Raw genomic sequence first — 105,544 nt, forward strand, 5'->3', positions numbered from 1 at the left:
CAGACTGAATATGAGTCAACAGTGTGATGCAGCAGCAAAAAAGGCAAATGCAATTCTAGGATGTATTAACAGAAGCATACAGTCTAGATCATGTGAAGTCATTATTTCCCTCTACTCCTCTTTGGTCAGACCTCATCTGGAATATTGTGTCCAGTTTTGGGCACCACATTTTAAAAAAGACATCAACAAACTGGAGCAAGTTCAGAAAAGAGCGACCAGAATGGTGACCGGTCTGCAAACCCTGTCTTATGAGGAAAGGTTGCAGGATTTGGGAATGTTTAGTTTGCAAAAGAGAAGACTGAGAGGAGACTTAATAGCTGTCTACAAATATCTAAAGGGCTGTCACATTGTAGAAGGATCAACTTTATTCTCATTTGCACAAGGAAAGACTAGAAGCAATGGGATGAAACTGAATGGGAGGAGACACAGATTAGATATTAGAAAAAACTTTTTGACAGTTAGAGTGATCAATGAGTGGAACAGGCTGCCACGAGAAGTGGTGAGTTCTCCTTCAATGGAAGTCTTCAAACAGAGGCTGGACAGACATCTGACTGGGATGATTTAGCGAATCCTGCTTTGAGCAGGGGGTTGGACCAGATGGCCCAGGAGGTCCCTTCCAACTCTACCATTCTATGATTCTATGACAGGACACTATGTAATAAGGGACAGTGTTGTATATAGAAATACAGGACACTATGTAATAAGGGACAGTGCTGTATATAAAAAATACACGACACAATGTAATAAGGGACAGTGCCGTATATAGAAATACAGGACGCTATATAATAAGAGACAGTGCTGTATATAAAATACCGGACCCTATGTAATAAGGGACAGTGCTGTATATAGAAAATACACAACACAATGTAATAAGGGACAGTGCTGTATATAGAAATACAGGACACTATGTAATAAGGAACAGTGCTGTATATAAAAATACAGGACACTGTAATAAGGGACAGTGCTGTATATAGAAATACAGGACGCTATATAATAAGAGACAGTGCTGTATATAAAATACCGGACCCTATGTAATAAGGGACAGTGCTGTATATAAAAAATACACAACACAATGTAATAAGGGACAGTGCTGTATATAGAAATACAGGACGCTATATAATAAGGGACAGTGCTGTATATAAAAAATACACAACACAATGTAATAAGGGACAGTGCTGTATATAGAAATACAGGACACTATGTAATAAGGGACAGTGCTGTATATAGAAATACAGGACACTATGTAATAAGGGACAGTGCTGTATATAGAAATACAGGACACTATGTAATAAGGGACAGTGTTGTATATAGAAATACAGGACACTATGTAATAAGGGACAGTGCTGTATATAAAAAATACACGACACAATGTAATAAGGGACAGTGCTGTATATAGAAATACAGGACACTATGTAATAAGGGGCAGTGCTGTATATAGAAATACAGGACACTATGTAATAAGGGACAGTGCTTTATATAGAAATACAGGACACTATGTAATAAGGGACAGTGCTGTATATAGAAATACAGGACACTATGTAATAAGGGACAGTGTTGTATATAGAAATACAGGACACTATGTAATAAGGGACAGTGCTGTATATAGAAATACAGGACACTATGTAATAAGGGACAGTGCTTTATATAGAAATACAGGACACTATGTAATAAGGGACAGTGCTGTATATAGAAATACAGGACACTATGTAATAAGGGACAGTGTTGTATATAGAAATACAGGACACTATGTAATAAGGGACAGTGCTGTATATAAAAAATACACAACACAATGTAATAAGGGACAGTGCCGTATATAGAAATACAGGACGCTATATAATAAGAGACAGTGCTGTATATAAAAAATACACAACACAATGTAATAAGGGACAGTGCTGTATATAGAAATACAGGACACTATGTAATAAGGGACAGTGCTGTATATAGAAATACAGGACACTATGTAATAAGGGACAGTGCTGTATATAGAAATACAGGACACTATGTAATAAGGGACAGTGTTGTATATAAAAAATACACGACACAATGTAATAAGGGACAGTGCCGTATATAGAAATACAGGACGCTATATAATAAGAGACAATGCTGTATATAAAATACCGGACCCTATGTAATAAGGGACAGTGCTGTATATAAAAAATACACGACACAATGTAATAAGGGACAGCGCTCTATATAAAAGTACAGGACACTATGTAATAAGCGACAGTGCTGTATGTGATGTACAATGTCTGTGAGGTATGGGGTTTTGTCTACAAAATATGATGTTTTCTGTTGTAACTTTCCAGAAAAATCCAGCCCTCTATGCCAATGCAGGCTGTCAGCTCATGCAGCACCTTCCCCCCTCCTCTTTTCGCCCATGGCTCACTCACACACTGACCAGTGCCCCCCTGCCTGGGCTAGCTCTGAAACCTTAAACCAACTTCCTCTGGAAGAGCAGGAATGTTAATTAGCTAGACCATCTTCCTCACACCATTTGGCTTCTCTCAGCTGAAAGAGAAAAAAAAGTGCGGGAACTAAACTCTTTGTTTGAAACCAGGAGTTTGAATAAAACAATAAGGGATTGTCCCGCGAAAACCATACCCAGCAGAAATATAAAAATCATATTTCTGCGATCCGAGCAGACCCAGCTTCGCTGTGGTGCCTGTTGCAAAACTCTCGGATGCCCAGAACATGAGATATGATTTGCGCCCAAATGGACGGTCATATCGCATAGATGTTTGATGTTTTCTTGATGGGCTCATTACGCTGGGAAACATGATACCACTGATGAGTCCATACCAGCTTCTCCCATAAAGTTATAGCTAATCTAAGTTTTGTAGCCAAAACATAACTTGGATAAGAGAGGTGGGATCAACCCAGAATGCACCTCTCCGTGATGTCACATAGGAAAGTCTATAAGGCATTTCCTGGGCAAACCAGCTCAGAACAGCTGCAGAGTCGGTGCTGACAAGAACTCCAGATGAATGGAGACGTGTGGCTCCTCCCCCCTTAAAGCCGCATGGTCTGCCTAAGGAACAATATGGAACTGTGAGTGTAATCTCTTTGTTTTCTCCACTTTTATTTTATACCTGTACTGTACATATTTTATGTCTCAATTTTATAGCAACTTTTATCTGTAATCACTGTCCTCTTTCGGAAAATAAATGAAATTATTTAGATCTGTCTCCATGCTCTAAGAATCGAACTATACGCCTTTGATAGATAATCGCTACTAATTCAAGGGGTTTGCCACGGACCCTCTTAATTTAACACTGTGAATTAAGTAACCGTGACTGGTGGCAGCGCGTTGTGTACGGCTATTACGGCTTGCTGGCAGTACAGAAGGGTCTTATATTGCTGAATAAGGGTCTGCAGCCACAGCATTGATAATTCCCTTACTGCAGAAGCCTAATTGCCGGTTCACAACAGGCAGCCCGTCCGGCGACTAATTATCCTAGGTGCAGTTCCCTGACTGACCTGAGGGTAAGGGGGGCGCCGGAGAGCTGCGAGTTCCAAAGTGGAACTGAGAAAGTGGGATATACATAAATCCCCGCAGTACTTGGAAGATTGATAGCAGTGGTGGGGCATCCAAATTAAACTCCCCCTGCGGCAAATTGTAGAGCGAGATTAGCTTGCTGGATATTTTTGTCACATGGTGCCAGTGGTGGGATAACTAAGATAAGCCCCACTGCGCCTGTGATAGCCGTGTGCCGGCATTGTGTCACGTCCCTCCGTCCGCTGATACCCCGGTGTCAGTGGTGGGATCGTGACATAGTGGTGACACAGGGTCCGCTGTCCGTCGCGTTTTGGTGGCAGCGGGACCCCCGTTAGTCGTCGCCCGTAAGTGGACGAACGGCGGTGGGCTGTTCGTCACATATTGGTGGCAGAGCGGTGGGATAATCCTAGAGCATTAGTGATTTGGTTTGAGCAATCATTCCTCTCACTAAAGACCTGCACGGTTCCTGCGGGAATCCTGCATCATAGGTTTTGGAGAACAGACTCAGTGGTTACTAGTCCTGAGACATTAGTGTGTACTTGCAAGTATCCCCCTCCCGTTTCTTCGTTTTTCTTTTTCTATCTTTTATTTGGCAACCATGGCGGCGATGACAGTGGAGTGGTATCAGAAGCAGAAAAAGGACACCCTTGCTGGGTTATGCACGTACCGAGGCATAGACGCCGCAGGAGGAACCAAAGATCAAATGATCGCGGCTCTAGTGCAGCTGGACAACGGCCAGAATCCAGCGAGCGCAGAAGTTGGCCCAAGTTGCCATGGGGCTGCAGCAGAGGCTCCACTCCTGAGCGCTGGCCCCACATTCAACCAGAACGGGGTGGACCCCTATCTGCAAATGGCCTTGGACGAACTCCCCGCCGAAGACAGGGATGGGCGGGTGAGGCTGATCCAGCAATATCGGCAGGAGGCCCAAGCCGAACGTGAGCGCCAAGCTGAGGCTGAGAGGGTCGAGCGTCAAGCCCAGGCTGAGAGAGCTGAGCGCCATGCAGAAGCTCAGAGGGCCCATGAGCTGGAGATGCTCCAGCGGGGGTGGAATGCCCCCACAGCCCGAAGCCGTGAGCCCAGCAGCGTCCAGACTCCTAAACCCCGGCCAGAGCATTTTCCCGTGATGGAAAAGGATGGGGACTTGGACACGTTCCTGCGAGCCTTTGAGAAAGCCTGCAGACAGTACCAGCTGCCTAGAGACCAATGGGCAAGGTACTTGACCCCAGGGCTAAAAGGCAAAGCCCTGGAGGCATTTGCTTCTCTTCCGCCAGAAGCCGATGACGACTATGACGCCATAAAGCAGGCGCTGATCGCCAAATACCGGCTGACACCTGAGGTATACCGAAAGAAGTTCCGACACCTCCAACGTGGCCCACACGATAGCTACAGTGATGTGGTGCAAGGACTCAGGACCCACTTTGACCAGTGGATCCATGGACTGTCCGTTGAAACCTTTGAGCAGCTACGGGACCTGATGATCAAAGACCAGTTCCTGCATCTCTGCCCAGCTGAGGTCCGACAGTTCATCCTGGACCGCGAACCAACGAACGCGGACAAAGCGGCGCAGATCGCCGACAACCACGAGGCCAACCGGAAGCCCGAGACGCGGAGGCCAGTCGCCACCAGCTGGAAAGGGGGTAAGCCAGCAACCAACCCCAATGCCCCAGCTAGCCGTCCCTCCGGAGGCCCTGTCCCTGTTGCCAACAACAGGCCGGCTACTGACAGTCGCCTGTGTCACCACTGCAAGCGGCCTGGTCACTTCTCTTACACCTGTCCGGATAGGCCGAAGAACCCCCCAGCCAAGGCCCCCGGGCCCAACGCCTCTGTTCTTTTGGTGGGAGGTGTGGTTGGGAGGGCTGACGACAACGTTCAACCTGTTCAGGTGGGGGCCCGTCTTGCTACAGGCCTCAAGGACACCGGGGCTGAACGAACCCTCATCCGTCCTGGACTGGCGGCCCCTGAAGAGTTTGTTGAGGGGAAAACCCTGACTGTCACCGGGATTGGAGGCACCCGTTGTCCCTTGCCAGTGGCACGAGTTTTTCTTGATTGGGGTGCCGGGAGCGGGTTGAGGGAGGTGGGAGTGTCTGAAAATTTGCCCACTGATGTTTTATTGGGGACTGACTTGGGGAGGATGGTTGCATACTATGTCCCTGACACCCTTCCCCAAACTGATAATAAGGGTAACGTTAACCCTGATGATGTTGATGATGGGAAACTGAATGTGTTACCTGCTAATGCCTTGATGAGTAATGATGCAACTAACAACCATTCTTTCCCAAGGTATGATGCTGATGTGATTGTACCAAAGCAAACTGATAACCATTCTTTTCCTAGGAATGATGATGTTGATGTATCTGTGCCGACTGAACCCGTTAACCCTTTCTTTGAAACGGTAGATGTGTCCACAGGTACCGAGGTGCTCAGCCCCGTCACTCTGCGGAGTGAGACGGCTGAGGAACCCCTGGCAGGAGCAAGCAACGGTGCTCAAGAGGATGGGGAGGTGCATGGGGACCATGAGGAAGGTAATGCCATGCAGCTGACCAGTGCCACCGAGGAAGGTAACTGGCCCATAAGTAGCACTGCTCCTGAAGTGTTGGGGGTGGATGGGGAGGTAGAGCCCAGGGCAGCACCAGCTGGTGGGTCTGCAGAAATCCCCAGGGAGACAGCATACATAGCAGCTGTCACACGCAGTCAGAGTGCCCAGATCGCAGGTAACGCACTGTCTTCTGGACCCTCTGCTGCTACAGGAGAGACTGAACCAGAGGTGAACCCAGAGCCGGTTCCAGAGGGTCCCAGTAAAGAGGGGACCCTGACGTCACTTCTGGCAGCCTCCAGCATGGAGTTCCAGGCTGCTCTGCACTCAGATGCCAGCCTGGAGAAATTGAGAGGTCTCGCCGAGACGCCCACCTCCAAGTCTGATAAGGAGAGGGTGTTCTGGGAACGAGGAAGGTTGTACCGGGAGACAGTACCCGGAGATCCTAAAAAGGAGTGGTTGAGGGAAAGACAGCTGGTCGTCCCCTATCAGTTCAGAACTGAGTTGTTGCGGATTGCCCATGAGATTCCACTCGCTGGACACTTGGGGATCAGCAAAACAAAGGCACGGCTGTCTCAACACTTCTATTGGCCCAAGATGGGGACAGATGTAACACACTACTGCCGCTCCTGTGCCACCTGTCAAAAAGTGGGTAAGGCGGGGCCTGCTCTTAAGGCTCCCCTTATTCCTTTGCCGGTGATAGAGGAGCCTTTCCAGAGAATCGCGGTGGACATTGTAGGACCGCTGTCCGTCCCCAGCAGCTCCGGAAAGCGATACATTCTCACCGTGGTAGACTACGCTACCCGGTACCCAGAGGCAGTAGCTCTGTCTTCAACCAGGGCAGATAAGGTGGCTGACGCACTGGTGACCATCTTTTCGAGAGTAGGATTTCCCAGGGAGATGCTTACCGATCAAGGGCCCCAATTCATGTCTCGCCTAATGGAGGCTCTCTGTGAGAAAATGCAGGTGACGCAGCTGGTATCGAGTCCGTATCACCCACAGACTAATGGTTTGTGTGAACGTTTCAACGGTACCCTCAAACAGATGCTCCGCATACTGGTTGAGACCCAAGGGCGCGACTGGGAGCGGTACCTCCCACACCTGCTGTTCGCTTACAGAGAAGTTCCGCAGGCCTCGACCGGGTTCTCCCCCTTCGAGCTCCTGTATGGCAGGCGAGTCCGGGGACCCCTTGGGTTGATAAGAGAATCCTGGGAAGATGAGCCAAACCCCACAGAAGTGTCCATCGTGGATTATGTCATGCGCTTCCGTGACAAGATGCAGACCTTGACGCAGTTGGTGCATGACAACATGACGCAGGCTCAGGCTGACCAGAAGCGCTGGTACGACCAGAACGCCCGGGAGCGGACCTACCAGGTGGGTCAAAAGGTGTGGGCGCTGGTCCCTGTACCAACGGATAAGCTTCAGGCAGCCTGGGAAGGCCCGTACGTCGTCCACCAACAGCTCAACCCGGTCACCTACGTGGTCACGCTTGACCATGCTCGGGGTAGGCGCAAGGCCTTTCACGTCAACATGCTGAAGGCGCACTACGAACGTGAAGCTTGCGTCCTACCGGTCTGCAATCTGCCAGAGGATGGGGAGGAAGATTCCCTCCTGGACATGCTGGCCCAGGCCAAGGCCAATGGGTCCATTGAGGACATGGAGATAAGTGGTTCGCTCACCGTGTCCCAGCGGTTGCAGTTGATGGCCACCCTGGAACTCTTCCGGCCCGTGTTCACCAACCGTCCTGGGAGGACGGAGTTAGCGGTTCATGAGGTGGACACCGGGAATCATGCCCCATTACGGCGAACACCTTATCGGATCTCTGAAACGGTGCAACAAGTCATGCGCCAAGAGGTCGATGAGATGTTAAGGCTGGGAGTGATTCGACGGTCAAAAGGTGCGTGGGCTTCACCTGTAGTCCTCGTGCCTAAAAAGGATCGAACCACCCGGTTCTGCGTGGACTACAGGGGGCTCAACGCCATCACAACCTCTGATGCCCACCCGATGCCGCGCATCGAGGATCTGCTCGAGCGGTTGACAAACGCCAACTACATATCCATCATGGATTTGAGTCGGGGATACTGGCAGATTCCCCTGAGCCCTGAGGCGCAGGAGAAATCCGCCTTTATCACCCCCTTTGGACTGTACGAGTCCACGGTCATGCCCTTCGGCATGAAGAATGCCCCTGCCACTTTCCAGCGGATGGTCAACCACCTGCTTCGGGGACTGGAGGAGTACGCCGTGGCGTACTTAGACGATATTGCCGTCTTCAGTTCCACCTGGGAGGAACACCTTCAGCACCTCCAGGAGGTGCTCAAGCGTCTTCACCAGGCAGGCCTGACCATCAAGCCGGGGAAGTGCCAGATAGGCATGCGCGAGGTCCACTACCTGGGGCACCGGGTAGGCGGGGGTTCCATGAGTCCGGAGCCAGAAAAAGTGGACGCAATCGTGTCCTGGCCCACCCCCAGGACCAAGAAACAGGTGAAGTCCTTCTTGGGCACTGCAGGGTACTATAGGCGGTTCGTACAGGACTATAGCGCCCTTGCCAAACCCTTGACTGACCTCACCAAGCAGAGGCTACCCCAAACAGTCAACTGGACAGATGACTGTGAGGCGGCTTTCCAAGCTTTGAAAGCAGCCCTGTGCAACTCTCCAGTGTTGAGAGCAGTCGACAGCAGTCGCCCGTTTCTGGTACAGACCGACGCCAGCGAGTTTGGCCTCGGTGCTGTGCTTAGCCAGGTCGACTCGGGGAACCAAGAGCACCCCGTGTTGTACCTGAGCCGGAAACTTCTGCCGAGGGAAGTGGCATACTCGACCATCGAGAAGGAGTGTCTGGCCATGGTGTGGGCACTGCAACGTTTGCAGCCCTACCTGTACGGGCGCGCCTTCACGGTGGTAACCGACCACAACCCTCTGAGCTGGTTGCACACAGTGTCCGGAACCAATGGAAGATTGCTCCGCTGGAGCCTTGCCCTTCAACAGTACGATTTTACTGTAAAACACAGGAAGGGCAGCGAAAACGGCAATGCCGATGGGTTGTCCCGCCGGGGCGAACCCGCTGAGGTGCGCATGGCCGATTACCGAGAGGTAATGCCTCCTTAGCGCCCTCTTAAGGGGGGAGGTGTGATGTACAATGTCTGTGAGGTATGGGGTTTTGTCTACAAAATATGATGTTTTCTGTTGTAACTTTCCAGAAAAATCCAGCCCTCTATGCCAATGCAGGCTGTCAGCTCATGCAGCACCTTCCCCCCTCCTCTTTTCGCCCATGGCTCACTCACACACTGACCAGTGCCCCCCTGCCTGGGCTAGCTCTGAAACCTTAAACCAACTTCCTCTGGAAGAGCAGGAATGTTAATTAGCTAGACCATCTTCCTCACACCATTTGGCTTCTCTCAGCTGAAAGAGAAAAAAAAGTGCGGGAACTAAACTCTTTGTTTGAAACCAGGAGTTTGAATAAAACAATAAGGGATTGTCCCGCGAAAACCATACCCAGCAGAAATATAAAAATCATATTTCTGCGATCCGAGCAGACCCAGCTTCGCTGTGGTGCCTGTTGCAAAACTCTCGGATGCCCAGAACATGAGATATGATTTGCGCCCAAATGGACGGTCATATCGCATAGATGTTTGATGTTTTCTTGATGGGCTCATTACGCTGGGAAACATGATACCACTGATGAGTCCATACCAGCTTCTCCCATAAAGTTATAGCTAATCTAAGTTTTGTAGCCAAAACATAACTTGGATAAGAGAGGTGGGATCAACCCAGAATGCACCTCTCCGTGATGTCACATAGGAAAGTCTATAAGGCATTTCCTGGGCAAACCAGCTCAGAACAGCTGCAGAGTCGGTGCTGACAAGAACTCCAGATGAATGGAGACGTGTGGCTCCTCCCCCCTTAAAGCCGCATGGTCTGCCTAAGGAACAATATGGAACTGTGAGTGTAATCTCTTTGTTTTCTCCACTTTTATTTTATACCTGTACTGTACATATTTTATGTCTCAATTTTATAGCAACTTTTATCTGTAATCACTGTCCTCTTTCGGAAAATAAATGAAATTATTTAGATCTGTCTCCATGCTCTAAGAATCGAACTATACGCCTTTGATAGATAATCGCTACTAATTCAAGGGGTTTGCCACGGACCCTCTTAATTTAACACTGTGAATTAAGTAACCGTGACTGGTGGCAGCGCGCTGTGTACGGCTATTACGGCTTGCTGGCAGTACAGAAGGGTCTTATATTGCTGAATAAGGGTCTGCAGCCACAGCATTGATAATTCCCTTACTGCAGAAGCCTAATTGCCGGTTCACAACAGGCAGCCCGTCCGGCGACTAATTATCCTAGGTGCAGTTCCCTGACTGACCTGAGGGTAAGGGGGGCGCCGGAGAGCTGCGAGTTCCAAAGTGGAACTGAGAAAGTGGGATATACATAAATCCCCGCAGTACTTGGAAGATTGATAGCAGTGGTGGGGCATCCAAATTAAACTCCCCCTGCGGCAAATTGTAGAGCGAGATTAGCTTGCTGGATATTTTTGTCACATGGTGCCAGTGGTGGGATAACTAAGATAAGCCCCACTGCGCCTGTGATAGCCGTGTGCCGGCATTGTGTCACGTCCCTCCGTCCGCTGATACCCCGGTGTCAGTGGTGGGATCGTGACATAGTGGTGACACAGGGTCCGCTGTCCGTCGCGTTTTGGTGGCAGCGGGACCCCCGTTAGTCGTCGCCCGTAAGTGGACGAACGGCGGTGGGCTGTTCGTCACACTGTACATAACAAGAGAGGACACTGTAATAAGGTACAGTATTATACGTTCTGAGAGGAGACATTGCACAGGGGCCCCAAGCTGTTGATGTCCGCCCCTGCATCAGCTACATCATCTGTACTCTGACTTATCTGTGGTGTTACGTAGGACTGCAGGTGACATTCCCTGTGTTATTTGGCTTGTTACATAGGACTGCTGTGACATCACTACTTTACAATCGGTTTATTGCTGTAGTTTTGTCTGCAGGGTTTTGGGGCCGTGGATGTAAAGGGCCGATCCCCGGGGGTCTCTTTCTCCTGTGGACCCCTGGCTCAGTCTCTAGTGTTTCGCTCCTGGGGTCTCCGGCCGTCAGTGTTTGCACAGGACTGTCGGTTTCTTGGTCGGTTTCGCCTCCGTCCGTTACAGGATGATGTCCAGTGCGCGGCCCCCTGTGTGACGGAAGAGACCACTCAATATTACAGAGCATCGCAGCGGACCTCCGACTACTGGCCTAGAGCATCATGGGAAGTCTGACCACAGCTCTGGAGGTGACTGGAGGATAAAACAATGTAACAGCAGAATAGTGAGTGCAGCTCTGGAAGTGACTGGAGGATAAGACAATGTAACAGCAGAATAGTGAGTGCAGCTCTGGAGGATAAGACAGAATGTAACAGGAGAATAGTCACTGCAGCTCTGGAGGTGACTGGAGGATAAGATGATGTAACAGCAGAATAGTGAGTGCAGCTGTGGCGGTGACGAGAATAAGACACAATGTAACAGCAGAATGGTGAGTGCAGGTCTAGAGGTGACTGGAGGATAAGACATAAGGTAACAGCAGAATAGTGACTGCAGCTCTGGAGGATAAGACAGAATGTAACAGGAGAATAGTCACAGCAGCTCGGGAGGTGATTGGAGGATAGAGCACGCCCAGGAAGAGGAGGAGCATCTGTGCTGAGCGTCTGCAGGCTAGGGCCTTGCTAAGCTCCTGGGAAGGGAGGTTTTTTCCTGCAAGGACTTTCCATCTGCCCCCTTCCCAGGAAAGAGGACTTTCCCTGGGACTGAGCGCCGGGGCTGTGCCCCTGGCTCCCACCCTCCGGCAAGCCAGCTGGGGGTGGGGGGCCTCAGCACCATCCAGAGGCCAGGGTGCAGCCAGCCAGTCCCAGGGAGATGGGGAAGAGACGGAGCCAGGAGAGAGGGGGTCGCAGGACCCAGGAGCCCCGGGACACCGGGCCCCCCGAAGCTGGTACCGTGGCGGCTCCTCCTCCCGGAGGAGTGGCGGCCCAGAGCAGAGGTGCAGTGGCAGAGCCCCCCAACATCTGGGGCTCCAGAGCTGAGGGAGAGCCATCCACCATCTACGCCTCCCGCATCCATGCGCACCTCTGCGAATATGAGGAGGCCGCCAAACAGCTGAGAAAACTCCGGGAGGAGTTAAGGGGAGCACGAGCGGTGGCTAAGAACCGGCTCCCCGCCTCGAGACGAGCTGAGGTCTCCGCCACGGTGGAGAGGCTGAAGGGGGCTATCAGGGCCTTGGAGGAGATACGGGCGGCTATCCTGAGTGGGAGCGGCCCCTTTGCAGAGAAACTGAAAAACGATGACCGGTTTAGAGCCATGACCGGAGGGTCTCCTGGGGGGTCGGGAGGCCCCTGCCAGGTGGAGGGCCAAGAGGAGGAGGATGGCGGAACATCTACGCCTGCCCCACCTGAAGGCCTGGTGAGCAACAACACCCAGGTAACATGCAGCGGGGTGGCCCCTGAGCAAGTGGCTCTCCCACCGGACTCCAGTTACTCGGAGGAAAGTGGGGGCGAGGGGGAGGCTGGTGGGAGTGGGGACAGTAGTAGTGAGGGGGGCTGCCTCGTCCTACAACAGGTGAGGCAGATCGAGTCCCCAGAGCGGTTTGGCACACTGCTCTTTGGGGATGAGGTCTGCCCTGAGGACGAGGCAACCGGAAAGAGGAAAAAGAAAAAAAACAAGCGCAAGCCAAAAAACACCGTGGCTGACAAACTAATGTTTGTCCCTCTTTCCGGGGTCCCTCTGTCCCGCTGTATGGAACCCGCTGCCCACCCCGGCTCGGGCCCTGTGGTGGGTCCGCAGCGGGGGCGCGGGCAGAGTGATGTGTGCCTGGACCTTACCGTCACATCTGGTGGTGGCGGTGAGGGTTCAGGCAGCGACATGGAGGTCGGTGCTGGTGCCAGTGGTGTAACAGCCGCTGGCGGTATTGGCAGTAGTGGTGTCCGGGCTCAGTCCCCGGTGGCAGGGGGGGCTGTCCTGGCGCTCAGCACGGGTACAGCCAGGACCGCACCTCCGGCGGTGAGTGCTGGGGTCTCTGGATCCCCCACGCACGGGTCCGTTAAGTCTGGTCCACTTATGGGGGTCCAGAGACCTAGAAAGGGCGTGGAGGCTGCTGTGAAGCAGCAGCTAAAAAAATGCAAGGGGCTGGTAGCTCCTCTGACGGCGCCCGTGGCAAGAGCGGGGTCCCCGGCGCGTAGACCCAAAAAGGGGTCCGTGCTGGGGGCACCGCCGCCGCTGGGCGATGAGGGGGAGTGGCCAGCCCTGCCAACATCAAGTGGTGGGTTCAGGGGCGCAGTGACAGTCCGTGAGGGGGGCGTGGCCTCCCCGAGTGTTGCCCAGCCTGCAAAGGCTGCGGCATGCGGGGGGGGCGTGTCCTCCTCGGCCGCTGTCCCGCCCGCTGTGCCCGCGTCACCTGGGGAGGGCGTGGCCTCGCAAGGGGTCACTGCTCTGCCCGGGGTGGCTGCGGCCGGCGGGGGGGGCGTGGCCTTGGCGGGCCCACTGCCTCCTGTCCCGCCTACCCCCTCAAGCAGCATAGTGCCCCCAAAAGTCGGTAGGGAGTTGTCGGGGTCCCCAGCCCACTTACCTCCATCTGGTGGTGCGGGGGCTCTGGCGCTCCTTGGGAAGCCGGCGGGGGCGAACAGCAGAGGGCAGGGTGCGGTGGCAGTGGCCGTCCCTGTCCTCAGTGCAAAGACACCGCAAAAAGGAAAAAAAGTGGAGCCAGAGAACCCAGGAGCTGCTGCTGCTCCCAGGCTCGGGCAGGGCGTACTGAGTGCGCTCTGCTCGGAGGTATTTAAAGGGGCAGCGGCACTCCTGGACAAGAGTTGGAGCAGTGCCAGCAGCTCCAAGGAGCAGAGCACTGGCCAGTCAGGGCCCCCAGCAGGCAGGCAGGGGTACTGCAACACCAAGTCTGCTAATGTAAATAGTGGTCTATCTGGAAGTGAGAGTGGGAGTGAGATAGGAGATATTTTTGAAGAGCTGTTTGAGGACATAAATGGTGATGTGAGCGATATGGATGAGGGAGTGAGTGCGAGTGTGAATGTGGCAGTAAATGCTGGAGTGAGTGCCGGAGCGAGTGGAAATAATAAAAGAGTGAACGGGAGAGTGAATGAGGGTGCTGGCACAAGTGGTGGTAGTGGTGGGAGGGCTGGCCCGTCTGCCCCCCCAGCCGCGAGGCCCCAACGTAATTATGCGGGGGTCGCGGCTGGGGGTCGGGGTGGTTCCGGGGGGGTCTCCTCGCCTCCGGGCTCCGGGGACGGCGGTTTGCACCGCCGTTTCCTGGAGGCCCTCCAAAGGGGAGAAAGATCGATCATGGTAGAGGGGAGGACAGTGGACCTGTCTTTCTGGATAGAGAGACATGGCCTAGCAGCCTTCCAAAATCAAAGGGAGGGAGGGACTGTTTGGTCTCTCCCCACAGCCGGGCAGGGGCCGCCAAGAAGGAATGTGGTCCGTCTTAGGTGGGGGGGCAGTGAAGCTTGTCCACCTAGGAGCAAGGTGGTGGAGCTCCTCCTTAAGATGGGCTTCGGGGCGAATGACATCTTTGCCCTGATACACCCTTCGGCGTCCCGCTTCTTCGACGTCAGCTTCGTGCGGCCAGAGGGGCTTGAGCTCTTCTGGTCAAACTACGAGCTGGTGCGAGAAGAGCCCGGATGGCGAGACTTCGTGGCTCAAGCGGTGTCTCGCCAAAATTCCGTCAAGCGAGTGACCGTGGTTACATGTAACGAGTCACTCGCAGGCGTGGACATCATGACGTGGCTTTCCCGTTACGGGGAGGTCACCGAGGTCCCAAAAAAGAACAGGGACGAGTTTGGCATCTGGTCGGGGGGCTGGACCTTCATGGTCAAATTGAAGGTTTCCGGCGGCACGGTCACCCACATCCCTTCCTCGGCGTTCCTGGGAAGGGACAGGATCCTGGTCTTCTACCAGGGGCAACCGAAGGTCTGCCACAAGTGCGGCGACCCCACTCACTTCAGCGCCAACTGCAAGGTGCAGAAGTGCGCGTTGTGTGGTGGGGTAGGTCACCTGGCTGCCTTGTGCAAAGACATTCGGTGCCACCTGTGTGGTGACCTGGGTCACCCTCTCAGCCGCTGCCCTCGCTCTTTCTCTAATGCCGCCACAGGCCCGGTGGGGGGAGACCGCGGGGGGGCAACCCCCGGTGGCGCTGCTTCTGCTGTGGCAGGTGGTGGCGAAGGGGGAAGGGCTGAGGGGCCAGTGAGGAAGGGCAATGCTGCAAGGGGCCCCGCGTACCAGCGGAGGCAGGAAAAACGCCAGGGAGGTAAGGGACAGGTGGAGCCTCGGGCAACCGGGGTGATGCCTGCTCCTCCCTCCAGGCCCGTGGCCAAAGCCTCTGAGGCCCTGGGGGAGAGTGCGGTGAGGAGATCAGGAGGATGGAGAGAGAGGAGAAAGCGGCTGACTCGGACAATTCCTCTCAGTATGAAAGTGTTGATGAGGATGTCCAAGAGCAGCCTACAGCACCAGGTGGCAAAACCAGGCGTGCCAAGCGCAAAGCGGTGGGGAGGAAGGCTGACAAGCCTTCAAAGTCCCCCCCACCCCCGACCACAAGGGTGCATACGGAAGGGCCCGCTGACCCCCCTCTGATCAGACTCTCCAACCGGTTCAGCGCCCTCGGGGGTTCAGATGATGAACCGCAAGACGAGGGTACTGGGCCGGGGGCAACACCGGAGGGTCCTTCAGGGGATGGCGGAGTCCGTCCCTCAGGGGGCATTGCTCCTCCTGAGGGGGGGACAGACCTGGAACCCAGGGGCGAGGACACCAGGGGGGGTGGGATGGACACGTCGGGAGCTTCCCTGAAAAGGAAGGTGTCTGACCCCTCCCCAGGAGGAGGTAATAGCGGGGTAGGGAAGAAATTGGCCATCCAACTCGATCACCCATGATGGCTGAACTCGCCCCGTTGACGCTGGCGTCTATTAATGTCGCCAGCATTAAGTCAGATGCGGCTCGCTTCACGGCCTTTGATTTTTTCTCCCGGATTGAGGCAGAAATTTTATTCTTGCAAGAGACCAGACTAACAGACATGGGGGCCATCTATAAAGCACAGAGGGAGTGGAGGTGCGGGCCCTCATACTGGTCTCTTGCGGCCGAGCCGTATAGCGGGGTGGCAGTCCTTTTTAAGACTGCAGCAGTTGAATGCCGACGGGTTACTGAGTTGGAAATGGGGAGGTGCCTGATCCTAGATGTCTTCATGAGGGGACAAGAGCTCCGGCTCATCAACATCTACGGCCCGCAGTCCAAGTGGGACCGCAAATGTCTCTTCCTGAGGATCAAGCCCTTTCTTTTTACGAGCCGACAGGTGGTCTTCGGTGGGGACTTCAACACCATTACGAGGTCCCGTGACCGGGGGGGTCCCGGAGATCGCCTGGCTTATGATAGCGTCGCGTTGAATAGCATAGCCAGTGAAGCTCGCCTGGTGGATGCCCACATCCGGCACACCCCAGGTCACGGAGGTTTCACCTACCATAGGGGTAGCTGTAGGTCTAGAATAGACAGGTTTTTTTTGAAGGAGGACGCCATCTTTTCTGCTGTGTCCGCCGTTGAGGTGGAGTTCTCCGATCACTGTCTAATTTTCTTTTCTCTGAATGTTGCAGAGACTCCTCGGATGGGAAGAGGGCTGTGGAAGCTCAATTCGTCCCTGCTGGAAGAAGCGGAGGTGAGACAATCCTTCGAGGATTTTCTTCAGAGCCAGGTACCGCTGTTGGATCTCTGTAGTAGTAAGTCAGAGTGGTGGGAGATCTTCAAAAAGCGGGTGGCGGGGTTCTTCCGTCAGCTCTCGAGCCTCAGGAGTCTGAACAGGCACCGCTTGTACCAGGCTCTGGGGAGGAAACTCGAGCAGCTTGTCTCGACTGGAGGTGACCGAGAGGAAATCTCCAGAGTGAAATCTTTGCTCAAGAGGTGTCAGTATGATAGGCACACATCCTTGGTTTTTGAGAGGGACTTCGGGAAGTACCGCTCGCCCGACCCTTACAGAAACTGTAAGATGTCAGTGAATTGTAAGATGGTGACAGGACTGATCGACAGTACGGGGTCCCTGAACAGATCCAAATCAGGGATCCTGGAGGTAGTCAGATCCTTCTACTCACACCTCTTGGAAAAGAAGGATCTGGATCGGGACAGGATGTCGGCTTTCCTGGCTGAAGCCATCCCTGAGCCAGGGGGTGACCCCTCTCTTGGTGTTTTGGCAGAAGAAATCAGGGAAGAGGAAGTGAGACTGGCCATTGATGGGCTTCGGCTCAAGAAATCGCCAGGTCCGGATGGCTTAACATCTGAGTTCTATAAGACTTTTAGGGACTCCTTGGTCCCCCTCTTGACAGGGGTCTTTAATGAGTGTCTCTCCTCGGGCACTCTTCCCGGCTCAATGAGGAAGTCAGCCCTCATTATTCTGTCAAAGGGTAAGGATCCGTCCCGAATCGAGAACTGGCGTCCCATAGCGCTTCTCGATACGGACCGGAAGGTTCTGGCCAAGGTGCTGTTTAATCGGCTGGTGAAGTTTGCACCCCGGCTCCTTTCAGGGGCCCAGCATTGCTCTGTTCCAGGCCGCAGTACTTTTAGTGCTGTGCTCGGTGTCCGAGAGGCAGTGGAGCAGGGTAGGGCAGGTCACTGGAAGGGGTACTTGCTGTCATTAGATCAAGCGAAAGCCTTTGACCGGGTCAACCACGAGTACCTCTGGTCCGTCCTTTTGAGGTATGGTCTGCCTGGGAGGTTTGTAAAATGGTTAGAGATCTTGTACCAAGGGGCTGAGACTTTTCCGCTGGTGAATGGTTGGTCAGGTCGTCCTTTTGAGGTGGGTTCTGGGGTCCGTCAGGGCTGTCCGCTGAGCCCGCTTTTATACGTGTTCGCGATCGATCCCTTCTTAAGGAGGGTAGATCGTGGACCGTTGGCGGGAGTCGGGATGGACCGGGTGGGCTCTGGCTCCTCTCTGAGGGTGGTGGCGTACGCCGATGATGTTTCCCTGTTCGTATCCTCGAGAGGGGAGGCGGACTGGGTCATGTCGGAGGTAGTGCGCTACTCGGAGGCATCCGGGTCCATGATCAACCGGGATAAGTGTGAAAGTCTCTGGCTGGGAGGGGGAGATCCTAGTTTTGATCTCCCGGACACCCTTCCAGGGCCCCAGGCCACCGCCAAAATTCTAGGCATCGAATTTGGCCCCGGGGACTACCCCCAGCAAAATTGGGAGGGCAGACTTAAGATCGCCGCCCAAAAGGTGGACCAATGGAAGGGTTGGTCTTTAACCCTGAGGGAAAGGGTTGCCCTGGCTAAAGGCTATCTGCTACCTTTATTGATATACCTGGGCAGTGTGTGCATCTTGCCGGAACCTCTCTGGACGCGGGTCTATAGCCTGTTCTTCCAATTGTTATGGGGGAATAGGCTTAACCTAATCAAGAGGGAGGTTACATACCGTACGAGGAGACTAGGCGGGTTGGGTATGGTCAACCCGGTGGTGTTTCTAGTAAACACCTTTCTTAAGACTAACATCTCCAACCTCTGGCTAGAGAGGGCTCCTCCGTGGGTAGTCTCCTGCAAGGGTTGGCTTTGGCCTTTCTTCCAGGAATGGGAGACAGGAGGGCGGGTGAAGGACCTACGCACACCTCATGGGCATCTTCCGGCTTACGCTACCCCGGTTCTGAAGGTGATCTGCCGGTGGGGTCTGGGAATGTGGGAAATCAGGACCATGTCGAGGCAGTGCCTTGACAGGAGGGTCCTGTTGACCCATTTCCAGAAGCCCCTGGCCCTTAAGGATTGCCCAGGCCGGGATCTGGAGGTCGGGCTGGGGCTTTTAAATTCTAAGCGGATCCCCATGAAGTTTTGGGACTTGACCTGGCGTTGCTTCCACGGGAGGCTGTATGTAAGGGACAACTTGAAGTGCAGGAACTCCGATGACCGGGGTTGCCCTCGTGAGGAGTGTGGCGACGTGCTGGAAAGCATGGAGCACTTCCTGCTTCATTGTCCCTTTAATGCAGAGGTTTACAACAGGGTGGGTGCCTCCATACGTTGGCCGCGGCTGGCGTCCCTCTCCTACACTGAATGGGCCTATGGAGCGTTCAGATCCCTGGGTGGCCGGGACCCGTGCACTTTATTACTAGTCAGTGCAGCGGTTAGGTTCCACACTTGGAATGCACGGTGCCTAGTTACGACGCGGAAAAAAACCCTCCCAAGGGATGAGGTGGTAGGAAACATCTTGGGTGACCTGGTGAAGGTCCGTTCTTTGGAGTTCGAAAGGTTGGGTGTGAGGAAGGCCTCTTGGCTTTGGAGAGGCCTCTCCTTTTAAAAACGCACTCAAGGGAGAGCTAGCTCCGTGTGAATGAGGGTAGGGATAGCATAAGTTTCACTGGGTGTGTTAGGGACAGAAGTAGGGGCAGATAGGGACAGGGAGGGACAGGCACTGAGGGACAGATAGAGAGTTAGTTATGATAAGTTAGGTAGAGTAGGGACAGGAAGGGACAGATAGGGACAGGTTTCTTTTTTTTAGGGACAGAAGTAGGGACAGTCTTAGTTCTTGAGGGATAGGATGAATGTGTTAGTGAGGGATGGAGCCTCTAGAACCCCGTTTTCCTGGTGGTGGGCTGGTGCATGCCACCTTAGCTTTTTGTTTTAAAAACAGGACATATAATGGATATTGGGCTTACAGGTGCCAAACTTGGGCCTTGGGTATGTAAATGCTGTGTTTAGTTTGTATATTAATGCGTAAGTAGATGGGATGGTATTGAGAGTTTTGGAAAATGTCTTTTGGTTGTGCTTTGGTAAAAGGAAAAACATATAACACACGTTTTTTTTGTTTTTTTTTAGTTAGAATGTGTGGATGGGGTGTAGTCAGGTTGGGAGGGGGGTGCATGGGGGGTGGTGGATGGATGTCCGGATGCCAAGAGCAACATGAAGGAGCAAAGGAGAAGTAGACTCTGCGGACCCTGGAAATAGTTTTCGTGTGGAATCAAAAGGCCATAAACTTTCGTGGACCAGATTTTGCAGTGACAAGGCTACAAACTTGTAGGACCTGCGGTGCAAGGTGGTGGGAGAAAAGGCTGCGAACTTGTTGCCATGTGTGGGAGAGGGAAAAAAAAAAAAAAAATCTTTGCTGTGTAATAGGAGGTAAGGTTTGTTGGCCAAAGTGGCAGAGTTCTTGTTTTTTTCAAGGCGGAGGGCCAGGAAAGGGTTATTTTCGTTTGGTTTTTGTAAATAGTAAAATTGTAAATAGTAAACTAGTAAACCAGTAAAATCGGTGAGGTGTGAATGGGGGTGAATGGGGGTGAATGGAGTGAGAGTGGGGAGAGGGGTTTATGTTTCTTTGTATTCTCTTTTAAGTGGATTCCTGCTGGGGGACCCTAAGCTGCCGAGCTCAGTGGAGGACAAGGAAAGGATTTGGACTTTCAGTTGTTTGCGCATGTTTTGCACATTTTATGTCTGTCTATGTTGGTTTTCTTTAGTTTATGTATTGTGGTTTGTTTCTGAGTGTAATTTTGATAATTTTGTAAAATAAAAGAGTTGGAGGATAAGATGATGTAACAGCAGAATAGTGAGTGCAGCTGTGGCGGTGACGAGAATAAGACACAATGTAACAGCAGAATGGTGAGTGCAGGTCTAGAGGTGACTGGAGGATAAGACATAAGGTAACAGCAGAATAGTGACTGCAGCTCTGGAGGATAAGACAGAATGTAACAGGAGAATAGTGACTGCAGCTCTAGAGGTGACTGGAGGATAGAGCACGCCCAGGAAGAGGAGGAGCATCTGTGCTGAGCGTCTGCAGGCTAGGGCCTTGCTAAGCTCCTGGGAAGGGAGGTTTTTTCCTGCAAGGACTTTCCATCTGCCCCCTTCCCAGGAAAGAGGACTTTCCCTGGGACTGAGCGCCGGGGCTGTGCCCCTGGCTCCCACCCTCCGGCAAGCCAGCTGGGGGTGGGGGGCCTCAGCACCATTCGGAGGCCAGGGTGCAGCCAGCCAGTCCCAGGGAGATGGGGAAGAGACGGAGCCAGGAGAGAGGGGGTCGCAGGGCCCAGGAGCCCCGGGACACCGGGCCCCCCGAAGCTGGTACCATGGCGGCTCCTCCTCCCGGAGGAGTGGCGGCCCAGAGCAGAGGTGCAGTGGCAGAGCTCCCCAACATCTGGGGCTCCAGAGCTGAGGGAGAGCCATCTACCATCTACGCCTCCCGCATCCATGCGCACCTCTGCGAATATGAGGAGGCCGCCAAACAGCTGAGAAAACTCCGGGAGGAGTTAAGGGGAGCACGAGCGGTGGCTAAGAACCGGCTCCCCGCCTCGAGACGAGCTGAGGTCTCCGCCACGGGGGAGAGGCTGAAGGGGGCTATCAGGGCCTTGGAGGAGATACGGGCGGCTATCCTGAGTGGGAGCGGCCCTTTTGCAGAGAGACTGAAAAACGATGACCGGTTTAGAGCCATGACTGGAGGGTCTCCTGGGGGGTCGGGAGGCCCCTGCCAGGTGGAGGGCCAAGAGGAGGAGGAGGATGGAGGAACATCTACGCCTGCCCCACCTGAAGGCCTGGTGAGCAGCAACACCCAGGTAACATGCAGCAGGGTTTCCCCTGAGCAAGTGGCTCTCCCACCGGACTCCAGTTACTCGGAGGAAAGTGGGGGCGAGGGGGAGGCTGGTGTGAGTGGGGACAGTAGTAGTGAGGGGGGCTGCCTCGTCCTACAACAGGTGAGGCAGATTGAGTCCCCAGAGCGGTTTGGCACACTGCTCTTTGGGGATGAGGTCTGCCCTGAGGACGAGGCAACCGGAAAGAGGAAAAAGAAAAAAAACAAGCGCAAGCCAAAACACACCGTGGCTGACAAACTTATGTTTGTCCCTCTTTCCGGGGCCCCTCTGTCCCGCTGTATGGAACCCGCTGCCCACCCCGGCTTGGGCCCTGTGGTGGGTCCGCAGCGGGGGCGCGGGCAGAGTGATGTGTGCCTGGACCTTACCGTCACATCTGGTGGTGGCGGGGAGGGTTCAGGCAGCGACATGGAGGTCGGTGCTGGTGCCAGTGGTGTAACAGCCGCTGGCGGTATTGGCAGTAGTGGTGTCCGGGCTCAGTCCCCGGTGGCAGGGGGGCTGGCCTGGCGCTCAGCACGGGTACAGCCAGGACCGCACCTCCGGCGGTGAGTGCTGGGGTCTCTGGATCCCCCACGCATGGGTCCGTTAAGTCTGGTCCACTTATGGGGGTCCAGAGACCTAGAAAGGGCGTGGAGGCTGCTGTGAAGCAGCAGCTAAAAAAATGCAAGGGGCTGGTAGCTCCTCTGACGGCGCCCGTGGCAAGAGCAGGGTCCCCGGCGCGTAGACCCAAAAAGGGGTCCGTGCTGGGGGCACCGCCGCTGCTGGGCGACGTGGGGGAGTGGCCAGCCCTGCCAACATCAAGTGGTGGGTTCAGGGGCGCAGTGACGGTCCGTGAGGGGGGAGTGGCCTCCCCGAGTGTTGCCCAGCCTGCAAAGGCTGCGGCATGCGGGGGGGCGTGTCCTCCTCGGCCGCTGTCCCGCCTGCTGTGCCCGCGTCACCTGGGGAGGGCGTGGCCTCGCAAGGGGTCACTGCTCTGCCCGGGGTGGCTGCAGCCGGCGGGGGGGCGTGGCCTTGGCGGGCCCACTGCCTCCTGTCCCGCCTACCCCCTCAAGCAGCATAGTGCCCCCAAAAGTCGGCATGGAGTTGTCGGGGTCCCCAGCCCGCTTACCTCCATCTGGTGGTGCGGGGGCTCTGGCGCTCCTTGGGAAGCCGGCGGGGGCGAACAGCAGAGGGCAGGGTGCGGTGGCAGTGGCCGTCCCTGCCCTCAGTGCAAAGACACCGCAAAAAGAAAAGAAAGTGGAGCCAGAGAACCCAGGAGCTGCTGCTGCTCCCAGGCTCGGGCAGGGCGTACTGAGTGCGCTCTGCTCGGAGGTATTTAAAGGGGCAGCGGCACTCCTGGACAAGAGTTGGAGCAGTGCCAGCAGCTCCAAGGAGCAGAGCACTGGCCAGTCAGGGCCCCCAGCAGGCAGGCAGGGGTACTGCAACACCAAGTCTGCTAATGTAAAAAGTGGTCTATCTGGAAGTGAGAGTGGGAGTGAGATAGGAGATATTTTTGAAGAGCTGTTTGAGGACATAAATGGTGATGTGAGCGATATGGATGAGGGAGTGAGTGCGAGTGTGAATGTGGCAGTAAATGCTGGAGTGAGTGCCAGAGCGAGTGGAAATAATAAAAGCGTGAACGGGAGAATGAATGAGGGTGCTGGCACAAGTGGTGGTAGTGGTGGGAGGGCTGGCCAGTCTGCCCCCCCAGCCGCGAGGCCCCAACGTAATTATGCGGGGGTCGCGGCTGGGGGTCGGGGTGGTTCCGGGGGGGTCTCCTCGCCTCCGGGCTCCGGGGACGGCGGTTTGCACCGCCGTTTCCTGGAGGCCCTCCAAAGGGGAGAAAGATCGATCATGGTAGAGGGGAGGACAGTGGACCTGTCTTTCTGGATAGAGAGACATGGCCTAGCAGCCTTCCAAAATCAAAGGGAGGGAGGGACTGTTTGGTCTCTCCCCACAGCCGGGCAGGGGCCGCCAAGAAGGAATGTGGTCCGTCTTAGGTGGGGGGGCAGTGAAGCTTGTCCACCTAGGAGCAAGGTGGTGGAGCTCCTCCTTAAGATGGGCTTCGGGGCGAATTACATCTTTGCCCTGATACATCCTTCGGCGTCCCGCTTCTTTGACGTCAGCTTCGTGCGGCCAGAGGGGCTTGAGCTCTTCTGGTCGAACTACGAGCTGGTGCGAGAAGAGCCCGGATGGCGAGACTTCGTGGCTCAAGCAGTGTCTCGCCAAAATTCCGTCAAGCGAGTAACTGTGGTTACATGTAACGAGTCACTCGCAGGCGTGGACATCATGACGTGGCTTTCCCGTTACGGGGAGGTCACCGAGGTCCCAAAAAAGAACAGGGACGAGTTTGGCATCTGGTCGGGGGGCTGGACCTTCATGGTCAAATTGAAGGTTTCCGGCGGCACGGTCACCCACATCCCTTCCTCGGCGTTCCTGGGAAGGGACAGGATCCTGGTCTTCTACCAGGGGCAACCGAAGGTCTGCCACAAGTGCGGCGACCCCACCCACTTCAGCGCCAACTGCAAGGTGCAGAAGTGCGCGTTGTGTGGTGGGGTAGGTCACCTGGCTGCCTTGTGCAAAGACATTCGGTGCCACCTGTGTGGTGACCTGGGTCACCCTCTCAGCCGCTGCCCTCGCTCTTTCTCTAATGCCGCCACAGGCCCGGTGGGGGGAGACCGCGGGGGGGCAACCCCCGGTGGCGCTGCTTCTGCTGTGGCAGGTGGTGGCGGAGGGGGAAGGGCTGAGGGGCCAGTGAGGAAGGGCAATGCTGCAAGGGGCCCCGCGTACCAGCGGAGGCAGGAAAAGCGCCAGGGAGGTAAGGGACAGGTGGAGCCTCGGGCAACCGGGGTGATGCCTGCTCCTCCCTCCAGGCCCGTGGCCAAAGCCTCTGAGGCCCTGGGGGTGAGTGCGGTGAGTGAGGAGATCAGGAGGATGGAGAGAGAGGAGAAAGCGGCTGACTCGGACAATTCCTCTCAGTATGAAAGTGTTGATGAGGATGTCCAAGAGCAGCCTACAGCACCAGGTGGCAAAACCAGGCGTGCCAAGCGCAAAGCGGTGGGAGGAAGGCTGACAAGCCTTCAAAGTCCCCCCCGCCCCCGACCACAAGGGTGCATACGGAAGGGCCCGCTGACCCCCCTCTGATCAGACTCTCCAACCGGTTCAGCGCCCTCGGAGGTTCAAATGATGAACCGCAAGACGAGGGTACCGGGCCGGGGGCAACACCGGAGGGTCCTTCAGGGGATGGCGGAGTCCGTCCCTCAGGGGGCATTGCTCCTCCTGAGGGGGGGACAGACCTGGAACCCGGGGGCGAGGACACCGGGGGGGTGGGATGGACACGTCGGGAGCTTCCCTGAAAAGGAAGGTGTCTGACCCCTCCTCAGGAGGAGGTAATAGCGGGGTAGGGAAGAAATTGGCCATCCAACTCGATCACCCATGATGGCTGAACTCGCCCCGTTGACGCTGGCGTCTATTAATGTCGCCAGCATTAAGTCAGATGCGGCTCGCTTCACGGCCTTTGATTTTTTCTCCCGGATTGAGGCAGAAATTTTATTCTTGCAAGAGACCAGACTAACAGACATGGGGGCCATCTATAAAGCACGGAGGGAGTGGAGGTGCGGGCCCTCATACTGGTCTCTTGCGGCCGAGCCGTATAGCGGGGTGGCAGTCCTTTTTAAGACTGCAGCAGTTGAATGCCGACGGGTTACTGAGTTGGAAATGGGGAGGTGCCTGATCCTAGATGTCTTCATGAGGGGACAAGAGCTCCGGCTCATCAACATCTACGGCCCGCAGTCCAAGTGGGACCGCAAATGTCTCTTCCTGAGGATCAAGCCCTTTCTTTTTACGAGCAGACAGGTGGTCTTCGGTGGGGACTTCAACACCATTACGAGGTCCCGTGACCGGGGGGGGTCCCGGAGATCGCCTGGCTTATGATAGCGTCGCGTTGAATAGCATAGCCAGTGAAGCTCGCCTGGTGGATGCCCACATCCGGCACACCCCAGGTCACGGGGGTTTCACCTACCATAGGGGTAGCAGTAGGTCTAGAATAGACAGGTTTTTTTTGAAGGAGGACGCCATCTTTTCTGCTGTGTCCGCCGTTGAGGTGGAGTTCTCTGATCACTGTCTATGTCATGTCGGACGCTGTTCACACCACAGCATCCGGCAGGCAGAGGTAGTTCCACCTCCAGCCACTATAGCCTCAGTGGCGCCGGTTTGATCTTCAGGCTCTCGGGGGTTAATCCTGCTGGAGACCAGGTTGGAAGGTTAGTCACGCCCACGGTCTTTAAATAGTCATACTGGCATATGGGCGTCGCCGATTATAGCTTGTGTTTCATACCAAGTGGTTCCGGTCTGGAGTGGAGGTGTTCAAGAGAGAGAGATTCATATCTGGTGTCGTATGATCCGTCGTTATCCTTTCTCCTTCCCATATTTGTGTTTAGTTGTGCCCTGTTCACATTACTGTTTATTCCTGTGTGTGTGCGGCGCAGTGCAGTTTCAGAGTCAGCTGGTAAGGAAAATGCCCATGCTTGGGGGTCACCACTCAGTAATGACAACACCAGCCCTACTCGCTGGGCCTCATTACCTGAGGATATTGGCCGCATGCGGAAGTATAATTTGCAGGCCTCCCGAAATACGACAAATTTGCTGCGATCGCCTGAAAATCGTTCAGGCAGCGGAAACTTCGGCTCTGCACCGATACCTGCAGATGCCGTTTGCACCTTTGCTACTACCAGGCCCTGCTGCTGAACTGCCCCTTTCAACTCGGAGACCTGTATGGACAGCGCCGCCAACTGGCGGGTTATGGAATCTAATGGATCCATGGACTCCTGAAAAAATGTGGGCCGATTATAATGTCACGGGGGCTTAGTTCAACTAAGGCTGAAATACCCGGGGCCCCTGTGGTGTCCCTTTTACTAGGGGAAACCCTGTCTGACCCTCAACCCAGGGTTTTTGCTGAAGGTGCAAATGCCTGAGCCTCCGACCTTTCCTTATCTCCTGCTCAGCCCTAAGCTGAACCCTCCACCCTCCACCCAGTGAGAAGTCACCACCAAAGCTCCCACACAAATAATGACAGACAGGGAGAACTTAAACTGCACTGCGCCGCACACACACAGGAATAAACAGTAATGTGAACAGGGCACAACTAAACACAAATATGGGAAGGAGAAAGGATAACGACGGATCATACGACACCAGATATGAATCTCTCTCTCTTGAACACCTCCACTCCAGACCGGAACCACTTGGTATGAAACACAAGCTATAATCGGCGACGCCCATATGCCAGTATGACTATTTAAAGACCGTGGGCGTGACTAACCTTCCAACCTGGTCTCCAGCAGGATTAACCCCCGAGAGCCTGAAGATCAAACCGGCGCCACTGAGGCTATAGTGGCTGGAGGTGGAACTACCTCTGCCTGCCGGATGCTGTGGTGTGAACAGCGTCCGACATGACAGTCTAATTTTCTTTTCTCTGAATGTTGCAGAGACTCCTCAGATGGGAAGAGGGCTGTGGAAGCTCAATTCGTCCCTGCTGGAAGAAGCGGAGGTGAGACAATCCTTCGAGGATTTTCTTCAGAGCCAGGTACCGCTGTTGGATCTCTGTAGTAGTAAGTCAGAGTGGTGGGAGATCTTCAAAAAGCGGGTGGCGGGGTTCTTCCGTCAGCTCTCGAGCCTCAGGAGTCTGAACAGGCACCGCTTGTACCAGGCCCTGGGGAGGAAACTCGAGCAGCTTGTCTCGACTGGAGGTGACCGAGAGGAAATCTCCAGAGTGAAATCTTTGCTCAAGAGGTGTCAGTATGATAGGCACACATCTTTGGTTTTTGAGAGGGACTTCGGGAAGTACCGCTCGCCCGACCCTTACAGAAACTGTAAGATGTCAGTGAATTGTAAGATGGTGACAGGACTGATCGACAGTACGGGGTCCCTGAACAGATCCAAATCAGGGATCCTGGAGGTAGTCAGATCCTTCTACTCACACCTCTTGGAAAAGAAGGATCTGGATCGGGACAGGATGTCGGCTTTCCTGGCTGAAGCCGTCCCTGAGCCAGGGGGTGACCCCTCTCTTGGTGTTTTGGCAGAAGAAATCAGGGAAGAGGAAGTGAGACTGGCCATTGATGGGCTTCGGCTCAAGAAATCGCCAGGTCCGGATGGCTTAACATCTGAGTTCTATAAGACTTTTAGGGACTCCTTGGTCCCCCTCTTGACAGGGGTCTTTAATGAGTGTCTCTCCCCGGGCACTCTTCCCGGCTCAATGAGGAAGTCAGCCCTCATTATTCTGTTAAAGGGTAAGGATCCGTCCCGTATCGAGAACTGGCGTCCCATAGCGCTTCTCGATACGGACCGGAAGGTTCTGGCCAAGGTGCTGTTTAATCGGCTGGTGAAGTTTGCACCCCGGCTCCTTTCAGGGGCCCAGCATTGCTCTGTTCCAGGCCGCAGTACTTTTAGTGCTGTGCTCGGTGTCCGAGAGGCAGTGGAGCAGGGTAGGGCAGGTCACTGGAAGGGGTACTTGCTGTCATTAGATCAAGCGAAAGCCTTTGACCGGGTCAACCACGAGTACCTCTGGTCCGTCCTTTTGAGGTATGGTCTGCCTGGGAGGTTTGTAAAATGGTTAGAGATCTTGTACCAAGGGGCTGAGACTTTTCCGCTGGTTAACGGTTGGTCAGGTCGTCCTTTTGAGGTGGGTTCTGGGGTCCGTCAGGGCTGTCCGCTGAGCCCGCTTTTATACGTGTTCGCGATCGATCCCTTCTTAAGGAGGGTAGATCGTGGACCGTTGGCGGGAGTCGGGATGGACCAGGCGGGCTCTGGCTCCTCTCTGAGGGTGGTGGCGTACGCCGATGATGTTTCCCTGTTCGTATCCTCGAGAGGGGAGGCGGACTGGGTCATGTCGGAGGTAGTGCGCTACTCGGAGGCATCCGGGTCCATGATCAACCGGGATAAGTGTGAAAGTCTCTGGCTGGGAGGGGGAGATCCTAGTTTTGATCTCCCGGACACCCTTCCAGGGCCCCAGGCCACCGCCAAAATTCTAGGCATCGAATTTGGCCCCGGGGACTACCCCCAGCAAAATTGGGAGGGCAGACTTAAGATCGCCGCCCAAAAGGTGGACCAATGGAAGGGTTGGTCTTTAACCCTGAGGGAAAGGGTTGCCCTGGCTAAAGGCTATCTGCTACCTTTATTGATATACCTGGGCAGTGTGTGCATCTTGCCGGAACCTCTCTGGACGCGGGTCTATAGCCTGTTCTTCCAATTGTTATGGGGGAATAGGCTTAACCTAATCAAGAGGGAGGTTACATACCGTACGAGGAGACTAGGCGGGTTGGGTATGGTCAACCCGGTGGTGTTTCTAGTAAACACCTTTCTTAAGACTAACATCTCCAACCTCTGGCTAGAGAGGGCTCCTCCGTGGGTAGTCTCCTGCAAGGGTTGGCTTTGGCCTTTCTTCCAGGAATGGGAGACAGGCGGGCGGGTGAAGGACCTACGCACACCTCATGGGCATCTCCCGGCTTATGCTACCCCGGTTCTGAAGGTGATCCGCCGGTGGGGTCTGGGAATGTGGGAAATCAGGACCATGTCGAGGCAGTGCCTTGACAGGAGGGTCCTGTTGACCCATTTCCAGAAGCCCCTGGCCCTTAAGGATTGCCCAGGCCGGGATCTGGAGGTCGGGCTGGGGCTTTTAAATTCTAAGCGGATCCCCATGAAGTTTTGGGACTTGACCTGGCGTTGCTTCCACGGGAGGCTGTATGTAAGGGACAACTTGAAGTGCAGGAACTCCGATGACCGGGGTTGCCCTCGTGAGGAGTGTGGCGACGTGCTGGAAAGCATGGAGCACTTCCTGCTTCATTGTCCCTTTAATGCAGAGGTTTACAACAGGGTGGGTGCTTCCATACGTTGGCCGCGGCTGGCGTACCTCTCCTACGCTGAATGGGCCTATGGAGCGTTCAGATCCCTGGGTGGCCGGGACCCGTGCACTTTATTCCTAGTCAGTGCAGCGGTTAGGTTCCACACTTGGAATGCACGGTGCCTAGTTTCGACGCGGAAAAAAACCCTCCCAAGGGATGAGGTGGTAGGAAACATCTTGGGTGACCTGGTGAAGGTCCGTTCTTTGGAGTTCGAAAGGTTGGGTGTGAGGAAGGCCTCTTGGCTTTGGAGAGTCCTCTCCTTTTAAAAACGCACTCAAGGGAGAGCTAGCTCCGTGTGAATGAGGGTAGGGATAGCATAAGTTTCACTGGGTGTGTTAGGGACAGAAGTAGGGGCAGATAGGGAGAGGGAGGGACAGGCACTGAGGGACAGATAGAGAGTTAGTTATGATAAGTTAGGTAGAGTAGGGGCAGGTAGGGACAGATAGGGACAGGTTTCTTTTTTTAGGGACAGAAGTAGGGACAGTCTTAGTTCTTGAGGGATAGGATGAATGTGTTAGTGAGGGATGGAGCCTCTAGAACCCCGTTTTCCTGGTGGTGGGCTGGTGCATGCCACCTTAGCTTTTTGTTTTAAAAACAGGAAATATAATGGATATTGGGCTTACAGGTGCCAAACTTGGGCCTTGGGTATGTAAATGCTGTGTTTAGTTTGTATATTAATGCGTAAGTAGATGGGATGGTATTGAGAGTTTTGGAAAATGTCTTTTGGTTGTGCTTTGGTAAAAGGAAAAACATATAACACACTTTTTTTTTGTTTTTTTTAGTTAGAATGTGTGGATGGGGTGTAGTCAGGTTGGGAGGGGGGTGCATGGGGGGTGGTGGATGGATGACCGGATGCCAAGAGGTAAGGTTTGTCGGCCAAAGTGGCAGAGTTCTTGTTTTTTTCAAGGCGGAGGGCCAGGAAAGGGTTATTTTCGTTTGGTTTTTGTAAATAGTAAAATTGTAAATAGTAAACAAGTAAACCAGTAAAATCGGTGAGGTGTGAATGGGGGTGAATGGAGTGAGAGTGGGGAGAGGGGTTTATGTTTCTTTGTATTCTCTTTTCAGTGGATTCCTGCTGGGGGACCCTAAGCTGCCGAGCTCAGTGGAGGACAAGGAAAGGATTTGGACTTTCAGTTGTTTGCTCATGTTTTGCACATTTTATGTCTGTCTATGTTGGCTTTCTTTAGTTTATGTATTGTGGTTTGTTTCTGAGTGTAATTTTGATAATTTTGTAAAATAAAAGAGTTGGAGGATAAGACACGATGTAACAGCAGAATAGTGAGCGCAGCTCTGGAGGTCAGGTCCCCGTCTTTCCTCATATGCTGATGATGTCACAGCTCGGTCTGGTGAGGTCACGCAGCGGTGGCCACTATACCTGTATCGTAGGCACTCATTGGTCGGGCGGTGATCGCCTGCAGCACCTGCAGCCAGTCCTTCTGCTCTCTGCTGCTCTCGCAGGTCAGGATGAATTCCCGCTGGGGCGTCTGGATTATGATTCCTGCCGCCCACTTGTTCCCTTTCATCCCTTTGGGTAAGCCTTCGGTCACATAGTAGCCCGCCTCGCAGCTCCCGATAAAGATGCCGCCCTGCTCATAGGGGTCCTGCAATCACACAGGGAACAGCTGGAGTCGGCTGGTTCTGGAGCAGCGGTGCCAGGTTCTAGGTTATTGTAGAGGTGAGGATGGGTGATATGTCAGACTGCTCTAGATCCTCTCCTTTTCTACAGTTTTTTGGGATGTGCGGTCTTCATGTTACTTGTTCTAGTGCAGTAAGTGTCCTTGTTCTAGATCAGTACAGGCATGCTATATTCTCAGTCCTTGTTATAGAGGAGTCCATGTGTTCTATATTCACAGTACCTGTTCTAGAGCAGTAAGGGTTTGTGGCATACATGTTACATGTTCAATAGCAGTAAGTGAGTCCTTGTTCTAGATCAGTCTGTGTGTGCAGTGTCCACATTACCTGTTCTAGAGCAGTCCAGGAGTGCAGTGTACATGTTACCTGTTCTAGAGCAGTCCGGTTGTGCAGTGTCCACGTTACCTGTTCTAGAGCAGTCCGGGTGTACGGTGTCCACATCCCCTGTTCGAGAGCAGTCCGGGTGTGCAGTGTCCACATTCCCTGTTCTAGAGCAGTCCAGGTGTGCAGTGTACACATTACCTGTTCTAGAGCAGTCCAGGAGTGCAGTGTACATGTTACCTGTTCTAGAGCAGTCCGGTTGTGCAGTGTCCACGTTACCTGTTCTAGAGCAGTCCGGGTGTACGGTGTCCACATTCCCTGTTCTAGAGCAGTCCAGGTGTGCAGTGTACACATTACCTGTTCTAGAGCAGTTTGGGCGTGCAGTGTACACATGACCTGTTCTAGAGCATTTTGGGTGTGCGGTTTCCACATTACTTGTCCTAGAGCAGTCCGGGTGTGCAGTGTACATGTTACCTGTTCTAGAGCAGTCCGGTTGTGCAGTGTCCACGTTACCTGTTCTAGAGCAGTCCGGGTGTACGGTGTCCACATTCCCTGTTCTAGAGCAGTCCAGGTGTGCAGTGTACACATTACCTGTTCTAGAGCAGTTTGGGCGTGCAGTGTACACATGACCTGTTCTAGAGCATTTTGGGTGTGCGGTTTCCACATTACTTGTCCTAGAGCAGTCCGGGTGTGCAGTGTACATGTTACCTGTTGTAGAGCAGTCCGGGTGTGCAGTGTCCACGTTACCTGTTCTAGAGCAGTCCGCGTGTGCAGTGTGTACACATTACCTGTTCTAGAGCAGTCCGGGTGTGCAGTGCGTACACATTACCTGTTCTAGAGCCGACCGGTTGTGCAGTGTGTACACATTACCTGTTCTAGAGCAGTCCGGGTGTGCAGTGGACACATTACCTGCTATAGAGCAGTTTGGTTGTTTGCTCTAGAACATGAGCGGTAGCTATCAGTCTGGATGTGTGATTCTTGGGTTCGGCAGCACTCACCAGCGGGTCCTTGTAGTACAGCAGCTTCCTCTCTTCGGAGTCCAGATTGAACCATCGTTTCTTGAAGCGTTCTCGGTGCTGCAGGGACGGATGACAGCAGATTAACCGGAGTGTAACAGTTCAGTTGTCCGCGGGAGGACAGCAGAGCCAAGAACAGACTCCGAAATCAGCGCAACAGAGCTCAGGCCAATGTAACAATGACAAATGTCAAACGGAATACAACATACACACACTGTCTGCCAAAGAAGGACACAAGGAGAACCGCTAGAATATAAACACACACTTCTTACAACTTATTTATCAGAAACAGGATTAACAAGAGAGGAGGAGGTGTTTCATTGTATGTTAGGAAAACATAGATCTCCACAGAGATCCAAGCTTCAGAGACTGGTAGCTCTGCGGAAACTGTTTGGGTAAGAATATAAGGGGAGAAGAACAGAAAGGACACTATTATACATGTTTACTACAAACCACCTGGACAGACTGAAGATGTGGATGAAGTCTTTCTACATCAGAAAAAGTATGACATAGTGATCATGGGAGATTTTAACTATCCAGATATTTGTTGGGAATCTCTTTCAGGCAAAACTAACAGGTCAAGGAAATTCTTATCTTCTCTCGCCGACAACTTTATATTTCCAAAGGTAGAAGAGAGAAGAGGATCTGCAATCTTGGACCTAATTTTTACCAAGTAAAGGTGGCTGGGAACTTAGGAGGCAGCGATCATGCTATCCTTGAATTTTGGATTACAAGAGGAGAAGACCAGCGAGGACTCAGACTTTAAGGTTGGACTTCAGAAAGGCAGGTTTTAATGGGCTCAGAAAGAGGGTAGGAAAGGTCCAATGGCCGGATTTTATAAAGGACAGAAATGTCCAAGAAGGATGGGAGACTTTACTAAATGAGATTCTCACCGCATAATCTGTAACCACCCTGAAAAGAAGGAAGAATTGGAAGCATTTAAAGGGACCAGGATGGAGGAACACAGAACTTATCACTTGTTAAAGAGGAAAAAAGAAATATATATCAATTCGAAAGAGGGAGGCATATCTAAAGAAGAATAAAATGCAGGGAATGCAGGGCAAGAGCTAGAAGAGCTAAAGCCAGTAATGAAGTGAGGCTTGTAAGGGAGACCAAAAGCAGTAAGAACGGATGTGGGGTATGTGAAAGCAAGAGAAACATCAGAGATGCTATAGGATTTTGAGGCTGTGTGCACACGCTGCGGATTTTGCTGCGGTTCCGCAGCGGTTTTAGCCGCTGTGGACCCGCAGCAGTTTCTGCTGCGGTGTACAGTACAATGATTCCCTATGGGAATCAAAAACCGCAATGCAGACGGTGCGGAATTTTCCGTGCAGATTATCTGCGGTTTTCAATCTGCAGAAAGAATTGACATGTCAATTCTTTCTGCGGATTCTCCTGCGGTTTGCCATCTCCTCCATTTGAGGAGATGAAAAACCGCAGGGCAAAACCGCAGGTCTTTTGACCTGCGGTTTCACCTGCGGATTTTACAAAATCCGCGCGGATGAATCCGCACATAATCCGCAGCGTGTGCACACAGCCTTACAGGATGAAAAGGGTGAAGTGGTCAAAACTGATGTCGAGAAGCCGAACTTTTACATTCCTATCTGTGTTCTGTAATAAAGCAAATGTAACATCACCTGATCTTCATGGGGCCATCGAAGGAATAAAAGAATCCACATTATCTATAAACAGAGATGGTGAGGGAACACTGAGCTAATTTACATCTCCTGGTCCAGATGAATTACATCCTAGGCTACTGAAAGAGTTAGAGCACATTGCAGAACCACTAGCCAGAATCTTTGAAAAATCCTGGAGAGCAGGAGAAGTCCCAGAAGATTGGAGAAGGGAAAATGTTATCCCCATCTTCAAAAAAGGAAAGAAGACAGAGCCGGGAAATGACAGGGCGTTGAGCCTTACTTCTATACCAGGAAATTACTGGCCAGTGAGCCTTACTTCTATACCAGGAAATTACAGGCCAGTGAGCCTTACTTCTATACCAGGAAATTACAGGCCAGTGAGCCTTCTATACCAGGAAATTACTGGCCAGTGAGCCTTACTTCTATACCAGGAAATTACAGGCCAGTGAGCCTTACTTCTATACCAGGAAATTACTGGCCAGTGAGCCTTACTTCTATACCAGGAAATTACAGGCCAGTGAGCCTTACTTCTATACCAGGAAATTACTGGCCAGTGAGCCTTACTTCTATACCAGGAAATTACAGGCCAGTGAGCCTTCTATACCAGGAAATTACTGGCCAGTGAGCCTTACTTCTATACCAGGAAATTACAGGCCAGTGAGCCTTCTATACCAGGAAATCTCAGGCCAGTGAGCCTTACTTCTATACCAGGAAATTACAGGCCAGTGAGCCTTACTTCTATACCAGGAAATTACAGGCCAGTGAGCCTTACTTCTCTACCAGGAAATTACTGGCCAGTGAGCCTTACTTCTATACCAGGAAATTACAGGCCAGTGAGCCTTACTTCTATACCAGGAAATTACTGGCCAGTGAGCCTTACTTCTATACCAGGAAATTACAGGCCAGTGAGCCTTCTATACCAGGAAATCACAGGCCAGTGAGCCTTACTTCTATACCAGGAAATTACAGGCCAGTGAGCCTTACTTCTATACCAGGAAATTACAGGCCAGTGAGCCTTACTTCTATACCATGAAATTACAGGCCAGTGAGCCTTACTTCTCTACCAGGAAATTACAGGCCAGTGAGCCTTACTTCTACACCAGGAAAGATCTGTGAACAAATTATTACACAGCATGTATGTGTGAAGGGTTAATACTAAAATCAGAGCTGAAGTTTCGTTTTATCCATTCTCTGAAGGTTTCGTTTCTTTATTTTTGTTGCTGTAAGATAAATTTTTATAATTAGCATGGGCTGTCATGAAACCAGACTGTACCCATCTGTACAAGATAAGGGAGGCGGGGGTGTAAAACTCTGAAGAATATGCCATTATACTTCTTTCTATTTGGATATGGACATATATGTAGTTTCTGGTTTTCTTGCAATATTATTGGCTTACAAAGTGAAATGCTATTGGTACTTGAGAACCTTGCATAATTAAGCAAAAGATTATAAAAGATGTGACTAAAATAAAGGGGCTTAGTGATCTGCCTCAATCCTCCCGTACAGAGACCCCGGTCTCCGTGTGGTCATTTGAGTTGCTAGCAACACTGGAATAATTTGGAAATCACTGGCTCAACCGTGAAGGGTTAATTTAGCCCTCCCTAAATAGCTACCTCGACATATGATGTAAGTACTTGGATAAGAATACAATAATTAACCAGAGCCATCATGGGTTTGTACCAAACAAGTCATGCCAGACTAATCTAATTTCCTTCTATGATGGAATCACTGACTGGGTGGATCAGAGATATGTTAGATACATGTATCCAAAAATCCCATATACATGTATATAGGACAACGAAGAGATCCCAAAAGTTCTAAAAACAATTTTTATTTCATAATCAAGTTAAAATACACACAATGATAAAAAGTGAAATGCCGTCCAGGGTACGCTAGAGCACACAATAATAACAAAAGGGGCGAAAACAAATATCAACAGTCCGAAATGTTATAAATATAACATAGTATAAAGCATAATTAATAATGCTACAAATGGCAATAATATACTGGTATGAGGGTATACTGACTAAAATATAGAAGATCAATTACCGTTGCGCTAATGAGCTATCATGTAATGGTATAAGGTGTACCAATAACACCTATATAATTATTATACCCGTGCCTAAATACCCTGTTATATATAAATATACGGTGTACAATAACAGACATTATATAATCAAACATATATAGCACAAAATTATAATGCCCCAAATGAAAAGGTAGCAAGACCAATGGGAAAATACAATGGTAACAAGAAGATCTAGGTGTATGGTAACACTGTAAGATCTTTAACAGGAAGGAAAATCCCAATTCCCATTATCAACGCCAAAGATCAATGCAACCAAAAAGGTAAGTAAGGTCATAATTACCAGTGAGTAATGGAGGTGCTCTGGGCGTCCCCTCACCCCGACGCGCGTTTGGTTGCATTGATCTTTGGCGTTGATAATTGATATGTATTTTAACTTGATTATGAAATAAAAATTGTTTTTATAACTTTTGGGATCTCTTCGTTGTCCTATATATATGTATATGGGATTTTTGGATACAATTATGTGAAGTGCCCTTTGCATTTGATTTGGACACTTGTTGATCATGTGTTAGATACAGTATATCTCGACTTCTGCAAAGCATTTGATGGTGTATCTCATACTATCCTTATGGAAGAAATGACCAAGTATGGGATTGATAAAGCTACGGAAAGGTGGATTCATAACTGGATCAGTGATCGTACTCAAAGAGTGGAAATAAATCTTTGCTGATACAATTGGAAAAGTGTTACAACTGGGGTACCACACGGCTCTTTCCTGGCCCCAGTATTACAAGTGGGGTACCACACGGCTCTGTCCTGGCCCCATTGTTACAAGTGGGGTACCACACGGCTCTGTCCTGGCCCCAGTGTTTCAAGTGGGGTACCACACGGCTCTTCCCTGGCCCCAGTGTTACAAGTGGGGTACCACACGGCTCTTTCCTGGCCCCAGTGTTACAAGTGGGGTACCACACGGCTCTTTCCTGGCCCCAGTGTTTCAAGTGGGGTACCACACGGCTCTTTCCTGGCCCCAGTGTTACAAGTGGGGTACCACACGGCTCTGTCCTGTCCCCATTGTTACAAGTGGGGTACCACACGGCTCTTCCCTGGCCCCAGTGTTACAAGTGGGGTACCACACGACTCTGTCCTGGCCCCAGTGTTACAAGTGGGGTACCACACGGCTCTTTCCTCGCCCCAGTGTTACAAGTGGGGTACCACACGGCTCTGTCCTGGCCCCATTGTTACAAGTGGGGTACCACACGGCTCTTTCCTGGCCCCAGTGTTACAAGTGGGGTACCACATGGCTCTTTCCTGGCCCCAGTGTTACAAGTGGGGAACCATAAGGCTCTTTCCTGGCCCCAGTATTACAAATGGGGTACCGCACGGCTCTTCCCTGGCCCCAGTGTTACAAGTGGGGTACCACACGACTCTGTCCTGGCCCCAGTCTTACAAGTGGGGTACCACACGGCTCTTTCCTGGCCCCAGTGTTACAAGTGGGGTACCACACGGCTCTGTCCTGGCCTCAGTGTTACAAGTGGGGAACCATAAGGCTCTTTCCTGGCCCCAGTATTACAAATGGGGTACCGCACGGCTCTGTCCTGGCCCCAGTGTTTCAAGTGGGGGTACCACACGGCTCTTCCCTGGCCCCAGTGTTACAAGTGGGGTACCACACGACTCTGTCCTGGCCCCAGTGTTACAAGTGGGGTACCACACGGCTCTGTCCTGGCCCCAGTGTTACAAGTGGGGAACCATAAGGCTGTTTCCTGGCCCCAGTGTTACAAGTGGGGTACCACACGGCTCTGTCCTGGCCCCAGTGTTACAAGTGGGGTACCACACGGCTCTGTCCTGGCCCCAGTGTTACAAGTGGGGAACCATAAGGCTGTTTCCTGGCCCCAGTGTTACAAGTGGGGTACCACACGGCTCTGTCCTGGCCTCAGTGTTACAAGTGGGGAACCATAAGGCTCTTTCCTGGCCCCAGTATTACAAATGGGGTACCGCACGGCTCTTTCCTGGCCCCAGTGTTACAAGTGGGGTATCACAAGGCTCTGTCCAGGCCGCAGTGTTGTTCAACATTTTTATAAATGATCTAGATAAGAGAACTGAAGGTAAACTAATGAAGTTTGTAGAAAATGCAAAGCTAGGAGGGATAGCTAACACTAGAGAAGACAGAATTCAGAAGGATCTAGATAAGCTTGAACAATGGGCAGTGACTAATAGAATGGTATTTAACAGGGAGAAATTAAAGATTCTACATCTGGGCAAGAAAAACGAAAGCTACATCTATAGAATAGGAGGAATGGAACTAAGCAACAGCACGTGTGAAAAAGACTTGTGTATACTAATACATCACAGACTGCACATGAGTCAACAGTGTGATGCAGCAGCAAAAAAGGCAAATACAGTTCTAGGATGTATTAAGAGAAGCATACAGTCTAGATCACGTGACATAATTATCCCACTCTACTCCTCCTTGGTCAGACCTCATCTGGAATACTGTGTCCAGGTGGTGAGTCCTCTACAGTGGACGTCTACAAGCAGAGGCTGGACAGACATCTGTCTGAGATGGTTTATGGTTTAGTGACTCCTGCATTGAGCAGGGGGATGGACACGATGACCCTGGAGGTCCCTTCCAACCCAACATTCTAGGATTCTATGATTTCCGCAACAAAGGAAGTGACACAGACGAGAGGTACAATATAGGCACACTGTCGACCCAAGAGGTAGACATAAGGAGGAGCGGTACAATATATACACACGCATGGCCCACTCTAGAGGAGAGGTACAATATACACACACTGCCCACCCCAGAGGAGGCCACACAGAGGAGAGGTCCAATATACACACACACTGCCCGGCTCAGAGGAGAGGCCACACGGAAGAGAGGTACAATATACAAACACTGCCCAGCCCAGAGGAGGACACACGGAGGAGAGGTACAATATACACACACTGCCCTGCTCAGAGGAGAGGACACACGGAGGAGAGGTACAATATACAAACACTGCCCACCCCAGAGGAGGCCACACGGAGGAGAGGTACAATATACACACACTGCCCACCCCAGAGGAGGCCACACGGAGGAGAGGTACAATATACACACACTGCCCACCCCAGAGGAGGCCACACGGAAGAGAGGTACAATATACACACACTGCCCACCCCAGAGGAGGCCACACGGAGGAGAGGTACAATATACACACACTGCCCACCCCAGAGGAGGCCACACAGAGGAGAGGTTCAATATACACACACTGCTCACCCCAGAGGAGGCCACACGGAGGAGAGGTACGATATACACAAACTGCTCACCCTAGAGGAGGCCACACAGAAGAGAGGTACAATATACACACACTGCCCACCCCAGAGGAGGACACACGGAGGAGAGGTACAATATACACACACTGCCCACCCCAGAGGTGGACACACGGAGGAGAGGTCGAATATACACACACTTCCCACCCCAGAGGAGGCCACACGGAGGAGAGGTCCAATATACACACACTGCCCACCCCAGAGGAGGACACAAGGAGGAGAGGTACAATATACACACACTGCCCACCCCAGAGGAGGACACACGGAGGAGAGGTACAATATACACACACTGCCCACCCCAGAGGAGGCCACACGGAGGAGAGGTACAATATACACACACTGCCCACCCCAGAGGAGGCCACACGGAGGAGAGGTACAATATACACACACTGCCCACCCCAGAGGAGGCCACACGGAGGAGAGGTACAATATACACACACTGCTCACCCCAGAGGAGGCCACACGGAGGAGAGGTACAATATACACACACTGCTCACCCTAGAGGAGGCCACACGGAGGAGAGGTACAATATACACACACTGCTCACCCCAGAGGAGGCCACACGGAGGAGAGGTACGATATACACAAACTGCTCACCCTAGAGGAGGCCACACAGAAGAGAGGTACAATATACACACACTGCCCACCCCAGAGGAGGACACACGGAGGAGAGGTACAATATACACACTGCCCACCCCAGAGGTGGACACACGGAGGAGAGGTACAATATACACACACTGCCCACCCGAGAGGAGGCCACACGGAGGAGAGGTACAATATACACACACTGCCCACCCCAGAGGAGGCCACACGGAGGAGAGGTACAATATACACACTGCCCACCCCAGAGGAGGCCACACGGAGGAGAGGTACAATATACACACACTGCCCACCCCAGAGGAGGCCACACGGAGGAGAGGTACAATATACACACACTGCCCACCCCAGAGGAGGCCACACGGAGAGGTACAATATACACACACTGCCCACCCCAGAGGAGGCCACACGGAGGAGAGGTACAATATACACACACTGCCCACCCCAGAGGAGGCCACATGGAGGAGAGGTACAATATACACACACTGCCCACCCCAGAGGAGGCCACACGGAGGAGAGGTAAAATATACAAACACTGCCCACCCCAGAGGAGGCCATACGGAGGAGAGGTACGATATACACACACTGCCCACCCGAGAGGAGGTCACACGGAGGAGAGGTCCAATATACACACACTGCCCACCCCAGAGGAGGCCACACGGAGGAGAGGTACAATATACACACACTGCCCACCCCAGAGGAGGCCACACGGAGAGGTACGATATACACACACTGCCCACCCCAGAGGAGGCCACACGGAGGAGAGGTACAATATACACACACTGCCCACCCCAGAGGAGGCCACATGGAGGAGAGGTACAATATACACACACTGCCCACCCCAGAGGAGGCCACACGGAGGAGAGGTAAAATATACAAACACTGCCCACCCCAGAGGAGGCCATACGGAGGAGAGGTACGATATACACACACTGCCCACCCCAGAGGAGGCCACACGGAGGAGAGGTACAATATACACACACTGCCCACCCCAGAGGAGGCCACACGGAGGAGAGGTACAATATACACACACTGCCCACCCCAGAGGAGGCCACACGGAGAGGTACAATATACACACACTGCCCACCCCAGAGGAGGGCACACGGAGGAGAGGTACAATATACACACACTGCCCACCCCAGAGGAGGCCACATGGAGGAGAGGTACAATATACACACACTGCCCACCCCAGAGGAGGCCACACGGAGGAGAGGTAAAATATACAAACACTGCCCACCCCAGAGGAGGCCATACGGAGGAGAGGTACGATATACACACACTGCCCACCCCAGAGGAGGTCACACGGAGGAGAGGTCCAATATACACACACAGCCCACCCCAGAGGAGGCCACACGGAGGAGAGGTCCAATATACACACACTGCCCACCCCAGAGGAGGCCACACGGAGGAGAGGTCCAATATACACACACTGCCCACCCCAGAGGAGGCCACACGGAGGAGAGGTACAATATACACACACTGCCCACCCCAGAGGAGGCCACACAGAGGAGAGGTTCAATATACTCACACTGCTCAACCCAGAGGAGGCCACATGGAGGAGAGGTACGATATACACAAACTGCTCACCCTAGAGGAGGCCACACAGAAGAGAGGTACAATATACACACACTGCCCACCCCAGAGGAGGACACACGGAGGAGAGGTAAAATATACACACACTGCCCACCCCAGAGGTGGACACACGGAGGAGAGGTACAATATACACACACTGCCCACCCCAGAGGAGGACACACGGAGGAGAGGTACAATATACACACACACTGCTCACCCCAGAGGAGGACACACGGAGGAGAGGTACAATATACACACACTGCCCACCCCAGAGGAGGCCACACGGAGGAGAGGTACAATATACACACACTGCCCACCCCAGAGGAGGCCACATGGAGGAGAGGTACGATATACACAAACTGCTCACCCTAGAGGAGGCCACACGGAGGAGAGGTACAATATACACACACTGCTCACCCCAGAGGAGGCCACACGGAGGAGAGGTACAATATACACACACTGCCCACCCCAGAGGAGGCCACACGGAGGAGAGGTACAATATACACACACTGCCCACCCCAGAGGAGGCCACATGGAGGAGAGGTACAATATACACACACACTGCCCACCCCAGAGGAGGACACACGGAGGAGAGGTAAAATATACACACACTGCCCACCCCAGAGGTGGACACACGGAGGAGAGGTACAATATACACACACTGCCCACCCCAGAGGAGGACACACGGAGGAGAGGTACAATATACACACACACTGCTCACCCCAGAGGAGGACACACGGAGGAGAGGTACAATATACACACACTGCCCACCCCAGAGGAGGACACACGGAGGAGAGGTATAATATACAAACACTGCCCACCCCAGAGGAGGTCACACGGAGGAGAGGTACAATATACACACACTGCCCACCCCAGAGGAGGCCACACGGAGGAGAGGTACAATATACACACACTGCCCACCCCAGAGGAGGACACACGGAGGAGAGGTACAATATACACACACACTGCTCACCCCAGAGGAGGACACACGGAGGAGAGGTACAATATACACACACTGCCCACCCCAGAGGAGGACACACGGAGGAGAGGTATAATATACAAACACTGCCCACCCCAGAGGAGGACACACGGAGGAGAGGTACAATATACACACACACTGCTCACCCCAGAGGAGGCCACACGGAGGAGAGGTACAATATACACACACTGCCCACCCCAGAGGAGGCCACACGGAGGAGAGGTACAATATACACACACTGCCCGGCTCAGAGGAGGCCACACGGAGGAGAGGTACAATATACACACACTACAGTGGTGACCCCATAGTGTATAGTCACATCTATAGTCGGTCCGCTAGGTGACATCATATTATACGGAATAAAGGGGGCACACAGAGGATAATTCGGGGGGGGCACTCACGGTGGGTCCCGTCTTTTCCATATATCCACTTTTGGTGTAATTGCGGGTAATCTTTGGTATCAACTGGAAGAAAGAACACAGGTCACATGACAGTAATAGCATTCCCGTCTGTCCTTCACGCGCCCCACACCAGGCCCTGTCTGTCCATCATGCGCCCCACAACAGGCCCCGTCTGTCCTTCACGCGCCCCACACCAGGCCCCATCTGTCCTTCACGCGCCCCACACCAGGCCCCATCTGTCCTTCACGCGCCCCACACCAGGCCCTGTCTGTCCATCACGCGCCCCACAACAGGCCCCGTCTGTCCTTCACGCGCCCCACACCAGGCCCCATCTGTCCTTCACGCGCCCCACACCAGGCCCTGTCTGGCCATCACGCACCCCACACCAGGCCCCGTCTGGCCATCACGCGCCCCACACCAGGCCCCATCTGTCCTTCACGCGCCCCACACCAGGCCCCGTCTGGCCATCATGCACCCCACACCAGGCCCCGTCTGGCCATCACGCGCCCCACACCAGGCCCCGTCTGTCCTTCACGCGCCCCACACCAGGCCCCGTCTGGCCATCACGCCGCACCCCACACCAGGCCCCGTCTGTCCTTCACGCGCCCCACACCAGGCCCCATCTGTCCTTCACGCGCCCCACACCAGGCCCCGTCTGGCCATCACGCACCCCACACCAGGCCCCGTCTGGCCATCACGCACCCCACACCAGGCCCCGTCTGTCCTTCACGCGCCTCACACCAAGCCCCATCTCGCCATCACGCACCCCACACCAGGCCCCGTCTGTCCTTCACGCGCCCCACACCAGGCCCTGTCCGTTCATCACGCGCCCCACACACCAGGCCCCGTCTGTCCTTCACGCGCCTCACACCAAGCCCCATCTCGCCATCACGCACCCCACACCAGGCCCCGTCTGTCCTTCACGCGCCCCACACCAGGCCCCGTCTGTCCATCACGCGCCCTACAGCAGGTCCCGTCTGTCCATCACGCGCCCTACAGCAGGTCCCGTCTGTCCATCACGCGCCCTACAGCAGGTCCCGTCTGTCCATCACTCGCCCCACGCGAGACCCCGTCTGTCCATCACGTGCCCCACACCAGGCGCCGTCTGGCCATCACGCGCCCCACACCAGGCCCTGTCCGTTCATCACGTGCCCCACGCGAGGCCCCGTCTGTCCATTGCGTCCAGGTAAAAGTCTCTTGTGAATAATTTCTGAAGGATGATAATCGTAAGCCTCGTCCTGCCGGGACACCAGGGATTTCCCCGGCTCATTCCCAGCAGCCTGTGCAGAGCAGGAATGTAGTCCAGCTGGTTCATCACATACCGACACCCATTATGTACTGGCCCTGACTGGATCACCCGCAAGGAATTCATCCCGATAGTCAGCGAGGAAATGTCTGCAAGCTCCGACCATGCACATGATTCTCTCGAACCTTCTCCCCATCACCGGATCACGCACCATTCTCCCTTCATCACTGGATCACACGCCATTCTCCCCCATCACTGGATCACACGCCATTCTCCCTCCATCACTGGATCACACGCCATTCTCCCCCATCACTGGATCACATGCCATTCTCCCCCATCACTGGATCACATGCCATTCTCCCCCATCACTGGATCACACGCCATTCTCCCCCATCACTGGATCACACGCCATTCTCCCCCATCACTGGATCACACGACATTCTCCCCCATCACTGGATCAACCTCCATTCTCCCCCCATCACTGGATCACACTCCATTCTCCCCCCATCACTGGATCACACGCCATTCTCCCCCCATCACTGAATCACACGACATTCTCCCCCCATCACTGAATCACACACCATTCTCCCCCATCACTGAATCACACACCATTCTCACCCATCACTGAATCACACGACATTCTCCCCCATCACTGGATCACACGCCATTCTCCCCCATCACTGGATCACACGCCATTCTCCCCCATCACTGGATCACACACCATTCTCCCTCCATCACTGGATCACACGCCATTCTCCCTCCATCACTGGATCACACGCCATTCTCCCTCCATCACTGGATCACACGCCATTCTCCCTCCATCACTGGATCACACGCCATTCTCCCCCATCACTGGATCACATGACATTCTCCCCATCACTGAATCACGCGCCATTCTCCCCCATCACTGGATCACACGCCATTCTCCCCCCATCACTGAATCACGCGCCATTCTCCCCCATCACTGAATCACATGACATTCTTCCCATCACTAGATCACACGCCATTCTCCCCCTATCACTGGATCGCACGACATTCTCCCCCTGTTATGATGAGTCACCGAAGGAGGAAAAAACAAAATACTAGCTAAGTCCAGAAAAACCAGAGAGGTTGGCAACTATCGGATTGCAGACCCCTGAACCTATCAACACAACTAGCAGTAGCCGTGGGGGATTCCTACGGTGCCCTAGACCCCTCGATCACAGCTGGAGAACTATATAGCCTAAAGACAGAAAGGGGAAATCTAAACTGCCCCATAGCAGACCCCAAAGCAATAGGCAGCCCCCAACATATAATGACGGAGAAGCAAGATGAAAAAACACTCACACAGATAGAAAGATAGTTTGAGCAAATGATGGGGCCCAAGCTAACTAAATAGGACAGGATAGGAAAGCTGCTGTCTGCAATCCGCAAAAACCCTATCCAAAATGAGCCAACCGACTGATAGGAAAAACAGGCCCTGAAGTCGCTAGGCTTCAAAAGACTATATCAGCACTCAGGTATATTCTGAAGACAGAGCCAGAGATCAACAGATCAGAGACAAAAATGGAATTCCGCTCACACCCGGCCGGGGATGGCAGAACTCCCAAAAAACAGGGCACAACAAAAACAAAACTGAAGAGTACAAAGCAGAGCAGAAAAACTTAGCTTTAAGAAACAGAAATCAGACTGGTCTCCAAGAATCCAGCAGGAAAATCACCAGCCAGGAAGAAGGGCGTCGGCAGCCTTATATCCAGTCCTCAATTCCAGCCACCCAGTCATCATCTAGCTGCCCAGGTGTTTGGTAATCAGCCTCACTACCTTCCTTCACCAGAGGAGGGAGTTCATCAGACCTCAATAGTGAAGGGAAAAATGAACTCACAACATCCCCCTATCACTGGATCGCACGACATTCTCCCCATCACTGAATCACACGCCATTCTCCCCCCATCACTGGATCACACGCCATTCTCCCCCGTCACTGGATCACACGCCATTCTCCCCATCACTGGATCATGCGCCATTCTCCCCATCACTGGATCGCACGACATTCTCCCCCATCACTGAATCACACGCCATTCTCCCCCCATGACTGGATCACACGCCATTCTCCCCCATCACTGGATCACACGCCATTCTCCCCCATCACTGGATCACACGCCATTCTCCCCCGTCACAGGATCATGCGCCATTCTCCCCATCACTGGATCACGCGCCATTCTCCCTCGTCACTAGATCACACGCCATTCTCCCCATCACTGGATCATGCGCCATTCTCCCCCGTCACTGGATCACGCGCCATTCTCCCCCCATCACTGGATCACACGCCATTCTCCCCCCATCACTGCATCACACGCCATTCTACCCCCATCACTGGATCACACGCCATTCTCCCCCCATCACTGGATAACACGCCATTCTCCCCCATCACTGGATCATGCTCCATTCTCCCCATCACTGGATCACACGCCATTCTCCCCCGTCACTGGATCACACGCCATTCTCCCCCATCACTGGATCATGCGCCATTCTCCCCATCACTGGATCACATGCCATACTCCCCCATCACTGGATCATCACACTGCATTCTCCCCCATCACTGGATCACAAGCCATTCTCTCCCATCACTGGATCACACGCCATTCTCCCCCCATCACTGGATCACACGCCATTCTCCCCCATCACTGGATCACACGCCATCCTCCCCCATCACTGGATCACAGGACATCCTCTCACCATCACTGGATCATGCGCCATTCTCCCCATCACTGGATCACGCGCCATTCTCCCCCATCACTGGATCACACGCCATTCTCCCCCCATCTCTGAGTAAGTAGGTGGCGGGGACCCTCCTGACAGATATTTATGTTTATGTAATGTTAGTGTATCATCTATGTACTGTATTGTGTAATACTGGAACATAAGCTGTACGTGTTTAGCTGAGGGACAGGAGTTCCTGCTTTTGCACCAGTGCCGCTGGGCAGGCTTGCCCAGGGCAAGACGCTCTGCACAGCCAGGACCCCTGTCCAGGGGATGAAAGCTGCCCTGAACTGTGGGGCAGAGTGGACGGGTCTCCAGAAAGGAGCGTGTCCCCAAACTTGCAGGGGAGCCACTGAAGGTGCAGGGACGGAGCAGGAAGCATTGTGCTGTTCGAACAGAACTGTGGTTTGTGGTGTTTTCCTGCGTCTGAAGGGAGCGTGTGAAGAATGTAAATGACATGTGGCAAAGGACTGGGACTGCATCTGACTTTCCATGTGCAAGGGGGCCGGGGTGCTCACTGACTGTTTCTTAGTTGACTCGGCCATGACTACCACCCCGTGCCACCTTGTTACAACTGGATCACGCGCCATTCTCCCCCATCAGCAGATCATGCACTCACAGCTCCGCACTCATGTCTCCACAGACAGCTCTGCACACTTACCTCGGCCTCTGGAGTGTTTGGGAACGTCTTCTTGAGGTAGTGGAATCGTGCTGCGCGGAGGACGTTGTACCAAGTCACGATTTCCTGCCATCACAAGACAAGGTTTGGGGACAGGCCTGAGTGGGTAAGGGGCGCTGTGGGCGAATGGTGCTGCTGATGGCGAGGGGCACTGCGGGTGAGGGGCGCTGCGAGTGAATGGTGCTGCTGATGACGAGGGGCTCTGCGGGTGAATGGTGCTGCTGATAGCGAGGGGCACTGCGGGTGAGGGGCGCTGCGGGTGAATGGTGCTGCTGATTGCGAGGGGCGCTGCGGGTGAGGGGAGCTGCTGATGGCGAGGGGCGATGCGGGTGAATGGTGCTGCTGATGGCGAGGGGCGCTGCGGGTGAGGGGAGCTACGGGTGAATGGTGCTGCTGATGGTGAGGGGCACTGCGGGTGAGGGGAGCTGCAGGCGAGGGGCGCTGCGGGTGAATGGTGCTGCTGATGGCGAGGGGCGCTGCGGGTGAGGGGAGCTACGGGTGAATGGTGCTGCTGATGGTGAGGGGCGCTGCGGGTGAATGGTGCTGCTGATGGCGAGGGGCACTGCGGGTGAGGGGCGCTTTGGGTGAATGGTGCTGCTGATGGCGAGGGGCACTGCGGGTGAATGGTGCTGCTGATGGTGAGGGGCGCTGCCGGTGAATGGTGCTGCTGATGGCGACGGGCACTGCGGGTGAGGGGCGCTGCGGGTGTATGGTGCTGCTGATGGCGAGGGGCACTGCGGGTGAGGGGCACTGTGGGTGAATGGTGCTGCTGATGGCGAGGGGCACTGCAGTTGAGGGGCACTGTGGGTGAATGGTGCTGCTGATGGCGAGGGGCACTGCGGGGGAGGGGTGCTGCGGGTGAATGGTGCTGCTGATGGCGAGGGGCACTGCGGGTGAGGGGAGCTGCGGGTGAATGGTGCTGCCGATGGTGAGGGGCACTGCGGGTGAGGGGCGCTGCGGGTGAATGGTGCTGCTGATGGCGAGGGGCACTGCGGGTGAGGGGCGCTGCGGGTGAATGGTGCTGCTGATGGCGAGGGGCACTGCGGGTGAGGGGCGCTGCGGGTGAATGGTGCTGCTGATGGCGAGGGGCACTGCGGGTGAGGGGAGCTGCGGGTGAATGGGGCTGCTGATGGCGACGGGCACTGCGGGTGAGGGGCGCTGCGGGTGAATGGTGCTGCTGATGGCGAGGGGTATTGCGGGTGAGGGGCACTGCGGGTGAATGGTGCTGCTGATGGCGAGGGGCACTGCAGTTGAGGGGCGCTGCGGGTGAGGGGGGTTGCTGGTGAATGGTCCTGCTGATGGCGAGGGGCACTGCGGGTGAATGGTGCTGCTGATGGCGATGGGCACTGCGGGTGAGGGGCGCTGCGGGTGAATGGTGCTTCTGATGGCGAGGGGCACTGCGGGTGAGGGGCGCTGCGAGTGAATGGTGCTGCTGATGGCGAGGGGCACTGCGGGTGAATGGTGCTGCTGATAGCGAGGGGCACTGCGGGTGAGGGGCGCTGCGGGTGAATGGTGCTGCTGATTGCGAGGGGCGCTGCGGGTGAGGGGAGCTGCTGATGGCGAGGGGCGCTGCGGGTGAATGATGCTGCTGATGGCGAGGGGCGCTGCGGGTGAGGGGAGCTACGGGTGAATGGTGCTGCTGATGGTGAGGGGCGCTGCGGGTGAGGGGCGCTGCAGGCGAGGGGCGCTGCGGGTGAATGGTGCTGCTGATGGCGAGGGGCGCTGCGGGTGAGGGGAGCTACGGGTGAATGGTGCTGCTGATGGTGAGGGGCGCTGCGGGTGAATGGTGCTGCTGATGGCGAGGGGCACTGCGGGTGAGGGGCGCTTTGGGTGAATGGTGCTGCTGATGGCGAGGGGCACTGCGGGTGAATGGTGCTGCTGATGGTGAGGGGCACTGCGGGTGAGGGGCGCTGCGGGTGTATGGTGCTGCTGATGGCGAGGGGCACTGCGGGTGAGGGGCACTGTGGGTGAATGGTGCTGCTGATGGCGAGGGGCACTGCAGTTGAGGGGCACTGTGGGTGAATGGTGCTGCTGATGGCGAGGGGCACTGCGGGGGAGGGGTGCTGCGGGTGAATGGTGCTGCTGATGGCGAGGGGCACTGCGGGTGAGGGGAGCTGCGGGTGAATGGTGCTGCCGATGGTGAGGGGCACTGCGGGTGAGGGGCGCTGCGGGTGAATGGTGCTTCTGATGGCGAGGGGCACTGCGGGTGAGGGGCGCTGCGGGTGAATGGTGCTGCTGATGGCGAGGGGAACTGTGGGTGAGGGGAGCTGCGGGTGAATGGGGCTGCTGATGGCGACGGGCACTGCGGGTGAGGGGCGCTGCGGGTGAATGGTGCTGCTGATGGCGAGGGGTATTGCGGGTGAGGGGCACTGCGGGTGAATGGTGCTGCTGATGGCGAGGGGCACTGCAGTTGAGGGGCGCTGCGGGTGAGGGGGGTTGCTGGTGAATGGTCCTGCTGATGGCGAGGGGCACTGCGGGTGAATGGTGCTGCTGATGGCGATGGGCACTGCGGGTGAGGGGCGCTGCGGGTGAATGGTGCTGCTGATGGCGAGGTGCACTGCGGGTGAGGGGCGCTGCGAGTGAATGGTGCTGCTGATGGCGAGGGGCACTGTTGGTGAATGGTGCTGCTGATGGCGAGGGGCACTGGAGTTGAGGGGCGCTGCGGGTGAATGGTGCTGCTGATGACGAGGGGCACTGCGGGTGAGGGGAGCTGCGGGTGAATGGTGCTGCTGATGGCGACGGGCGCAGCGGGTGAGGGGCACTGCGGGTGAATGGTGCTGCTGATGGCGAGGGGCACTGCGGGTGAGGGGCGCTGCGGGTGAATGGTGCTGCTGATGGTGATGGGCACTGCGGGTGAGGGGCATTGCGGGTGAATGGTGCTGCTGATGGCGAGGGGCACTGCAAGCGAATGGTGCTGCTGATGGCGAGGGGCGTTGCGGGTGAATGGTCTTGCTGATGGCGAGGGGCACTACGAGCAAATGGTGCTGCTGATGGCGAGGGGCACTGCGGGTGAGGGGTGCTGCGGGTGAATGGTGCTGCTGATGGCGACGGGCACTGCGGGTGTGGGGCGCTGCGGGTGAATGGTGCTGCTGATGACGACGGGCACTGCGGATGAGGGGCGCTGCGGGTGAATGGTGCTGCTGATGGCGACAGGCGCTGCGGGTGAGGGGCGCTGCGGGTGAATGGTGCTGCTGATGGCGATGGGCACTGCGGGTGAATGGTGCTGCTGATGGCGACGGGCACTGCGGGTGAGGGGTCGCTGCGGGTGAATGGTGCTACTGATGGTGAGGGGCACTACGGGTGAGGGGCGCTGCGGGTGAATGTTGCTGCTGATGGCGAGGGACACTGCGGGTGAGGGGCGCTGCGGGTGAATGGTGCTGCTGATGGCGAGGGACACTGCGGATGAGGGGCGCTGCGGGTGAATGGTGCTGCTGATTGCGAGGGGCACTGTGGGTGAGGGGCGCTGCGGGTGAATGGTGCTGCTGATGGCAAGGGGCACTGTGGGTGAGGGGCTTGCAGGTGAATGGTGCTGCTGATGGCGACGGGCAATGCGAGTGAGGGGCGCTGCGGGTGAATGGTGCTGCTGATAGCGAAGGGCACTGCGGGTGAGGGGCGCTGCGGGTGAATGGTGCTGCTGATGGCGACGGGCACTGCGGGTGAGGGGCGCTGCGGGTGAATGGTGCTGCTGATGGCGACGGGCACTGCGGGTGAGGGGCGCTGCGGGTGAATGGTGCTGCTGATGGCGACGGGCACTGCGGGTGAGGGGTGCTGCGGGTGAATGGTGCTGCTGATGGTGAGGGGCACTACGGGTGAGGGGCGCTGCGGGTGAATGGTGCTGCTGATGGCGAGGGGCGCTGCGGGTGAATGGTGCTGCTGATGGCGAGGGTCACTGCGGGCGAATGGTGCTGCTGATGGTGATGGGCACTGCGGGTGAGGGGCATTGCGGGTGAATGGTGCTGCTGATGGCGAGGGGCACTGCAAGCGAATGGTGCTGCTGATGGCGAGCGGCGCTGCGGGTGAATGGTGCTGCTGATGGCAACGGGCACTGCGGGTGAGGGGCGCTGCGGGTGAATGGTGCTGTTGATGGCGACGGGCACTGCGGGTGTGGGGAGCTGCGGGTGAATGGTGCTGCTGATGACGACGGGCACTGCGGATGAGGGGCGCTGCGGGTGAATGGTGCTGCTGATGGCGACGGGCGCTGCGGGTGAGGGGCGCTGCGGGTGAATGGTGCTGCTGATGGCGATGGGCACTGCGGGTGAGGGGCGCTGCGGGTGAATGATGCTGCTGATGGCAATGGGCACTGCGGGTGAGGGGCGCTGCGGGTGAATGGTGCTACTGATGGTGAGGGGCACTACGAGTGAGGGGCGCTGCGGGTGAATGGTGCTGCTGATGGCGATGGGCACTGCGGGTGAGGGGCGCTGCGGGTGAATGGTGCTGCTGATGGCAACGGGCACTGCGGGTGAGGGGCGCTGCGGGTGAATGGTGCTACTGATGGTGAGGGGCACTACGGGTGAGGGGCGCTGCGGGTGAATGGTGCTGCTGATGGCGATGGGCACTGCGGGTGAGGGGCGCTGCGGGTGAATGGTGCTGCTGATGGCAATGGGCACTGCGGGTGAGGGGCGCTGCGGGTGAATGGTGCTACTGATGGTGAGGGGCACTACGGGTGAGGGGCGCTGCGGGTGAATGTTGCCGCTGATGGCGAGGGACACTGCGGGTGAGGGGCGCTGCGGGTGAATGGTGCTGCTGATGGCGAGGGGCACTGTGGGTGAGGGGCGCAGCGGGTGAATGGTGCTGCTGATGGCGACGGGCACTGCGGGTGAGGGGCGCTGCGGGTGAATGGTGCTGCTGATGGCGACGGGCACTGCGGGTGAGGGGCGCTGCGGGTGAATGGTGCTGCTGATGGCGACGGGCACTGCGGGTGAGGGGTGCTGCGGGTGAATGGTGCTGCTGATGGTGAGGGGCACTACGGGTGAGGGGCGCTGCGGGTGAATGGTGCTGCTGATGGCGAGGGGCGCTGCGGGTGAATGGTGCTGCTGATGGCGAGGGTCACTGCGGGCGAATGGTGCTGCTGATGGTGATGGGCACTGCGGGTGAGGGGCATTGCGGGTGAATGGTGCTGCTGATGGCGAGGGGCACTGCAAGCGAATGGTGCTGCTGATGGCGAGCGGCGCTGCGGGTGAATGGTGCTGCTGATGGCAACGGGCACTGCGGGTGAGGGGCGCTGCGGGTGAATGGTGCTGTTGATGGCGACGGGCACTGCGGGTGTGGGGCGCTGCGGGTGAATGGTGCTGCTGATGACGACGGGCACTGCGGATGAGGGGCGCTGCGGGTGAATGGTGCTGCTGATGGCGACGGGCGCTGCGGGTGAGGGGCGCTGCGGGTGAATGGTGCTGCTGATGGCGATGGGCACTGCGGGTGAGGGGCGCTGCGGGTGAATGATGCTGCTGATGGCAATGGGCACTGCGGGTGAGGGGCGCTGCGGGTGAATGGTGCTACTGATGGTGAGGGGCACTACGAGTGAGGGGCGCTGCGGGTGAATGGTGCTGCTGATGGCGATGGGCACTGCGGGTGAATGGTGCTGCTGATGGCAACGGGCACTGCGGGTGAGGGGCGCTGCGGGTGAATGGTGCTACTGATGGTGAGGGGCACTACGGGTGAGGGGCGCTGCGGGTGAATGGTGCTGCTGATGGCGATGGGCACTGCGGGTGAGGGGCGCTGCGGGTGAATGGTGCTGCTGATGGCAATGGGCACTGCGGGTGAGGGGCGCTGCGGGTGAATGGTGCTACTGATGGTGAGGGGCACTACGGGTGAGGGGCGCTGCGGGTGAATGTTGCCGCTGATGGCGAGGGACACTGCGGGTGAGGGGCGCTGCGGGTGAATGGTGCTGCTGATGGCGAGGGGCACTGTGGGTGAGGGGCGCAGCGGGTGAATGGTGCTGCTGATGGCAAGGGGCACTGCGGGTGAGGGGCGCTGCGGGTGAATGGTGCTGCTGATGGCGACGGGCACTGCGGGTGAGGGGAGCTGCGGGTGAATGGTGCTGCTGATAGCGATGAGCACTGCGGGTGAGGGGTGCTGCGGGTGAATGGTGCTGCTGATGGTGAGGGGCACTAGGGGTGAGGGGCGCTGCGGGTGAATGGTGCTGCTGATGGCGAGGGGCGCTGCGGGTGAATGGTGCTGCTGATGGCGAGGGTCACTGCGGGCGAATGGTGCTGCTGATGGTGATGGGCACTGCGGGTGAGGGGCGCTGCAGGTGAATGGTGCTGCTGATGGCGAGGGGCACTGCAAGCGAATGGTGCTGCTGATGGCGAGCGTCGCTGCGGGTGAATGGTGCTGCTGATGGCAACGGGCACTGCGGGTGAGGTGCGTTGCGGGTGAATGGTCTTGCTGATGGCGAGGGGCACTACGAGCAAATGGTGCTGCTGATGGCGAGGGGCACTGCGGGTGAGGGGCGCTGCGGGTGAATGGTGCTGTTGATGGCGACGGGCACTGCGGGTGTGGGGCGCTGCGGGTGAATGGTGCTGCTGATGACGACGGGCACTGCGGATGAGGGGCGCTGCGGGTGAATGGTGCTGCTGATGGCGACGGGCGCTGCGGGTGAGGGGCGCTGCGGGTGAATGGTGCTGCTGATGGCGATGGGCACTGCGGGTGAGGGGAGCTGCGGGTGAATGGTGCTGCTGATGGCAACGGGCACTGCGGGTGAGGGGCGCTGCGGGTGAATGGTGCTACTGATGGTGAGGGGCACTACGGGTGAGGGGCGCTGCGGGTGAATGTTGCTGCTGATGGCGAGGGGCACTGTGGGTGAGGGGTGCTGCGGGTGAATGGTGCTGCTGATGGCGAGGGGCACTGTGGGTGAGGGGTGCTGCGGGTGAATGGTGCTGCTGATGGCAAGGAGCACTGCGGGTGAGGGGTGCTGCGGGTGAATGGTGCTGCTGATGGCGACGGGCAATGCGGGTGAGGGGCGCTGTGGGTGAATGGTGCTGCTGATAGCGATGGGCACTGCGGGTGAGGGGCGCTGCGGGTGAATGGTGCTGCTGATGGCGACGGGCACTGCGGGTGAGGGGCGCTGCGGGTGAATGGTGCTGCTGATGGCGACGGGCACTGCGGGTGAGGGGCGCTGCGGGTGAATGGTGCTGCTGATAGCGATGAGCACTGCGGGTGAGGGGCGCTGCGGGTGAATGGTGCTGCTGATGGTGAGGGGCACTACGGGTGAGGGGCGCTGCGGGTGAATGGTGCTGCTGATGGCGAGGGGCGCTGCGGGTGAATGGTGCTGCTGATGGCGAGGGTCACTGCGGGCGAATGGTGCTGCTGATGGTGAGGGGCACTGCGGGTGAGGGGCGCTGCGGGTGAATGGTAATGCTGATGGCGAGGGGCACTGCGGGTGAGGGGCGCTGCGGGTGAATGGTGCTGCTGATGGCGACGGGCACTGCGGGTGAGGGGCGCTGCGGGTGAATGGTGCAGCTGATAGCGATGGGCACTGCTGGTGAGGGGCGCTGCGGGTGAATGGTGCTGCTCATGGTGAGGGGCTCTAGGGGTGAAGGGCGCTGCGGGTGAATGGTGCTGCTGATGGCGAGGGGCGATGCGGGTGAATGGTGCTGCTGATGGCGAGGGTCACTGCGGGCGAATGGTGCTGCTGATGGTGAGGGGCACTGCGGGTGAGGGGCGCTGCGGGTGAATGGTAATGCTGATGGCGAGGGGCACTGCGGGTGAGGGGCGCTGCGGGTGAATGGTGCTGCTGATGGCGACGGGCACTGCGGGTGAGGGGCGCTGCGGGTGAATGGTGCAGCTGATAGCGATGGGCACTGCTGGTGAGGGGCGCTGCGGGTGAATGGTGCTGCTCATGGTGAGGGGCTCTAGGGGTGAAGGGCGCTGCGGGTGAATGGTGCTGCTGATGGCGAGGGGCGCTGCGGGTGAATGGTGCTGCTGATGGCGAGGGTCACTGCGGGCGAATGGTGCTGCTGATGGTGAGGGGCACTGCGGGTGAGGGGCGCTGCGGGTGAATGGTGCTGCTGATGGCGAGGGGCACTGCGGGTGAGGGGCACTGCGGGCGAATGGTGCTGCTGATGGCAAGGGGCACTGCGGGCGAATGGTGCTGCTGATGGCAAGGGGCACTGCAGTTGAGGGGCGCTGCGGGTGAATGGTGCTGCTGATGGTGATGGGCACTGCGGGTGAGGAGCGCTGCAGACAAATTGCGCTGTGGGTGAGATGCCCTGCAGGGCATGGCGGCACTCACGTCCCCGTCCTTGTGGTACACGTAGATGCTCCTGGTCCGCCCGCCCTGCACACAGGTGATCTCCAGCCCGTGCTCCTGCTCCATCTTCTCGCACTGGAACGTGGCGTTCAGGCTCTGGATAGGAAACCGCCCCAGGGGTGTATGGCGCTGAGGGGAAGAAAACATCCAGCCAATCCCCCAATATCTGCGGGGCACAGTCCCTGGTACAGGCGCACACTCCTTCGGCCTCTGGAGACAAGCGCTGCAGGCGCAGACTCCTTCGGCCTCTGGAGACAAGCGGTGCAGGCGAACACTCCCTTGGACTCTGGAGACAAGCGGTGCAGGCGCACACTCCCTTGGACTCTGGAGACAAGCGGTGCAGGCGCACACTCCTACGGCCTCTGGAGACAAGCGGTGCAGGTGCACACTCCTTCAGCCTCTGGAGACAAGCGGTGCAGGCGCACACTCCCTTGGACTCTGGAGACAAGCGGTGCAGGCGCACACTCCCTTGGACTCTGGAGACAAGCGGTGCAGGCGCACACTCCTTCGGCCTCTGGAGACAAGCGGTGCAGGCACACACTCCTACGGCCTCTGGAGACAAGCGGTGCAGGCGCACACTCCTACGGCCTCTTGAGACGAGCGGTGCAGGCGCACACTCCTACGGCCTCTGGAGACGAGCGGTGCAGGCGCACACTCCTTTGGCCTCTGGAGACGAGCGGTGCAGGCGCACACTCCTTCGGCCTCTGGAGACGAGCGGTACAGGCGCACACTCCTTCGGTCTCTGGAGACGAGCGGTGCAGGCGCACACTCCTTCGGCCTCTGGAGACGAGCGGTGCAGGCGCACACTCCTTCGGCCTCTGGAGACGAGCGGTGCAGGCGCACACTCCTTCGGCCTCTGGAGACGAGCGGTGCAGGCGCACACTCCTTCGGCCTCTGGAGACAAGCGATGCAGGCGCACACTCCCTTGGACTCTGGAGACAAGCGGTGCAGGCGCACACTCCTTTGGCCTCTGGAGACAAGCGGTGCAGGCGCACACTCCCTCGGCCTCTGGAGACGAGCGGTGCAGGCGCACACTCCTTCGGCCTCTGGAGACAAGCGGTGCAGGCGCACACTCCCTTGGACTCTGGAGACAAGCGGTGCAGGCGCACACTCCTTTGGCCTCTGGAGACAAGCGGTGCAGGCGCACACTCCCTTGGACTCTGGAGACAAGCGTTGCAGGCGCACACTCCTACGGCCTCAGGAGACAAGCGGTGCAGGCGCACACTCCTTCGGCCTCTGGAGACAAGCGGTGCAGGCGCACACTCCTTCCGCCTCGGGAGACAAGTGGTGCAGGCACACACTCACTTTGTCGTTCGTGCAGTAGGTCAGCAGGCCGTCGCTCTTGGAGAATTTGAACAGTCTCTCCAGGAATTGCCCGTTGTTTCGTCCTTTCTTCCACAGGACGCCTTCTTTAAAATCTGTCAGAGACAAATTAGAGACCGTGTACTGGATACCTGAGGCTGACGTCCGCGCACCCAGACCTGGCCCATGCCACAAGTCCTGCACTTACCAACGGCGTAGCGACACTGCTCACCGGACCGGAATTCCTGCCGCTCGTACTTCGCTCGGATCCATTGTTCCCTTAATACCCTAAAGGAAAAAAACAACGGAGAGGTCAAAACCTGCTCCCCTTGCCTCAGACACCTGTGCCCCCCCGAGCTCAGACAAATGCGCCCCCCCACCTCGGGACACCTGCTTCCACCCCGGCGCCTCAGGACACTGCTCCACCCGAGCTCAGACACCTGCTCCCACCCCCACCCCGAGTTCAGACAAATGCACCCCCCCGCCTCGGGACACCTGCTCCCCCCCCGACGCCTCATGACACCTGCTCCACCCGAGCTCAGACACCTAATCCCACCCCCGAGCTCAGACAAATGCACCCCCCGCCTTGGGACACCTGCTCCCCCCCAGCCTCAGGACTCCTGCTCCCCCCAGCCTCAGGACACCTGCTCCCCCCCCGAGCTCAGACACCTGCTCGCACCCCCCACCCCTCCGAGCTCAGACACCTGCTCCCCCCCCGGCTTCAGGACACCTGCTCCCCCCGGCCTCAGACACCTGTGCCGCGGCCCCGTGTCCTGTACGTACTTGAAGTCCTTCTCCGTGGGCCGGTAATAATATGGAGGCACGAAGGCTTCATATTCCTCTCTGGCTTTTCTGTTCCCGTGACTCTGCAGGAACTGAGAAGAGAAAGTGTTCACAAAAACAACGGGGGCCCGGTATACAGAGGGACCCGATATACAGATGGGCTCGGTATAGAGTGGGGCACAGTATACAGAGGGGCCCAATATACCAAGAGGTTCGGTATACAGAAGGGCCTGGTATACAGAGGGTCCCGGTATATAGTGGGACTCGTTATACATTTCTGCCCGGTATACAGAGCTGCCCGATATTCAGAAAGGCCCAATATACAAAAGTGCCCGGTATACAGAGGGTCCCTGTATATAGGAGAGGTGGCGGGGCCCGGTATATATAGCGGGTCCCTGTATATAGGATGGGTGGTGAGGCCTGGTATATAGCGGGACGCTGTATACAGTGGGTACGGAAAGTATTCAGACCCCTTTACATTTTTCACTCTGTTTCTTTGCAGCCATTTGGTAAATTCAAAAAAAGTTCATTTTTTTCTCATTAATGTACACTCTTCTTGACTGAAAAAAACAGAAATGTAGAAATTTTTGCAAATTTATTAAAAAAGAAAAACTGAAATATCACATGGTCATAAGTCTTCAGCCCCTTTGCTCAGACACTCATATGTAAGTCACATGCTGTCCATTTCCTTGTGATCCTCCTGGAGATGGTTCTACTCCTTCATTGGAGTCCAGCTGTGTGTAATTAAACTGATAGGACTTGATTTGTAAAGATGCACACCTGTCTATATAAGACCTCACAGCTCACAGTGCATGTCACACCAAATGAGAATCATGAGGCCAAAGGAACTGGCCAAGGAGCTCAGAGACAGAATTGTGGCAAGGCACAGATCTGGCCAAGGTTACAAAAGAATTTCTACAGTACTGAAGGTTCCTAAGAGCACAGTGGCCTCCACAATCCTTAAATGGAAGAAGTTTGGGACCTCCAGAAGTCTTCCTAGACCTGGCCATCCAGCCAAACTTAGCAATCATGGGAGAAGAGCCTTGGTGACAGAGGTAAAGAAGAACCCCAAGATCACTGTGGCTGAGCTCCACAGATGCAGCAGGGAGATGGGAGAAAGTTACACAAATCAACTATCACTGCAGCCCTCCACCAGTCGGCCTTTATGGCAGAGTGGCCCGACAGAAGCCTCTCCTCAGTGCAAGACATATGAAAGCCCGCATAGTGTTTCTTAAGAAACACATGAAGGACTCCCAGAGTATGAGAAATAAGATTCTCGGGTCTGATGAGATGAAGATAGAACTTTTTGGTGATAATTCTAAGCGGTATGTGTGGAGAAAACCAGGCAGTGCTCATCACCTGCCCAATACAATCCCAACAGTGAAACATGGTGGTGGCAGCATCTTGCTATGGGGGTGTTTTTCAGCTGCAGGGACAGGACGACAGGTTTCCATTGAAGAAAACATGAATGCGGCCAAATACAGAGATCTCCTGGATGAAAACCTCTTTCAGAGTACTCTGGACATCAGACATGGCTGAAGGTTCCAACAAGACAATGACCCAAAGCACACAGCTAAAATAACAGAGGAGTGGCTTCAGAACAACTCTGTGACCATTCCTGACTGGCCCAGCCAGAGCCCCGACCTAAACCCAATGGAGCATCTCTGGAGAGACCTGAAAATGGCTGTCCACCAATGTTCACCATCCAACCTGACGGAACTGGAGAGGATCTGCAAGGAAGAATGGCAGAGGATCCCCAAATCCAGGGGTGATAAACTTGTTGCATCATTCCCAAGAAGACTCATGGCTGTACTAGCTCAAAAGGTGCTTCCACTCAATACTGAGCAAAGGGCCTGAATACTTATGACCATGTGATATTTCAGTTTGTCTTTTTTTAATAAATTTGCAAAAGTTTCTACATTTCTCTTTTTTTTTCAGTCAAGATGGGGTGTAGAGTGCACATCAGGGTCCCCCAACTCCAGTCGTCAAGGCCCACCAACAGGTCATGTTTTCAGGATGTCCTTAGTATTGCCCAGGTGATAATTGCATCACCTGTACAATACAAGGGAAATCCTGAAAACATGATCTGTTGGTGGGCCTTGACGACTGGAGTTGGGGAACCCTGGTGAACATTAATGAGAAAAAAGTGAACTTTCCTGAATTTACCAAATGGCTGCAATGAAACAAAGAGTGAAAAATGTAAAGGGGTCTGAATACTTTCCATACCCACTGTATAGGAGGGCTGGCGGGGCCTGGTATATAGAGAGTCCCTGTACAGTTGTGCTCAAAAGTTTACATACCCAGGCAGAATTTTTTTCTTTCTTGGTCTTTTTTTCAGAGAATATGAATGATAACACCAAAACTTTTCCTTCACTCATGGTTAGTGGTTGGGTGAAGCCATTTATTGTCAGACTACTGCGCTTTCTCATTTTAAATCATAATGACAACCCAAAACATCTAAATGGCCCTGATCAAAAGTTCACATACCCCATTTCTTAATACCATGTATTACCGTGTATCAAGATCACGTGAAGTAATTCCCCCCCTCTACTCCTCCTTGGTCAGGCCTCATCTGGAATACTAGGTCCAGATCTGGGATGTACAAGAGAAGCATAGAGTCTAGATCACGTGAAGTAATATCCCCCCTCTACTCCTCCTTGGTCAGGCCTCATCTGGAATACGGTGTCCAGTTCTGGGGTGTATAAGAGACGCATAGAGTCTAGATCACGTGAAGTAATATCCCCCCTCTACTCCTCCTTGGTCAGGCCTCATCTGGAATACTGTGTCCAGTTCTGGGGTGTATAAGAGAAGCATAGAGTCTAGATCACGTGAAGTAATATCCCCCCTCTACTCCTCCTTGGTCAGGCCTCATCTGGAATACTGTGTCCAGTTCTGGGATGTATAAGAGACGCATAGAGTCTAGATCACGTGAAGTAATATCCCCTCTACTCCTCCTTGGTCAGACCTCATCTGGAATACTGTGTCCAGTTTTGGGATGTATAAGAGATGCATAGAGTCTAGATCACGTGAAGTTATTATCCCCTCTACTCCTCCTTGGTCAGGTCTCATCTGGAATACTGTGTCCAGTTCTGGGGTGTATAAGAGAAGCATAAAGTCTAGATCACGTGAAGTCATTATCCCCTTTACTCCTCCTTGGTCATGCCTCATCTGGAATACTGTGTCCAGTTCTGGGATGTATAAGAGAAGCATACAGTCTAGATTACGTGAAGTCATTATTGCCCTGTACTCCTCCTTGGTCAGACCTCATCTGGAATACTGTGTCCAGTTCTGTGGTGTATAAGAGAAGCATAGAGTCTAGATCACGTGAAGTAATTATCCCCTCTACTCCTCCTTGGTCAGGCCTCATCTGGAATACTAGGTCCAGATCTGGGATGTACAAGAGAAGCATAGAGTCTAGATCACGTGAAGTAATTCCCCCCCTCTACTCCTCCTTGGTCAGACCTCATCTGGAATACTGTGTCCAGTTCTGTGGTGTATAAGAGAAGCATAGAGTCTAGATCACATGAAGTAATTCTCCACCTCTACTCCTCCTTGGTCAGGCCTCATCTGGAATACTGTGTCCAGTTCTGGGATTATAAGAGAAGCACAGAGTCTAGATCACATGAAGTAATTATCCCCCTATACTCCTCCTTGGTCAGGCCTCATCTGGAATACTATGTTCAGTTCTGGGATATATAATAGAAGCACAGAGTCTAGATCACGTGAAGTAATTATCCCCTTCTACTCCTCCTTGGTCAGGCCTCATCTGGAATACAGTGTCCAGTTCTGGGATGTGTAAGAGAAGCATAGAGTCTAGATCACGTGAAGGAATTCCCCCTCTCTACTCCTCATTGGTCAGGCCTCATCTGGATACTGTGTCCAGTTCTGGGATGTATAAGAGAAGCATAGAGTCTAGATCACGTGAAGGAATTCCCCCTCTCTACTCCTCATTGGTCAGGCCTCATCTGGAATATTAGGCCCAGTTCTGGGATGTATAAGAGAAGCATAGAGTCTATATCACGTGAAGTAATTATCCCCCTCTACTCCTCCTTGGTCAGGCCTCATCTGGAATACTGTGTCCAGTTCAGGGATATATAAGAGAAGCACAGAGTCTAGATCACGTGAAGTAATTCCTCCCCTCTACACCTCCTTGGTCAGGCCTCATCTGGAATACTGTGTCCAGTTCTAGGATGTATAAGAGAAGCATAGAGTCTAGATCACGTGAAGTAATTCCCCCCCTCTACTCCTCCTTGGTCAGGCCTCATCTGGAATACTCTGTCCAGTTCTGGGGTGTATAAGAGAAGCATACAGTCTAGATCACGTGAGGTAATTCCCCCCTCTACACCTCCTTGGTCAGGCCTCATCTGGAATACTGTGTCCAGTTCTGGGGTGTATAAGAGAAGCATAGAGTCTAGATCACGTGAAGTAATTCCCCCCTCTACTCCTCCTTGGTCAGCCCTCATCTGGAATACTAGGCCCAGTTCTGGGATGTATAAGAGAAGCATAGAGTCTAGATCACGTGAAGTCATTCCCCCCCTCTACACCTCCTTGGTCAGGCCTCATCTGGAATACTGTGTCCAGTTCTGGGGTGTGTAAAGAGAAACATAAAGTTTAGATCACATCATGTGGGTGGCCCACCTTTTGAACAAACGTCCCTGCCAGCAGAAGGTGGGCCCCCCGCACGACTCCGCACCTCAAGGTCACTGAGCGACCATGAAAGCCTCTGTATAACAAGGTATTCTAGAGTAATAGAATCATAGAATGGTAGACTTGGAAGAGACCTCCAGGGTCATCTGGTCCAACCCCCTGCTCAATGCAGGAGTCACTAAACCATCTCAGACAGATGTCTGTCCAGCCTCTGTTTGAAGACTTCCATTGAAGGAGAACTCACCACCTCTCGTGGCAGCCTGTTCCACTCATTGATCACTTTTACTGTCTAATATTTAATCTGTATCTTCTCCTTTCAGTTTCATCCCATTGCTTCTCGTGTTTCCATGTGCAAATGAGAATAATGATCCTTCTACAATGTGACAGCCCTTCAGATGTTTTTGACAGCTATGAAGTCTGTGCAGAAGACATGGCTCCATAAGTCTTGGGGTTTGTTCAGATGCTTTAATGCCTAGTTTTGGCAATTGCTGGTGGTGTACATGGTCCTATGCCGTTCTTCATCTCAGGTTGTAGTTATCAGGATCACATTTATATATTTTTCTTCAATGTGCCATAAGATCATAGAATGCACAGAGGGTGTACTTAGTTATTCCTCAATAATTGTATATGGGGGGTGAACTAGTATGTAATAGAGCTTAGTGGAACATATAGGACCCTACAGTGTGGGAGGAGAAGTGAGAGGTGGCCCCACAGGGAGCAGCTCCCACCATGGGGGTCCTCACCTGTACAAAGTCTTGTTCCATGTAATCCAGTTGTATAGATTTCACCTTTCCAATTTTTGGGTTCCTGTGGACCCCCGAACACTCCAAGCAAACAAAGACCCCAACAGCGCATGATGCCCAGACTGGCTCTGTGGAGAGATGACAAGTGGGAGACGTGACAGACTGGAAAGTGGAATATGATACACATCCCCTTCTCCAGACTCCTCCGCAGACCCCGGTGCCCCCTATCTCCAGACTCCTCCGCAGACCCCGGTGCCCCCTATCTCCAGACTCCTCCGCAGACCCCGGTGCCCATTATCTCAAGACTCTTCCGCAGAGTTCGGAACCCTCTCTCTCCTGACTCCTACGTAGACCTCGGAACCCTCTCTCTCCTGACTCCTCCGCAGACCCCGGAACCCTCTCTCTCCTGACTCCTCCGCAGACCCCGGTGCCCCCTATCTCTTCAGACTCCTCAGCAGAACACGGTGCCCCCTTTGACGAATGTACAGGGAAAGAGGTGTGTGGACTTCACTCAGGGAACTGCACTCAGGGCAAATAGTCGCCAGAGAGGCTTTCCTTATAGGTACGAGTTATTGAGGAGCTCACAGTGGGGGGGTTATATATCATCAGTCCAGGATGGGGATATAAAAGAAAATCTCGCGGCCGTCACTGTCAGAGTTCCTCACTAACACAGTACGGTATGCTGCCACCAGTTCCTTGTTAGATATAAGCCCTGTCCGACAACAGGCTGATATCGGGTCAGAAACCAACCCAGGTAGCGTATAATAACCAACCGAGCGTGCGGACGTGGGGATTTGTGGATCGAGATAAAAGAGCAGCCCAAGATTAATTTTGTATTTAATTGCAGAAAGGCGCACTAGAAATATACAGGTATATATTTACAAGAACAATATACAGGGATACAGTCACAAGTGCAGTACAAGGGTAGGGTACAGATAGATTACAATTACCATGTTATGTAGCATGTGACCGCAGGGAGGCGCTGACAGATCACAGGTCCAAATTTTTGTTACGCGATTCCCTGGCCGTGTCAGATAACGGGCATCCTGCTAGTAGAAAAACTGAGTCCAAAATGAGGAGCTTCCTATTATCCCCTAGGCTGCTCCCTCCCACACGCTGCACAGCCTCTCTCCTTCCATATCTGAGAGCATGGTTTGCTGGCCAGAAACGTGGACGCCCATAACTTTCTGCCCAAAGCTCTAAATGGGACCGTGGGGGTGCCACTGGATTCTGCTGGATTTTATCTGGGGTAGACTCGCAGACCCCCGTGACTTGCTATCGTGCTGCCCACTGTCGGTAAGATGTATAATATGTTTAGCTACATGATTTTCAGATGTGATGTGGGACATGATTTAGCCTCCGTGACCATTTATCTGATCGAGGCTAGTGGTTAGCAGACTAGGGTATGAGTTTCACCTGACAGCTGTGGAGTTTACCCACTGTGGTGGGATATATATTAGCGTCTGCTCATGTGACATTGATAATTGTCTTAGACCTGACTAACACAGTGGTGGTCAACAGAGATTGATATCACAGCCATAGAGTTTACACATTGTGGTTTGGAAATTATAAAAATCGGTCTATGTGTTATGTAATATGCTGTTATATATCATATTATCACAGCTATATATTTGATTCCATTTTGGAGTTCTGACTATGGAAATGCTGTCTGTATGATGTAATATCCTGTATTTCATTTCATCATCTGATATGTGATAATTTTTGGGAGTCCCGGTGGGTTACGTAGCGCCTTTCCACTATTGGCGCAGGATTGTTCGGTTGCACATTGCTGAGCACTTTTTGTTGTTGATTCCTGTCTTTACTGCCTAATAAAGATTTATATATTATTATATTGGATCTGTGGTTGCATTTTGTGGTTTTTCCACCACCCTTGGGTTTTGGATTTTATCTGGGCAGGGAGACCAAATATGGCTACCATATTTAATTTCTGGTAGCTATGCTTTATAACTCAATAACGCGGAGTTCTAGAGGTGGCTGCATGGTATGGGTTTGAGGGGAATGGAATGCAGATTCCTATTACGTGCTCAGCTAGGTTCAGAGATATTGCATTCTTTTATTATAGCTCATTTGCTATATTCAACATCTCAGAGCCTGGGATCTACGGTGCCACTATGTCTGCGTGTCAACCTGAGTCCAACAAAGTAAGCCAGTTGGCTGGTAACTGCACAAAGGTTCACACCCCTGTGATAATTGCTGGACTTGGTACTGGGGAACACAGAGTCTATGCCTTCTGGCCCCCCACAGGAGAGTTTCAAGCGCCTTTATGCTTGAGCTAATTAAAAAAAAAACATTGGTCTGCCTTGTCCAAGGAAGTGCTTTCACTGGATAATGAGGTCCCATTGTTTAATGTGTATTTCACTTCCTTTTTGGCCTGGGGGAATGCCAAAGGTGGGGGCTGAGTATGGGAGTAAGTATTTTGGGCCAAATCGTAACTGAAAGGGAATTCCATCAGATATTAAAATGAGATCAATTATGTATCATTTTCCCATATCTCACACCCCTATCTCCAGACTCATCCACAGCCCCCGTAACCCTCTCTCTCCAGACTCCTCCACAGATCCCAGAACCCTCTCTCTCCAGACTCCTCTGCAGACCCCAGTGCCGCCTATCTATCTCCATGCTCCTCCGCAGACCCTGGAACTCTATTTCTTCAGACTCCTCCTCAAGACCCTGGTGCCCCCTATCTCCAGACTTCTCCATAGATCCAGGAACCTCTCTCTCCAGACTCCTCTGTAGACCCCGGTGCTCTCTATCTCCAGACTCCTCTGCAGACCCTGGAACTCTCTATCTCCAGACTCCACCTCAAGACCCTGGAACCCTCTCTCTCCAGATTCCTCCACAGACCCCCGTAACCCTCTCTCTCCAGATTCCTCCACAGACCCCGTAACCCTCTTTCTCCAGACTCCTCCACAGACCCCTGTGCCCCCTATCTCCAGACTCCCTCCGTAGACCTCAAAAGTATCTGCCTTCAGACTCTGCAGACCCCATAACCCTCTTTATCCAGACTCCTTGGCAGACTTTGGTTCCCCCTATCTCCAGACTGCTCTGCCACTTGTCGATCAACCTTCAGTGCCCAACCCATCAGACACCTCTGTTCGCTCCCCAGGTTCCTCTGTACCCACAAGACCCTTCCACAGACTGCTTTGTCTGCTCCTCGGGCTCCTCAGTTCCCACAAGACCTCTCCACAGACTGCTCTGTCTGCTCCCCAGGCTCCTCCATCCCCATAAGACCCCTCTACAGACTGTTCTGACTGCTACACAGGCTCCTCTACCCCACAAGACCCTTCTACAGACTGCTTTGTCTGCTCCTCGGGCTCCTCTGTTCCCACAAGACCTCCACAGACTGCTCTGTCTGCTCCCCAGGCTCCTCCATCCCCATAAGACCCCTCTACAGACTGTTCTGACTGCTACACAGGCTCCTCTACCCCACAAGACCCTTCTACAGACTGCTTTGTCTGCTCCTCAGGCTCCTCTGTTCCCACAAGACCTCCACAGACTGCTCTGTCTGCTCCCCAGGCTCCTCCATCCCCATAAGACCCCTCTACAGACTGTTCTGACTGCTACACAGGCTCCTCTACCCCACAAGACCCTTCTACAGAATGCTTTGTCCTCTCAGGCTCCTCCATCCCCGCAACACCCCTCTACAGACTGCTCTCTCCGCTCCCCAAGCTCCTCTGTCCCCACAAGACCCTCTACAGACTGCCCTGTCCTCTCAGGCTCCTCTATCCTCACAAGACCCCCCTACAGACAGCTCTGTCTGCTCCCCAGGCTACTCCATCCACACAAGACCCTTCTACAGACTGCTCTGTCCGCTCTCCAGGCTACTCTATACCCACAAGACCCATCTACAGACTGCTCTGTCCTCTCCTCAGGCTACTCTATTCCCACAAGACCCTTCTACAGACTGCTCTGTCTGCTCCCCCGGCTCCTCTATCCCCACAAGACCCTTTTACAGACTGCTCTGTCCGATCCTCAAGCTCCACTATGGACCCTTCTTTCCTATCCAGAGTCTTCTGTCCTCCAGACACAACCCCAGTGTGATGCAGAGTCACTTCTCATGGATAAGCCGTGAGTCAGGATAGTCAAGGAGTCTGAGGTCAGAAGCCAGGAGGGTACGTCATAAACAGAAGGAAGAGACAAAGGCGTACTCAGAATACCAGGATAATGGATCAGAGCTGATGGGGTTAAACAGGCGGATGGTCAGAACGAAGTCCAAGGTCAGGCAATGAAAGATCAACATACAGAACACAAGGCACAGAGAAAACAAACCACACAGCCGCTGAATGTACATCTGGCAGAGTTATGGGAGAAACAGCTCAGTTAAGTAAGCATCACAATCACCTGGGACAGTGAACACCTGGAAACAGCCAGCACCTTCAAGTCTCAGATTGTATAGTGGAGATGTCAATCAACACACTGGATGGCTGAGCTGTCAGCAACTTCATCCCAGACACACTGAGGGGTAGAATCATGACACCTACCCTCCTTTGTCCATTCTGTCTTCTCCAGACTCCCCACACCCCTTGGTTATCCTCTAGAGCACCTCACATCCTTCTGACCCTGGCAGTCTCCTTTGTCCTTCTCCAGACTCCTCTTGTTATACACCAGACTTTTCTATCCTCCTCCATCAGCAGGAACGCACCCCAGTGATCACCTCTGCACCATCAGCAGGACGGACCCCAGTGATCGCCTTTACACCCTCATCAGGACAGATCCTTGTGATCGCCTCTGCACCCTCATCAGGACAGACCCCAGTGATCACCTCTGCACCATCAGAAGGACGGACTCGGTGATCACCACTGCACAGTCATCAGGACGGACCCCTGTGATCGCCTGTGCACCGTCATCAGGACGGACCCCGCTGAGCGCCTTTGCACCCTCATCAGGATGGATCCTTGTGATCGCCTCTGCACCCTCATCAGGACAGACCCCAGTGATCACCTCTGCACCATCAGAAGGACGGACTCGGTGATCACCACTGCACAGTCATCAGGACGGACCCCTGTGATCGCCTGTGCACCGTCATCAGGACGGACCCTGCTGAGCGCCTTTGCACCCTCATCAGGACGGACAGCTGTGATCGCCTCTGCACCCTCATCAGGACGGACCCCTGTCATCGCCTCTGCACCATCATGAGGATGGATCCCAGTGATCCCCTCTGCACCGTCAGCAGGATGGACCCCTGTGATCGCCTCTGCACCGTCAGCTGGACGGACCCCAGTGCTCGCCTCTGCACTGTCAGCAGGACGGACCCCTGTGATGGCCTCTGCACCGTCAGCAGGATGGACCTGGGTGATCGCTTCTCCACCGTCAGCAGGACGGACTCCTGTGATCGCCTCTCCACCGTCAGCAGGACGGACCCCTTTGATCGCCTCTGCACCCTCATCAGGATGGACTGACCCCGGTGATGGCCTCTGCACCGTCAGCAGGACGGACCCCGGTGATGGCCTCTGCACCGTCAGCAGGACGGACCCCGGTGATGGCCTCTGCACCGTCAGCAGGACGGACCCCGGTGATGGCCTCTGCACCGTCAGCAGGACGGACCCCGGTGATGGCCTCTGCACCGCCAACAGGACGGAACCCGGTGATGGCCTCTGCACCATCAGCAGGACGGACCCTGGTGATCGCCTCTCCACCCTCAGCAGGACGGACCCTGGTGATCGCCTCTCCACCCTCAGCAGGACAGATCCCGGTGATGGCCTCTGCATTGTCAGCAGGATTATTTTCATCCTTTTTGTACAGATTTCACAACTGTTACGACGGGAACAAGTGCTAACCACAGAACTGGAGATCAGCAGCCAACACTCAGCACATGACCGGCCGGCCTCACTGTCACTTCTGCTGCAGCCTGACCAGATACTATTACTCTTTGGTATCAGCTACCCTAGGCTGACTGCTGTAGCACAGGGGAACACATTCTATTGTACCCTGTTATCAGCCATTCCCCATGGACCTTGCATCTAATGTGAGGTCAGATTCAGAGACGTTCCATTAATGGCGGCTGACCATAGCGGCACCACAGATAACACCGCACTGTGTGACTGAGCTCTTATCAGAGCTTGTGCTTCGATATGGTGGCTGACCATAGTGGCACCACAGATAACACCGCACTGTGTGACTGAGCTCTTATCAGAGCTTGTGCTTCGATATGGCGACCATAGCGACACCACAGATTAGAATGCACCGTGTGACTGAGCTCTTATCAGAGCTTGTGCTTCGATATGGCGGCTGACCATAGTGGCACCACAGATAAGAATGCACCGTGTGACTGAGCTCTTATCAGAGTTTGTACTTTGATATGGCGGCTGACCATAGCGGCACCACAGATAACACTGCACCGTGTGACTGAGCTCTTATCAGAGCTTGTGCTTCAATATGGCGGCTGACCATATCGGCACCACAGATAAGACTACACAGTGTGACTGAGCTCTTATCAGAACTTGTGCTTCGATATGGCGGCTGACCATAGCGGCACCACAGATTAGACTGCACCGTGTGACTGAGCTCTTATCAGAGCTTGCGCTTCGATATGGCGGCTGACCATAGTGGCACCACAGATAACACTGCACCGTGTGACTGAGCTCTTATCAGAGCTTGTGCTTCGATATGGTGGCTGACCATAGCGGCACCACAGATAACACTGCACAGTGTGACTGAGCTCTTATCAGAGCTTGTGCTTCGATACGGCAGCTGTTATGATTGAGTCACCGTAGGAGGCAAAAACAGAAATGCCAGCCAAGTCCAGAAAACCAGAGAAGTTGGCAGCTATCGGATTGCAGACCACTGAACCTATCAACACAACTAGCAGTAGCCGTGGGGGGCTCCTACGATGCCCTAGGCCCCTCGATCACAGCCGGAGGACTACATAGCCTAAAGACAGAAAGGGAAATCTTAATTGCCCCAGAGCAGACCCCAAAGCAAAAGGCATCCCCCCACATATAATGACGGTGAAGCAAGAAGAAAGAACAAAACACAGACAGAAAGATAGACTGAGCAAAGATGGGGCCCAAGCTAGCTTAGATAGGAAAGGACAGGAAGGCTGCTGTCTGCCATCCGTGAAAAACCCTATGAAAATAAGAGCCAACAAACTGACAGTAAAAAAGGCCCTGAAGACGCTAGGCTTCAAAAAAGGCTATGTTAGTACTCAGGAATATTCTGAAGACAGAGCAACAGGCAAAAGGAGATTCAGCTCACCCCAGCAGGGAATGGCAGAATCCAGAAAAGAAAGGAAAACAAAACACTAATGCAAAAAGGCAAAGCAGAAATCTTAGCTTTAGATGAGCAGGAATCAGACTGGTTTCCTAGAAGTCCACAGAGAAATCACCCGCAGGCCAGAAGGGCGTCGGCAGCCTTATATCCAGTAATTAACTCCACTCAGCCAGTCATCATCATCAGCCCCAGGTGTTTGACAATCAGGCTCACTACCTTTCTTCACCAGAAGAGGGAGTTCCTCGGACCTCAGTAGTGAAGGGGAAAATGAACTCACAACAGTACCTCCCCCTTGAGGAGGGGTCACCGAACCCTCAACCACGCCACCAGGGCGATCAGGGTGAGCCCGATGAAAGGCACGCACCAATCTTTTGGCATGAATATCAGAGGCAGAGACCCAGGAATTATCCTCCTGACCATAACCCTTCCACTTAACCAAATACTGGAGTCTCCGTCTAGCCAGACGGGAATCCAGTACTTTCTCTACCTCATATTCCATGTTACCTTCAACCAATACAGGGTCTGGAGGTGCAACCCCCGGAACAACAGGTTCAACAAACCTCTTCAACAAAGATTTATGGAACACATTATGGATTTTAAATGTGACAGGAAGAGCCAAACGAAAAGAGACCGGATTAATAATCTCCAAAATCTTGTAAGGTCCAATAAATCTAGGCTTAAACTTAGGAGAAGCCACCTTCATAGCAATATTTTTTGATGATAACCACACCATATCACCAACCTTAAACTGGGGACCAATGGTCCTATGTCGGTTGGAAAACCGCTGGGCCTTTTCCTGGGAGAGAGATAACTTATCCACCACTTGGTCCCAGATCTGGTGCATTCTCTCCACCACAGTGTCAACACCTGGGCAGGCAGAGGGCTCCACCTGCCCTGAAGAAAATCGAGGATGAAACCCAAAGTTACAAAAAAAGGTGACATCAAAGTGGCAGAACTAGCTCTATTATTTAAAGCAAATTCGGCCAAGGGCAAAAATGAAACCCAATCATCCTGATCAGCAGAAATAAAACATCTCAAATATGACTCCAAGGTCTGGTTTGTTCTCTCTGTCTGCCCATTGGTCTGAGGGTGAAAAGCAGAGGAGAAGGACAACTGAATTCCCAGCTTGGAACAGAAAGTTCTCCAAAATCTAGACACAAACTGGACTCCTCTGTCAGATACAATGTTCTCAGGAATCCCGTGCAAGCGAACCACCTGTTGTAAAAACAGGGGCAACAATTCAGAGGAAGACGGCAACTTAGGGAGTGGTACAAGATGAACCATCTTAGAGAACCTATCACAAATCACCCAAATAACAGTCATCCTTTGAGAGACAGGCATATCAGAGATGAAATCCATTGAAATATGGGTCCATGGCCTCTTGGGGACAGGCAAAGGCATCAACAACCCACTAGAGCGAGAACACGATTTAGACCGGGAGCACGTCCCACAGGACTGCACAAAATTCCTGACATCACGAGACAAGGAGGGCCACCAAAAAGACCGACTCACCAGATCTCTAGTACCAAAAATACCTGGATGACCAGCCAAAGCAGAGCAATGAACTTCAGACATCACATACAACTTTCCACTGGGACAACGCTCAGGTTTGTCCTCCTGGAACTCTTCCAGAGCACGTCTCAAATCGGGCGAGATGGCAGAAAGAACTACCCCTTCGCCTAAGATGGTAGCAGGCTTGGTCACCACAGGAGAATCATCAAAGAAGCTCCTAGAGAGGGCGTCAGCCTTGACATTCTTAGTTCCAGGAAGAAAAGAAACCACAAAATCAAAACGTGTAAAAAACAAGGCCCACCTAGCCTGTCTAGGGTTCAAGCGCTTAGCCGACTCTAGGTAAATCAAATTCTTGTGGTCAGTGAGGACCACGACTTGATGCTTAGCTCCCTCCAACCAATGTCTCCACTCCTCAAATGCCCATTTCATGGCTAACAGTTCCCGATTCCCCACATCATAGTTACGTTCAGATGGAGAGAACTTTCGGGAAAAGAAAGCACAGGGATTCATTTTAGATGTTACAGGATCCTTTTGGGACAAAACAGCTCCTGCACCAATCTCAGAAGCATCCACCTCTACCTGGAACGGAAGTGAGACATCAGGTTGCCGCAAAACCGGGGCGGAGGTGAATCTTCGCTTCAGCTCCTGAAAGGAAGAAACAGTCTCCGGAGACCAATTTAACACATCAGCACCCTTCTTAGTCAAATCAGTCAATAGCTTGGCAATACTAGAAAATTTTGCTATAAATTTCCGATAAAAATTAGCAAAACCCAAAAACTTCTGGAGGGCCTTCAAAGAAGTGGGCTGAACCCAATCGTAAATGGCCTGTACCTTGGACGGGTCCATTTCAATAGTTGACGGGGACAAAATAAATCCCAAAAAAGAAATCCTCTGTACTCCAAAAAGGCATTTAGATCCTTTGACATACAGGGAATTCTCCCTCAAGATCCGGAACACAGTCCGAATATGTTCCACATGAGAATCCCAATCCTTGGAGAAGATCAAAATATCATCCAGATAGATAATCAAAAATTTATCGACAAAATCTCGGAAAATATCGTCCATGAAGCACTGGAAGACAGAAGGGGCATTAGTGAGCCCAAAAGGCATCACCAGGTACTCAAAATGTCCCTCCGGAGTATTAAACGCCGTCTTCCATTCATCCCCATGCTTAATGCGAATAAGATTAAACGCCCCCCTGAGGTCAAGCTTGGTAAACCAGCAAGCACCTTTAACTCTGGAGAATAGATCAGAAATCAGGGGTAACGGATACTGATATTTAACAGTAATTTTGTTGAGGGCACGATAGTCAATACAAGGCCTTAATGAACCATCCTTTTTGGCTACAAAAAAAAAACCGGCACCTAAAGGAGACGAGGATGGTCTAATATGACCCTTCTCCAACACCTCCTTAATATAGGATCGCATAGCCTCGTGCTCGGGTACAGATAAATTGAAGAGCCGACCCTTGGGAAATTTACACCCCGGGCTCAGTTCAATTGCACAGTCATAACTCCTATGAGGAGGCAGAGACGCAGACTCATTCTCACTAAATACATCATAAAAGTCCGCCAAATAATCAGGAACATCATGCGACTGAGGAGAGGTGGAAAACACCGGAGCCTCACTAAAGGCACACCGACAACCCCAACTCACCACAGACACAGATTTCTAATCCAAAACTGGATTATGAATTTGTAACCAGGGAAACCCCAGAACAATAGTATCATGCAGATTATGTAACACCAACAACCTGCAATTTTCTTGATGGTCTGGGGCGACCCGCATTACCACCTGGGTCCAAAACTGAGGTTTATTTTTAGCCAAAGGAGTAGCATCAATCCCCCTCAAAGGGATAGGCGTCTGCAGAGGTGTCATCGGAAATCCACAATGTTTAGCAAAATCCAAGTCCATTAGGTTTAGAGCTGCTCCCGAATCCACAAAAGCCTTGGCGGAAAATGTGGACAGGGAGCAGATCAGAGTAATAGCCAGAAGAAACTTAGGTTGAACACCACCAACAGAAAACGTGTGTGCAAGGCGTTTCTCGCGTTTAGGACAGACAGAAATAATATGTGAGGCATCTCCACAGAAAAAACACAACTTATTACGCCTTCTGAACTCCTGACGCTGCTCTCTGGAAAAAACAATCACATTGTATAGGTTCAGACATCTGTTCAACAGGTGGCAACACCTCTCGTGCAGCTCTGCGTTCGCGCAAACGCCGATCAACCTGAATGGCTAAAGACATAGAATCGTCAAGACCAGAGGGAACAGGAAATCCCACCATAGTATCTTTTACGGCTTCTGACAACCCCTTCCGAAAGAGAGCAGCCAAGGCATTATCATTCCAGGTAGTAAGGACCGCCCACTTTCGGATTTTTTGACAGTACAATTCTGCAGAATCACGACCCTGGTTCAATGCCAGCAGGGTCTTTTCAGCCTGATCAATAGCATTAGGTTCGTCATACAACAACCCCAAGGCCTGAAAAAATGTGTTCACATTAGTCAGAATAGGATCATCTGGTTTCAAAGAAAACGCCCAATCCTGGGGATCGCCACGCACAAAGAGATGACAATTTTAACCTGCTGCGCGGAGCTCCCTGACGAGTTAGGCTTCAAGGCAAAAAATAATTTACAATTATTTTTGAAATTCAAAAATTTAGACCGATCCCCAAAAAATAAATCAGGTGTAGGAATCTTTGGTTCAGCAGCATGTGAATGAGCAAGGTAGGCGGAAATTCCCCGCACTTCCGCAGCGAGCTGCTCCACACGATCAGACAATTGCTTTATCTCCATTGAGAGAAAATAAAATTCCCCCTACGTCCTCAGAGATATAGAGGAAAAAATATACACACTTTTTTTTTTTATACAATTCTTTCCTGCAATTGAGTACCCTAGAATCTGCGGTATGGCGGGTGATTCTGTTATGATTGAGTCACCGTAGGAGGCAAAAACAGAAATGCCAGCCAAGTCCAGAAAACCAGAGAAGTTGGCAGCTATCGGATTGCAGACCCCTGAACCTATCAACACAACTAGCAGTACCTGTGGGGGGCTCCAACGATGCCCTAGGCCCCTCGATCACAGCCGGAGGACTACATAGCCTAAAGACAGAAAGGGAAATCTAAACTGCCCCAGAGCAGACCCCAAAGCAAAAGGCAGCCCCCCACATATAATGACGGTGAAGCAAGAAGAACAAAACACAGACAGAAAGATAGACTGAGCAAAGATGGGGCCCAAGCTAGCTTAGATAGGAAAGGACAGGAAGGCTGCTGTCTGCAATCCGTGAAAAACCCTATGAAAATAAGAGCCAACAAACTGACAGTAAAAAAGGCCCTGAAGACGCTAGGCTTCAAAAAAGGCTATGTCAGTACTCAGGAATATTCTGAAGACAGAGCAACAGGCAAAAGGAGATTCAGCTCACCCCAGCAGGGAATGGCAGAATCCAGAAAAGCAAGGAAAACAAAAACACTAATGCAAAAAGGCAAAGCAGAAATCTTAGCTTTAGATGAGCAGGAATCAGACTGGTTTCCTAGAAGTCCACAGAGAAATCACCCGCAGGGCAGAAGGGCGTTGGCAGCCTTATATCCAGTAATTAACTCCACTCAGCCAGTCATCATCATCAGCCCCAGGTGTTTGACAATCAGGCTCACTACCTTTCTTCACCAGAAGAGGGAGTTCCTCGGGCCTCAGTAGTGAAGGGGAAAATGAACTCACAACAGGCGGCTGACCATAGCGGCACCACAGATAACACTGCACAGTGTGACTGAGCTCTTATCAGAGCTTGTGCTTCGATATGGCGGCTGACCATAGCGACACCACATATTAGACTGCACCGTGTGACTGAGCTCTTATCAGAGCTTGTGCTTCGATATGGCGGCTGACCATAGCAGCACCACAGATAACACTGCACCGTGTGACTGAGCTCTTATCAGAGCTTGTGCTTTGATATGGCGGCTGACCATAGCGACACCACATATTAGACTGCACCGTGTGACTGAGCTCTTATCAGAGCTTGTGCTTCGATATGGCGGCTGACCATAGCGGCACCACAGATAACACTGCACCGTGTCACTGAGCTCTTATCAGAGCTTGTGCTTCGATATGGCGGCTGACCATATCGGCACCACAGATAAGACTACACAGTGTGACTGAGCTCTTATCAGAGCTTGTGCTTCGATATGGCGGCTGACCATAGCGGCACCACAGATAACACTGCACAGTGTGACAGAGCTCTTATCAGAGCTTGTGCTTCGCTATGGCGGCTGACCGTAGTGGCACCACAGATAAGAGCTCAGTCACACGGTGCAGTGTTATCTATGGTGCCACTACGGTCAGCCGCCATAGCGAAGCACAAGCTCTGATAAGAGCTCAGTCACACGGTGCAGTGTTATCAGAGCTTGTGCTTCGATATGGCGGCTGACCATAGCGGCACCACAGATAATACTGCACCGTGTGACTGAGCTCTTATCAGAGCTTGTGCTTCGATATGACGGCTGACCATAGCGGCACCACAGATAACACTGCACCGTGTGACTGAGCTCTTATCAGAGCTTGTGCTTTGATATGGCGGCTAACCATAGTGGCATCACAGATATCACTGCACCGTCTGACTGAGCTCTTATCAGAGCTTGTGCTTCGATATGGCTGCTGACCATAGTGGCACCACAGATAACACTGCACCGTGTGACTGAGCTCTTATCAGAGCTTGTGCTTCGATATGGCGGCTGACCATAGCGACACCACAGATAACACTGCACCGTGTGACTGAGCTCTTATCAGAGCCTGTGCTTCGATAAGGCGGCTGACCATAGCGGCACCACAGATAACACTGCACAGTGTGACTGAGCTCTTATCAGAGCTTGTGCTTCGATATGGCGGCTGACCATAGCGGCACCACAGATAACACTGCACCGTGTGACTGAGCTCTTATCAGAGCTTGTGCTTCGATATGGCGGCTGACCATAGCGGCACCACAGATAACACTGCAGTGTGACTGAGCTCTTATCAGAGCTTGTGCTTCGATATGGTGGCTGACCATAATGGCACCACAGATAACACTGCACCGTGTGACTGAGCTCTTATCAGAGCTTGTGCTTCGATATGGCGGCTGACCATAGCGGCACCACAGATAACACTGCACCGTGTGACTGAGCTCTTATCAGAGCTTGTGCTTCGCTATGGCGGCTGACCATAGCGGCACCACAGATAACACTGCTCAGTGTAACTGAGCTCTTATCAGAGCTTGTGCTTCGATATGGCGGCTGACCATAGCGGCACCACAGATAACACTGCACCGTGTGACTGAGCTCTTATCAGAGCTTGTGCTTCGATATGGCGGCTGACCATAGCGGCACCACAGATAACACTGCACCGTGTGACTGAGCTCTTATCAGAGCTTGTGCTTCGATATGGCGGCTGACCATATCGGCACCACAGATAAGACTACACAGTGTGACTGAGCTCTTATCAGAGCTTGTGCTTCGATATGGCGGCTGACCATAGCGGCACCACAGATAACACTGTACAGTGTGACTGAGCTCTTATCAGAGCTTGTGCTTCGCTATGGCGGCTGACCGTAGTGGCACCACAGATAAGAGCTCAGTCACACGGTGCAGTGTTATCTGTGGTGCCACTATGGTCAGCCGCCATAGCGAAGCACAAGCTCTGATAAGAGCTCAGTCACACGGTGCAGTGTTATCAGAGCTTGTGCTTCGATATGGCGGCTGACCATAGCGGCACCACAGATAATACTGCACCATGTGACTGAGCTCTTATCAGAGCTTGTGCTTCGATATGGCGGCTGACCATAGCCGCACCACAGATAACACTGCACCGTGTGACTGAGCTCTTATCAGAGCTTGTGCTTCGATATGGCGGCTAACCATAGTGGCACCACAGATAACACTGCACCGTGTGACTGAGCTCTTATCAGAGCTTGTGCTTCGATATGGCGGCTGACCATAGCGGCACCACAGATAAGAGCTCAGTCACACGGTGCAGTGATATCTGTGGTGCCGCTATGGTCAGCCGCCATATCAAAGCACAAGCTCTGATAAGAGCTCAGTCACACGGTGCAGTGTTATCAGAGCTTGTGCTTTGATATGGCGGCTGACCATAGCGGCACCACAGATATCACTGCACCGTGTGACTGAGCTCTTATCAGAGCTTGTGCTTCGATATGGCGGCTGACCATAGCGGCACCACAGATAACACTGCACCGTGTGACTGAGCTCTTATCAGAGCTTGTGCTTCGATATGGCGGCTGACCATAGCGGCACCACAGATATTACTGCACCGTGTGACTGAGCTCTTATCAGAGCTTGTGCTTCGATATGGCGGCTGACCATAGCGACACCACAGATTAGACTGCACCGTGTGATTGAGCTCTTATCAGAGCTTGTGCTTCGATATGGCGGCTGACCATAGCGGCACCACAGATAACACTGCACCGTGTGACTGAGCTCTTATCAGAGCTTGTGCTTCGATATGGCGGCTGACCATAGTGGCACCACAGATTAGACTGCACCGTGTGATTGAGCTCTTAACAGAGCTTGTGCTTCGATATGGCGGCTGACCATAGCGGCACCACAGATAACACTGCATCGTGTGACTGAGCTCTTATCAGAGCTTGTGCTTCGATATGGCGGCTGACCATAGTGGCATCACAGATATCACTGCACCGTGTGACTGAGCTCTTATCAGAGCTTGTGCTTCGATATGGCGGCTGACCATAGCGGCACCACAGATAACACTGCACAGTGTGACTGAGCTCTTATCAGAGCTTGTGCTTCGATATGGCGGCTGACCATAGTGTCACCACAGATAACACTGCACCGTGTGACTGAGCTCTTATCAGAGCTTGTGCTTCGATATGGCGGCTGACCATAGTGGCACCACAGATATCACTGCACCGTGTGACTGAGCTCTTATCAGAGCTTGTGCTTCGATATGGCGGCTGACCATAGTGGCATCACAGATATCACTGCACCGTGTGACTGAGCTCTTATCATAGCTTGTGCTTCGATATGGCTGCTGACCATAGTGGCACCACAGATAACACTGCACCGTGTGACTGAGCTCTTATCAGAGCTTGTGCTTCGATATGGCGGCTGACCATAGCGGCACCACAGATAACACTGCACCGTGTGACTGAGCTCTTATCAGAGCCTGTGCTTTGATAAGGCGGCTGACCATAGCGGCACCACAGATAACACTGCACAGTGTGACTGAGCTCTTATCAGAGCTTGTGCTTCGATATGGCGGCTGACCATAGCGGCACCACAGATAACACTGCACCGTGTGACTGAGCTCTTATCAGAGCTTGTGCTTCGATATGGCGGCTGACCATAGCGGCACCACAGATAACAATGCACAGTGTGACTGAGCTCTTATCAGAGCTTGTGCTTCGATATGGCGGCTGACCATAATGGCACCACAGATAACACTGCACCGTGTGACTGAGCTCTTATCAGAGCTTGTGCTTCGATATGGCGGCTGACCATAGCGGCACCACAGATAACACTGCACCGTGTGACTGAGCTCTTATCAGAGCTTGTGCTTCGCTATGGCGGCTGACCATAGCGGTACCACAGATAACACTGCTCAGTGTGACTGAGCTCTTATCAGAGCTTGTGCTTCGATATGGCGGCTGACCATAGCGGCACCACAGATAACACTGCACCGTGTGACTGAGCTCTTATCAGAGCTTGTGCTTCGATATGGCGGCTGACCATATCGGCACCACAGATAAGACTACACAGTGTGACTGAGCTCTTATCAGAGCTTGTGCTTCGATATGGCGGCTGACCATAGCGGCACCACAGATAACACTGCACAGTGTGACAGAGCTCTTATCAGAGCTTGTGCTTCGCTATGGCGGCTGACCGTAGTGGCACCACAGATAAGAGCTCAGTCACACGGTGCAGTGTTATCTGTGGTGCCACTACGGTCAGCCGCCATAGCGAAGCACAAGCTCTGATAAGAGCTCAGTCACACGGTGCAGTGTTATCAGAGCTTGTGCTTCGATATGGCGGCTGACCATAGCGGCACCACAGATAATACTGCACCGTGTGACTGAGCTCTTATCAGAGCTTGTGCTTCGATATGACGGCTGACCATAGCGGCACCACAGATAACACTGCACCGTGTGACTGAGCTCTTATCAGAGCTTGTGCTTTGATATGGCGGCTAACCATAGTGGCACCACAGATAACACTGCACAGTGTGACTGAGCTCTTATCAGAGCTTGTGCTTCGATATGGCGGCTGACCATAGCGGTACCACAGATAACACTGCATCGTGTGACTGAGCTCTTATCAGAGCTTGTGCTTTGATATGGCGGCTGACCATAGCGGCACCACAAATATCACTGCACCGTGTGACTGAGCTCTTATCAGAGCTTGTGCTTCGATATTGCGGCTGACCATAGCGACACCACAGATTAGAGTGCACCGTGTGATTGAGCTCTTATCAGAGCTTGTGCTTCGATATGGCGGCTGACCATAGCGGCACCACAGATAACACTGCACCGTGTGACTGAGCTCTTATCAGAGCTTGTGCTTCGATATGGCGGCTGACCATAGTGGCACCACAGATAACACTGCACCGTGTGACTGAGCTCTTATCAGAGCTTGTGCTTCGATATGGCGGCTGACCATAGCGGCACCACAGATAACACTGCACCGTGTGACTGAGCTCTTATCAGAGCTTGTGCTTCGATATGGCGGCTGACCATAGCGGCACCACAGATAACACTGCACAGTGTGACTGAGCTCTTATCAGAGCTTGTGCTTCGATATGGCGGCTGACCATAGCGGCACCACAGATAACACTGCACCGTGTGACTGAGCTCTTATCAGAGCTTGTGCTTCGATATGGCGGCTGACCATAGCGGCACCACAGATAACACTGCACAGTGTGACTGAGCTCTTATCAGAGCTTGTGCTTCGATATGGCGGCTGACCATAGTGGCACCACAGATAACACTGCACCGTGTGACTGAGCTCTTATCAGAGCTTGTGCTTCGATATGGCGGCTGACCATAGCGGCACCACAGATAACACTGCACCGTGTGACTGAGCTCTTATCAGAGCTTGTGCTTCGATATGGCGGCTGACAATAGCGGCACCACAGATAAGAGCTCAGTTACACTGTGCAGTGTTATCAGAGCTTGTGCTTCGATATGGCGGCTGACCATAGAGGCACCACAGATAAGAGCTCAGTCACACGGTGCAGTGTTATCAGAGCTTGTGCTTCGATATGGCGGCTGACCATAGCGGCACCACAGATAACACTGCACCGTGTGACTGAGCTCTTATTAGAGCTTGTGCTTCGATATGGCGGCTGACCATAGCGGCACCACAGATAACACTGCACCGTGTGACTGAGCTCTTATCAGAGCTTGTGCTTCGATATGGCGGCTGACCATAGCGGCACCACAGATAACACTGCACCGTGTGACTGAGCTCTTATCAGAGCTTGTGCTTCGATATGGCGGCTGACCATAGCGGCACCACAGATAAGAGCTCAGTCACACTGTGCAGTGTTATCAGAGCTTGTGCTTCGATATGGCGGCTGACCATAGAGGCACCACAGATAAGAGCTCAGTCACACGGTGCAGTGTTATCAGAGCTTGTGCTTCGATATGGCGGCTGACCATAGCGGCACCACAGATAACACTGCACCGTGTGACTGAGCTCTTATTAGAGCTTGTGCTTCGATATGGCGGCTGACCATAGCGGCACCACAGATAACACTGCACCGTGTGACTGAGCTCTTATCAGAGCTTGTGCTTCGATATGGCGGCTGACCATAGCGGCACCACAGATAACACTGCACCGTGTGACTGAGCTCTTATCAGAGCTTGTGCTTCGATATGGCGGCTGACCATAGCGGCACCACAGATAACACTTCACCGTGTGACTGAGCTCTTATCAGAGCTTGTGCTTCGATATGACGCCAGACAGCATGGAGACGTGACAGGGCCAAATAAAAAAGGGAAATGTGAGACGAGAAAGAAGCATCAGCAGGATGTGTTCGGCAGCTCCTCGCACGCAGCTTCCTGCACCGAAAAGACGGGAAAAGCTCTGGGGAAGCAGCGACGTTACGGGCAGGAAGTTGTGCCATATCTTCTACCAGCTGTCAGGATTTCCCAAAATGATGCACGGCCAAAAATAGTGACTGCGGCAGCTGCATAAAGCTCTGCGGACAGCACGGGCCTGATCTGGAACATGGAATAGCCCAGAGCATGAAATAGTGAGGAGCTGACCTGCTGATCCAGAACATGAAATAGGCAGGAGCCGACCTGCTGATCTAGAACATGGAATAGTCCAGAACATGAAATAGTGAGGAGCTGACCTGCTGATGCAGAACATGAAATAGGCAGGAGTCGACCTGCTGATCTAGAACATGGAATAGTCCAGAACATGAAATAGGCAGGAGCTGGCCTGCTGATCCAGAACATGGAATAGACAGGAACCGACGGCTGATCTAGAACATGGAATAGTCCAGAACATGAAATAGGCAGGAGCTGGCCTGCTGATCCAGAACATGGAATAGGCAGGAACCGACTGCTGATCTAGAACAGGGAATAGTCCAGAACATGAAATAGGCAGGAGCCGACCTGCTGATCTAGAACATGAAATAGTCCAGAACATGAAATAGGCAGGAGCTGACCTGTTGATCCAGAACATGGAATAGGCAGGAGCCGACCTGCTGCTCTAGAACATGGAATAGTCCAGAACATGAAATAGGCATGAGCCGACCTGCTGATCTAGAACATGGAATAGTCCAGAACATGAAATAGGCAGGAGCTGATCTACAACATGGAATAGCCCAGAACATAAAATAGGCAGGAGCTGACCTGCTGATCTAGAACATGGAATAGGCAGGAGCCGAGCTGCTGATCCAGGACATGGAATAGGCAGGAGCCGAGCTGCTGATCCAGAACATGGAAAAGGCAGGAGCCGACCTGCTGATCCAGAACATGGAATAGGCAGGAGCCGACCTGCTGATCCAGAACATGGAATAGGCAGGAGCTGACCTGCTGATCCAGAACATGGAATAGGCAGGAGCCGACCTGCTGATCCAGAACATGGAATAGGCAGGAGCTGACCTGCTGATCCAGAACATGGAATAGGCAGGAGCTGACCTGCTGATCCAGAACACACAATGGTCCGGAGCTGATCCAGAACATATATGTGATGCGAGTCACGGCAGTAAATATATATACTACTTACTGTAAGTAAAGGGAGGTCAAACAATTCAAGGTCAGGTCCAGGAAATGGTGCAGTACGACAAAGGGAAGTCAGAGACAAAGTCCAATACACGAGCCGAGGTCAGGAAAGCCAGAGAGACAAAAAAGTTTACAGGGAGCAGGCACAAGAGAAGTCAGATCAGAAGCAAAGGGTCTGAGTCTGGGAAGAGAATAAAGTCAAGCTGGGTCAGACACAGAGCGCAGAGGGATCAATGTTCCACAGGCAAAGTAACAAAACCACAGAAACGGAGTGGAAATCATGACAATATAAAAACCAGGAGCTGATGCAGAACATGGAATAGTCAGGAGCTGACGTGGTGATACAGAACATATAATGGCCCAAGGCTGATCCAGCACATGGAGCCGAGCTGCTGATCCAGAACACATGGATCAGCATGGAGAGTCTCCTTTCAAATTGTATAAAGCATAACCTTTATAGAATCATAGAATCGTAGAGTTGGAAGGGACCTCCTGGGCCATCTGGTCCAACCCCCTGCTCAAAGCAGGATTCGCTAAATCATCCCAGTTAGATGTCTGTCCAGCCTCTGTTTGAAGACTTCCATTGAAGTATTATAAAAGTATTGCAACCCCGGACAAACAAAACACCATGAAGAAAGCGCTCGTGCCGAACCAGTGCTCATTAGAATAATGGTTTGGTGCTGCCTCTCCGTAGAGTTCTGCCAGATCTATCGGTAACCAGATCCAAAATGACAGGAGCTTAGTAAATGTAAGAGAAGAGGGGGAACTCAGTCCTGTATAGGTCCTGCCCTTACAAGGCCGGTACCCAAGTATGATCTGCTCCGGACATCCCACCATGTATGTGTCAATAGTTATCTTCCCAACACGTTTCTTCCCCAGCGAGGGGGATTCATCAGGGGAACACAGAGAATGGGTGAGGTCCAATTGTAGCAGCAACGATTACGTGCAACAACCATGCTAAAGCGGGGGACCCTGGCAGCACGCTTCACATAGGAGATTCATGCCCTAGCGAGCCTGATCCTTTTGCACTGTGGCACTTGTTACTGGACATTCCTCAGCCCATATATAGTCCCATGAGTTGGCACATGAATGATATTCCTTGTTGTACCTGGCTCGCCAGCTCTTTTGTGTTTACAAGCACCGTGTGGTTTAGCAGCACATGGGTTTTGCTTCGGTATATACATATTGGCCGTGTGCATTTGTGAGATACTTTATGCAGATTTTGGGGCATTATTTTATTATATACTTTTGTGTGCTCCATTAGATTTATTCCGCTACATACTGATTTTTAAAGGGATACTTACCTAGTAAAATAAATTACTTATATCACCCCCTAGCACCTTGTGTTTGTGGCACATTTTTTTGTAGGATTATATTGTTTTTTGTGCTTGACTAGTTATTTATTTCTATATAATTGGTACATCTTTTAATCCAGAATGTGTAATAGCCCACAGACGTGCTGCTGATCCAGAACATGTAATAGCCCAGAGCTGACCCGCAGATCCAGAACATGTAATAGCCCACAGACGTGCTGCTGATCCAGAACATGTAATAGCCCGGAGCTGACCCGCTAATACAGAACATGTAATAGCCCACAGATGTGCTGCTGATCCAGAACATGTAAAAGCCCACAGACGTGCTGCTGATCCAGAACATGTAATAGCCCGGAGCTGACTCGCTGATCCAGAACATGTAATAGCCCGGAGATGATCCACTAATCCAGAACATGTAATAGCCCGGAGCTGACCCGCTAATACAGAACATGTAATAGCCCACAGACGTGCTGATGATCCAGAACATGTAATAGCCCACAGACGTGCTGCTGATCCAGAACATGTAATAGCCCACAGACGTGCTGCTGATCCAGAACATGTAATAGCCCGGAGCTGACCCGCTGATCCAGAACATGTAATAGCCCACAGACGTGCTGCTGATCCAGAACATGTAATAGCCCGGAGCTGACCCGCTAATACAGAACATGTAATAGCCCACAGATGTGCTGCTGATCCAGAACATGTAAAAGCCCACAGACGTGCTGCTGATCCAGAACATGTAATAGCCCGGAGCTGACTCGCTGATCCAGAACATGTAATAGCCCGGAGATGATCCACTAATCCAGAACATGTAATAGCCCGGAGCTGACCCGCTAATACAGAACATGTAATAGCCCACAGATGTGCTGCTGATCCAGAACATGTAAAAGCCCACAGACGTGCTGCTGATCCAGAACATGTAATAGCCCGGAGCTGACCCGCTGATCCAGAACATGTAATAGCCCACAGACGTGCTGCTGATCCAGAACATGTAATAGCCCAGAGCTGACCCGCTGATCCAGAACATGTAATAGCTCACAGACGTGCTGCTGATTCAGAACATTTAATAGCCAGGAGCTGACCTCACCATCCAGAACATGTAATAGCCAGGAACTGACCCACTGATCCAGAACATGTAATAGCCCACAGACGTGCTGCTGAACCAGAACATGTAATAGCCCAGAGCTGACCCGCTGATCCAGAACATGTAATAGCCCACAGACGTGCTGCTGATTCAGAACATGTAATAGCCAGGAGCTGACCTCACCATCCAGAACATGTAATAGCCAGGAACTGACCCACTGATCCAGAACATGTAATAGCCCACAGATGTGCTGCTGATCCAGAACATGTAATAGCCCGGAGCTGACCCGCTTATCCAGAACATGTAATAGCCCACAGATGTGCTGCTGATCCAGAACATGTAAAAGCCTGGAGCTGACTCGCTGATCCAGAACATGTAATAGCCCACAGACGTGCTGCTGATCCAGAACATGTAATAGCCCGGAGCTGACTCGCTGATCCAGAACATGTAATAGCCCGGAGATGATCCACTAATCCAGAATATGTAATAGCCCAGAGCTGACCCGCTAATACAGAACATGTAATAGCCCACAGACGTGCTGATGATCCAGAACATGTAATAGCCCACAGACGTGCTGCTGATCCAGAACATGTAATAGCCCGGAGCTGACCCGCTGATCCAGAACATGTAATAGCCCACAGACGTGCTGCTGATCCAGAACATGTAATAGCCCAGAGCTGACCCGCTGATCCAGAACATGTAATAGCTCACAGACGTGCTGCTGATTCAGAACATTTAATAGCCAGGAGCTGACCTCACCATCCAGAACATGTAATAGCCAGGAACTGACCCACTGATCCAGAACATGTAATAGCCCACAGACGTGCTGCTGAACCAGAACATGTAATAGCCCAGAGCTGACCCGCTGATCCAGAACATGTAATAGCCCACAGACGTGCTGCTGATTCAGAACATGTAATAGCCAGGAGCTGACCTCACCATCCAGAACATGTAATAGCCAGGAACTGACCCACTGATCCAGAACATGTAATAGCCCACAGACGTGCTGCTGATCCAGAACATGTAATAGCCCGGAGCTTACCCGCTTATCCAGAACATGTAATAGCCCACAGATGTGCTGCTGATCCAGAACATGTAAAAGCCTGGAGCTGACCCACTGATCCAGAATATATAATAGCACACAGACATGCTGCAGATCCAGAACATGTAATAGCCCGGAGCTGACCCACTGATCCAGAACATGTAATAGCCCACAGACGTGCTGCTGATCCAGAACATGTAATAGCCCGGAGCTGACCCGTTGATCCAGAACATGTAATAGCCCACAGACGTGCTGCAGGTCCAGAACATGTAATAGCCCACAGACGTGCTGCTGATCCAGAACATGTAATAGCCCGGAGCTGACCCACTGATCCAGAACATGTAATAGCCCACAGATGTGCTGCTGATCCAGAACATGTAAAAGCCTGGAGCTGACCCACTGATCCAGAATATGTAATAGCACACAGACATGCTGCAGATCCAGAACATGTAATAGCCCGGAGCTGACCCGCTGATCCAGAACGTGTAATAGCCCACAGATGTGCTGCTGATCCAGAACATATAATAGCCAGGAGCTGACCTCACCATCCAGAACATGTAATAGCCTGGAGCTGACCCACTGATCCAGAATATGTAATAGCACACAGACATGCTGCAGATCCAGAACATGTAATAGCCCGGATGTCACCGGCTGATCCAGAACATGTAATAGTCCAGAGCTGACCTGCTGATCCAGAACATGTAATAGCCCAGAGCTGACCCGCTGATCCAGAACATGTAATAGCCCACAGACGTGCTGCAGATCCAGAACATGTAATAGCCCAGAGCTCACCCGCTGATCCAGAACATGTAATAGCCCGGAGCTGACCCGCTGATCCAGAACATGTAATAGCCCGGAGCTGACCTTACCATCCAGAACATGTAATAGCCCGGAGCTGACCCACTGATCCAGAATATGTAATAGCACACAGACATGCTGCAGATCCAGAATATGTAATAGCCCGGAGGTCACCCGCTGATCCAGAACATGTAATAGTCCAGAGCTGACCTGCTGATCCAGAACATGTAATAGCCCGGAGCTGACCCGCTGATCCAGAACATGTAATAGCCCACAGACGTGCTGCTGATCCAGAACATGTAATAGCCCGGAGCTGACCTTACCATCCAGAACATGTAATAGCCCGGAGCTGACCCACTGATCCAGAATATGTAATAGCCCACAGACGTGCTGCAGATCCAGAACATGTAATAGCCCAGAGCTCACCCGCTGATCCAGAACATGTAATAGCCCGGAGTTGACCCGCTGATCCAGAACATGTAATAGCCCGGAGCTGACACACTGATCCAGAACATGTAATATCCCACAGACATGCCGCTGATCCAGAATATTTAATAGCCCAGAGCTGACCTTACCATCCAGAACATGTAATAACACCGAGCTGATCCAATGATCCAGAATATGTAATAGCCCACAGAAGTGCTGCAGATCCAGAACATGTAATAGCCCGGAGCTCACCCGCTGATCCAGAGCATGCAATAGCCCGGAGCTGACCCGCTGATCCAGAACATGTAATAGCCCGGAGCTGACCCGCTGATGCAGAACATGTAATAGCTCACAGACGTGCTGCTGATCCAGAACATATAATAGCCCGGAGCTCACCCGCTGATCCAGAAGGTGTAATAGCCCACAGACGTGCTGCTGATCCAGAACATGTAATAGCCAGGAGCTGACCCGCTGATCCAGAACATGTCATAGCCCGGAGCTGACCCGCTGATCCAGAACATGTCATAGCCCACAGACGTGCTGCTGATCCAGAACATGTAATAGCCAGGAGCTGACCCGCTGATCCAGAACATGTAATAGCCCGGAGCTGACCCGCTGATCCAGAACGTGTAATAGCCCACAGACGTGCTGCTGATACAGAACATGTAAAAGCCCGGAGCTGACCTCACCATCCAGAACATTTCAGACCTTACAGAACGCTCTAACTCTATGATCTAGAGCAGGGGTCAGACAGTAGGTCCAGGGGCCTATGAGGCCTTCACCTATGGTCCTTGAACAGGTCACCAGTGCCCCTTAAAGAAATCCTTCCAGAGCAGGAGCTCAGTGTGTCAGCGCAGTGCTTCAATGCAGTTTGCCGGAGCAGTTTGTCGGAGTCGTGTGTGGGTGAAGTGTGTCAGCGTCGGGTAACAGAGCAGGGTGTCAGCGCGGTTAGTTGGAGCAGTGTGTCAGAACAGTGTGTTGGAGCAGTGTGCTGGAGCCGTGTGTCGGTGCAGTGTATCAGGGCAGTGTGTCGGAGCAGAGTGTCGGAGCCTTGTGTGGGTGCAGTGTATCAGTGCAGCATGTCAGGGCAGTGTGTCGGAGCCTTGTGTGGGTGCAGTGTGAGCGCTGTGTTTCAGGGTAGTGTGTCGGAACAGTGTGTTGGATCAGAGTGACGGAGCCGTGTGTGGGTGCAGTGTATCAGCGCCGCATGTCAGGGAAGTGTGTCAGAGCGATGTGTGGGTGTAGTGTATCAGCGCAGCATGTCAGGGCAATGTGTCGGAGCGATGTGTGGGTGCAGTGTATCAGCGCAGCATGTCAGGGCAATGTGTCGGAGTGATGTGTGAGTGCAGTGTATCAGCGCAGCATGTCAGGGCAATGTGTCGGAGTGATGTGTGAGTGCAGTGTATCAGCGCAGCATGTCAGGGCAATGTGTCAGAGCGATGTGTGGGCGTAGTGTATCGGCGCAGCATGTCAGGGCAGTGTGTCGGAGCGATGTATGGGTGCAGTGTATCAGCGCAGTGTGTCAGGGCAATGTGTCGGAGCGATGTGTGGGTGTAGTGTATCAGCGCAGCATGTCAGGGCAGTGTGTCGGAGCCATGTGTGGGTGTAGTGTATCAGCACAGCATGTCAGGGCAGTGTGTCGGAGCCGTGTGTGGGTGTAGTGTATCAGCGCAGCATGTCAGGGTAGTGTGTCGGAGCCGTGTGTGGGTGTAGTGTAACAGCGCAGCATGTCAGGGCAGTGTGTCGGAGCCATGTGTGGGTGTAGTGTAGCAGCGCAGCATGTCAGGGCAGTGTGTCAGAGCCATGTGTGGGTGTAGCGTATCAGCACAGCATGTCAGGGCAGTGTGTCGGAGCCGTGTGTGGGTGTAGTGTATCAGCGCAGCATGTTAGGGCAGTGTGTCGGAGCCATGTGTGGGTGTAAAGTATCAGCGCAGCATGTCAGGGCAGTGTGTCGGAGCCATGTGTGGGTGTAGTGTATCAGCGTAGCATGTCGGGGCAGTGTGTCGGAGCCATGTGTGGCTGTAGTGTATCAGCGCAGCATGTCGGGGCAGTGTGTCGGAGCCATGTGGGGGTGTAGTGTATCAGCGCAGCGTGTAAGGGCAGTGTGTGGGAGCCATGTGTGGGTGTAGTGTATCAGCACAGCGTGTCAGGGCTGTGTGTCGGAGCGATGTGTGGGTGTAGTGTATCAGCGCAGCGTGTCAGGGCAGTGTGTCGGAGCGATGTGTGGGTGTAGTGTATCAACGCAGCATGTCAGGGCAGTGTGTCGGAGCGATGTGTGGGTGTAGTGTATCAGCGCAGCATGTCAGGGCAGTGTGTCAGAGCCATGTGTGGGTGTAGTGTATCAGCGCAGCGCGTCAGGGCAGTGTGTCAGAGCGATGTGTGGGTGTAGTGTATCAGCGCAGCATGTCAGGGCAGTGTGTCGGAGCGACGTGTGGGTGCAGTGTATCAGCGCAGCATGTCAGGGCAGTGTGTCAGAGCGATGTGTGGGTGTAGTGTATCAGCGCAGCGTGTCAGGGCAGTTTGTCGGAGCGATGTGTGGGTGTAGTGTATCAGCTCAGCATGTCAGGGCAGTGTGTCGGAGCCATATATGGGTGTAGTGTATCAGCGCAGAATTTCAGGGCAGTGTGTCGGAGCGACGTGTGGGTGCAGTGTATCAGCGCAGCGTGTCAGGGCAGTGTGTCAGAGCGATGTGTGGGTGTAGTATATCAGCGCAGTATGTCAGGGCAATGTGTCGGAGCGATGTGTGGGTGTAGTGTATCAGCGCAACATGTCAGGGCAGTGTGTCGGAGCGATGTGTGGGTGTAGTGTATCAGCGCAGCGTGTCGGAGCCATGTGTGGGTGCAGTGTATCAGCGCAGCGTGTCGGGGCAGTGTGTCGGAGCCACGTGTGGGTGCAGTGTATCCCCCATACAGAGACCACCGGAAAAAGAAAGATGACAGAACGAGGAAAGATCTGGTGTCACCACGCCGTCCCTCATACAGAGACCACCAGAAAAACAGTAATGACAAAGCGAGAAAAGATCTGGTGTCACCACTCCGTCCTCCCCCATACAGAGACCACCATAAAAAGAGCGATGACAGAACGAGGAAAGATCTGATGTCACCACCCCGTCCCCCATACAGAGACCACCATAAAAAGAGCGATGACAGAACGAGGAAACATCTGGTGTCACCACCCCGTCCCCCATACAGAGACCACCATAAAAAGATTGATGACAGAACGAGAAAAGATCTGGTGTCACCACCCCGTCCCCAATACAGAGACCACCATAAAAAGAGAGATAACAGAATGAGGAAGGATCTGGTGTCACCACTCCGTCCTCCCCCATACAGAGACCACCATAAAAAGAGCGATGACAGAACGAGGAAAGATCTGGTGTCACCACCCCGTCCCCCACACAGAGACCACCATAAAAAGAGCGATGACAGAACGAGAAAAGATATGGTGTCACCACCACGTCCCCCATACAGAGACCACCGGAAAAAGAGAGATGACAGAATGAGAAAAGATCTGGTGTCACCACCCCGTCCCCCATACAGAGACCACCAGAAAAAGAGAGATGACAGAACGAGGAAAGATCTGGTGTCACCACCCCGTCCCCCATACAGAGACCACCAGAAAAAGAGAGATGACAGAACGAGGAAAGATCTGGTGTCACCACCCCGTCCCCCATACAGAGACCACCAGGAAAACAGTAATGACAAAACGAGAAAAGATCTGGTGTCACCACCCCGTCCCCCATACAGAGACCACCATAAAAAGAGCGATGACAGAACGAGAAAAGATCTGGTGTCACCACCCCGTCCCCCATACAGAGACCACCATAAAAAGAGCGATGACAGAACGAGAAAAGATCTGGTGTCACCACCCCGTCCCCCATACAGAGACCACCATAAAAAGAGCGATGACAGAACGAGAAAAGATCTGGTGTCACCACCCCGTCCCACATACAGAGAACACCAGAAAAACAGTAATGACAAAACGAGAAAAGATCTGGTGTCATCACCCCATCCCCCATACAGAGACCACCAGAAAAAGAGAGAGGACAGAACGAGAAAAGATCTGGTGTCACCACCCCGTCCAATATAGAGACCACCAGAAAAAGAGAGATGACAGAACGAGGAAAGATCTGGTGCCACCGACCCGTCCCCCATACGAGGGCCACCAGAAAAAGAGTAATGACAAAACGAGAAAAGATCTGGTGTCACCACCCCGTCCCCCATACAGAGACCACCAGAAAAAGAGCGATGACAGAACGAGAAAAAATCTGGTGTCACCACCCCGTCCCCCATACAGAGACCACCAGAAAAAGATTGATGACAGAACGAGAAAAGATCTGGTGTCACCACCCCGTCCCCCATACAGAGACCACCAGAAAAAGAGATGACAGAACGAGAAAAGATCTGGTGTCACCACCCCGTCCCCCATACAGAGACCACCAGAAAAAGAGAGATGACAGAACGAGAAAAGATCTGGTGTCACCACTCCGTCCTCCCCCATACAGAGACCACCATAAAAAGAGCGATGACAGAACGAGGAAAGATCTGGTGTCATCACCCCGTCCCCCACACAGAGACCACCAGAAAAAGAGAGATGACAGAACGAGAAAAGATCTGGTGTCACCACCCCGTCCCCCACACAGAGACCACCAGAAAAAGAGAGATAACAGAACGAGGAAACATCTGGTGTCACCACCCCGTCCCCCATACAGAGACCACCATAAAAAGAGCGATGACAGAACGAGAAAAGATCTGGTGTCACCACCCCGTCCCACATACAGAGAACACCAGAAAAACAGTAATGACAAAACGAGAAAAGATCTGGTGTCATCACCCCGTCCCCCATACAGAGACCACCAGAAAAAGAGAGAGGACAGAACGAGAAAAGATCTGGTGTCACCACCCCGTCCCCCATACAGAGACCACCATAAAAAGAGCGATGACAGAATGAGGAAAGATCTGGTGTCATCACCCTGTCCCCCATACAGAGACCACCATAAAAAGAGCGATGACAGAACGAGAAAAGATCTGGTGTCACCACCCCGTCCTCCATACAGAGACCACCGGAAAAAGAGAGATGACAGAACGAGAAGATCTGGTGTCACCACCCCGTCCCCCATACAGAGACCACCAGAAAAAGAGAGATGACAGAACGAGAAAAGATCTGGTGTCACCACCCCGTCCCCCATACAGAGACCACCATAAAAAGAGCGATGACAGAACGAGGAAAGATCTGGTGTCAACACCCCGTCCCCCATACAGAGACCACCATAAAAAGAGCGATGACAGAACGAGAAAAGATCTGGTGTCACCACCCCGTCCCCCATACAGAGACCACCATAAAAAGAGCGATGACAGAATGAGGAAAGATCTGGTGTCACCACCCCGTCCCCCATACAGAGACCACCGGAAAAAGAGAGATGACAGAACGAGAAAAGATCTGGTGTCACCACCCCGTCAACCATACAGAGGCCACCAGAAAAAGAGCGATGACAGAACGAGGAATGATCTGGTGTCACCACCCCGTCCCCCATACAGAGACCACCGGAAAAAGAGATGACAGAATGAGGAAAGATCTGGTGTCACCACCCTGTCCCCCATACAGAGACCACCGGAAAAAGAGAGATGACAGAACGAGGAAAGATCTGGTGTCACCACCCCGTCCCCCATACAGAGACCACCAGAAAAAGAGAGATGACAGAACGAGGAAAGATCTGGTGTCACTGCCCCATCCCCCATACAGAGACCACCAGAAAAAGAGAGATGACAGAACGAGGAAAGATCTGGTGTCACCACCCCGTCCCACATACAGAGACCACCAGAAAGAGAGATGACAGAAGGAGAAAAGATCTGGTGTCACCACCCCGTCCCCCATACAGAGACCACCAGAAAGAGAGATGACAGAAGGAGAAAAGATCTGGTGTCACCACCCCGTCCCCCATACAGAGACCACCAGAAAAAGAGCGATGACAGAATGAGAAAAGATCTGGTGTCACCACCCCGTCCAATACAGAGACCACCAGAAAAAGAGAGATGACAGAACGAGAAAAGATCTGGTGTCACCACCCTGTCCACCATACAGAGACCACCAGAAAAAGAGAGATGACAGAACGAGAAAAGATCTGGTGTCACCACCCCGTCCCCCATACAGAGACCACCATAAAAAGAGCGATGACAGAACGAGGAAAGATCTGGTGTCACCACCCCGTCCCCCATACAGAGACCACCATAAAAAGAGCGATGAAAGAACGAGAAAAGATCTGGTGTCACCACCCCGTCCCCCATACAGAGACCACCATAAAAAGAGCGATGACAGAACGAGGAAAGATCTGGTGTCACCACCCCGTCCTCCATACAGAGACCACCGGAAAAAGAGAGATGACAGCACGAGAAAAGATCTGGTGTCACCACCCCGTCCCCCATACAGAGACCACCAGAAAAAGAGAGATGACAGAACGAGGAAAGATCTGGTGTCACCACCCCGTCCCCCATACAGAGACCACCAGAAAAACAGTAATGACAAAACGAGAAAAGATCTGGTGTCACTACCCCGTCCCCCATACAGAGACCACCGGAAAAAGAGAGATGACAGAACAAGAAAAGATCTGGTGTCACCACCCCGTCCCCCATACAGAGACCACCAGAAAAAGAGAGATGACAGAACAAGAAAAGATCTGGTGTCACCACCCCGTCAACCATACAGAGGCCACCAGAAAAAGAGCGATGACAGAACGAGGAATGATCTGGTGTGACCACCCCATCCCCCATACAGAGACCACCGGAAAAAGAGATGACAGAATGAGGAAAGATCTGGTGTCACTGCCCCGTCCCCCATACAGAGACCACCAGAAAAAGAGAGATGACAGAACGAGGAAAGATGTTGTGTCACCCCCCCGTCACCCAACCATATGAGGACCACTCACATTCAGGACATATTCCTCTAATCCAGAACTCTGTGTGTAAGAAACCCCCCCAACACCGACGGCGGTGGGAGACAGCAACAAGCCTCAACACCGTGGAGATGTACACGAGCCAAATGTGGGACACTCCCTTCTCCTGAGCAACGTGCAAGTGTCCGGGACACAAATCTGTAATCCAGAACGTGATATATGGGACACAAACCTCTCATCTAGAATGCGATATCCAGGACACACACCTCTAATCTGGAACGTGATATCCAGGACACAAACCTTCAATCCAGAAGGCGATATTGGGAACACAAAGCTCTAATCCAGAACGCGATAATCGAGACACAAACCACTGATCCAGAACACAATTTCCGTGACATGCTCTGGTTACCGTGAGCTATGAGTACACTATGGCCGGCATATAACCTGTTAGGACCCAGTGCACATTACACCGCAGGTCTCATTTGTCGTTCCTTTTCCAGGACCCCCTGTGGCCCCCAGTAGCTGAGAACATGAATGTGCCAAAGCTGCCCGTGGCCAGCCCCCGGGGGATGCACACAGACCTGTCTGCAGACCTTTCTCTAGAATGCCTCTGGCCACATCTCCCAATTCTTTGCCGTATCCACTGGATCAGCTCTAGAATGTGATGTTGCAGTCTGGAGCCGGATGGCGCTAGATTCTGCAGCTCTCACCTGCCTGTCCGCAATCTGCACATCGCGAGTTCTCCGGGAGCTGCAGCAGTTCCTGCACCGACATCCTGAGGGACTAATGATGGCTCATGATTGTGCGAGGACCCATGTAGGGGCAGCTGCCAGCACCGAGCCCTGGGTGCAAGTGATCAGGGACAAGGAAGTTTCTCCCTGCTGCAGGCTCCACGCCTCTGTCAGCAGCTTCCCTATTTCTAGGTCAGTGACAAGGTATTCACAATCCAGAGAGAGAAGAGCTAGAAAAGCGAACCCTGTGTTGCACCGGATCTGGGAAGAGGTCTCCAAAAATGCCAGAATGTCCATAACTCGTCAATATCAGCCTCCAAATAGGCCAGAATGTCTATAACTCGTCAATATCAGCCTCCAAAAAGGCCAGAATGTCTATAACTCGTCAATATCAGCCTCCAAAAAGGCCAGAATGTCTATAACTCGTCAATATCAACCTCCAAAAAAGCCAGAATGTCTATAACTCGTCAATATCAGCCCTATCAACCTCCAAAATAGCCAGAATGTCCATAACTCATCAATATCAGCCTCCAAAAAGGCCAGAATGTCTATAACTCGTGAATATCAGCCTCCAAAAAGGCCACAATGTCTATAACTCGTCAATATCAACCTCCAAAAAAGCCAGAATGTCTATAACTCATCAATATCAGCCTCCAAAATAGTCAGAATGTCCATAACTCATCAATATCAGCCTCCAAAATAGTCAGAATGTCCATAACTCATCAATATCAGCCTCCAAAATAGTCAGAATGTCCATAACTCATCAATATCAGCCTCCAAAAAGGCCAGAATGTCTATAACTCCTCCATATCAACCTCTAAAAAGGCCAGAATGTCCATAACTCATCAATCTCAGCCTCCAAAAAAGGCAGAATGTCCATAACTCATCAATATCTATCTCCAAAAAAGCTAGAATGTCCACAACTCGTCAATATCAGCGCAATCAACCTCCAAAATAGCCAGAACGTCCATAACTCATCGATATCAGCCTCCAAAAAAGCCAGAATGTCCATAACTCATCAATATCAACCTCCGAAAAAGCCAGAATGTCAACAACTCATAAATATCAACCTCCGAAAAAGCCAGAATGTCCACAACTCGTCAATATCAGCTTCGGAAAAAAACAGAATGACCACAACTCAACAATAACGGCCTCAGTAAAATCCAGAATGTCCACAACTCATCAATGTCAGCCTCCAAAAAGGCCAGACTGTCAATAACTCATCAATATTCCGATCAGAGTCGCAGGTCTGTCTGACAGCAGTCTGGCTGAATAAGTATGTCTCCGGTTGCAACATCATAATCCATATTTGCTGACCCCCCCCTTCACTCTGTACTTCTCAATCATTTCTGGTATGTTTTTTTTTCCTCTTCCTGCATTCCTTGATGCTAACACACATTTGGCTTTATCTGTCCAGTTGGATCTGACTCTTTCCTGTTTGCATTTTCCCTTGTGACCCCTAATTGTCCCCTCCTGTCTCTGTGTCCAGTCTCCTTGCCGCCCCTCCCTCCTGATCACACCTGGCCTATTTCATGTGCACTTTGTCTCAGGTCTGTCTGACCATGGCCTGGCTTCATAAGTATGGCTGTTTAAGTATTCAGAAATATTCCCAAAAATGAACCAGAAAAGAACAGAGGGTACGACTAACCGCTTTTATTAAATGTACTACATTTCTTTCTCTTCCTTCACACTTACTCTCATCATGCTGACAAACGCTCTAACAGTTTTGGCTCCATTACTCCTCACTCTCCTTCACTATCCACATACCCCAGCACCATCAAACCAAATAATAATCTCTCCTTCCCCCGCAAATGACCTCCTCCTCAACATCACATCTCTCCTACTAAAACATAACACAAGCCGGCCACTCTTTTTCCCACCTGCTCTCCCTTTCTCTGCTTCTCCTCACTGCTGGTGACATATCTCCCAATCCTGGACCCCCACAGCTCATACCTCCCATTATTACCCCTTTCTATCGCTCCCAACCCAATATAAACACCCGAAATCTCGCCCACTTCAAATCCGTGCCCTTGATGCCCATCCGCCTGCTCCCTCTCTCTGGATCACTCTGGAATGCCCGCTCCATCTGCAATAAACTCCATGTGATTCACGATCTCTTTACCTCCCATAATTTTTCCTTCCTGGGCCTCACCAAAACATGGCTGACACTCTCCGACACCGCTCCCCTGCTGCGCTATGTTACGGCAGCCTTCACTTCACCACACTCCTCGCCCTGGCATCAGACATGGTGGAGGAGTGGGCCTTCTCCTTTCTTCCAACTGCAACTTTAACCCAATCCCACCTCTACCCTCCTTTATCCTCCCATCTTTTGAAGTCCACTCTGTCTGCATCTACTCTCCCGCCAACCTCCAAGTGGCTGTTGTATACGGACCTCCAGGCCCAACCACTGAGTTTATTGACCAGTTCTCCACCTGGCTCCTTCACTTTCTCGCTGGTGACATTCCCAAAATCATCATGGGTGACTTCAATATCCCCATTGACACCCACCAGTCGGCATCCTCCAACCTCCTGTCGCTCACTTCATCTTTTGGACTTGCTCAGTGGTCTTCCTTAGCCACCCAGAAAGACGCACATACATTAGACCTAGTCTTAACCCGTCTCTGCTCTCTAACTTCACCACCTGCCTTTTCCCTCTATCTGACCATCATCTACTCACTTTCTCATCCCTGTCCTCTCCTGTCACCCATGTCCAGCAGCATGCGCACCCCCGCAGAAACCTTGCACACCTAGACACCCACGCGCTCTCTGACTCTATTCTACCACTGTCCTCCATATCCTCACTCCATGACACAGACGATGCCACTGCTTTCTACAATGCCACTCTCGCATCAGCTTTTGATGCAGTCGCCCCTCTCGTTCATGGCAGAATGCGATGTATCAACAGACAACCCTGGCACAATAACACCACTAAAAAGCTCCGGCAAGTGTCCAGGATTGCAGAGCGGCGCTGGAAGAAAACAAATTCGCAAGACGACTTCACTGCATTCAAACCAATGTAAGGGGTATACTATATTGCTGCTATACCTTTCCTTTCTCGTTTGTCTCGGTCCCATATGTTATAGTGTATTATAAGTGTATGTATAATTGTTTCTATATAATGGTACTGCTACACCATTACGTGTATTACCGCTTCTTGTGTATATTTGATAAGATGTTCCTTTGTGTTGCTATGTATAGGGTAAGTGCAGTTATAATATTGACCACTAGATGGGGGCATCATAGTAAAACATAGTTACAGTTAGGATGTAGCTTAGTATAGGAAATAGTTAACTATAGGAGGGGCTGCTGTGTAGTAAGTGCACAGTGTTAGGAAAGGCAGAAGGGCTCTGGCACCCAAACTGTCCACATGGGTTATAGGCCCAGGATGCCGCAGCAGAGCCGTAACGTTCAGAAAGCAGTGAAGCCCAGCCATTCGGGGATGCTTAGGACAGAAGCACAGTATTGAGTATCAGTGTTGCAGCAGTTTGGAAGAGAAGAAAGAAAGCGGTCTGGGAAGAGTACAGGGCGCAGATTGTCCAATGTGTGGCAGGTCATTGCGTGGGCTGATGGCCTCAGATCCGGGGAAAAATGGACAAGAGGATCCCCAAATAGAGTGAGTCTGGGCAAAAAGAATGCTGCGGGACCGCCAAAGACGCTATTACCCCGTAATGTACTGGAGGACGTGGCAAGTAGTGCATGGAAAGAGGTTTCTCCCGCAACCCCTCCAGTTCGTCCTTAACTCTGCTGCCCGACTAATCTCTCTTCTCGCTACACTGCTGCTTCTCCACTTTTCAAATCCCTTCACTGGCTCCCAATTATGGAGCGTCCACCATCAGATCGTTGTCACATTATATGAGTAGAGTCATTCTGGGTCTAATGACAGATAAATCACGCTCTATCAGGTCCCGGAAATGGTGCAGAGCCTCCACCCCAGGCTGGAGAGAACAGCTTCTGTATGTTATCATGATCACCTCTCCCCACTACGTGGATTGACCTTCGTCGTCACTAAAAAGCACGGATGGACCATGGTCGTCGCTAGAAAGCCAGGATGGACCATCATTGTTACTCGAGAGCAAGGATGGACCATCGTCGTCCATAGAAAGTCAGGATAGACCACTTTCAGCCCTAGAAAGCACAGATGGACCATCGTCATCACTAAAAAGCACGGATGGATCATGGTCGTCGCTAGAAAGCCGGGATGGACCATCGTCATTACTAGAAAGCTGGGATGGACCACCGTCATCCCTAGAAAGCCGGGAAGGACCAACATCCTTCTTAGAAAGCCAGAATGGACCACCATCATCCCTAAAAAGCCGGGATGGACCAATGTCATCATTAGAAAGCCGGAATGGACCATATCATGAACTGGGGGTGTTTGGTTGCCCCAGTTCTTCTTCAGGTTGGATTTTAGTATATCCCACTTTCCAATTCCAGTTTGGAACTTGCAGCTCTCTGGTGCCCCCCTTACCCTCAGGTCAGTCAGGGAACTGCACCTAGGATAAGTAGTCGCCAGAAAGGCTGCCTTGCTGCGTACTGGCTATTGGAAACGCTGCAGTGAGGGCGATATAACTATTTCTGGTCCCAGGGGGGATATACACTTATCAAACTCTGTCTGTCACTGCCAGGGTCTCCCCAATACCCCAGACACATTTCGCTGCCACCAGCTCCTGATTTGAATTAATATCAGGTCAGGAGCCAGCCCAATTAGTAGAGTTGTCTTAGTCGGAGGACGTGGGGATACGATTAGAGCAAGGAGAACAAAGCTAGTAAAGTTTTATATTTTACTACAAAGAGAATAGGCAGTGTTTACAAAACTATAAAAAGAGGTTACAAAATGAGACAATTACAATATGTACAAACAATAATAAAACAAAAGGGATTAGAGTGAAGACTTAAATATATCGGTTACAGGCAAACCATGTGTAGATGGTTGGTGGGGGAGGGGAACCTTCCCAAATCCTCAGGTCGAAATACACAGCCTCCACTAGCTGGCTCCCCTGGCAGAAAGACCACTTCCTAAATGGGCTTCATGGACGTATACCTCGCTGTTCATGACATCACTGAGGGGGCGGAGCTATGGGATGTACTCCCCTTTTTACAAGGACTGAAGACTAACACCTTATTAACTTCATATTTTAGGCTGGAAACCTCGTAGAGTGACGGCGGGACTATCATCGATCTTGTTCTGAAGTCAGCTTTCCATTAAATCTAAACATAGAGTGGAAGTATGACCCGATTAAGCAGAAATCCATTTTTCAACTAAATAATTAGGAAAAAAAACAACGGAAGTTCCCCCATTTTTGACACCCAGCCTTGATAAAGCAGACAGTTGGGGGCTGGTATTCCCAGGCTGGTAAGGGGCCATGGATTTTGGGTCCCCAGCCTAAAAATAGCAGCCCACAGCTGCCCAGAAAAGGCACATCTATTAGCTGCTCCAATACTGGTGCTCTGCCCGGCTCTTCCCACTTGTCCTGTAGTGGTGGCGAGTGGGGTCCATATTTGTGGGGTTGATGTCACCTTTGTATTATCCAGTGACATCAAGCCCACGGCTTAGTAATGGAAAGGTGTCTATAAGACACCTATCCATTACTATTCCTATAATTACATGGTAAATAAAGACACAGCCAGAATAAAGTAATTTATTAGAAATAAGACTAAACAGACTTCCATTTTATTTAAAAACAACGAACACAGTTAAACTCACCTAACGCCTAACTCCACCAAAGCCCTCGAATCCTGTAATAAACAAAAAACAAAAACCATACCCCTCACCTGTCCATCGTTCTGCCCCACGGAATCCATGTCTGGGATAAGTGGTTTTCAACCTGGCCAAGAAGCAACCGTCCCAGCTGAGAACCACGAAAAAATGCGCTGGCTATGAGCGCAGCAACAGTGGGCAGCAGTGACGTCGTCGAGGTTACTGCCGGTCTCTGATGCTGCGTTCCCAGACAGGCCCATGAACTGCGGGGACCTCGGTGAGATCACCACTAGCACAGTGAGAAAAAGCATCACGGTGCAGAGTTGAGCTCAGTGAGTCCCCAGTAAGAATTGTTTTCATGGTGAACTCACTGAGCTCAGTTCCCATAAACCGATCACAACCAGGTGCTCCTAGCAAGATTTCACCATAAACCAGCCACGACCAGGTGCTCCTCACAAGATTTCACCATAAACCAGCCACGACCAGGTGCTCCCCACAAGATTTCACCATAAACCGGCCACGACCAGGTGCTCCTCACAAGATTTCACCATAAACCGGCCACAACCAGGTCCTCCTAGCAAGATTTCACCATAAACCAGCCACGACCAGGTGCTCCCCACAAGATTTCACCATAAACCGGCCACGACCAGGTGCTTCTCACAAAATTTCACCATAAACCGGCCACGACCAGGTGCTCCCTGCAAGATTTCACCATAAACCGGCCACAACCAGGTGCTCCCCACAAGATTTCACCATAAACCGGCCATGACTAGGTGCTCCCCACAAGATGTCACCATAAACCGGCCACAACCAGGTGCCCCCCCCACAAGATTTCACCATAAACCGGCCACGACCAGGTGCTCCCCACAAGATTTCACCATAAACCGGCCACGACCAGGTGCTTCTCACAAGATTTCACCATAAACCAGCCACGACCAGGTGCTCCCCACAAGATTTCACCATAAACCGGCCATGACCAGGTGCCCCCCGCAAGATCTCACCATAAACTGGCCACGACCAGGTGCTCCTCACAAGATTTCACCATAAACAAGCCACGACCAGGTGCCCCCCCGCAAGATCTCACCATAAAACGGCCACGACCAGGTGCTCTCCACAAGATTTCACTGTAAACCGGCCACGACCAGGTGCTCCCCACAAGATCTCACCATAAACCGGCCACGACTAGGTGCTCCTCACAAGATTTCACCATAAACCGGCCACAACCAGGTGCCCCCCACAAGATTTCAACATAAACCGGCCATGACTAGGTGCTCCCCACAAGATTTCACCATAAACCGGCCACGACCAGGTGCTCCTCACAAGATTTCACCATAAACCAGCCACGACCAAGTGCTCTCCACAAGATTTCACCATAAACCAGCCACGACCAGGTGCTTCTCACAAGATTTCACCATTAACCGGCCACGACCAGGTACTCCCCCCAAGGTTTAACCATAAACCGGCCACGACCAGGTGCTCCCTGAAAGAGTTCACCATAAACCGGCCACGACCAGGTGCTCCTCACAAGATTTCACCATAAACCGGCCACGACCAGGTACTCCCCACAAGGTTTAACCATAAACCGGCCACGACCAGGTGCTCCTCACAAGATTTCACCATAAACCGGCCACAACCAGGTGCTCCTCACAAGACTTCACCATAAACCGGCCACGACCAGGTGCTCCTCACAAGATTTCACCATAAACCGGCCACGACCAGGTACTCCCCACAAGGTTTAACCATAAACCGGCCACGACCAGGTGCTCCTCACAAGATTTCACCATAAACCAGCCACGACCAGGTGCTCCTCACAAGATTTCACCATAAACCGGCCACGACCAGGTACTCCCCCCAAGGTTTAACCATAAACCGGCCACGACCAGGTGCTCCCTGAAAGAGTTCACCATAAACCGGCCACGACCAGGTGCTCCTCACAAGACTTCACCATAAACCGGCCACGACCAGGTGCTCCTCACAAGACTTCACCATAAACCGGCCACGACCAGGTGCTCCTCACAAGATTTCACCATAAACCGGCCACGACCAGATGCTCCCCACAAGGTTTAACCATAAACCGGCCACGACCAGGTGCTCCTCACAAGATTTCACCATAAACCAGCCACGACCAGGTGCTCCCTGAAAGATTTCACCATAAACCGGCCACGACCAGGTGCTTCCCACAAGATTTCACCATAAACCGGCCACGACCAGGTGCTCCTCACAAGATTTCACCATAAGCCAGCCACGACCAGGTGCTCCTCACAAGATTTCACCATAAACCGGCCACGACCAGGTGCTCCCCACAAGATTTCACCATAAACCGGCCACGACCAGGTGCTCCTCACAAGATTTCACCATAAGCCAGCCACGACCAGGTGCTCCCCACAAGATTTCACCATAAAACAGCCACGACCAGGTGCTCCCCACAAGATTTCACCATAAACCGGCCACAACCAGGTGCTCCCCACAAGATTTCACCATAAACCGGCCACGACCAGGTGCTCCCCACAAGATTTCACCATAAACCAGCCATGACCAGGTGCTCCCTGCAAGATCTCACCATAAACCGGCCACGACTAGGTGCTCCTCACAAGATTTCACCATAAACCGGCCACAACCAGGTGCTCCCCACAAGATTTCACCATAAACCGGCCATGACTAGGTGCTCCCCACAAGATTTCACCATAAACCGGCCACAACCAGGTGCCCCCCCCACAAGATTTCACCATAAACCGGCCATGACTAGGTGCTCCCCACAAGATCTCACCATAAACCGGCCACGACTAGGTGCTCCTCACAAGATTTCAGCATAAACCGGCCATGACTAGGTGCTCCCCACAAGATTTCACCATAAACCGGCCACGACCAGGTGCTCATCACAAGATTTCACCATAAACCAGCCACGACCAGGTACTCCCCCCAAGGTTTAACCATAAACCGGCCACGACCAGGTGCTCCCCACAAGATTTCACCATAAACCAGCCACGACCAGGTGCTCCTCACAAGACTTCACCATAAACCAGCCACGACCAGGTGCTCCTCACAAGACTTCACCATAAACCGGCCACGACCAGGTGCTCCTCACAAGATTTCACCATAAACCGGCCACGACCAGGTACTCCTCACAAGATTTCACCATAAACCAGCCACGACCAGGTGCTCCCCACAAGATCTCACCATAAACCGGCCACGACCAGGTGCTCCTCACAAGATTTCACCATAAACCAGCCACGACCAGGTGCTCCTCACAAGACTTCACCATAAACCGGCCACGACCAGGTGCTCCTCACAAGACTTCACCATAAACCGGCCACGACCAGGTGCTCCTCACAAGATTTCACCATAAACCGGCCACGACCAGGTGCTCCTCACAAGACTTCACCATAAACCAGCCACGACCAGGTGCTCCTCACAAGACTTCACCATAAACCAGCCACGACCAGGTGCTCCTCACAAGACTTCACCATAAACCAGCCACGACCAGGTGCTCCTCACAAGACTTCACCATAAACCGGCCACGACCAGGTGCTCCTCACAAGATTTCACCATAAACCAGCCACGACCAGGTACTCCCCCCAAGGTTTAACCATAAACCGGCCACGACCAGGTGCTCCCCACAAGATTTCACCATAAACCAGCCACGACCAGGTGCTCCTCACAAGACTTCACCATAAACCAGCCACGACCAGGTGCTCCTCACAAGACTTCACCATAAACCGGCCACGACCAGGTGCTCCTCACAAGATTTCACCATAAACCGGCCACGACCAGGTGCTCCTCACAAGATTTCACCATAAACCAGCCACGACCAGGTGCTCCCCACAAGATCTCACCATAAACCGGCCACGACCAGGTGCTCCTCACAAGATTTCACCATAAACCAGCCACGACCAGGTGCTCCTCACAAGACTTCACCATAAACCGGCCACGACCAGGTGCTCCTCACAAGACTTCACCATAAACCAGCCACGACCAGGTGCTCCTCACAAGACTTCACCATAAACCGGCCACGACCAGGTGCTCCTCACAAGATTTCACCATAAACCGGCCACGACCAGGTGCTCCTCACAAGACTTCACCATAAACCGGCCACGACCAGGTGCTCCTCACAAGATTTCACCATAAACCGGCCACGACCAGGTGCTCCTCACAAGATTTCACCATAAACCAGCCACGACCAGGTGCTCCTCACAAGACTTCACCATAAACCGGCCACGACC

The 105,544-nt window shown here is 52.8% G+C and overlaps 1 protein-coding gene across 1 annotated transcript; it reads right to left on the reverse strand.

The window, feature by feature from the left end:
- Nucleotides 1-10,998: 10,998 nt before the first annotated feature.
- ADAP2 (ArfGAP with dual PH domains 2) lies at nt 10,999-95,766 on the reverse strand. Its single transcript, XM_073563822.1, has 11 exons — nt 95,606-95,766; nt 63,369-63,496; nt 57,979-58,070; nt 57,404-57,483; nt 57,199-57,311; nt 55,876-56,022; nt 47,628-47,711; nt 42,982-43,044; nt 32,440-32,517; nt 30,864-31,089; nt 10,999-11,219 (listed from the first exon to the last, which is right to left on the reverse strand). Exons 1-11 carry the CDS (start codon nt 95,667-95,669, stop codon nt 11,191-11,193), a joined length of 1,104 nt encoding a protein of 367 aa, XP_073419923.1. The 5' UTR covers nt 95,670-95,766; the 3' UTR covers nt 10,999-11,190.
- Nucleotides 95,767-105,544: the final 9,778 nt, after the last annotated feature.

The sequence above is a fragment of the Dendrobates tinctorius genome, unplaced genomic scaffold (assembly GCF_039654945.1).
Source record: "Dendrobates tinctorius isolate UK_male_01 unplaced genomic scaffold, ASM3965494v1 ptg000399l, whole genome shotgun sequence".
In the NCBI taxonomy this organism is placed as follows: domain Eukaryota; kingdom Metazoa; phylum Chordata; class Amphibia; order Anura; family Dendrobatidae; genus Dendrobates; species Dendrobates tinctorius.

Coding starts and splice junctions, on each gene's coding strand:
- ADAP2 (XM_073563822.1), bottom strand. CDS start 95,669: ATGTCGGTGCAGGAACTGCTGCAGCTCCCGGAGAACTCGCGATGTGCA. Junction 63,497..95,605: donor TGCAGATTGCGGACAGGCAG/GTGAGAGCTGCA, acceptor ATCTCTCCACAG/AGCCAGTCTGGGCATCATGC. Junction 57,312..57,403: donor GCAGTGTCGCTACGCCGTTG/GTAAGTGCAGGA, acceptor TGTCTCTGACAG/ATTTTAAAGAAGGCGTCCTG.